At 49.5% G+C, this 141,671-nt stretch overlaps 2 protein-coding genes and 3 long non-coding RNA genes across 10 annotated transcripts; 3 read left to right on the forward strand and 2 right to left on the reverse strand.

Annotated features, from left to right (window-relative positions):
• The first annotated feature begins 3,989 nt into the window (after positions 1 to 3,989).
• LOC102402672 lies at positions 3,990 to 34,356 on the forward strand. Its single transcript, XR_006542839.2, has 5 exons — positions 3,990 to 4,125; positions 5,582 to 6,165; positions 10,987 to 11,112; positions 28,590 to 28,765; positions 30,863 to 34,356. It is a non-coding gene; the product is annotated as an uncharacterized LOC102402672 (long non-coding RNA).
• Positions 34,357 to 37,546: 3,190 nt separating this feature from the next.
• On the reverse strand, positions 37,547 to 55,525 carry PIF1 (PIF1 5'-to-3' DNA helicase). 5 transcript variants are annotated; one of them, XM_044925117.2, is made up of 13 exons: positions 50,471 to 50,585; positions 49,523 to 50,098; positions 48,533 to 48,665; positions 48,322 to 48,447; positions 48,050 to 48,203; positions 47,844 to 47,958; positions 47,661 to 47,767; positions 46,424 to 46,563; positions 45,942 to 46,048; positions 44,946 to 45,033; positions 44,644 to 44,789; positions 43,844 to 44,035; positions 37,547 to 37,674 (listed from the first exon to the last, which is right to left on the reverse strand). In XM_044925117.2, the coding sequence occupies exons 1-13, from the start codon at positions 50,567 to 50,569 to the stop codon at positions 37,645 to 37,647; spliced, it is 2,013 nt and encodes a 670-aa protein (XP_044781052.2). In that variant the 5' UTR covers positions 50,570 to 50,585; the 3' UTR covers positions 37,547 to 37,644. The 5 variants fall into 5 exon arrangements, with proteins under 5 accessions (XP_044781052.2, XP_044781053.2, XP_044781054.2 ...); XM_044925118.2 differs by lacking the exon at positions 37,547 to 37,674 and adding an exon at positions 41,094 to 41,151; XM_044925119.2 differs by lacking the exons at positions 37,547 to 37,674; positions 50,471 to 50,585 and adding exons at positions 43,015 to 43,634; positions 55,185 to 55,525.
• LOC123328082 lies at positions 49,990 to 56,361 on the forward strand. The gene is made up of 2 exons (XR_006542840.2): positions 49,990 to 51,243; positions 55,523 to 56,361. It is a non-coding gene; the product is annotated as an uncharacterized LOC123328082 (long non-coding RNA).
• Positions 56,362 to 64,055: 7,694 nt separating this feature from the next.
• PLEKHO2 (pleckstrin homology domain containing O2) lies at positions 64,056 to 86,270 on the forward strand. 2 transcript variants are annotated; one of them, XM_006054458.4, is made up of 6 exons: positions 64,056 to 64,207; positions 69,960 to 70,109; positions 74,970 to 75,086; positions 79,567 to 79,671; positions 81,178 to 81,276; positions 83,252 to 86,270. In XM_006054458.4, the coding sequence occupies exons 1-6, from the start codon at positions 64,196 to 64,198 to the stop codon at positions 84,266 to 84,268; spliced, it is 1,500 nt and encodes a 499-aa protein (XP_006054520.3). In that variant the 5' UTR covers positions 64,056 to 64,195; the 3' UTR covers positions 84,269 to 86,270. The 2 variants fall into 2 exon arrangements, with proteins under 2 accessions (XP_006054520.3, XP_025151556.3); XM_025295771.3 differs by lacking the exon at positions 69,960 to 70,109 and having other exon boundaries at positions 64,077 to 64,207.
• Positions 64,473 to 70,576, reverse strand: LOC123328083. The gene is made up of 3 exons (XR_006542842.2): positions 70,464 to 70,576; positions 66,046 to 66,153; positions 64,473 to 64,596 (listed from the first exon to the last, which is right to left on the reverse strand). It is a non-coding gene; the product is annotated as an uncharacterized LOC123328083 (long non-coding RNA).
• Positions 86,271 to 141,671: the final 55,401 nt, after the last annotated feature.

Here is a 141,671-nt window from a genome sequence, read left to right on the forward strand (position 1 = left end):
TGGAGATGAGAAATCGGAATGTCCAAACATCGAATGACACTTAGAAGCTAGTTCTTATTGCGGCCGGCCACTTACGGAGACCCAAGAGAAAGGCCTCCCAAATGAAAGGCAGTCACTTTAGAGTTACCTGAAGTACCTTTTTTTTTTTTAAGTTAAGATGCCCAAAGCAACAGGGAATCAAGGGGTTGGGAGGTGAAGGCGGTCAGCCCCAGCACAGGCTACAAGGGGGATGTACTGTCTGTAGAGAATTCACCTGATCTGGTTTTTATCACCACACAATAACAATTCTAAACATCATCTGTGATAAACTGCTCCTCCCGCAGGGGCTGACAGCTCCCACCACCCACTGTCAGGATGCGACCAACTCAAAGAGACCTAGTCTGGAGCCAGCCCTGGGCTTCTATTTGGGACCCTGTCATCACCTAAAGCTCAGCCCTAAAGAGCCTGAGATGGAGATCCTCTCCCCTCTCCAACCTCAAGCCTCATCCAAACCCCCAACATAAAACAGAAGAGCCAGCAGAGTGTGTTAAGATCAAACTCTGGGTTCAAATCCCAACTTAACCATTTACAAGCTACATGAAAGCTATTTAACCTGTGTCTTGGCTTCCTCATTTATAACATGGTAATAAAATAAGTACGTCACAGTGCTGTTATGAGAGTGAAATGAGTTAAAATGGTCAAATGCTCAAAACAACACCTGTTATAAAAACTAGATATGGGTTCAGTACTGCAAATAGTTCAGTCTCTCCATTAGGTTATCTGAACAGAGGAGACACATCCCAGCAATCCCCAGGGCAGAGGGGAGTTTGATCCACCAGAACCTGTCTGGATTGACCTGCTTGAGTCCTGTTTCCAGGTAAAAGCCCAGAAGCATAGATGCTTCCCTCCCCTTATCCCCTAGAAAGTCTTCAGACAGAGCACCAAGATGTCCCAGATCCTGGCAAATATTTTTGATGGCAGAGAAAAGAAAGGGGGCAGTGTCCAAATCACACACTGGACCCTAAAATTCCTTTGCTTATTTGAGAGCTAACCTTGACCCATCCTGCCAGAGGCTAAGGACCAAGCTGGTTCTTCAGAGACCCCTAGAGGACACACGATGGACCCTGGGGTACCAGACCTGCAGGAAGCAATTTTGACCCAACGGGGATGGAGAACACAGAGGGGCCAAGACCCTTAGGTCAAGCTGCAGCTCCCTTAGCCACCATTAACCCTGCCTTTCTATAACTTACTGTTAAGCTGGCTTAAAACTTTAACTTTTAGAAACTTGAACATCACCCTACCCCAAGATTCCAAATACCCCCCCTCCTCATAGGGGGTTCTCAGTAAGTAATTACTGTAACTTAATACTACCTTGTATTATCAAAGTGAAGTCTCCGTTTTCAAAATAGAATATACTTTCAAACCAAATATATCTTTCCCCAGAAACACTGTAACTATCCAGCCATCCCTCAAGAATCACTAAGCCAAGACAATGCTTGGGTCTGGGTCTGGGCAGCATCAGAGGCAAGCCCAACCTGAGCTGTGTTCTTGTGTGGAGTTACATCCTCACCTCCTGGAGCTCAGGCACCAGCCAAGACACACCCGGGAGAGAGTATAGCCTCTAGATTGAAAGGGACACTTGGATTTTCTAACCCATCTCCTTCCCAAGTGACAGAAAAATGTCGATTTCCTCCCAGGCCTGCATGATATCAGGCTGTTCATAATGTGGCCCCCAGCATCACTTCAACGTAACAAATTCCCCATAGTCACCCAAATGAGTCACGTGGTTCCACAGTCTACCCCTACTTTTATATGCACTATTCCCTCTTATTGGACTGCCTCTATCATTCTTCCAGGTCCAACAACCACCTGCTCAGCCACATCTTCCTTGCTTTCCTAGGTTTACCTTAGCTAATACCCAATAGCCAACTGGGAAGAGCCAGCCTAGGTCAGCCGTGAGAGGAACCACCTCTGCTAAGGTGGATTTCTCCAATGGTGGCTCTTGGGGGTTGCAGAACTGCCTACCTAGGGGGCATGTAAGCTGAAGAGAATATGTCCAGTTCTGCTCAAACCACCAATCTAAGATGGAACCCTGGGTGAACAGTTTTTGGCCGGAGAAAAGGGGCCGACTCTCGTGCTTACGTGACCAGAGCAGATGTGGGGCTCCAAGAGACCACTGCAGCCCTTGGTTTTAGATCTCTGTAGTAACAAGAGCCCATGCTCCCTCCCCTCCCCAGCACCACTGCACTGATTCCCTGAAGCACTACAGGGCTGTAGCCCACCTCTGCCGACAAAGAGAGAAATTCCACTTCTTGACAGTTCTGCCCTCTCTCTCAGAAAAGCTACTTAGAAAAAAAGTGACCAATAAGTACCTCAAATGATTTCTCCAAGATTTTAGACTGCCCACATGGTTCACCCTTCCCATTTCAAAGGAGTGAGTCTGAGGGTCTCAGGCAGGGTAAAATCCTTGCTGAAGTCAACCCTCCAGCAGAAGTGGTTCTGGGTCCATGTCCAGCTTCACAGAAGATGGACAATTTCAGTAGAGACCCCACAAGCACAGAGTAACCCTGTCACCCTCTCCCAACTCTTAGGGGAGACTCTAAACAACCAGGTAAGGTCAGGATGGGATCCTCAAAGCCAAGAGCCTGTCATCATCAAAGTCCAAGACAGACAAGGCCTTCAGGAGCCAAAAGAACCCCAGCCCACACCACACTCGGGTACAGATATCAGACCCTCTGGTGTAGTGAGGGGTTATATATTTCGCCTTTCCTTCCCCACAGAAAGCGGGATCTAGACCTAGATTCTCAAGATGTCATGCTATTGGTGGACTGGGGCTGGCACCAGGCCTCTGAATTGCTAAGAGTGTGACCCTCCCTCCACCCCTCCCACAGTAAGGAGCCCAGCCCAGCCAGTGCCGCCATTCTGCACCAAACCTGTAGCACGGAGGCCGGCACCACTGGATGGGAGGCAGGCGGCATCGCCAACCCCCACCAGAGGCTCTGCGGTTTCTCCCCCAGACCAAAGGGAAGGGAGCTCAGCGTGGATAACTGGCCCTTGGTTTCCTGGGCAAGAGCATGCCGGACATGGCAGGAAGGGTCTCCTGGCCCTAGAGTGACACAGCAGAGGCCCCTCCAGAGAGAGAAAGAGCAGGGAAGCCAGCCTCCTTTCCACAACAGTTTTGTCTCCGCCGGCCAAGCTTCTGGTCTCCATTCAATAATAGCCTTAAGGCTATATCCACACACCCACCCCTCCACCCCGAATACACACAGCTTCCCGGTTTTGCCACATCCAATTAACCACCCAGCTGCTGGTGATTCCACGAAGCCTTCAGACACCCTCCTCCTAGCACATGGCCGGTGAACATTCCTTGTAGAATCCCACCGGGGCCAGCTTTGGTGTCCTGGCTTGGTTGCCAGGGCAAAATCCGACAGAGGAGAACCAGAGACTTAGAGTCTTTAGGCATCTCCTTCTCAAATCAGTCAGTTGACATCTTTGCCAAAGCTTAGGCTCTGGGGCCGTGAAGAAAGCCCGTCTATCCCGCCATGAGTACAACTCTAGTGAACCAAGGTGCCGCGCAGCCGGCCCAGGCCTCCAAGGTCACGAGGAGGGGTCAGGGTGGAAAGTGCAAGGGAGTGAGGGTGCTGCCCGCCCGCCGTGCTAATCCCGCTCAGTTTCTCTCAGCAGAGGCGGGAGTCCCGGCCATGCGGGAGGAGCGCCTCGGAAGAGGACAGCGAGCCGGGCGGAGCGCGGAGAACGAGGGACGCGCGGGCAGCTGGCGCGGGGCGGGCGCGGCGCAGCTCGCCCACCGCTGGACGCTCGGACGGCGGCCGGCGCGCTACCCGCCTCTAGCCCGGGAGGGCGGGGAGACAATGCCCGCCCGGCGGGGTAGTCCAGGCCGCACGCCCCCGCCCGCCGGACACGGGCTGCTCCTCCCCGGCCGAAGGGCAGCGGCGGGAAGGCGCCGGGAGCCACTGCCAGACCGCGCGGGGGGCCGCGCGCGCCCCGTCCCCCGCCCCCCTCCGCGTGCACTTCACCGGACCGGTCCCGGGGGCGCAGACCCACCTCCTCCTCCAGGGTACCGCCAGAGCCCGTGCCCGCGCCGGTGCCGGTGCCCGCGCCGGTGCTGTGCTCGCCGTCCGGCTTCAGGTTGCTCATGGTGCGGGGGGTGGGGTGGGGCGGGGGTGGCGAGGGGAAGGGAGCGCTGAGGGCTAGCGCGGCGCCCGGCCCCGGCGAGGAGGTGGGGAGGGGCGCGGTGAGCAGTGCGCTCCGGGGGTGCGGGGCGGGGTGGCGGTGAGAGGGGCAGCCGCCGCGTCGGGTTGGGGGGTCACATCAAGTTTGGCGGGTGCGGGAGGCGGGGAGGGGGTGCGGCGTGGGGAGACACCGGGAACCGAGCGGAGCCGGAGCGGCCGCCGCCTCCGCCTTTTCAATGCGACCGGCGAGTGCGCCCGCGGCGGCGGCGGCGGCGGCGGCTGGGCGGGGGGCGGGCGCCGGGGGAGGGGGCGGGCGCCGGGAGGCGGCGGGGGGCGGGGGCCGGGGGCCGGAACCGGCCTCAGCTGGGGCCCGGCCAGCCCCCTCCCCCGCCCTCGCCGCGGTCTCCGAGGGAACGCGCAGCCAATCCCCGCCGCGCGCTGCGGGCTCGCCCCGGCCCGGGCTGCGGCGCGCCAGTCTCCGGCGGGGCTTTTCCCCCTCTCTCCTTCGTCCTTTCTCTCCCTCTCCCTTTCCCCTTTCCCGTTTCCACCACGAGTTTTTAAACTTGGATGAACTCACCCAGCGAACTTTCTTAAAGGGACCGCGCGCACCGCGCCGTCCCAGCCCGCCGGAGGTGGGACTGGGTGCCAAGCTCCCCGCGCTCCCTCGTCCCCTCGTCATCTTCACTCCGGCGGCCCCACGCGAGGGGGCGCCCGAGGCGGGACTCCAGGGTCGTCCGCTTCAGGAAGGAGTCTCCGCTTTGAACTCTGACCTGGGGTTATGGGTGTCCGGCGCGCTTTCACCTCTCCCCCAGCCCCCCCAGCCAGCCAGCCAGCCCCCGTCCACCCTCTCCTTCCTCCCTCCCAGTGTCGGACTTGTGGAGGGCCAGGTTCTGGGGCTCATGGCCAAGGCGGGGCTGATACCTGGGCTTCGGCCCGGGCTAGGCGCAGTCTGCTGCGTGACCTTGAGGAAATCACTTCCCCTCTCTGGCCTCAGGCTTCCAGCCCAGAGGGTGGGACTTAAATCTCAAACTCCCCTCCCGCCGGCAGTCACAGACTAGGACTCTGGGCTGGGAGACGAGTCTCCGGGATCCAAACGGTTATTAGCCGCTGGAGGCGGCGGGGGATCGGTACCTCGAAGGACCGAAAAGGTTTCATTCGTGCGCCCCGCCCCCAGCTTTAGGGTTCTCGCCTCCCTCGGCTTAAATACCACTCAACACACACAGGAAATGGCAACCCACTCCAGTGTTCTTGCCTGGAGAATCCCAGGGATGGGGGAGCCTGGGCTGCCGTCTGTGGGGTCGCACAGAGTCGGACACGACTGAAGTGACTTAGCAGCAGCTTAGCAGCAACACATACACACCCGTCACACACAAACACACGCACACACATCTTTCCCCCCTCCTCCTCTTCAGAGCCCGAGGCTTGGGCACGGCTGCGGTGACTTCCCCCTCCGCGGGTCTCAAGGGCGCGGCCCTCGGTTGGGTTTTCCTTCAGACTTTTGGAAACCCGCGCCGACCACTGCCGGCCCCTGACGCCAGCTTGTGAAAACCCGAGCCCACATCAGGCCGCGCTTGAAGCGCAGCAGGCTGGAGCCCCTCGGAGCTGCTTCAGGACTGGGCTCCTCCCCACCACCGCCCCTGTCCCCACCTCGAGCTCTGGGGCATCCCGGCCAGAGGCTCGGTCGAGACTGGAAAAGGCTCTGCCAGGAGAGGAGGGAAGTCCTGCGGGACCCCGCCCAGAATCAGGCGTCTCCAGGAGTGATCTGTCACCTTGCGCCTGGTGCCTGTTCAGACTTTCCCTGCCAAACCTCGTAGTGGCACCAGTATTTTAAGGCTGGAAGCGACACACCGCGTCGGTGGAGTGGGAAAAGCTACTTTTGCAGTCATGAACCAGTTAGGATCCCAGACCTGGGACAAGTGACTCAGCCCTTCAGAGCCTCTATGTGCCTACTTCTAAATAGAGCCGGCAGTATCCTGTGGGAGGACGGAGTATGGAAGTATGCAGTGTTTAATCTCCCCAACAAATTATAATCTTTCCTAACCTGCCATTTCACAGATGAGTACTATAAATTGAGGTCTATAGATAAGCAATGTCTTTCCCAATGATATTCATTTAGTAGGTAATTGTTGAGCAACCACTCCCTGCTGTGGCAAGGCGAGGTGGACCCACCCTGGTTTCCCACCACCTCCACTGCCAACACATTGTTCAGGTCCTAGTATGAGGGAGACTGGGGCTTCCCGGGTGACGCTAGTGGCAAAGAATCCACCCGCCAATACAGACTTTCTTCGATCCCTGGGTTGGAAAGATCCCCTGGAGGAGAAAATGACAACCCACTCCAATATTCTTGCCTGGAAAATTTCATGGGCAGAGGAGTCTGGCTGGCTACTGTCCATGGGGCTGCAAAGAGTTGGACACAACCAAAGGGACTTAGCACGTAGGCAGGAGGGAAACTGCTTCCTATAGGAATCGGGCATTGCCAAGAGTGATGGAGCTTCACTTTACCCAGAGTTTTCTAGGTACATCCAGCCTCTGGCACCTCCAGACAGAACCAACCCGTGAACCCCCAGGTATTCGGACCATCCTTCATCCTTCAAACTGGAGACCATCCTGTCTCCAGTTTGGCCCTTTTCCCCAGCCTCTGCCCCTTTCCCTAGTGTAGATCTTCCCAGTAGGTATCTCTCCAACTTTGGCCCAGCAATGTTCTTCCTCCTTTACCGTCCCCTCCCGGCCCTCCCTCTATGTCGATCCAAGTCCTCCCTCCCCTTAAGATGTGGGGTCAGCCCTTCTTGTTCCAAGAGAGGGAGGCTGGCCCATTTTCAAAACTCTGGCATCCTCTAGAAGTTAGTTTGAATTTTTCAAAGAGGAAAGATTTCTCAACTTGTCCTTCAGGTCTACCTTTTATAGACAAAGAAGCTGAAATCCGAAGAGATGACAAATACTGCAGGATCCACAGTTGACCCCCATCACCGTATTTTTCCTAACATGAAGCTGATATTTATTGCTATTCTGATGATATAGCAATCCATGCTTATTGTTGAATAGCTGGAAGATTATAAAATAGTTTAGAGAATAATCTACCATGTAGAGAGCAAGATTATTAATATTTCCTCCTAGTCTTTTTGTCTGTGCATATTTAAAAAAACAAAATTGCCGAACAATTTAAATACTCCTTTTTTTTTTCTTAAATCTATCATGAACAGTTCTTTTTAAGTTCTTGAGTCATAAATTTTAATGATTGCTTAACCCCCATTAGATGTGCTGTAATTCAACTTATCTCTTGTTGTTAGGCATTTGCATTATTTTTTCTTTTTTGCCTTCATAAGAAACATCTTACATAAGGATGCTTAATGCCTCAGAAAGCTTCCTATATGTGACCAGCCCTAAGTACTCTGAAGGCATGCATTGTCTTATTCCTCCCTGTCCTCCCCGCCCCTCTCACCACGCCGCCCACCCACCCCCACCCCACTGCCATGCTGCACCAGGGCTGCTTGTGGAATCTTAGTTCCTCAACGAGGGATGGAACCCACACCCTCAGCAGTGAAAGCGCAGAGTCCTAACCACTGAACTGCCAAGGAATTTCCCTCTCTCTCCCCTTCACTACCCCAGAAATGGGAGAATATCTGACCCCAAAGGGAATTGGATATCATATAAATGCAAACGTCCCACCCAGGACAGCATGACTACCCATCCATGCTGACCTGGCATTGATACAAGTAGGGCTGGAGAGAGGAGAGTTTAGGGTGTAGAAATGGCAGATCACATGGCAGGTAGAAACTTTCATCTGTCTCCCCTGACTGTAACCTAGTAACCCAACCTCTAGCTGCCTCTACAGGTTCTTCCCACCACCCCCAGTGCCAGGCTCCATGTCACCTCTGAGCTTCTCACAATTCTATTCCCTTTGCCTGGAACTACCTCCTTCCCAGACACCTACTCCCCTTCTAGAATGCTCTGAGAGTGCCTTCTCTATGTTCTCTTGAGCCGAGGAATGCCTTGTCTGGCAGTTCACCTGCCAGATGGGAAAATCTGACTCTGAACTGTGTCCACAAACCCTGCTGGTGAATACAGCCTTAGCCCTCTATCTCTGCAGCCCCCTAGCCTCCAGTAAAGAGCTTGGTCAGTGGCGGGCATTTGCAGATGTTCAGTGAGCGATTCCTGGGGCTTCTGGGTTATCTGGTGCCTGTGGCCCTTTCTCTTTGATTTCCTGTACATACATTATCCTTTGATGTTTTGTTCTTAGGGCAAGGAAAAGAGTCAAATGGTTTCACTCCTAAGAAATGCTGCCCTGGGACCCAGCATCCTAAGGGTGTGCCTAACTTACCTCAGGGCAGGTCTGCTTTCTAACCCCAGTTCCCCCACCGTCAAGAAAGTCTGAGCAACAGGAAGGCAGGTAGAGAGAGTGACATTGAGGCCCAAAGGCTAGTGTATATCTGAGGTGTATTTTCTTGGCACAGGAGAGTTAAGCTGCACTTAAGCGCAAGAGGTTTCAGGAAGGGAAGGGGGGCAGGCTGCTGGCATTTATAAAGTACCTACTCCTTCCTGCCCCAAGCAGGTAAATGCCTTCTCCTGAATAATTCTTGCTATCCTGGTAATAAATTAGAAAACAGGCTCAGGAGAATTAGGTAGGGGAACTTGCCTAGCTACTGGTGGACGGCATGGGTGGTGGGGAAAGCATGAAGCAGCCCTGTAGTGAGCTTATCTGCTGCTGCTAAGTCGCTTCTGCTGCTGCTGCTGCTAAGTCGCTTCAGTCGTGTCCGACTCTGTGTGACCCCATAGACGGCAGCCCACCAGGCTCCCCTGTCCCTGGGATTCTCCAGGCAAGAACACTGGAGTGGGTTGCCATTTCCTTCTCCAATGCATGAAAGTGAAAAGTGAAAGTGAAGTCGCTCAGTTGTGTCCGACTCTTCGCGACCCCATGGACTGTAGCCTACCAGGCTCCTCCACCCATGGGATTTTCCAGGCAAGAGTACTAGAGTAAGGTGCCATTGCCTCCCCTGTTCTGAGCTTATCAGTGCATCTCTAAAATGGGGATACTAGTGCACAACTCCAGAGATGTGTTATATGAGAGTTCATGGTAAGCTCCTAGTGATTGTGATTATTGCCTGTGGCCCTACTTCTAGTTCGAAGGTCAAGGTCAGAGTGGTAACAGGTCAAGATTAGAGATTGGGTCATTTTAGCCCAAAGTTCCTGAGCTGTCTCCTCTCCTCTTGCCCTCCTTACTCCAGGCCACATAGTTACAAAATTCCCAGGTTCAAATCCAAAGCGAACAGTATTTCCAAAACAGCTGTGCCAGACTCAAATCTGGGTTTGAGTTCAGGTGATTGTGGCAACCTGTGTGACCACAGGCAGGTAGTTTAATCTCTCTCAGGGTTTGTTTTTTCATAAAACTAGAGATGCCCTTCAGGTCCTCATAAGTTACCCAGGTTTTTGTTAAGTATTTACTGAGATCCTGGCTCTCAGAATTCTTAGATGTCCTCAAAGCTCTAGGGCAGTGACTTCCCTGGTGGTCCAGTGGCTAAGACTCCATGCTCCCAAAGCAGGGGGCCTGGGTTCAATGCCTGCTCAGGGAACTAGATCCCATATGTGGCAACCAAGTGTTTGCATGCCGCAACTAAAGATCCTGCATGCCACAAATAAGACCTGGCACAGCCAAATAAATATAAATACATAAATATTTTTAAAAAGAAGATCTAGGGCCACAGAAGGGTTGATTATAAAATCAGCAAAGGAATAGAACCATGAACTTCACTTCAGTCTTCCCAAAAGGCAGTGTCTCCTCGTCAATGCCCCTTCCCCAAAGATATTATTTCTTCTGTCTCCACATGGCTGAAAATTAGGGGAAGACTCTCTGTCAGAGATGGTGTCTTTTTGCATCTTTGAATCTTCTGTGCCTGGCTCAAGTTCAGTAAATAGTATTGAATGAATGAAAGGCTTGGGTTTCCATGGGAAGAGCTCTGAAAGAAGTATTTTTATATTCACATGTCAGTGACTGCATTTCCCTTCTCCCAATGTGGGAGAACGGAGAAGGCGATGGCACCCCACTCCAGTACTCTTGCCTGGAAAATCCCATGGATGGAGGAGCCTGGTAGGCTGCAGTCCATGGGGTCACTAAGAGTCGGACACGACTGAGCGACTTCACTTTCACTTTTCACTTTCATGCGTTGGAGAAGGAAATGGCAACCCACTCCAGTGTTCTTGCCTGGAGAATCCCAGGGACGGGGGAGCCTGGTGGGCTGCCGTCTATGGGGTCACACAGAGTCAGACACGACTGAAGCGACTTAGCAGCAGCAGCAGCAGCAATGTGGGAGAAGGAATGGGATACTAGGAAGCTGAAATGGAAGCAGAAGATTTAAAACCAATGATCAGAAACCCAAAAAAGGGTGTTTGGCAGGCCAGAGGTTTCTGGCCTGGACTCTGGGGGCTCCCAACTTATACCTCCCTCTCAGCATTCAAAACACCTGCCCCACTGCCACTTCCTACCCCACCACTGGGCCAGTGGCCTTTGCAGATGGGGAAATAGAAGTTCAGCAGCTGAAATCAACTCACTTGAGGTCATAGACAAAGTCCTGAGTTCATTTCACATGTTTTATTGAATTTTACACACAGGTGGCTTGAAAATTTTCTAAGAAAAAATAAAACTAATAAAAGATCTTTTTGAACTGAGTCCTCAAATGATCTTTTATTCCCCAGAAAGTCTATGTGGTTTTTTTTGTTTTTTTATTTTAATGAATTTTAAGTTCATTAAAATAAAATTAAATGATTTTATGGCAACGATTAAATGGCACTTGCTAAACTTTTACTGGTTTTGAGTCCTTCCCAGGGAGCCAAAGGTCATCGAGAATTGCTCTCTGGTCTGTTTCCCTGCCTGAGTTGTTGGCCTCCTAGAGCCTGGGAAATGAGACGGCCCTTCAGACCAGAGAGACTGCACAATTGCCAGGCATGCGCGGTAAGCTGGCCCCACTGGGCAGAGTTTCCAAGAAAGACCCAGGGGCTGAAAGTAGGAACGGTTGCACTTAACCAGGGTCCAGTGGGGCAAATGGCAATGTTTTGGTGATCAGGTCTCTGTATGGAGTGGGGTAGAGCAGGACAACGAGAGAAGATGGACTGGCTGTACCCTCACCGCTGAAGGTGGCAGCCAGGCTCCTGTGGTCTCCATCTTGGCAGTCTCCTTTGCCTTCGAAAAGCTTATTGCTCTAAAGAAGGCAGGGTGTAGGTACGGTCACTCTGTAAGGCCTTAGGGGTTTAAGAAGGCAGCTTGGGGTGAGGGCAAGGCCTAACCCACAAGAGCGCTTCCTCCGAGATGGGCATTAGGGCATGTAGATCACAGACTCGGTGTTAGAAGGGGCCCTAGAGGTCAATCCAAGCCAGTGGACCTCACACTTGGCTGCAGACCAGAATCACCTTTTGAAAAAGACAGATTCCTAGGGCCCATCTGAAAACAACTACATCCACATCTCTGGAGGCGTACCTTGGGAATCTCCTTGGACCCCAACAGCTAGAACCCCAGTACCAGAATCCAACCCCCTGCCTCAGACACAGAAGCCAATCCAGCCTCTGCCTGAATTTGGGGGAGAGGCAACTCCACCCCTACCAGAAGCTGCTCATTCCACTGCTGCAACCCCAGCTCTACTTGTAGCTGTATTTGTATCAGATAATGATTAGTGATAATTAACATTTGTTCAATACTTGGCCAATGACCTCTTAGCACAGACGCTAAGTTTCTATATTCTAGGCTGAGACAGGCCTGGATTTAAACTTGGTTCACCTTGTTTTTGTAAATTTGGGTAAAATGACTAAGGACTCTGAGCCTCAATTTTCTCATCTGTGAAATGGGGATACCTTGTGTGGAATCACACTACAGTGTTTAACACAGTGTTTGGCATATGTCCTGTCAGTTAAACGTTTAAATTGTTGGGGGCTTCTCTGGTGGCTCAGCGCTGAAGAATCAGCCTGCCGGTGCAGGAGACAGAGGTTCAATCCCTGGTCTGGGAAGATCCCACATGCTGCAACTGCTGAAGCCCACTCGTTCTAGAACCTGTGCGCCACAACAAGAGAAGCCACTGCAACAAGAAGCCCGAGCCCCACAGCTAGAATGTAGCCCTTGCTTGCCGCAACTAGAGATAAAGCCCAAGGAGCAACAAAGACCCAGCACAGCCATAAATAAATAGAGTTTAAGTTGTTGGAATTCCCTGGTGGTCAAGTGGTCAGGACTCCATGCTACCAGTTCAAGGGATCCAGGTTTGATCCCTGGTGAGGGAACTAAGATCCCACATGCCACATGGTATGACCAAAAAAAAAATTTAAGTTGTTCCTCCATTTAAACCCAAATCAGTCCACACTGTGTCTCCACCCAGCTCCTCCTAGCATTTGACCCTGGGCTCCAAAGCTCCATAGAGCAAGCCATGCTCCCTGCCCTGTCCTTACAGACAGCAGGCCTCTTTCCCAGCATCTGATTCTGGTTCCTGTACCCTCACACCCTGGCTAGCCCCTTTTCTGGACTGTGTGGCATTAGGGATGGTGAAATATTATGGAACGAGGACTCTCCTCAGCAAGTCCAGGCCTCTAGGAGTACCTTGAGCATGTGGGGAACCAGAGAAATTTATGTGAAAAAGACTCCAGAGAACACACCCTACTAGTATAAAGCTGCCAACCTAGGCTGCCAACCATGTGCCAGGCACAGGGCTGAGCATAATACACTCCTGAGTTCATTCACCTCTCATAGCTGGCTGAGGAGATGACTTTTCCTTATTTTACCTTTGAGATGCAGAGAGATTAACTAACCTGTACAACAATGCACAGCTGTAACTGACAGGACTGGGGTTTGGACCCAGGACTCCCTAATTCAACTCTTAGAACTAGAATGGAACAAAGGAGTTGAACCTGAATTGAGGGCCAAGTCCAAAATGCAGTGTTCTTCCAGGAGTTATCTAGATGGATACTTACTAATTTCTTATCTAACCATAAGCCCTTACATTTATTGTATACTTTTTACTTTTCCATGAATGTCCACCTTCATTTTTTTTTCTTTTTCTTGGGAAGAGATGATATTTACACATGATATTCCTAGTTTAAAATTCACAAGGTGCAAAATAATTTTTTATACTCAAAATAACTCCTTCTTTATTAGAGTATAGTTGATTTATAATGTTGTGTTGTTTCTGATGTACAGCAAAGTGAATCAGCTAATCATACCATATACCACTCTCCTAGTTTTTTCTTTTTTTTTTTGACCATGCTGAGTGGCATGCAGGATCTTAGTTTCCCAAATAGGGATCAAACCCATGCCCCTTGCTGTGGAAGCACCAAGTCCTTACCACTGAACCACCAGGAAGGTCCCCTTGCCACTTTCAGATTCTATTTCCAGATAGGTCATTACAGAGTATTGAATAGAATTCCCTGTGCTATTCAGCATGTTCTTATTAGTTATCTATTCTATATATAGGCTCCCCCGGTGGCTTAGCAGTCAAGAATCTGCCTGCAATGCAGGAGACAGGAGTTCAATCCCTAAATCAGGAAGATCCCCTGGAGCAGGAAATGGCAACCCACTCCAGTGTTCTTGCCTGGGAAATCCCATGGACAGAGGAGCCTGGCAGGCTACAGTCCGTGCGGTAGCAAAAGAATCAGACATGGCTTAGTGACCAAACAACAACTATGTATAGTAGTATGTGTATGTCAATCCCAATCTACCAATTTATCCCTCCCTCCAGTGCAAAAGAACAATGAAAACAATTTGCAGTTCTTAAAAAAGTTAAGCATGGGACTTCCCTGGTGGTCCAGTGGTTAAGAATCCACCTGACAATGCAGGGGACACAGGTTCAGGAAAACTTGTGTGCAGCAACAAAGACCAGTGCCGCCAAAATTAAATAAAAATTAAATAAATAAAATGTAAGGATTAAAAAAAAAATTAAGCATGGAACTACCATATGACCCGGCAATTCCACACCTGGGTATGTACCCAAAAAGAGCTGAAAACAAGAATTCACACAAAAACCTATATATGACTGTTCATAACAGCACTATTCGCATGAGCCAAAAATGGGAACCTGAATGTCCATCCACAGACGAATGGATAAAGAAAAAGTGCTACATCCATACAATGGAATATAAAAATCCACAGACAATAGGGACATGGATAAACCGCAAAAAACACGCGAAGTGAAAAAAGCCAGACATAAACGTTCAGGTATTATTTGATTCCCGTCTTTATGAAATACCCAGAATAGGCAAATCCTTGGAGACAGAAAGCAGGCTTGTGGTTACCAGGAAAGAGATGGAAAGTGACTGCTACTGGGTACAGGGGTTTCTTTCTGGGGTGATGAAAATGTTGTGGAATTAGATCCAGATGATGGTTGAACAACAGTGGGAATATACTGAATTGTATACTTTTAAATGCTTAAAATGACTCATGTTATGTGAATTTTACCTCAATTTTATAAAAAGAATATTGAACATTAACCCCCAACCCCATCCCTTAGCAACTGGTACAAGTTCCAGAGATGTTCCGATCATTTATAAACATTTGTGTGTTCAGGTTTTCATATAAATGGTAGCACCCTGTATGTATTGTCCTGTACCTTGTTTCTTTCACTTGGCAGAGATCTTGGAGATTATTCAACGTCAGCACTTAGCAGACTTTCTGTGTTGTATTTAACGGCCCTGTATTGTTCCGTGTTGTAGACGTACCCTGATATGTCAAGCCTGTCCACTTCTGGTGGACGTTGATTAATATTTAAATTTATTTTGGCTGCGCTGGGTCTTCATTGCTGCATGCAGGCTTTCTCTAGTTGCGGCAAGCGGGGGCTACTTTCTGGTTGTGGTGCGCAGGTTTCTCAAGGTGGTGGCTTCTCTCGTTGCAGAGCACAGGCTCTAGGGCACATGGCCTTCGTTAGTTGCAGCTTGCAGGCTCTAGAGTGCAGGTTCAGTAGTTGTGCCACATGGGCTTAGTTGCAGCACAGCTTTTGGGGTCTTAGTTTTCCAACCAGGGATCAGACCTGTACCCCCTGCCTTGGCAGGTGGATTCTTAACCACTGGACCACCAAGGAAATCCTGATGGACATTTAGATTGTTTCCAGTCTTCCGCTGTTTTAAACAAGGTGGCTGTGAACTGCCTTGTACATGGGTCATTTCACACATGCCTTTATCTGTGGAGAAATTCCTACAGGTGGAATTGCTAGGTCAAAGACTATGTACATTTTAATTTTTCCTTGCATACTTGTTACACAAATTTCTGACAACTCTGAACCTTATTGGTTAAAAAATGAAAGAAGCCCTCTCCTTAACTTCAAACCCATGCCCCTGGTGGAGCTACTCCTTCTTCTTTGTCTGCCTCCCTTTTGCTGGCACTTCCTCCCTGGCCCTGGGGTGCAGCTCTCAGAGCCACCCCTGCTTGCCTGATCCTGGGTCTCCCCTCCTCCTCCTGCCCCACCTCTTCCCTCTCTCATCCCTTAGTAGAGACTTCCCCACCAGTGCCCAGAGCCTAGGCTGGGATTGAGGTTCATAGTCAAATATAACCTATGAAAGTGAAAAGTGTTAGTCTCTCAGTTGTGTGTGACTCTTTGTGACCCCATGGACTGTAGCCTGCCAGGCTCCTCTGTCCATGGGATTCTCCAGGGAAGAATACTAGAGTGGGTTGCCATTTTCTTCTCCAGGGAATCTGCCTGACCCAGGGATCAAACCTAGGTCTCCTGAATGGCAGGCAGATTCTTTACCGTCTGAGCCACCAAGGAAGCCCCAAATATAACCTATTCCCCACCAAACCTACCAATGGCAGGCCCCTGGCAAATGCTTTCAAATCATGGAATGTTCAAACCAAAAGGTTAGGGCCTTCTCATCCAACCCTCACATTCTACCTTACATAGTTTTACTCAGGAGGCAACTGAGAAAAGTATTTCACATGGTGGTAAGAGCCCTGTAAGGATAAACAGTGACTTGGGTCCAAGATTTTTTTTTCAATATTTATTTACTTGGCTGCGTCAGGTCTTGGTTGCTACACACATGATCTTCGTTGTGGCCTGTGGACTCTCTAGTTGTGGTTCTCAGTAGGTGTGGGCCAGGGGCTTAGTTGTTCTTCTGCATGTGGGATCTTCCTAGACCAGGGATCGAACCCTTGTCCCTTGCATTGCAAGGCAGATTCCTAACCACTGGACCACCAGGGAAGCCCTGGGTCCAGGAGTCTCGATTGGGTGGTGATATCTGAGTTGGGACCTGAATGATAGGAAAGAGCCAGGTAAAGCATCACATGCAAAGGTCCTAAGGTAGAAAGAAGATTTGTGTATTTGACAGACAAGAAAAAGGCCAGTGTCTGGAGCAAATGAGGTGGTAAACGTGCCCAGGGCTAATCACTTAGGACCCTGAAGACAGAGAGAAGTCATTTTGCAATGCCATACGGTCAGCTTATATGGTAAAGAGTTGGTAAAGAATCTGCCTGCAATGCAGCAGACCCAGGTTTGATTCCTGGGTCAGGAAGATCCACTGGAGAAGGAAATGGCAACCCACTTCACTATTCTTGCCTGGAGAACCCCACAGACAGAGGAGCCTGGTGGGCTACAGTCCATGGAGTCCCAAAGAGTTGGGCATGATTGAGCAACTGAGCACACGGTTTTAAGAGCCTTAAGTATATTAACACTTTTATAATGAGAGGCTCAACAAATCATTGTTTTGTATCTCATTTTGAGTCTTGGATGCCCTTTAAGTCTCAGCTGGTATCTCTGGATGTCTGCTCCAGAAATTTACACACACTCAGACACAGAGTTGTACACGCAGTTAGTGGGTGATTAAGGACCGGCAATGGCAACCCACTCCAGTACTCTTGCCTGGAAAATCCCATGGACAGAGGAGCCTGGTGGCCTGCAGTCCCTGGGGTCACTAAGAGTCGGACATGACTGAACAACTTCACTTTCACTTTTCACTTTCATGCATTGGAGAAGGAAATGGCAACCCACTCCAGTGTTCTTGCCTGGAGAATCCTAGGGATGGGGGAGCCTGGTGGGCTGCCGGCTATGGGGTTGCACAGAGTCGGACACGACTGAAGCGACTTAGCAAAGGACCTCTGAGACCTTTTTAGGCCTCTGGATGGATAATTCCTAAGGCCTCTTCTGCCTCAGATAGTGACCAGTTAGGGGAGGGCTCTGAGAGGTGGAGTGGGGACCAGGGACTTCTGGGGGTGGACAGCACAGTCTGGGACAGTGGTCAAGGGGCTGGCTGATGAGAGGCCACACAGTCTCTCTGCGGTCATCTGTAGTGTGAGCTCTAGATGGTTGTCTACCTGCCACCGCCACCCCCCCCACCCAAATATGGCCCACTTGGCCCCTGGATGAGTTCCTTCCCAAAGTCAATGGCAAGAAAAGCCTAGCTTGGTGCAGAACCTTGGAGGAGACCCCCTAAGTCCAACTCCTGGTGGCAGTGGTGGGTCGAGCACAACTCTGTGCCTCCAGTGTAAAACAAACACATTGGATTAGCGTCATTCTTTCCAACTGTAGACATTTCTAAGCATCTACTGCATACCAAAGACCGCATTGGAAAGTTGTGAACCACTATGTTGTACACCTGGAAATTATGTAATGTTATACATCAACTAAACTTAAAAAAAAAAAAATAAAATGCATTGTACCCCACCAGTGATGAAACAGCCTCAAGTATAACGAGCGACTCTTGCTCCCCTTTGTGGGAGCAAGAGGCCACTTGCAGCCTTCAGCCGGGTCAGCTGGGAAGGCCCCGGACTCCCTGGATGCCCAGCACTGCAGCTGGACCCTGACGACGGGTAGTTGTGGGCATTCCTGGCAGAGCGCTAGGCTTCTCTGTCCATGGGATTCTCCAGGCAAGAACAGTGAAGTGGGTTGCCATTTTCTTCTCCAGTGGGTCTTCCTGATCCAAGGATCGAATCTGGGTCTCCTGCATTGCAGGCAGATTCTTTACCACTCTTGACCACATAAGCTGACCTTATGGCATTGCAGAATGACTTCACTCTGTCTCCAGGGCCCTAAATGATTAGCCCTGGGCACCTTTGCCACCTCATTTGCTCCAGTCACACTGGCCTTCACTGGCAGATTCTTTACCATCTGAGCCAAAAGGGAATCCCAGAGGGAAGGACATGGGTGTGGAAAACTCAGCATGTGCAGGGCCTGGAGTGTCAGGTGACCAGAGAAGACCTCAGGAGCAAAGAAAGGCGAATTGGGTCCACAAGTGGTTGAGGCCCTGCCTGGTGGAGCTAGACCAAGGGCCATCAGGAGGTGATGATAGCAGGGCTTTAGGGGTGGAGAAAGGACCAAGTACTGGGCCTCCCTGAGCTTTGTGGGAGGGAGATGGTGGGGGCAATGACACAGGGGGCCTAGGCAGAGAACACCTGTGGCAGGACACAGAAGAAAGTCAGATGTGGTAGGATGTTTGTCTCTCAGGCATTTGGAAATGGGAGGCTGGAGCAGGGACGAGATTAGGGAAGACTGCCCACAGTGAATGGCAGGCAGTGGCCACCTTCTCAGAGGGGAGATGTCAGTAGGTGATTTCAAAAGTGAGTGTGGGAGTCTCCATAGCTCCCTCCCACCCCAGACAGTCTCTAGGAGCTTCACAAAGTGCATTAGCATGTGAAAGACTCAGAAAGCAGGCGGTTTAGCTCCATTCTACCCTCTTCCCCTGTCAGTAAAGAATCTGCCTGCATTGTAGGAGACCAGGGTTGATCCCTGGGTTGAGATCATCTGGAGAAGGAAACCCACTCCAGTACTCTTGCCTGGGAAATCCCATGCACGTAGGAGGCTAGTGGGCTACAGTCCATAGGGTCACCAACAGTCAGACACGACCGAAGTGGCTTAGCACAGCACATACACACCCACTGTGTGGGGGTCTGGGGGCTCACTGAGGCTCACACATGGACTTCCTGGAAGAACATTCCAGACAAATACATAAACTTAAGCAGGCATCAAAAAGATTTAACCATCTGTCAAAGTTAAGTAATTATGTATTTATGTGTCTGTTTGTTTATCAGTGTTTTGAAGTAAATTAGCTTCAGTTCAAGGCTAGATGGAGTAAATGTGGTTGGGCCTGAGCCTGTCCATCTCTACCAGAACCATCTCCCTTTACAACATTTTAGCTCATGAGGTTGGAACGACTGTCTATCTTCCAGATGGGGAAGCTGCAGTTCAGAGAGGCTCAGAAACTGTCCTAAGATCATGGAGCAAGAAAGTGGGGAAGCCAGGGCTGGGCTGGAACCCAAGAGTCTCTCACCTCAGATTCCTTGCTCTTCACCTTCAGGCCTTACAAACCTGGCAATTAAACTTAACTCTTGAAAACTTGATAAGGGACTTCCCTGGTGGTCCAGTGGGTAAGAATCCGCCTTGTAAAGCAGGGGAGAAAAAGTGAAAGTGTTAGTTGTTCAGTTGTGTTAGACTTTTTGCAGCCCCATGGATTGGGGCCTGGAGTTAAAAAGAGTTGGACAGGACTGAGCACACATGCTCGTAAAGTGTGCAATTTGGTAAGCTTTGTCACAGGTATACATTTGTGAAACCATTATCACATTCAAGATAATGAACATATATCACCCACAGAGGTTTCCTTCCCCAACCCCTTCTTAAGTCTTTCAGCTCCTCCCAGACCCACACCCTAGGGAACCACTGAACTTCTTTCAGTCACTGTAGATTAGTTTGCATTTTCAGAATCTTATGTAAATGGAGTCATACAATGTATACACTTTTGTCTTTTTTCAGTCGGCATAATTACTTTGAGATTCATCCACATTGTTGTATAATTTAATAGATTCATTTTTGTTGCTGAGTAGTAATCAATTTCATGGCTGTATAACAATCCGTTTACCATTCACCTCTTGCTGAACATTTGGGTTGTTTCCATTTTTTCAGTTCAGTTCAGTTCAGTCGCTCAGTCGTGTCCGACTCTGCAACCCCATGAATCGCAGCACGCCAGGCCTCCCTGTCCATCACCAGCTCCCGGAGTTTACCCAGACTCATGTCCATCGAGTCAGTGATGCCATCCAGACATCTCATCCTCTGTCGTCTTTCTCCTCTTGCCCCCAATCCCTCCCAGCGTCAGAGTCTTTTCCAATGAGTCAACTCTTCCCATGAGGTGGACAAAGTACTGGAGTTTCAGCTTTAGCATCATTCCTTCCAAAGAAATCCCAGGGCTGATCTCCTTCAGAATGGACTGGTTGGATCTCCTTGCAGTCCAAGGGACTCTCAAGAGTCTTCTCCAACACCACACTTCAAAAGCATCAATTCTTCGGTGCTCAGCCTTCTTCACAGTCCAACTCTCACATCCATACATGACCACTGGAAAAACCATAGCCTAGACTAGACGAACCTTTGTTGGCAAAGTAATGTCTCTGCTTTTGAATATGCTATCTAGGTTGGTCATAACTTTCCTTCCAAGGAGTAAGCGTCTTTTAATTTCATGGCTGCAGTCACCATCTGCAGTGATTTTGGAGCCCAAAAAAATAAAGTCTGACACTGTTTCCACTGTGTCCCCATCTGTTTCCCATGAAGTGATGGGACCAGATGCCATGATCTTCGTTTTCTGAATGTTGAGCTTTAAGCCAACTTTTTCACTCTCCGCTTTCACTTTCATCAAGAGGCTTTTCAGTTCATCTTCACTTTCTGCCATAAGGGTGGTATCATCTGCATATCTGAGGTTATTGATATTTCTCCCGGCAATCTTGATTCCAGCTTGTGCTTCTTCCAGTCCAGCGTTTCTCATGATGTACTCTGCATAAAAGTTAAATAAGCAGAGTGACAATATACAGCCTTGACACACTCCTTTTCCTATTTGCAACCAGTCTGTTGTTCCATGTCCAGTTCTAACTGTTGCTTCCTGACCTGCATACAGATTTCTCAAGAGGCAGATCAGGTGGTCTGGTATTCCCATCTCTTGCAGAATTTTCCACAGTTTATTGTGATCCACACAGTCAAAGGTTTCGACATAGTCAATAAAGCAGAAATAGATATTTTTCTGGAACTCTCTTGCTTTTTCCATGATCCAGCGGATGTTGGCAATTTGATCTCTGGTTCCTCTGCCTTTTCTAAAACCAGCTTGAACATCAGGAAGTTCACGGTTCACATATTGCTGAAGCCTGGCTTGGAGAATTTTGAGCATTACTTTACTAGCGTGTGAGATGAGTGCAATTGTGCGGTAGTTTGAGCATTCTTTGGCATTGCCTTTCGTTGGGATTGGAATGAAAACGCACCTTTTCCAGTCCTGTGGCCACTGCTGAGTTTTCCAAATGTGCTGGCATATTGAGTACAGCACTTTCACAGCATCATCTTTCAGGATTTGAAATAGCTCCACTGGAATTCCATCACCTCCACTAGCTCTGTTCGTAGTGATGCTTTCTAAGGCCCACTTGACTTCACATTCCAGGATGTCTGGCTCTAGATGAGTGATCACACCATCTTGATTATCTGGGTCATGAAGATCTTTTTTGTACAGTTCTTCTGTGTATTCTTGCCACCTCTTCTTAATATCTTCTGCTTCTGTTAGGTCCATACCATTTCTGTCCTTTATCGAGCCCATCTTTGCATGAAATGGTCCCTTGGTATCTCTAATTTTCTTGAAGAGAACTCTAGTCTTTCCCATTCTGTTGTTTTCCTCTATTTCTTTACATTGATCGCTGAAGAAGGCTTTCTTATCTCTTTTTGCTATTCTTTGGAACTCTGCATTCAGATGCTTATATCTTTCCTTTTCTCCTTTGCTTTTCACTTCTCTTCTTTTCATAGCTATTTGTAAGGCCTCCCCAGACAGCCATTTTGCTTTTTTGCATTTCTTTTCCATGGGGATGGTCTTGATCCCTGTCTCCTGTACAATGTCACGAACCTCATTCCATAGTTCATCAGGCACTCTATCTATCAGATCTAGGCCCTTAAATCTATTTCTCACTTCCACTGTATAATCATAAGAGATTTGATTTAGGTCATAACTGAATGGTCTAGTGGTTTTCCCTACTTTATTCAATTTAAGCCTGAATTTGGCAATAAGGAGTTCATGATCTGAGCCACAGTCAGCTCCTGGTCTTGTTTTTGCTGACTGTATAGAGCTTCTCCATCTTTGGCTGCAAAGAATAAAATCAATCTGATTTCGGTGTTGACCATCTGGTGATGTCCATGTGTAGAGTCTTCTCTTGTGTTGTTGGAAGAGGGTGTTTGTTATGACCAGTGCATTTTCTTGGCAAAACTCTATTAGTGTTTGCCCTGCTTTATTCCATATTCCAAGGCCAAATTTGTCTGTTACTCCAGGTGTTTCTTGACTTCCTACTTTTGCATTCCAGTCCCCTATAATGAAAAGGACATCTTTTTTGGGTGTTAGTTCTAAAAGGTCTTGTAGGTCTTCATAGAACCAACCGTTCAACATCAGCTTCTTCAGCGTTACTGGTTGGGGCATAGACTTGTATTACTGTGATATTGAATGGTTTGCCTTGAAAACGAATGGAGATCATTCTGTCGTTTTTGAGATTGCATCCAAGTACTGCATTTCGGACTCTTTTGTTGACCATAATGGCTACTCTATTTCTTCTGCATGTTTTGGCTGTTAACAAATAAAGCTGCTATGGGGGCTTCCCTAGTGGCTCAGTGGTAAAGAATCTGCCCAATGCAGGAGACATGGGTTCAGCCCATGATCCAGGAAGATCCTACCTGCCACCCGTGTCCCACAACTATTGAGCCTGTGCTGTAGAGCCTGGGAGCCCCAACTACTGAGCCTATGTGCCCCAGAGCTCATGCTCCAAAACAAAGCAGCCCGCGCGATGAGAAGCCCGAGTACTGCAGCTAGAGAGTAGCTCCTGCTCGCCACAACTAGAGAAAAGCCCGAGTGGCAACGAAGACCCAGCAGAGCCAAAAATAAATAAATAAGAGAGTTACAAAAAATATGTTTTTAAAAGCTACTTTGAACTTTCAGATATGTCTCTATATGACTATGTGCTTTGATGTCTTTTACAGAAATACCTAGGAGTGGAATGGCTTGGTCATAGGATAGGTGGTCATATGGAAGTTATGTTATGCTTAACTTTTTGCAAAACTGCTAAACTGTTTTCTAAAGTGGTTACACTGTTTTACATTCCCATCAGTAGTGTATGGGAGGTTCAGTTACTTCACATCTTCAGCAAACACTTGTTTTCAGTCTTTATAATTTTAGAAATTCTAGTCAGTGTTCATAGTTTTAAGTTTTACCTTTAGATCTGTCATCTATTTTGAGTTGATTTTGGTATATACATGAGATATCAATCAAATTTCATTTTGTGTGTGTATGAAGGAACTAAATAAGCCTCTTGATGAAAGTGAAAGTGGAGAGTGAAAAAGTTGGCTTAAAGCTCAACATTCAGAAAATGAAGATCATGGCACCTGGTCCCATCACTTCATGGGAAATAGATGGGGAAACAGTGTCAGACTTTATTTTTTTGGGCTCCAAAATCACTGCAGATGGTGACTGCAGCCATGAAATTAAAAGACGCTTACTCCTTGGAAGGAAAGTTTTGTCCAACCTAGATAGCATATTCAAAAGCAGAAACATTACTTTGTCAACAAAGGTCCGTCTAGTCAAGGCTATGGTTTTTCCAGTGGTCATGTATGGATGTGAGAGTTGGACTGTGAAGAAGGCTGAGCACCGAAGAATTGATGCTTTTGAAGTGTGGTGTTGGAGAAGACTCTTGAGAGTCCCTTGGACTGCAAGGAGATCCAACCAGTCCATTCTGAAGGAGATCAGCCCTGGGATTTCTTTGGAAGGAATGATGCTAAAGCTGAAACTCCAGTACTTTGTCCACCTCATGGGAAGAGTTGACTCATTGGAAAAGACTCTGATGCTGGGAGGGATTGGGGGCAGGAGGAGAAGGGGACAACAGAGGATGAGATGTCTGGATGGCATCACTGACTCGATGGACGTGAGTCTGAGTGAACTCCGGGAGTTGGTGATGGACAGGGAGGCCTGGCGTGGGGTCGCAAAGAGTCGGACACGACTGAGCGACTCAACTGAACCTCATTTATGCAGATGACACCACCCTTATGGCAGACAGTGAAGAGGAATTAAAGAGCCTCTTGATGAAGGTGAAAGAGGTGAGTGAAAAAGCTGGCTTAAAACTCAGCATTAAAAAAACGAAGATCATGGCATCTGGTCCCATCATTTCATGGTGCACAGATGGGGAAACAATGGCAACAGTGACAGATTTTACTTTCTTGGGCTCCAAAATCACTGTGGACGGTGTCAGCAGCCATAACAATGACAAACCTAGACAGCATATTAAAAAGTAGAGAGATTGCTTTGTCTACAAAGATCTGTATAGTTAAAGATATGGTTTTTCCAGTAGTCATGTACGGATGTGAGAGTTGGACCATAGCTGAGCACTAAAGAACTGATGCTTTTGAACTGTGGTGCTGGAGAAGACTCTTGAGAGTCCCTTGGACTGCAAGGAAATCAAATCCGTCAATCCTAAAGGAAATCAACCCTAAATGTTCACTTGAAGGACTGATGCTGATGCTGAAGCTCCAGTACCTGTTATGAGGAGCTAACTCATTAGAAAGACCCTGATGCTGGGAAAGATTGAAGGCAGGAGGAGAAGGGGATGACAGAGGATGAGATGGTTGGATGGCATCACCAACTCAATGGATATGAGTTTGAGCAAACCCTGGGAGATGGTGAAGGACAGGGAAGCCTGGCATGCTGCCGTCCATAGGGTCGCAGAGAGTCGGACATGACGCAGCCACTGAACAACAACAATGGGTATCCAATTGTTCAAGCATCATTTGTTGAAAAGATTTTCTTCTTTACAGTGAATTCACTTCTTTAACAGATATAGGGCTATTTTAATTATTTCTTTCTTTCTGAGTTAGCTTGCACACTTTGCATCTTCTATTAAAGAGTTTGTCCCTTTCATCTGACTTGTCACATTTATTGGCATAACACTATTATGAATGATGTCAAATCTTTTCAGGTGCTCGTGCACGTGCGTCCTCATTCACTTCAGATGTGTCTGACTCTTTGCAACCCCATGGACTGTAGCCCACCAGGCTCCTCTGTCCATGGGATTTTCCAGGCAAGAATACTGGAGTGGGTTGCCATTCCCTTCTCCAGGGGATCTTCCTGATCCAGGGATTGAACTCATGTCTCCTGGGTCTCCTGTATTGCAGGTGGATTCTTTACCACTGAGCCACTGGGCAAGTCCTTTTCTTGTGCTTATTGGCCATTTATATATCTTATTTGGAGTAATGTCTGTTCAGAATCTTTTCCCAAGTTTTCATTGATTTATTTTTCCTTTTATTGTCTACTTATTTGAACCCTTGTAAAGATTATAGATTCTATATACAAGTCCCTTATCAGATTTATAATTTGCAAATATTTTCTCCATTCTGTGAGTTTTTTCCCTTTCTTGAAAGTGTCCTTTGAAGCACAAGAAATTTTGATGTGATAAAGTTTGTTTTATCTAATTGTTCTTTTGCTGCTTATGCATTTACTGTCATAGCTAAGAATCCATTGGCTGATTCAGGATTCACTACTGTGTTTTCTTCTAAGAATTTTATAATTTTATCTCTTACAATTAGGCTTTTTATCTATTTTGAGTTACTTTTTGTATATGATATGAGCTAAGGGTTTCAACTTTATTTTTTTGTATGTGAATATTCAAGTGTCTCAGCACTATTTGTTGAAAAGACTCTTCTCTAATAATGGAATGGTCTTTCCACCCTTGTTGAACTGACTGTAGACACATGGTGTTTATTTTTGAACTCTCAATTCTGTTTCATTGATCTGTTTGTGAGTCCTTTTGCTGGTACCACACTCTCTTCGTTACTGTTGGTTGGTTTGTAGTAAGTTTTGAAGTGAGGAAATAAGGATCCCCCAACTTTGTTCTTTTTCAAGTTTGTTTTGGCTATTCTTGGTCTCTTGCAATTCTGTATGAATTATAGGATCAGCTTGTCAATTTCGTTAACTAGGATTCTGATACAGATTGTGTTGAATCTGCAGATCAAATGGAGAGTATTGGTACCCTAACAATATTAAGTCTCCTGATGCATGAACATGAGGATGTTTTTCCATTTATTTAGGCCTTGTTTAATTTCTTTCAACAGGGGTTTCTAATGTTTCTCATTTCTTTTGTTAAATTTATTCTTAAGTATTTTATTCTTTTTGATACTGTTGTAAGTGGAATTACTGTAATTTTATTTTCAAGTTGCTGATTTGCATATACAAGTACAATTGATTTTTATATATTGATCTTTTAAATTTTTTATTTATTTATTTTTATTTTTGGCTCTGCTGGGTCTTCGTTTAGGTGATTTGATGCTAGGCTTTCTCTAGATGCGGTGAGCAGGGGCTACCTTTTAGTTGCCAAACGTGGGCTTCTCGTTGTAGTGGCTTCTCTCGTTGCAGAGCACGGGCTCTAAAGCTCCAGGTCAGTAGTTGTGTGCACTGGTTCAGTTGCCCTTCAGCACGTGGAATCCTTCCAGAGCAGAGATCAAACACATGTCTTCTGCATTGGCAGGCAGATTCTCAACCACTGGACCACCAGGGAAGTCCTGTATATTGATTGACTTTTTGTCCTGTAGCCTTTTTGAACTTGCTTGTTAGTTCTAATGATTTTTGTTTTTAGATTCCTTAGAATCTTCTATATACAAGATGATGTCATCCACACATAGAGAAAGTTTTATTTTTTCCTTTCTAATTTTGATGCTTTTTATTTCTATTTCTAATTGCCGCTACTATTATTTTATTGCTCTCAGTTTCAACTTTCAGATCTGCTAATATTTGATTTACATACTTAGATGATTTGATGCTAGGTGCATATATATTTACAGTTGCTATATCTTCCTATTGAATGAGGCTTTTATCATTATTAATGATCTTCTTTGTCTCTAGTGCCATTTTTCAGCTAAAAGTCAACTTTTTGTGGTATAAATGTAACCACTTCTGCTTTGTTTTGGTTATCATTTGCATGAAATATTTTTTTCCATCACTTCACTTTCAGAAGGTCTAATTGTCTCTAGTGGGGCTTCCCCCATGGCTCAAGGGGTAAATAATCCACCTTCCTGGGTTGGAAAGATCCCCTGGAGGAAAAAATGGCAATGCGCTTCAGTATTCCTGGCTGGAGAATCCCATGGCAAGAGGGGCCTGGCAGGCTACAGTCCATGGGGTGGCAAAGAGTAGGACACAACTGGAACATGGACTTGGGCCCACCAGGCTCCTCTGTCCACAGGGTTCTTCAGGCAAGAACACTGGAGTGGGTTGCCATTTCTTCTTCCAGGGGCTCTTCCAGACCCAGGGATCGAAACTGTGGCTCTTGGGTCTCCTCCGTTGCCAGCAGATTCTTTACCATCTGAGCCACCAGGGAAGCCACTGGTCAGGGTTGAGCATGCATGCAATTATCTCTAATGGGTGACTCAAGACTCTGGTAGCGTCCCACCCAGCAACTAGGAGGCCCAGAGGGGAAGGCTTTTATAGGCAGAAGGAGGGTAGGGCAAGGAGGTTATTAGCAAAAGGAGAGAAGGAATTGTTTCAGGCCAGGGCCCTTCTTTTGGGGGGAAGGGAAGGGCCAGGTCTTTTTATGCAGATTGTCTCACTGATTAGTGCTGTTAGGACGTTTAAGGTATCTCTTTAAAGACCACATTCCTGGGAGAGGTTGAAAATGCAGTTAAGTCTTGGTTTGCTGTCCTGGGGGCAAATAACTTCATTTTGGACTTGTTACTTCTTTATAACAATTCTCCCCTTTTTTGATAAACTCTCACCCTAACAGAGAGATGTGATCAAAATTTAAGGCATTAGTGCCACTCTCAGCTATATGCGTGATGTTCTGTTAGTAAGTCAAAAAAAGATCCCCAATGGAAATGTCTTTTTTTTTTTTTAATTCACTTTTGGCTGTGCTAGATCTTCATTGCTGCCCTCGGGATTTCTCTGAGCTGGTGGGGACTACTTTGTTGTAGTGCATTCTGTATTCTCATTGCAGTGGCTTCTGTTGCAGAGTGCGGGCTGTATGTGCACAGACTTCAGTAGCTGGGGCTCACGGGCTTTGTTGCTCCACGACATGTGGAATTTTCCCAGAGCAGGGATTGAACCTGTGTCCCCTGTACTGGGAGGTGGACTCTCAACCACTAGACCACTAGACTCTAGGGAGGCCCCCAAGAGTCATCTTAAGTCAAGTTTGCTCAGTAATCGTATGTAACTGAGTTTCAACTTTCCCAGAAGTGTTAGCTCAGTTACAGCAACTTCACTTGTTTTGTTTCTAACAAAAAACAAAAAAAAATCTGCTGTCCTTATTGGTATGTAATGTGTCTTTTTTCCTCAGGCTGCTTTTAAGTCTAAATCACTTTTTTTTTTTTAAGTATTATTTTATGAAGGAATCCACTTCCATGACTCATGAAGCCCAGGCTGAGTTAAGAGAGATGAGTTCCAGAGGTAATGACACCCAGCTCTGGACTTTCTGGTTGTAACCACTGTCTTCTCTCTCTACCTCAGCTGAAAACCCAGACTCCATCAGGTGTCAATCCCTGCCCTCCAATTCCTATAAGATACCAAAGCCAACTATGAAAGACGCTTTTTCGGAGGAGAAGATGAAGATGAATCTGTCTTCCCAGAAGAAAAACCCTCTACTTTGCTTTATGAGACAGATAGGAATCCCAAACCACAGACAGGTTGGGAATTCTCTTTTTTATTACTTTTTTTTTCTTTATTTTATCTCTCTCTGTTTTTTTTGTTTGTTTGTTTGTTTTTTGGCCTGAGCAGCCACATTTGGAGAATGTGATGGCACCCCACTCCAGTACTCTTGACTGGAAAATCCCATTGATGGAGGAGCCTGGTGGGCTGCAGTCCATGGGGTCGCTAAGAGTTGGACTCGACTGAGCAACTTCACTTTTCACTTTCATGCCTTGGAGGAGGAAATGGCAACCCACTCCAGTGTTCCTGCCTGAAGAATCCCAGGGATGGGGGAGCCTAGTGGGCTTCCGTCTATGGGGTCACACAGAGTCCGACATGACTGAAGCGACTTAGCAGTAGCAGCAGCAGCAGCAGCAGCCACATGCAGGATCTTAGTTCGAAGTTCAGTTCAGTTCAGTTGCTCAGTCATGTCCGACTCTTTGCGACCTCATGGACTGCAGCACGCCAGGCCTCCCTGTCCATCACCAACTCCCGGAGTTCACTCAAACTCCTGTCCATTGAGTCAGTGTTGCCATCCAACCATCTCATCCTCTGTCGTTCCTTTCTCCTCCCACCTTCAATCTTTCCCAGCCTCAGGGTCTTTTCAAATGAGTCTGCTCTTTGCATCAAGTGGCCTAAGTATTGGAGTTTCAGCTTTAACATCAGTCCTTCCAATGAACATTCAGGACTGATCTCCTTTAGGGTGGACTAGTTGGATCTTCTTGTAATCCAAGGGACTCTCAAGAGTCTTCTCCAACACCACAGTTCAAAAGCATCAATTCCTCAGTGCTCAGCTTTCTTTATGGTCTAACTCTCACATCCATACAAGACTACTGGAAAAACCATAGCCTTGATGAGATGGACCTTAATACGCTATCTAAGTTGGTCATAACTTTCCTTCCAAGGAGTAAGCATCTTTTAATTTCATGGCTGCAGTCACCATCTGCAGTGATTTTGGAGCCCCCCAAAATAAAGTCTGCCACTCTTTCCACTGTTTCCCCATCTATTTCCCATGAAGTGATGGGACCAGATGCCATGATATTAGTTTTCTGAATGTTGAGATTTAAGCCAACTTTTTCACTCTCCTCTTTCACTTTCATCAAGAGGGTCTTTAAGTCTTTACTTTCTGCCATAAGAGTGGTGTCATCTGTGTATCTGAGGTTATTGATATTTCTCCCGGCAATCTTGTTCCAGCTTATGCTTCCTCCAGCCCAGTGTTTTTCATGATGTACTCTGCATATAAGTTAAATAAGCAGGGTGACAATATACAGCCTTGACACACTCCTTTTCCTATTTGGAACCAGTCTGTTGTTCCATGTCCAGTTCTAACTGTTGCTTCCTGACCTGCATACAGGTTTCTCAAGAGGCAGGTCAGGTGGTCTGGTATTCCCATCTCTTGCAGAATTTTCCACAGTTTATTGTGATCCACACAATCAAAGGCTTTGGCATAGTCAATAAAGCAGAAATAGATGTTTTTCTAGAACTCTCTGGGATCAGCCCTGAACCCCCTGCAGTTGAAAATGCAGAGTCTTAACCAGTGGACCACCAGAGAAGCCCCTCTTTATCATTTTTTTAGAGCAATTTGTGATATACTCTGGTATAGTTTTTTTTTTTTTCTGAGTAGAATGTACTTTATTGATGACAAAATAGGGTTCCCCAAGTCCCTCCCTCTCTTCAGGGGGTCTGGGGTAGAACGTGTGTCAAGAAGGAGAGATTCTCAGAGTGGTGGAAGATTGAGTTGAGGCAGGGACTCCCCAGCAGCTGAGCACCTCTCTCTTCCTCCTGTGCTCTTAGTAGGGCTGGTGGTCCCGGGACTGTTACTCCTCAGAGCCACGTAGGTCATAAGATCCATCACCCAGTTACAATAGTCAGATTCATTGTCATACCAGAAAATACGCTTGATAAGGTGATTGTTGAGGGCAATGGACTCTGTGATACCTACTTTACCATCTTCTTTTAAATTTTTATTTAATTCTATTTTTGGCGGTGTTGGATTTTCGTTGCTGCCCATGGGCCTTCTCTAGTTGCGGCAAGCAGGGGCTACTCTCCAGTTGTAGTGCACAGGCTTCTCATTGCGGTGGCTTCTCTTGTTGCAGAGCACAGGCCCCAGAGCACTCAGTCTTCAGTAGTCGTGGGGCACCGACATAGTTGCCCTGCAGCATGTGGAATCTTCCTGGACCAGGAATTGAACCTGTGTCCCCTGCATTGGAAGGCAGATTCTTAACTATTGGACCACCAGGGAAGTTCTCTAAGACCTTCTTTCTGCAAATGGAGGTAAGACCCAGAACCAACAGGTTATTGATGTATATACACACACACATATATATATGTGTGTGTGTGTGTTGTATTAACATTCAGATTTTTAACTTTTTTGTTGTTTAGTCACTAAGTTGTGTCTATCTGTTGTGACCCCATAGATTGTAGCCCACCAGGCTCCTCTATCCATGGGATTTCCCAGGCAAAATACTGGAGTGGGTTGCCATTTCCTCTTCTAGGGGATCTTCTGGACCCAGGGATCAAGTGATGTTTAGTGTTTTCTCACTTCTGAGCCAAAATCTCTTCTGGTGCTGGCTCGCCCTCCTCAACGGCCCATTAGTTGTGCAGTGTCTGGTTCGTGGGAAGCAGCACTACTTGCAGCTCCGAGGATGCTCCTGCAAGGTGTGAGCTCCAAGGATGATTCTCCCTCATCCTCCTGAGCGGTGCTTCCTGTGCTTCCTGCTGGTTTCCTCACCTGCAGGCCCTGAGCAGAACCACTGCTGGAGCACCCTTATAGAGCTTAGAGTTCTCTGTGTGCAGCTCTTGCCTTTTCAGTTCTCTGCCGTGGGTTCTGTCCTCCCAGCTTTGCAGGCTTCTCAGTGCCAGTGCGGGGAGGCTGTCAGAATTCACCTGTCTTCCCCTCGTTGTGCTCTAGCCTGGAAACTTTCTTCAGGCAGTGAGGTGGAACTTAGAGGGCTCACCTCATTTGTTTACTTCCAGAAGTCACTATTTTTCCCTCTCTGCTTCCAATGTCTTGAGAACCACCATTTCATATATTCTGTGGGGTATTTTGGTTGTCTAATCTGCTTGCAATGCAGGAGACCTGGGTTTGATCCCTGAGCTGGGATGGTCCCATGGAGAAGGGAATGGCAACCCACTCCAGTATCCTTGCCTGGAGAATTCCATGGACTGTATAGTCCATGCGGTCACAAAAAGCTGGACACGACTGAGCGAGTAACACTTTCACTTTAGTTGTCTTAGGTGAGGATGTAAAGCCCATCCCTGTTACTCCATCTCAGCTGGATGCAGAAATCCTTATAATCAGATTTCCCTGATGGTCCAGGAGCTAAGACTCCAAGGTTGATCCCTGGTTGGGGAACTAGATCCCACATGCTGCAACTAAAGATCCTGCATGCCTGCAGTGAAGATCAACAACCCCTCATTCCACTGCTGAGACCCGGCACAGCCAACAAGAAATAAATAAATAGAATCTTGCGCCTCCCTGGTGGCTCAGTGTTGAAAAACCCACCTGCCAAAGCAGGAGACTCGGGTTCGATCCCTGGTCCGGGAAGATCCCATGTGTCGTGGAGCAACAAAGCCCATGTGCCACAACTGTTGACCCTGGGAGCCACAACTACTGAGCCAACGGGCTGAAGCTACTGCAGCCTACGTGCCCTAGAGCCTGTGTTCTGCAGGGACAGAAGTCACTGCAGGGAGAAGCCCGCACACCACAACAAAGAGTAGCCCCTGCCTGCTACAACCAGAGAAAAGCCCACACGGCAAGGACGACACACCACAGCCAAAAATAAACATAGAAAATTATTTTTTTTAATTCCTTATGGTCATTTGTTGATTTGTTCAGCTGGCATTTACTGAGGGCAAGCTGATGTGTGCCCACCTCCCACTGGTCTTACTGATCTCCAGACACTCCAAATTTTCCTACCTCAGGGCCTTTGCATGGCCCCTGTCCTCTGACCAGAAGGCTCGTTTTAGCTATACTTCTTCCCTCAGCTCAGAGGCCTTCTAGGACTAATCTGTGTAAAGTGAGCTGCTCTCTTTTTTTTTGCATCACACATATGCTTTCCTTTATAGTTTCTCTTACTATAATATAGGCAGGAATTTTTGTCTGATTCCTCACAGCCAGCTCAGGGCCAGGCACACTGTCAGTGTTCGATAAATATTTATTGAATGAGTACAGTCTTTGTGTATTTCACGGTGCCTGTCACATAACAGTTCAGTCAACTGGAGGTGCTTGACTGACGGGAACACAGCTCCATGACTGAGGATGCCCAACAGGGGAGGGATCCCAGGCCCCTGGACCAAAGCCACTCTCAGCTCACTCTCAGCTGCGCTCTCCTTAGTGATAACTGGAGGCCCCGCGTGCTGGCCAGGAGGGCTGACAGGTGGGGCTGATGAGTTGCAGACCCAGGCCTCCACCAGGCACAGAACCAGATGCTGGACAGGAGCCAGAGCCAAACTTCCCTGATGCCGCTGTCTTCCAGGGCCCTGTCTCTCATCCACCCCCTCAGAGAGTCTGCCACCAGCCTCTGGGGAAAGATGGAGCCATCCCTCTGGTTCTAGCCCCAGATCTAGTTGTGTGACCATTGACAACTATTAGAGTGCTCACAGGAGGAGTGTGTGCTCGCTAAGTCACTTCAGTCATGTCCAACTCTTTGTGACCCCATGGACTGTAGCCAACCAGGCTCCTCTGTCTGTGGGATTTTTCCAGGCAAGAATACTGGAGTGGGTAGCCATTTCCTGCTCCAGGGCATCTTCCCGACCCAGGGACCCGCGGCTCTTACATCTCCTGCATTGGCAGGAGTGTTCTTGACCACTAGCACCACCTAGGAAGCACCTTCATAGGAGGAGAGGATGGCTCAATAAAGTGAATGGTACTTTATAAACTGCAGACCTTCTACGAGCACTCACAGCACCTTACGAGGTTTCTGTTCCAAACACCTACTTTTGACAGAGGAAGGGACTGAGGTTTAAATGAGATAAGGTAAGGAGACTGCTTAGCACAAGGCTGGGGACTTCGTGTTTCTATTCTAGATGCTAACCAGCTGCCTACCTCTGGCTAAGCAACCAACAGCCTGCAACCTCTCAGGTGGGGGCCTTGATCCATCTGTCCTCAATAAAGATGAGAGCTACCATTTTTTGAGCGTTTACGAGGTGCCAGGCCATGAGCTCAGCGCTTTGCATGCATCATCTAATTCTCTCATCAGAGGATGAGATGTTATTATTCCAATGAGGAAACTGAAGCTCAAAGACATTAGGTAATCTACCCAAACCCTTGCAACTAGTAAGTGGCTTAAGCTGTGTTCAGACCCCCGGGTGAGAGGTCCCTAAGCTTCTAGGTACTGGCCTCTCTTCCCTTAGCAATCTCTTCTAATAACTGGTATTTCTTGCCAGCTACTCCTTCCTGGGCCTTGGGGAAAGGTTTCTGAGAGTCCTTTTGGCCAGTCACCAGATCAGGGCGAGACAGGGTCTAAAACCTCCAGCTGAGCTTCTGCCCCAAGGCCCAACTATGAGCTTGTGGAGTTGGCAGTCAGGACATCTCTGAGGGTCAAAGAAAATCCCACGTTAAAAACACAGCCCTGGGGAAGGAGGCGGGAGTGGGGGGCGGGGGCGGGGGCGGGGGCGGGGGGGGGGATGGGGGGGCCAGGGGTGGCGGGCGGAGTCCTCAGATCCAGCCGTTCCCTCAGCAAGTATCCTGCCAGCTGGTTCCCTGCAGGATGGCAGGAGCTGCAGATGCAGGCAGGCGAGGGCATCCAGCCCTGTGGGAACGCCACATGGGTGAGGTTACTCTGATGGGGCCTCCAGGGGGCCTGGCCACTCCAGGAAGGGAGGGAGCTTGAGTGAGCCTTGGAGCACCTAGCCAGTGTAGATGAAGGAGTGGGAGTGGGATGGGCAGCCTCTTAGCACAGAGAAACCTGGAGGGCTACTCAGACCGTCCAGCCTTTCCCAGGCTCCCTGCTTGTGCCCCCTCTGTGTGTGTGTCCACAGCACGGGCCCTGAGTGAGGGGTTGTCAGTGCTTGGTAGGTGAAGACACTGAGCTCAGGGTCCAAGGCTGTGGGTGGGATGGGCTGAATGCCAGGTGATAAGTTGGATTACCCTGAAGGAGGCCATGGAGGGGCCATGGGAGGTTTCTAAGCATCAGGAGGTTACTTAGACAATGTCTGGGGTGACTTATTGCAAGGCAAGAGAGTGGAGCCAGAGGCAATGTAGAGGCTGTTGGAGCAATTTTTTTTGGCCACACAGTGTGGCATACGGGATATTAGTTCTCCAAGAAGGGCCCAAACCCATGCCCTCTGCAGTGGAAGCACGAAGTCTTACCCACTGGATCGCCAGGGAATTCCCTGTCGGAACAATCTTGAGGCGCTTTGAGGCTGCCCTGGGCCAGGTCAAGAGCTGAAAACAGGCCTGGAGTTGGGGCTGTGCTGATGGGAGGCGCAGGGGATCTAACCAGGAAGACATCTGGAACTTCCCTGGTCGTCCAGTGACTGACTCCCCACTCCCAATGCAGGGGGCCCGGGTTCAATCCCTGGTCAGGGAACTAGATCCCACATGCCACAACTAAGGGATCCCGCATGCTGCAACCAAGACCTGGCACAGCTAAATAAATATTAAAAATAAATAATAAAAATAAACAGGAAGTGGTCTTAAAGACCATCTACTCAACCCATTTGTTTTACACAAGGAAACTGAGGCCCAAAGAAGAAAGGGGATTGCCCAAGGGCGCAAAAGAGCCAAACTGGAAAGACCTGGAAAAGCTCAAGGGAGGAGCAGAGTTTCCTCCTATTATACACCCTACTTCCCCTAGGATCAAGCCTCACTGGAGGTTACCAGGGGTCCCAATAAAACCAAGGTTGGCTTCTGTCTCACTGTGGGGCCCTAGGGGCCTCCCCTACTGTTTCCTGGGCCACAGTCGCTCATCTGTGAAATGAGGCCACGGGATGAGCTGACTGCTTTGGGCGCTGTCTGCTCTAAGCACCCAGAGGAAGAGGAGGCCAGGGCTTCTTCCTCCCTCTGGTCCTGCATCCCCTAGTCCAGCCTGACACCCATGTGCAGGCAGGGCTGGCCCACTGGGCTTGCATGCCTGAGAAGTGAGCGCCTGGTCCTCAGGAGGCAACATGATCTGTAAAGGATCCCTGAGTGTCTCCTTTTGAACCCTGGAGAGGGCTCCTCCATCATGTGAGGACCACAGGGGGCGATTAGCCATGCTTGATGGAGGCTGGGGAAGCAGCCAGGGCACCTGGGGAAAGAGGGAGAGGAGGAAGCCGGAGAGGGAGGGCCTCTGCGGCCTAAAGGGGGAAGAACTGAGTGGATGGAGGGCCCTGTGGGGGTCCTGCCATTGCGGGGAGACTCGCTCCTTTGGAGGTGGATGGGACATGCCACTTTCTGGCTGTAAGTTTCTTAGTGTGTAAACCACGTGAAAGTGAGCTGTTCTGGAGGCCACGCCAGAGGTAGGGGGATGACTGGGCCAGAAAGCCAGGAGGAGAAGGAAGAGAGGGGTGGTGGGCCTGGGGAGAAGAGGAGGGAGTCGGGTCCCTGCGGGGGAGCTATGCAGGCAGAGGAAGGGTGTATGTAGGGGCCTGTGAATGATGGCTGGTCCCTGATGAGTCACTGTCAGGCGTCACATACAGCCCCGGCCCGAGGAGATTTGGCATGGAGGGGCAGAAAGCATGAAATTTGGAGTGGCTTGGCCTCTCTGAGCCCCTGATTGTAGAACCCAAGTAGCAGTTGTTTCATCCTTTCTGGGCAGCTTGAGATTAGATGTCAGCCTTACCCCAGACCCTCCCACTCCCCTTGCCAGTCAAATGCCACCTCTACACCCAAGCCCACCACCCCCAGGTCCTGGACCTAGTGCTATTCCTCAGCTCACATGCCCCACCTCAGTCCCTGGGCCTGCAGGGAGTTGTCTTGGAGGGCCCTAGCCCCACTAAAGGGCTTGGAGTCAATCCAGGGCCTGTGCAGTGAGGGGACCAAATGGGAGGCTGGGGAAGGAGGTACAAGGACCCTCCCATCCCCCTTCACCCCTGTATCTCCCGTTCTCCCCACTCTCTGATGGGATATTTGCAACTCACTCCCCTTTTTGTAAGCTCAAGCCCTGCTCCTTTGCTCCACAACAAGGAGCAAATGTTACTTAAAAGGAGATCAGGAGATTTGCCTTAAATAGGCATGGAGTGCAGTGCCAGGGCCCAGGGTGGGGGGTGGGGGAGGAGGCCATCCTGGGTGGTGGAGAGAAAGGACTGGAGCTGAAGGAGAGGAGAACAGCCTCCCCGAGGATGTGCACAGCGCTTCACAGTTTACCCAGATTAGTCCCAGCTGCGGTGATCGCTCACACAGGGTTTATTGTACCCTACCCCCATTCTGAGGATGGGGAAACTGAAGTCAGTTCAGGGAACTGACAGGTGTGCTAGCCGCCAAGGGGCATCTGAGGATGACACGGTCTTTCTGCTTCAGCCCCCAGGAGCTGGGGCCTCTTGTATCAGGGATGGGGCTCCTGCAGGGTGCGGGGTTTGGGGTTTCCCCCCATACCTACCCCTACGCCCTACCAGGGCCCAGGCCTTTAGTTCCTGCCCCTGGGTTGCCCTGGTCTGCCCTCCCAGCCCCAGCCTGTAACTGGACGCCCTCCTCACTCGGCACCTTCCCAGGTGAGCTGGGCTCTGCTTACTGAACCCAACACCAGCTGGGGGAGGGTAGGGGGGCACCCTGGGCGGGCTCTGCCGGGAGGCTGCCAGGCTGAAGGAGGGAGCTGAGGGGGTGGGAGTCCATGGAGGGGAAGGTGAGCCGACTCTCGGTCTCCTCCCCACTGGGCTTGTCAGGCATCCGGCTCTCAGGCCTATTCAGGGTCTCCTTCCAAGCCCGTCCTCTTCCACCTCGGCCCCTCCCAGCCATTTACGTCTCAGCAGGTGATGCTCTTGGAATCTGAAAGAAATGGAGTCTTGATGTGGGGTTTCAAGGACAAAGCTAGGGGCCAGGAAGCACCGCCTACTTCCTCCCTGTTGCAAAGGCCCTGAACTCCAGGGTGAGGCGTGAGACACGCAGTGCTATCCCAGCTCTGCCATTCACAGCCCTGTGACCTTGAGCTGCCCACCTGCTGTGAACCTCCTCTGTAAACTAGGCCTAAAGATCCCCCTCCTGGAGTCGTCAGAGACACTGAGGCAAGGTGGACAGAGGCAAGAAGAGGGGCCGCTATGACAGAATCATCCACCAGGGCTAGGACTCAGGATTGTGGCGGGAAGGAGAAGGGACCATCTCATTCTCCCCTTCCCCAGAGGCTAGGCACAGCCCGGGGTCTTCCAGGAGGGAAGAATGGGCTCTGCTAATTAATTCTCTTTGTTATTCCCTGGCCACTCTAGAGGTTGGGGGGTGGGGGAAAGAGAGATGAGGGGGGTTGGAGGGTGGCCTCTTCAGGTAAGTGTAATAAAGGCCAGTGGGAACTAACCAGGAGGGTTTACCACATGCCTGTCAATGCCTCAGCTCTTTACCTGTCCTAACTCCATGGCTAATGATGAAATTTGGGCTCGCGTTTAGGCAGCACATCCAAGGTTACACAGCAAGTGGTGGAGCCAGTATCTGGCTTCAGAGCCCTTTGCTGACCTTGCAAAAACCCCCGGGCCCTGGGGTTTGGGTTCCAGATCCAGCTCACCGTGTGGCCTTGGCCAAGACACCTCATCTTACAAGAGATTAGTTTTCTTTCCCCATGTGCTGGGGATGTTCCACTGTCCTCTCAGGGTTATTGTGAAAAACAAGGGGCTAATGAACTCAAATTATGAGACACTCAACAGATACCTGGTACAAACGTCTCAACAAAGCTTCCCTATGTCTACTGGCTGCCCAGCTGCTGAGGTACCCCCCACCCCCATCCAGGCACAGAGACTGGAAGACAAAAGGACCTGCCGGGGCTCTGGGAAGACACTGAACGACCACTTGGCGCCACCTCGTGGTCCATTGTGTGTGGTGCTTGGGGAGCAGGAAGCCTGCTTGGGGATGGAGGGGTCTGAGCACGACCATTGGCTTTGTAGGGGTGGGCAAACTCTGCCCAGACCTCAAAAAGGAGGAGGTTATGCCAAGCTAGGGCTTCCCTTGTGGCTCAGACTGCAAAGAATCTTCCTTCAATGTAAGAGACACAGGTTTCTTGGGTCATGAAGATTCCCTGGAGAAGGGAATGGCTACCCATTCTTGCTTGGAGATTTCCACGGACAAAGTAGCCTGGCGGGCTACAGTCCATGGGGTCGTAAACAGTCGGACATGATGAGCGACTAACACTTCATTCCTAGCTAAGCCCTCCCTTGGTCTCCCCCAACTGGGGGTAGGGTGAAGGTGGGCAGTCCTGCTATCTGATGAACACCAAGGGGAGGGCACAGGATTCCAGTTCCAGCTCTGCTGCTGCCTAGCTCCCTGGGCCTCAGCTGCATTCTCTGCAAAATGGGAGTGAAAATCCCCACCTCTCAGGGAATGGCACTGTCCCTGAATTCTTTAAATATCAAACATTTTATGAAGTGTCTCCTTTCCAAAGTCATTGTGTGGAGCGCTTTGGCATACGAAGACATCTAAGCCTAGTTTCTTGCTACCAAGAGATCCACCTTATTCCCAGGGGAGACCGACATGTTAAATTACTCATCAGCTGCAGCAGCAGATCTCAACTGACACTGAGGCAGCATTGAGGCAGGGGACATACATGGGGGCCGGCAGGAAGTGGGAAGCATAGGAACCCCCCCAGGTGGGCTCTCATCCCATGCTGAGCCCCCTCAAGGTTAGGCCCGCTTCCCCCTCCCAGCCGCTCTTGCTGGACCACTGAGCTCCATCTTTCACACCTCTGAGCTTTGATCCTACACAGTTCTCCTTTCCGAAATGCCTTTCTCCAACTTGTCCACCTGACAACTCCTCTCCAGCCTTCCTTCTGGGATGGAGGGGGGAGTGGGAAATACCCATGACCAGGCAAGCAGGGAGGCCATGGAGGTCAAGGTGCCATTTTTGGTGTCTTCCCACTGCCCCCTGCTCTCCCAACAAGCAGTGACACAGACACTCATTATCAGAGCATCTGGCTCAGGTGGGTGGAAGGCCTTTCTGGTCCCCTAACTGCAGGCTTTCTGAATCCTTTCAGTCCCATATTTACTCATTCTGCCTGCTCCATTCCAGGGGCTGGGCCCTGGGGCTGCAAGAGTCAGGAGATTCAATCATGTTCTGAGGAACTTTCTGGTGCAGGAGACAGACCCACAGCAAAGAACAGCACGATGCATGATGCATATGCTCAGAGACCCAAAAGACCATTCTGCCTAGGAAGGGGCAGGGCTATATCCTGGGAAACAGAGGGGGTGAAGTCTGAGGCAAGTCATGAAAGGTTAATCTGGGTATTTCAGATTTTCTAGAAACATGTGTCAAGTCAGGGAGGTGTGAGGTGTGAAGGCATCTACCCCAGAGGCCCTTTCTTTGACCATCCTAAAAGTGAGCGCTCCCCAACTGGAAGGTTCTATTATTTGATTATTTGCCACTTCTCGCAGTGTGAGGTTATTTGCCTGCTTGTTTGTAATCAGTCTCCCGCCTGTAACTGTATGCATCCCAAGGCAGGGCCATTTCACTCTGGTGTACTGTGGGGTCTCCAGTGTCCAGCCAGCACCTGAATAAATATTTGTGAAATGAATGAATGAATAAACGAACACACAAGATTGGTGGGAAGTCTCCTTTATCCCAGTGTGACGGGATATTACCAAGATTTTCTTCCTACTGTTTGTCTTTATCCCTCCACCCCTGCTCCCAGATTCTGAATGGGGTCACCAGACTTCTCTGTCTCCAATCTGGAAGCTATTTGAGGGCACACCATTTCTTGGCTTTTGCATCCTGGGTCCAGTTCTTTGAGGGGATTATGTTAGGGGTAAGGAGCAGAAGTGAAAGAGGAGGGTGAAAAAGTCGGCTTACAGCTCAACATTCAGAAAACGAAGATCATGGCATCTTGTCCCATCACTTCATGGCTGACTTTATTTTTCTGGGCTCCAAAATCACTGCAGATGGTGATTGCAACCATGAAATTAAAAGACGCTTACTCCTTGGAAGGAAAGTTATGTCCAACCTGCTGCTGCTAAGTCTAGACAGCATATTAAGAAGCAGAGACATTACTTTGCCAGCAAAGGTCCATCTAATCAAGGCTATGGTTTTTCCACTGGTCATGTCTGGATGTGAGAGTTGGACTATAAAGAAAGCTGAGCACCGAAGAATTGATGCTTTTGAAGTGTGGTGTTGGAGAAGACTCTTGAGAGTCCCTTGGACTGCAAGAAGATCCAACTAGTCCATCCTAAAGGAGATCAGTCCTGGGTGTTCATGGGAAGACTGATGTTGAAGCTGAAACTCCAATACTTTGGCCACCTGATGCAAAGAGCTGACTCATTGGAAAAGACCCTGATGCTGGGAAAGATTGAGGGCAGGAGGAGAAAGGGACCACAGAGGATGAGATGGTTGGATGGCATCATCGACTTAATGGACATGGGTTTGGGTGGACTCCAGGAGTTGGTGATGGACAGGGAGGCCTGGCGTACTGTGGTTCATGGGGTCACAAAGAGTCAAACACGACTGAACGACTGAACTGAACTGAACTGAAGGAGCATCAGGGGGCTTCCCTGGTATCTCAGTCAGTAAAGAAACCACCTGCAATGCAGAAGAACTAGGTTTGATCTTTGGGTTGGGAAGATACCTTGGAGAAGGGAATGGCAACCCACTCCAGTATTCTTGCCTGGAGAATTCCATGGACAGAGGAGCCTGGCAGGCTACAGTCCTTGGGGTTGCAAAGAGCTGGACATGACTGAGCAACCAACACTTTTACTCTTTTTTTTCCACAAGGGGTCAGAGAAGAAGGTCTCCAAGACTGGAGAGGGGCGGGTGATCAGTGTCCCCTGGGAGCACCACAGGGAGCTGCAGGGTTCCAGAGGGCATGGTGTGAGGCCCCCAGAGAGGTTATGACTCTGGGAAAGCCCTACCCCCACTGCCCCTGGGCCTGGGCAGGGTTATGAACTGTGGATGCTGGTGACTGCGGGTGTCAGCAGTTACCATAACATCCTGGAGGTGACAGGCCTGCTCCTAGAAGGCCCACTCTTTGCCTGTATGACCTTCAGGGTGGGGAGCCCCCAATCTTGACTGAGCTAGGGTTCCCATACACTCCCAGGGATACAGGTTTGAAGTTAGATTAAATGAGGGGACTTCCCTGGTGGCCCAGTGGCTAAGACTCTGCACTATCCATGTAGGGGGCCTGGGTTCAATCCCTGGTCAGGGAACTAGATCCCATATGCTGCAACTAAGTGTTCCCACAACTAAGACCCTGCATAGCCAAATAAATAAATAAAAAATTTTTTTAAGTTAGATTAAATGAGATGCCAAGAAAATAAAGAACTGGGAGGTTCCTTGCATACCTCCCTCATGAGGCAGTCTACTCTCATGATCTGGCCTGAGGGACAGAGGTGTCTGGAGATCCCCCTTCTAGAGAACCAGTTTGCCCTCCTCCAGGGGTCTCCTGGAGAGCATCTTCACCATGAAAGAGGATTGCTAAGGGCAGTACTTTCTGGTGTCCGGGTGGTCTTGTGAGGAAGACATCTTTAAGCAGGGTGAGTTCATCGGAGACTAGGGAAAGCTGAAATCAGTCCCTGGTGAAGGGAAAGGGGTTGGGGGTGGTGGTAGGTGCCTCAGCAGTATGAGTTGAGGGTGGGGTCAGAGAGGAGAGTCCCAGGAGAGGGTACAAAAGAAATAACTATCTCTAAGACATCTTCAATAGCCTGACTCTGGAGGATGATGGGAAATTCATCTCTGGGCAGAAGCCCTGGTCCTTCTTGCACCTTGAGGGCATATTCAGCCTCTTGCCAATGGCTGTAGGCCCTGCACGGGAGACCAAGCTCAACCAGCAACATGCCCACCTGTTGTGTAATGGTGATTCACCTCGTCATTTCACTGTGAGTCAACAACTCATCTACCTCAGTTTTGCGAAGTAACCAGTGATACTAACAAAACCTCGCATAAGGGTGCTGTGAACTCAGCCATCAGGACATAATAGACACCTCTGTGTAAACAGGCAGGGCAGGAGAAGCCTCCCTGGAAAGGGTTAGCCAGCGTCCCAGGCAGGGGTTCTTTATGTATTTATTTTTTGGCTATGCCAGTCAGCATGCAGGATCCTAGTTTCCCGATCGGGAATCGAATCTACGCCCCCGTAGTGGAAGCACAGTCTTAACACTAGACCACCAGGGAATTCACTAGGGGTTTTCAAAGGGAACAGAAGACTCAACAAAATCTTCACACAGTTTACTTGTCCTAAATAAATACAGTCTGAGAATATCCATGCTCCCACAAACAATGTCTTTCCCAAAAGAGCAGCTTAAGATATAGATGCACATTTTTGCAGTGCGTGTTCTCAAGTTAAGCTCAGGACGGTGTTTGTCCTGACTTGTGCAGGACTGGATCTGGCTATGAAGACTCCCCCCAGGTTCCCTTCTCTGCTTCGGTGCTGAGTGCCCTGCTAGGACCCCTACAGCCTGTTCCTCCTCTTGGAGGACCTGCTGCCTCTCCTCTCTGTGTGGCCCTGTGGCCGGCCGCTCGCAGAGAGCTCTGTCCTATATCACCAGATACCACCACAGGCCCCGTGCCAACTCCTGACCCTGGAGGCAGCTCGCCAGGGCAAGGGGAGAAACTGAGGCACAGGGCAAATGGATGGAAAGCCGGCTGGAGGCTGAGAGCCCCCGACAAAGGAGGAAAGGGACACTGACCACCCTCCTCCTGGGATCCCCCAGGGCCTGGTTCCCTAGGGAGCAAGAGGAGGGGGAGACCACCCTTTGTCTTCTCTTCGCAGATCAAAGGTTTGGGTCCACGTTCTCCTGGTCTGAGGTTCCCTCCTCATCATCTGGGGACTCCTATATCAGAGCCAGAGAAACCCACTCATGGGCTTGTACCATCCCCTAGAATCACAGCTGGGGAGCCAGCATCTCCGTCCTGTCCTCGCCTCCAATGGAGCCAGAGGGGCTCTGCCACCCCCACCCTAGTGTTTTTGGCCTTCCCTTCCTCCTAGCTCCCAGGCTACCCACGGCCACATTCCGCCCACCATTGGGTGACTCCCTCTTACCAGGCTGAGGGCCCTGTCCCGCCACAGGGTAGCATAGAAGCTCAGCACGCGGGGGTCACAGCGAACCACCATGGGGTCAAAGTCCAACACACGGAGGCCCTGCAGGCTGCGGGCCCGGGAAAGGGCCACGTAGGCCTGGCCGCTGGCAAACACACGGCCCAGAGACATCTCCACACAATCCAGGGACATGCCCTGGGGCAGGGAGAGACAGGGCTGGAGCCACCTCAGCCTGTATTCACTTGTGCCCAAGAAGCTGACCCCACCACCACCAGCCCAGCTATGGCCCCTGATCTCCTCACGCCGTTCAGAGAGTCTGAGCCAGAGAGACAGGATGACTGATGTCTGAGTAAGGGGGTGTCCAGGAAATATGGATCCAAGATAAGAGCAGAGGGATAAGGGTGAAAGGAAAGAACTCAGGTCTGGGTCAGACAGGCATGGAAACGAGCCTTGCTCTGCCTGGCACTACATGTATGACCCTGGACGAGTCACTTAACCTCTCTGACTTTGGTTTCCTCTTCTGTAAAACAGAAGTGATTCTTACAACTATACCTCACAGAGTGATCATAACATGTTAAAATTAACATATCCAATAGTGGCTCAGAAAATGGCAGGAGAGGAAAGAAGGGAAATATATGTGTCCAGGAAAGAGGCAGGATGGGAAATGTACTAAAGAAAGGTTTATTCTACAGCTGGTCTGGAACCTCCCATCACTCCCAAGGCCTTTAAGACCCCCACCCTTCAACGTGCCCAGGCCTGTCCTGCCCCCTCCACCCTGCCCTGCTGCCAGCCCCTGCACTCACCTGGCTCTTGTGAATGGAAATGGCCCAGGCCAGCTGCAAGGGCAGCTGCTGCCGGCTGAGGAGCTGGCCCCCAGTCGTCTGCACCGTCCAGCGGTCAGCACGGATGACCTCGGTGACTCCACACAGGAACCGTACCTGGGGCAGCCCTGAGGGAGGTGCGGAGAAGTCTCACCTTTCATTCCCACGTCAGGACTCCAAGGTGAGACCTGTCTTCACCTTTCCACACTAGCCTTTTCCTCCATACGCTAACCCTGGTGCCCTGCTGCAAACCCGAGCAGTGGGACTGCTTCCCCACCACTTACCTCTCCCCTCGGCCTCAAACCCGACTACCACCCCTCGGGCACCATTCACCAGGCCCCGAGACACTGCCAAGTTCTTCACCAGCATCACCTGCAAGGGAAGGGAAATGGGAAGCATAGAGAGCCGCACATCCCTACGCCTGGTCTCAGCTCCAGGCGTTGCTGCGAGGCTGGGGGCTGTCATGGAGAGGCACTGAGTCCAGGGATCCCTTGAGCAAGCTGCTTTATTTCCTAGGTTTCCCCCTTGTGTCAAAGGAGAATGGCATTTGCTCAGTTTGCCTTAGAAGGAGGGGATAAAGAATAATAAGGTGACAGGGCTTTGACAATGACCATGTCTATTACAGGTTGTTTATGAACCGCAGTCTTGAGCAATAGCCTTCTTCCAACCACTGTGCCTGAAATTTCCCCTGGGGTCCTTTGAAACCTAAGGAAAGGCCCCCATTTGGCTACCCTCACTCTCATGGAAGGAAGGAGAGACTCAATATAGGGTGCACTACAGAAGACAATTGTGTGCGATAGGTATTTTGCTCTGCATTTATTTATTTATATTTTTGGCTGAGCTGGGTCTTTGTGGCAGTGCATGGTGTGGAGCATGAGCTCTAGAGCAGGTGGGCTCAGTAGCTGCGACTGCATGCTCTCTAGTCGCAGCGCTCAGGCTTAGTTGCCCCATTGCATGTGCAATCTTAGTTTCCCGACCAGAAATTGAACCTACATCCCCTGCATTGAAAGGCAAATTCTTAACTATTGGACCACCAAGGAAGTCCCCTTCTCTGAATTTAGAGATGAGGAAACCCAGCTCCAGCAAAGGAGAGTGATCTGTCTAAAGCAACACTGCTTGGAGCGCCAAGTGGGAGAAGAGGGGAGCAGTGGAAAATAGAAGACAGGAAGGTGGGCGGGAACAGGAGGGAAAGAGTTTATTGTGGCCACAGGTGGGTCCTCTGGCCATGGAGCAGCCTGTACAGAAGGGCAGGGGTCTGGGAGGCCCCACTTCCCACTCACCTGGGCCCCCAGCTTTAGCTGAAGGAGCTGGCTAACAGGACACTGGGCATCCAGGGTCCGGGCTTGCTCAGGGTCACTGTCCATGGCCTCAAAGCTGTGTACTTCGCCTGGGGAAAGAGTCGGGCAGACAGACCACAAGTCACTGACTTGTGACTCAATTTCCAAAAAAACACACATTAGCCCAGGGCCTGGGGGAGGCAGTGAGGACACCTCAGGCCTAGCTGGGGTTCTGAAGTCAGAGGCCTGTTCAAGTCTCATTCTTAGTGTTTACTGGCTGAGTTACTTTGACCCAGAAAAGGTCACACCTCTCAAAGTCACAATTACATCTGCAGACGTAGGGGACTTTTTGGCCATTAAGGCTAGGGACCAAGATATTCAAATGACACCAAGGGTCCAGGCTGCCTGGAGTGGGGGGTAGGGGGGAGATGTCTGCCTGATGGCCTTTTCTAGCTGGTCTGGCCTAGCTCCAGCTCTCTGCTTACCTGGTAGTTCCTGCAGCTGCCTCTCATTGGTAAGGGCCACGTCATCCTGGTGGGTGCAGAGCCTTGTGGCCACAATCCCATCTCGCTCCACCTTGTGGGCAGCTGTGGCCCGGAGCTGGCGGGTGACTTCATCTGAGCACCTGTGGAGGCCAGGTTATCAGGGCAGAGCTGAGCTGAACACCGGGGAAAGTGGGGCACGTGTCAGGCCATGGACCAGGCCTGGGGACTGGATGGGGCACCAGGGCAAGATTTGCTGGTTCCCAGGCTGGCCAACTTGTTTCTTCCTCACTTGGACCCCAGACATGGAGCAATGGTGCATGACTGTGATCAGGGGCAGGCAGCCTTCCCTGTGTCTGTCCTCTGATTGGAACTAGCTGCCCTCCTGAGGAAGTTGGATCTGATGAGTGAGCACGGGACAGAGAGTTAGAGATGCAGACGAGGCTCTGAGGTTGAGGCTGATGCCCTGTAATACTGGCACCCTATCATCAGATCACCCTCCAGGCTACAATTTTCTAGTCCCTTGCCTGCTGCCTTACAGGAAAAAAAATATATAGCCTATGTTTCTATTTTCCCCATTTCAAGCCTTCCTCCTGGGGAAGACTGGGTGCTGCAGCAACTCAAGTGGGAGGAGGGCGCAGAAGTTGGGACCATCTCTGACTGCTCTGCCACTCAGCCTTCCTCTTGTCCCCTACACTGCTGGTGTGTGCCGCGCACCTTCCTACCTGCCTCCTGGAAAGCCCCTCACCACCACCCATCCCCAGTTTGACTTGGGTCTCAAGGCCCAGCTCTGGCTCATTTCTTCTGCCCTCTTGGCCTCCTTTCCACTCCCGTGTTAGAGCAGCTGTAGCATCTCAACCTTTTGTCCTTGCTAGGGTAGGATCACATCTGCAACCTCTCCTCCCATACCAGTTGACTCCATGGACTCTAAGAGTAGAAGGAACTTGGGTTTCAGCATCAGACCCGAGTGCAAATTCCAGCTCTGCCACTTATTAGCCATGACTCTGGGCAAGTCACTTCACCTCTTTTGAACCCTAGTTTCTGCATCTATAAAATGGGAGTGTCTCTATCTGCCTGAAATGTACTCTGTGCCAGGCCCCGTGCTGGCTGATGCTCACAGACTGACCGTCTCGTATGGGGTCATGAAGCACTTCTCCCCCTTCTCTGGGTCCCTGTGCTCCTCTCTGATCCATGCTTGGATCCTCATCCAGTGGCCCCTTCTCTCTTCACCAGGCCCCACCTGCCCAGCCGCACAGCTTGCAGCAGAGAGATGAAGGTCTTGTCTGTCTGCCTCCACACCTCAGTCAGTTCCAGGGTCACTGGGACACACCTCCTCCAGCTCTTGGCCTGGTGGGAGCAAGGTGGGGGAGTTAGGGAGCAGAGCAGACCCCCATGGGGGTTAGGGCTGGAGGGCAAGCGGTACCTGGAAGCAGAACTGCGGGAGCTGGGATCCCTTGGTTACAGGTGGCAGCTGCAGGAAGTCCCCACAGATGATGAGCTGGATCCCTCCGAATGGCTTATTCTGCTGCCGGACAGCTCTGGAGAGGAGCACAGGGTGCTCTAGGGGCTGGGGTGGTTGGGTTCCACCCAGAAGACCACCAGAACCCGGTCCTCACTGCACATACTGACCTAGCCACGGCCTCCAGCTTGTCAAACAGGTCCGCTTCCACCATGGAGATCTCATCAATGACTAGCCGCTGGCAGTTCAGCCAACCCTGCCGCACACCGGGCCGCTGGGCCAGGGCCACACACTGGGCCAGGGGAGCCTGGCCCGAGCCAATGCCTGTGAGGGACACTATTCAGCCTGGGCTGAGATCCCAGCACTGTCTCAACCCTGACCTCCCCTCCCTTCCCACCAGCCTGGCTTGCTCCCAGTTTAAACCGCAGGAGCTCTCACTTACCTGCAAAGGCATGGAGGGTAGTACCCCCGATGTGGCAGGCTGCCACCCCAGTGCTGGCAGTGGCCACAGTGCCCGTGGGAGGTAGTGAGCCCAGGATACGCTTCAGCAAGTAAGACTTCCCCGTCCCTGGGCAGAGGGCAAAGTCAGGGCCACTTCTCCTGCATCCCAGCACACGCCTGTTCTCCCCACACCCACTCTGCCCCACCACTACCTGCACTTCCAGTGAAGAAAATGCTCTGGCCTTTCAGGACAGCCCTCAGGACAGCAGCCTGTTCCTTGGAAAGCTCTGGTTTGGTGGGGGGCAATCTCAGCCTCTTCACAGGCAGGGGCCACCTTGTGACTTCCTGAGGGAAGAGGGCTGTCTCAGGACCTCCCCACATCTCCTCGGCATCACCCCCTCCCTTCTTGGTCTGGTAGCCCTTTGTGTCTCTGCTGGCTTCTCTCCTTGGAGCCCTTGGGCAGCCTTGGCTCACCTGGAGATCTTGCCAGTAACCACAGGGGTCCAGGTCTCTCCCTGAGGAAGGGATCAAAGCTGGATCTCCACTGACTCTGGTATCACCCCTAAAGTCCCCTGTCTGCAGGTCTAGATTCTCCTCAGCATCCTCTCCTGGGTTCCCTAACTCTCCTGGTCCTCCAACCCATCCTTCCTTCTCGCAACTTTTCCTGTCACAATCTGTCTCTTTGACCTAAAATCTAAGCCAAACCCTGCTTAGCCAGGGCCCCTTTTTGCCCCATCTCCATCTTCTCTCCAGCTTAGTCTCAAACCCCTGTGGTTTGTGATCCATCTTTTCCAGTTTGCGAACACTGTCATATCCACCAGACTTTGTCCCCCAACACCTCCCCCACATCTGATTGGACCTGTGGGCTGCCCCTAACACAGCTGATAACTTTATTCTCTCCAAAACCTCCTCTCCTCCTCAAGGAGGACCTCATTCCTACATTTCTTCTGAAGCACCTTCTCTGCTTTCTCTTTTAACATGACCTAAGCGCATTTTTCCTATTCTCAATCTCAAGGATTGCACTATGAGAAACACACGCACAATTCCCATATTTCCGTTAGTCTCAGAAGCCTGATGAATATCTCCTCTGAAGTAATTAGCAGCCATCTCAAATACCACCACTATCTTCCCCCTAAACTTGGGCTTCCTCAGTCTCTTCCATCTCCCACTCCCCAAGGCGACCCCCGTTTTCCTGTCCTCACGGTGCGGGGCTTGGCTCCCGCCCGAGGTTCCGTGGGCCGTTTCACCGGCGTGATATCCGTGACCCGGGTGGTCGCCGCGCGCCGCAACTCCTCGGGCTGCACGGGGCTGATGCTGATGAAGTCGCGGGGCCGCGGGCCAAGCAGCTGCGTGCGGGCGGAGGCCGGCCCGGGACCTGGGGCCGCAGCCAGCTTGAGGCGCAGCGTGTGCAGGAAGCGGCGCAGGCGGTCCGGGGGGCAATCGGAGAGCAGCAGCTGGACGGCGCTGGCCCGGGGAGTGCTGTCGGCGGGGAACCGCAGAGTGCTGCGCCCGGCTGCAGCGAAGCGGGTGAAGAGGCGCGCGGCGCGCACAGGGAAGCAGCGTGGTCGCCCAGCGGGCCCGGGCGCCTGCAGCCTCAGCATCAACTCGCGGCGCTCGTTACGACCCAGGCTCAGCTCCGCGGTGCGTAGGGACTGGCGCCTTCGCGGCTGCCCACCGGGGCTCAGCTCCTCCACGGCCACACGGCACCGCAGTTCTCCGTCCTCGCATTCTGCGGCCGCTGCCTGGGTGCCCGAAAGCATCGCCGCCGCCTCTGCAGTCTGCAAAAAGACCGGAGCACAGGCGTCACAGGGACTCAGGGGACATCATAGGTGGTACAGAAGTCTGGACAGGGAGCCCAGTCAAAGCCACAAAGGGTTCCAGGGCTGTCACTGGTAACACAAAGAGGTCATGGAGACTGTAAAAGCACCCTGGGGGCAAACAGGAAATTCTCCTAGACATTTCTCTCCCACACAATAATTTGCAGAGCTGAGGATGGGCAACGTCAAGCGCACCAAGGATTGGGAACCTCTGCTGTCCGACAAGAGCCACAGAAGAAGGGAGCCCCTGAACAGAAAAGAAGCTTGCTTCTAAGAGACCCAGGGCGGGCACGGGAATCTTGAGTCCTCTCCGCAAGGAAGCAGGAGACTCACTTGTGGAGGTAAGCAGGACTGACATGTTATCAGCGCCTTCCCTCTCCCAGCTACGTTCACTGGTTTATATGCAGCCAAGCTAGTGTCACTATTTCCCATGTACAGAAGTGGAAAACAGGCTGAAAGAGACTACAACGGCTGGTAGGAGTCAGGGATCGTGTGATTCGGAAGCTCTGGTGCTTCTCATCTCTAAGGTGGGGTGGAAGTGAAATTATTTGGCTTCGGAAATAGCGGAGGGACCCTGGCTTCTGGGAACCAGTCCACGCGCCGTCTGATTCATTCGTATGCACCCTCCCGGCAGAGACCCCTTGAAGAAGAACATTCTGCCTCCCACGTCTGGGATCAGGTGGACACTCACTTGTGCCAGCACTCGGACGAACCAGTTGAGAGAAGTCGGCCTGCAGGCAAAAGTAGCACACTGGAAACTTTCAAATTCTGGGAGTAGAGAATCATCCTATCACCTGCAGGATCTTTAAATTTTCTAGCCAATCAGAGAAAGCGGACGTGACAAGGGGCGTGTCTTTCTGTGCCTTTCTACCCTCAGAGCTTGGGCTGTACCAATAGCACGCCAGAGGAAGGAGGCTTATTGTGGTGGCGGAGCATACCAAGTCGCGCGGAAGAGTGGATGTGGTGGGAGGGGACGGAGACTGCAGCTGGGCCGCGCGTGGATTAGTGTCACCAATCTCGTCTCTGAAGATTTATTTTCAAGACCTTGCCTCCAGCACAGACTTCCTCCCCTCTAGCCCTCACACAGCGGCTGAACTTGGCCCTGGGTAAGAGCTGCCTCTGATTCCTCCCATCTCTGTTTACACTCACGGGACCTTTGTCCATTTCTGGGCAGACCGCCCCCCAGCCCTCGCCCCCTGACCGAGACCTGCTGATCCCGCTGCCCCCACCCCCAGTTCCTTCCACGCTTATCGGTCTTTGTGTCATTTTATTCATTTGTCTTTCCCATCCGTCTGAGACACATCAGTGAAGAACTGAGACCTGTGACCAAGTGCTCAGACAGTACGAGGGAAGTGAGCGAGCCTCTGTCTTCAGGGCATGCGTATCCCTCTCATTGCACTGAATACATAGGGAATTTGTTTTTAATTTTCTTTTCCCTCATCAAATCTTGGAATGACTAGCTAGAAGGCATCTTACAGGTGAGTCAGCTCGCTCATTTATTGAATTGCCCACATTTTTCAAATAAGGAAACCAAGGCTCCAGGAAGTTTTACCAGATGTCACATAGCTTATAGATAGCAAAACAAACCCTGTAAGCCAAGTCTAAGCCTGTTAGTTTAACTACTACACCACGCTGCTCCCAGAGAGAGAGAGAGAGAAAGAGAGACAGAGGCTGGTCTAACCTGGTGAAGGGAGTCCAGGCCTGAACTGGAATTTCAGCTCCTGAAAGGCAATTTGTTATGCCAGACCTGCAGGTTTGATGTTTCCTTAATGTCTCTAAGCAAGTTTCCTTAATGTCTCAAGCCTTTGTTTCATTATATTTAAAAATGGAAAAAGATGAAAATGTGATGATTGCATAACTATGACTATACTAAAAACCATAAAATTATTTGCTTTAAATTGTATGGTATGTGAATTGTATCTCAATAAAACTGTTAGGAAAAAATAAAAATGAAAAATATTTTTCCTCTTAAATGTTGTTTTGACACATGACTACTAGTGGCACAGAAAAAAAATTAATATCACTGTTGTAAGCAGAATAATGATACCCCCTCAAATATGTCTACATCCTAATCCCCAAATTCCTTTTGTATGTTACTTTACATAGCAAAAGGGACTTTGCAGATGTGATAAATTAAGGATCTTGACATAGGGAGACTACCCTGGGTTGTCTGGGTAGGCTCAATTAGGATTCTTATAAGGGAGGCTAGAGAGTCAGAGGAGATGTGATGAATAAGTGGACATGTGTGTCTTTGTGTGTGTGTGAAAGAGAGAGGCTGATTTGAAGATGTTACTGCTAGCCTAGAAAATGGAAGAAAGGGCCATGAACCAAGCCATATGGGATACAGGTTTCTTGAAGCTAGAAAAGGCTAGAGGGAGTGGGTTCCCCTCTAGATTCACCAGAAGGAACACAGCTCTTGATTTTAGTCCAATGAGACACATTTTAGGCCTCCAGAACTGCAAGATAATAAGTTTGTCTTGTTTTAAGCCACCAAATTTGTGGTAATTTGTTACAGTAGCTATAACAATAAGAAACAAATACAATCACGAGCTAGAAAATGAAAGCTGGGATTATGAATGTAAGTCTGTGTCTATTTCCAAAGCCTATGTTCTCTCTGCCCACTACCCTGTGCTCAAAGTAGGCCCAGCACACTCACACAGCCTGCTCCTTTCTCCCTTCTCTCTGTGTAGTATCCCAGACTGGTTCTAGAGAAAGCATGGAGACTTCCATACGAATTTTCCCCCAGTATTTTTTTCTTCTGGACTCACCATGCAGCTTGCGGGATTTTAGTTCACCAACCAGGGATCTAATACAGCCTCTTGCAGTGAAAGCCCCAAGTCATAACCACTGGACTGCAAGGGAATTCCCTCAAATTTTTTTTTTAATTGTAAAATATACATACTATAAAACGCACCATACTATTTTTCAGTATACAATTCATTACCATTAACTGCATTCAGATATTGTATAACCATCACCACTATTTCCAGAAAAGTTTCATTATTCTGAAACAGAAACTTTGTACGCATTAGACCAGATATCCTGGAATGTGAAGTCAAATGGGCCTTAGAAAGCATCACTACGAACAAAGCTAGTGGAGGTGATGGAATTCCAGTGGAGCTATTTCAAATCCTGAAAGATGATGCTGTGAAAGTGCTGCACTCAATATGCCAGCAAATTTAGAAAACTCAGCAGTGGCCACAGGACTGGAAAAGGTCAGTTTTCATTCCAATCCCAAAGAAAGGCAATGCCAAAGAATGCTCAAACTACTGCACAATTGCACTCATCTCACACGCTAGTAAAGTGATGCTTAAAATTCTCCAAGTCAGGCTTCAGCAATACATGAACCGTGAACTTCCAGATGTTCAAGCTGGATTTAGAAAAGGCAGAGGAACCAGAGATCAAATTGCCAACATCCGCTGGATCATTGAAAAAGCAAGAGAGTTCCAGAAAAACATCTATTTCTGCTTTATTTACTATGTCAAAACCTTTGACTGTGTGGATCACAATAAACTGTGGAAAATTCTGAAAGAGATGGGAATACCAGACCACCTGATCTGCCTCTTGAGAAACCTGTATGCAGGTCAGGAGCAACAGTTAGAGCTGGACATGGAACAACAGACTGGTTCCAAATAGGAAAAGGAGTTCGTCAAGGCTGTATATTGTCACCCTGTTTATTTAACTTACATGCAGAGTACATCATGAGAAATGCTGGGCTGGATGAAGCACAAGCTGGAATCAAGATTGCCGGGAGAAATATCAATAACCTCAGATATGCAGATGACACCACCCTTATGGCAGAAAGTGAAGAAGAACTAAACAGCCTCTTGATGAAAGTGAAAGTGGAGAGTGAAAAAGTTGGCTTAAAGCTCAACATTCAGAAAACGAAGATCATGGCATCTGGTCCCATCAATTCATGGCAAATAGACGGGGAAACAGTGGAAACAGCGGCTGACTTTATTTTTCTGGGCTCCAAAATCACTGCAGATGGTGACTGCAGCCATGAAATTAAAAGACGCTTACTCCTTGGAAGGAAAGTTATGACCAACCTAGATAGCATATTGAAAAGCAGAGACATTACTTTGTCAACAAAGGTCCGTCTAGTCAAGGCTATGGTTTTTCCCGTAGTCATGTATGGATGTGAGAGCTGCACTATAAAGAAAGCTGAGCGCCAAAGAATTGATGGTTTTGAAGTGTGGTGTTGGAGAAGACTCTTGAGAGTCTCTTGGACTGCAAGGAGATCCAACCAGTCCATCCTAAAGGAGATCAGTCCTGGGTGTTCATGGAAGGACTGATGTTGAAGCTGAAACTCCAGTACTTTGGCCACCTGATGCAAAGAGCTGATTCATTTGAAAAGACCCCAATGCTGGAAAAGATTGAGGGCAAGAGGAGAAGGGGATGACAGAAGATAAGATTGTGGATGGCATCACCGACTCAATGGACATGGGTTTGGGTGGACTCCGGGAGTTGGTGATGGACAGGGAGGCCTGGCGTGTTGCAGTTCTTGGGGTCGCCAAGAGTTGGACAGGACTGAGCAACTGAACTGAACTGAGACAATAACTCCCATTCCTCTGTTCTCAGCCCCTGACACCCCAAATATTTTATTCTGAAAATATATTCCAACATGTACAGAAAGATTGAAAGCCTTTTCCAGTGAACACCATATACCTACCATCAAGATTCTACAATTAATATTTTGCTGTATTTGTTTTGTGTGTTAGTCGCTCAGTCGTGCCTGACTCTTTGCAACCCCATGGACTATAGGTTGCCAGGCTCCTCTGTCCATGGAATTCTCCAGGTAAGAATACTGGAGTGGGTTGCCATTCCCTTTTCCAGGGGATCTTTGCAATCCAGGGATAGAACTAAGGTCTCTCGCATTGCAGGCAGATTCCTTACTGGCTGAGCCATCAGGGAAGTATTTAACACATCTATCCATCCCCACATTCATCAATCCATCTTTTGTGATGCAGTTCAAAGTTGCAGACAACAGTATATTTCACATCTAAACACTTCAACATGCATAGAATTAGCTAGAGTTTATGCTTACCTTTTTAATGTAAACTTTACATATAGTGAAATGCACAGATTATACAATATGTATTCTTGTGTGTATTGGCGTCTTTCACTCATCATGATTTTGAGATTTATCCATGTTGCTGACTGTATCAGTAGTTTGATCCTTTTTAATGCTGAGTTGTGTTGCATTTTATGGATATACTACAGTTTATCCATTTTCCTGTTGATGGATATCTGGATTTTGTGCTATTTATGCTTTATTTTCTGTTGGAAAAATACCTAGGTGAAAAATTGCTGAGTCTTGGAGTTTATATTTAGTTTTATATGAAACTGCAAGAGCTTTTCCCAAAGTGGTTGTCTGCCCACCAGGTTAACAGTGAGTCCTTGGACAGAGGAAAGCTGGACACCGCTTGGCGACGGATTAACGGTCCTCAGGCTCCGCCCTCCTCCCCGCCCCAGCGCCACGGGTCTTCAGCTGGATCTTGATTGGCTGATGAAGGAGGGAGGCGGAGGCAGAGGAATTGCTCACATCTGTGACCCGACTTCCTCCCTATGGCTTTGTGCAGCTTTTGCATCCGCAGGTCTTCTGCTCACTGCTGCCGCCGCGGGGTCAGTTCCAAGAGAAGCGCAACATTGCTCCCTGGTCTCCTCGCCTAACCCAAAGCCTGGTTTTAACGCAAGCTGTCTGGAGGGATGGATTTTCTTCATTATGACATTTCCTTCTCCAGAACTCTCTCTGTTCATCTTATCTGCTTTCTCCCACTTGGCGGTCTCAGTCCAGGCTCCGACTCACAAATAATGACGACATCAACACAGAACGGGATAGTTTACTAATTGCACTGTTAGGCGTTTTCTCTTTTGGTATATAGAAGAGCCAGCCCTTCCCCTTTATGATCCTTTCTCGCCGTGCTCTCTCCACCTTTACAGTCCTAGGCTTACGCAGTCTTGCAGAGGAGCTTGAAAGGGTGTTTCGTGGTCTTCCAGCTTACGGAGCACGAATTCAGCTCGCACTGCTGCTGCTTTGGGAAAGCTGACACTCATTTTATTGACCCTCCGGTACAGGTGATTCTGATTCTCCCTTATTAAAATACTCTCAAGTTCTACAACACACATTCCCTCATTTTTCCTACATACTGGCGGCTTCATGTCATTCTCCTTTGCTGATCCCTTTTCCTCAGCCAGCCCTCTCAATGTAGGAGAACTTTTTTTTTTCCCTCCCGTTTTATCCAACCCCACGGATTATTAGCTACATGTTGATTCTCAATATTATGACCCCCGCCTGCCCTTCTCCTCTGATCTCCAGACCATATTCATTTGTCCTCCTGATGCTATCTCCACACAGATGCCTAAATGGCATGTTAAACTCACTCTCTCCAAAACAGATTTTAATCTCCTCCTCCGTGATCCTCAGCGGGTAAAGAATTCCCCTGCAATGCGGGAGACCTGGGTTCTATGCCTGGGTTGGGAAGATCCCCTGGAGAAGGGAAAGGCTACTCACTCCAGTATTCTGGCCTGGAGATTCCATGGACTGTATAGTCCATGGGGTCACAAAGAGTTGGACACGACTGAGCAGCTTTCATTTTCCAATACCATATAAACTTGTTTTTCTCTTGTCTTCATCTCTATAAATGGCACCTCCATTTTTAGCTCGAGTTGAAAACCACACCATATTCTTGATCCCTTCTTCACCTACAACATCCAGCTAACCATTGAAAAATATTGTTTCCACCTCCAAAATGTTTGTTTTGTTTTTTAAAATTGAGGTATAGTTGATATAAACAAAATGGAAATGAAATCTACGTACTGGAGAAAATATTTGCAAATGATGCTACTGACAAAGGCTAACTTTCCAAATATACAAACAGCTCTTACAACTTAATGACAAAAACCCCGAAACAACCCTATCAAAAACTGGGAGGAAGATCTAAATACACGTTTCTCCAAAGATGACATACAGCTGGCCAATTGGTATATGAAAAGATGTTCAACATCACTAATTATCAGATAAATACAAATCAAAACTACAATGAGGTATCGAACCAGTCAGAATGGCCATCATTAAAAAATCCACAAACAACAAATGCTGGACAGGGTGTGGAGAATGTACACAGTTGGGGGGAATGTAAATTGTTACAGCTGAAACTGTTTGGGGTCGTTTGTGTGTGGGGGGGTGGGCTCCAAAGAGCTGCCAGTACCATAGCCCTTTATGTCTCAGTGCAGAAAAGATTTCATTGAGAGGCAGAGTGATAGATAAGAAGTGATTTATTACAATAGGATGCTTGTCAGGCTTACAAGCAGGCGGACGAGGGCATGCTGCTGAGAACTTACTGGCCTACAGTTTTACAATCAAAGGAAAAGTAGGGAGGAGAAGAACTTCTTTGTCACTCTTGAGTAGATGTCATGATTCCATCATTAGCTTCTCCTCTAGGGTGGGCAGGGGAATTTTCTTGTCCCTACATGGTCATGCTTTACATGTCCAGAGAACATGTCCTAGGGATCATTAACTTACTGAGTTCACTGGGCAGCATGTGTCTCATGCCACCATTGTTTTATTATTTGGGGCATGTCTCGTGCTTTTGTTGCATAATTTTGTTGCTAAGCAAGGCTGCTTGGTTTGTGGCTAAGCAAACCTGCTCTCTTTAGTAATCATTAACTTCCAGGGGTCTCCTATATTTTTTCTACCTACAATCCCCTGGTGGAATTAACTAATTAATCACCTACTTTATCCTTTTACTCTGTCCTTATCAAAGTCACTATGGAAAATGGAAGCTGTACGGAGGTTCTCTATACAGTGGTTAGGAATCTGCTGTGCAACATAGGGGACACAAGTCCCATCCCTGGTCTGCAGGATCCCACATGCTGTGGGGCAGCTGGGCCCATGAACCGCAACTACTGAGCCTGTGCTCTACAGCCCATAAGCCACAGTTACTGAAGCCCACATGCTCTAGAGCGCATGCCCTGCAAAAAGAGAGGCCACCTCAATGAGAAGCCCATACACTGCAACAAGAGAGTAGCCCAGCCCTTGATCAGTGCAAGTAGAGAAAGCCCAAGCACAGCAATGAAGACTCAGTGCAGCCAGAAATAAGATAAATAAATAAAAATTTTTTAAAAGTATCACTGAAATGTATTTTAAAAAATAAAAAAACACTAAAAATAGAGTTACAGTGTGATCCAAACAATCCCACTCCTGGGCATATATCAGGAGAAAACTCTGATTCAAAAAGATACATGAAACAACAACAAATCCCCGGAAGATATATACACCCCAATGTTCATAGCAGCACTTTTTACAATAGCTGAGACATAGAAGCAACCTAAATGTCCTTCATTAGTTGAATGAATAAAGAAAAATTTGAAGTATAGTTGATTTAAAATGTTGTTTCAAGCATAGCAAAGTGATATATGTATGATATCCTTTTTCAGATTTTTTTCTATTATAGGTTATCAAAATGTACTTTGAATCTATTCATTTCCCTCCATCCCCACACCACAACCTAGAGTTAGCAGCCTGTCAGATCTCCCCTGGATTACAGGATGCATGCGTGCTAATCGCTTCAGTTGCTTCAGTTGTGTCTGATGCTGCAACCTCATGGACTGCAGCTTACCAGGCTCCTCTGTCCATGGGATTCTCCAGGCAAGGATACTGGAGTGGGTTGCCATGCCCTCCTCCAGGGGATCTTCCCAACCCAGGGGTCAAACCCGAGTCGTTACCACCAGTACCACCTGGGAAGCTCCCTGGATTAGAGCAGTTGACTCATAATCTCTCTGGATTCCTGGATTCTGCTCTGTCCCCCCTACAATCCTTTCTCCAAACAGCAGCAGGTGGGCTCTTTTCAAACACGTAAATCAGATGTTGCTACTGCTCCAGTTAAAGGCTTCCTAGGCTAGTCCTCCTTACCATAGCCTGAGGCCAACTCTCTCCCTTTCTTCTACTGTGACCTCAAATCTTCCACTTTCTTCTTCTATTTAAAGATTTATTGATTTAATTTATTGACTGTACTGGGTCTTCATTGCTGCTCACAGGCTTTTCTCTAGTTGCCACGAGCAGGAGCTACTCTCTAGTTGCAGTGGATGGGCTTCTCATGGCAGGGCTTATCTTGTGCAGCAAGGGCTCTAGGCACACAGGCTTCAGTTGGTTGGGTGAGTGGACTCAGTAGTCGTGGCTCGCAGGCTGTAGAGAACAGGCTCAGTAGCTGTAGTGCATGGGCTTAGTTGTTCCTTGGCATATGCGATCTTTCCAGACCAGGGATCGAACCCCTGTCCCCTGCTTTGGCAGGCAGATTCTCAACCACTGGACTACCAGGGAAGTCCTACCACCTTCTTCTTTACTCACTGTGCTTCTGTCACACTTGTCCCCTTTGTGTTCCTTGACGACCCCATGCCAGAGTCTTTGCGTTTGCTGTTTCTTTTGTATGAAATACCACCCCCCTCTCCCCTTTGCCTGTTTTTGGGACTTTCTCTTTCTCATCTTTCATGTCTCAGCTGAAATTTCCACTCTGTGGAAAGATTTCCCCCACCACCACTCACACCATATCTAAAATTACTATTTTATTACCTGTTTATTTCCCTTAGAAAACGTTCCACATTGTGTTGTTATCATGGTCATTTGTTTATTTGCCTATCATCACTCTCTTCCGGCTTCAAGAGGGCAGAGATCACCCTTGTCACGTTATGGCTTTGTGCCCTGTGTTTAGAACAGTGCCCGAGACATGGTAACCTCTCAACAGATATTATTGAATGGATATTTATCAATGAATAATGAAGCCATTCTCTCCAAGTCCTGACCCTCTATCTCTACTATCTCTTGAATCTGCTTCTACCATCCATATAAACCACTGACCTGGTTCCGGCTCCATCGACTCCAACCTGGATTTCTGTGACAATCTCTGACCCAGTGGGTCTGTCTCCATGTCTCTCTTGCCCTGTCACCATTCTTCACATACTAGTTCTCCTTTTTTTTTTTTTAATTTATTTTTAATTGAAGGATAATTGCTTTCAGTGTTGTGTTGGTCTCTGACATACATCAACATGAATCAGCCATAGGTATATATATGTCCCCTCCCTCTTGAACCTCCCTCCTAACACTGACCCCTTCCCACTGCTTCTAGGTTGTCACAGAGCCCTGTTTGAGCTCCCTGAGTCACACAGCAAATTCCCACTGGCTATCTGTTTCACACATGGCAGTGTGTATGTTTCCATGCTACTCTCTCCATTCATCCCACCCACACACAACAGTTCCAAAAATAAGGTATTAATATGAAAATCCATGTCAGATCCTGTTTCAGTGCTTCAGCAGCCCCCAGCTACTTGCAGGAAAAATTTCTAGTCTCTCAGGTCAGTATTCAAGGCACTCAGTATTCTAGCTCCTGCTGCCTCCTTGGTGGCATCTTTCTGAACTCCCCACCACCATCACACACAAATGACCACAGACATCTGCCTACAGTCCCCTAACAAGTCAGGGTGTTCTACAAGTTCTCTTTGTGAGACATTCCCACTTCCTAAATTCCTGCGACTCCTCCTCTGCCCCCATCCATCTAACCCTGCTAGAATACAGCTTAGTCACTCCAGCCCTCTGGAAACCAGCTCTTAGCACACACGGTGTATCCCTTCTTAGGACTTGTCTACCCTCCTACTGATTCATACGTCTCCAAGGCAGGGCCTAGGCTTTTGAGTAGCCTGGTCACACAGTGCTGCCAAAAGACATAATTTAGTAGAGAGCACAGACTCTGGAGTCAGGTGAGGTTTGAATCCTCTGGCCACGACTCATCAGTCAAGTGATACTAAACAGGTCTAAACTTTGGATTCTTTTTTTTTTTTTTGTCTGAGATGAATCTTTGTTGCTATGAGGGCTTGTCTCTTGTTGTGTGGGTGGGGGCTACTCTCCAGTTGCCCTGTGAGGGCTTCTCATTGTGCTGGCTTCTTTTGTTGCAGAGCATGGGCTCTAGGGCGCAAGGCTTCAGTAGTTGCCACATGTGGGCTCAGTAGTTGTGGTTCCCAGGCTCTAGAGACAGGCTCAGTAGTTGTGGCACACAGGCTTAGTTGCTCTTTGGCACGTAGGATCTTCTTGGATCAGGGATCAAACCCATGTCTCCTGCATTGGCAGGCAAATTCTTTACCACTGAGCCACCAGGGAGAAGACTCTTGAGAGTCCCTTGGACTGCAAAGAGATCAAACAAGTCCATCCTAAAGGAAATCAGTCCTGAATATTCATTGGAAGGACTGATGCTGAAGCTGAAACTCCAATACTTTGACCACCTGATGCGAGGAGCTGACTCATTGGAAAAGACCGTGATGCTGGGAAAGACTGAGGGCAGGAGGAGAAAGGGACGATAGAGGATGAGATGGTTGGATGACATCACCAACTCAATGGACATGAGTTTGAGCAAGCTCTAGGAGTTGATGATGGACAGGGAAGCCTGGAGTGCTGCAGTCCATGGGGTGGCAAAGAGCTGGACATGACTGAGCTGAACTGAACTGAGTCACTGGAGAAGCCCCTAAGCTTTGAATTCTTGATCTGTAAAATGAGGATAAAAATTCTGTCTATTTCATGGATGGGAACCTACTTTTGTGAGGATTAAATGAAATATATGTGAAGAGTTTAGTACAGTGAGCAGATACCGGAGGTGTCCTAAGTTTTTCTGAGTGAACAGACAAATGCCAGGATGATGTATTGGAAAACACATGGCTTCAGAGGCACTCAATAAACTTTGTTGATCAAATGGCACACATGCAAAACACACTCCATCCCTTCCAAGGCCCTAGACTTTCAATGACATCCCATTGCCCTGAGGTTAAAATGACCCTCAAGGTCCTCACTGTATGGAGCTCTGTCTTCTTCTCCAGCCTGGTCTCCCTACACACACACACACACACACACACACACCCCTGTTTCCTGCCTCCATACCATTGCTCACATTGTTCCCTCTGCCTGAAATGCTGTTCTGTCTTAGTTTTGGTGCCCTTCCTCTATGCATTTTCCCTCACATTTAACACATAGTTTTCTCTGTTTACATGCCTTTCTCGCCTGATAAAGGCCAAGGACACTTGGTCCTTCTGTTATCTTCCAGCCATTAGTGCGGGGCCTGACAAATAATCACGGCAAATAAAATCTTCGTGTTGAAAGAATGTGTGTAGTGTGGAGGCAACAACTAGAGGGACAGCATAGGCTGGATGGGGAAAAACTGAGACCAAACTGGTGATCAGTGGCTCACTTTCAGTAGCAACAGAGATGACTGAATTTCAGAACTGACCTCACTCCCACTCCACCCCCACCATGAGTTGCTTCTGGGCAACCACATGAATTCCCCAGGGTCTCTGATCTCAGGCAAATGGAACCTGAGTTTCTAGATACAGGACCTTCTGAGTCCTCAGGCATTGGGTACACCAGCTGCACAGTTCTGCAGGTTGAGGGACTTATACCATGTGGAGGCTTTAAGAGGTGTAGTGGCAACCCACTCCAGTGTTCTTGCCTGGAGAATCCCAGGGACGGGGGAGCCTGGTGGGCTGCCGTCTATGGGGTCGCACAGAGTCAGACACGACTGAAGCGACTTAGCAGCAGCAGCAGCAGCCATGAACACTGGCTGTCTCTGTTTCCCCAAGCTGGATTTTCTTTATCCCTTCAGATGAAGGAACCCAGGCATAGGTGTGAAGAAAAAGTATGACCCCCATCTTCCTTCCCTTTGGTCCTGGAGCTCCAGGATGCCCTTTTCCATGCTGGCTGGAAGTGCCTTGGAAGTCTGAGGGCCAGTAGAAGGCAGTGAAAGGGGAGCTGGGTCAACTAGCACAGCTGCTGCTATGGCGGCCAGAGCCAAAGGAGGTCACCATTGGTTCCACTCACGCTTAATTCTTCCTGCAGAGGCATTAGGCAGGGTTGACCCAGAGAGCTAAGAGGGAAGAGGTGTGTGTGTGTGTGTGTGTGTGTGTGTGTGTGTGTGCACGCGCGCCGGCGCGCGCGCCTGCGTGCATGTGTAAAGGTGCTGGAGGTTGGGATATAGCCAGTCACCTTTTCTCTGTAGATCTCTGTTTCTCTAAGTGTAAAGTTAGGGCACAAGGTCTAACACCATTATCCTTACATTTCACTTCCCAGCAAGGTTGTCAAGGCTGCAAGATTCACTGCTGGATGGGGGTGGGGGGACCCCTCAGATACAGGAATTAGAGAGGTGGATAGCCCTGAGCAATGCCCAGCGAGGGCAGAACACTGATTTGGGGACCTGTGGCCCTCTCAGGACCTCTGGCCCTGAGAGCCAGAGGCAGACCTCCACCCGCAAAGGGACGCGGGAGTCCAGAGTCCCAGCCCCAGGTCTTCCCGTTATACGACTCTCTTGGGATCCGAGCTCCAGGCGCCGCCCTACCAGGAGATTCCGGGGAGGAGGACCAGTCGTTGCCACTACCCCAGGGTCAGGGAGAAAAGAAGGAATCTCTTGATTGCCCCCATTTCTGGGCCGCCCAGGCCGGTTAGCCCAGTCTGGCAACTGCAGCCCACTCGGTCAGGAGATCTCAAAGGCAGGAGCAGTCAGCACCTCGGGGGCTCGCTCGGTCCTGCCCCACCCCGGCCCCGCCCTCGGACCCCGCCCGTTCCCCTCGACTCCGCCTCTGGCCGGAAGCCCCCTCCCCCTCTCCCTCCCCCTGCCGGTCCCCCGCACCCCTTATTCCTTTCCAGTCCCTGTCCTTCCGCGGGTCGGGGAAACCTCTCCGCTCGGTCCCCTCTGTCTTCCTCCAGCTCGGGTTCCTCCATCCAAGTCCCAAGCCCTCTCCGGGCCCCGCCCAGGCTCCTCCCTCGGCCCGGCCCCGGTCCCAGTTTCCCGCCCAGACCGGGGCCTTCAGGCCCCTTTAGTCCCCTCCCTGGACCCCGCCCCCGGCCCCCGGAAGCCTCTCCCCGCCCTCGGCCCCGCCCCCCCCGAAGTTTCTTGGGCCCCCGGCAGCCAGCGGGACAGAACGCGCAGAGCCGCCGCCCGGCCGGCGGTTGATGGAGGTATCGGAGATCGCGCGGCGCCGGGAGTGAGCAGCCGAGCGGTCGAGCAGCCGGACCTCAGCGGACTCGTCATGGAAGAGGAGGTGAGGGCCGGGCCAGTCGGGGGGCCTGGGCTAGGGTCTTTGAGACTCTTGCGGCGGTTGGGGTGCCTGGCTCAGGCCCTTGTTCCAGCCAGCCCCTCTCCTGCGGCGGGTCTCCGGACACCCCCACCCACCCTGTCCACGCCAATCCCCCAGGCAGAGCCTAGGCCCAATGAGATGAGGCGGGAGCGGGAGTAAGGGATCACAGACCCATTCTCCTTCATTATTTCTGTCTTCTCCCACCAACTGTGGTCATGGTGGTGCTGGTTGTTCCCATTGGACAGATGGGGAGACTGAGGCTCCGGTGAGTTTGATGACTTGCTGAAAGTAGCCTGAGTCGCTGGGCTCGAGCCCTTGTTATCACTGACTCCCTGTGCTGTCCACGTCGGATCCTAAAAGGGCACAGTGTGGGTGTGTGTGTGTGTGTGTGTGTGTGTGTGTTGTGTTGTGGGTCTGTGGGTTCTGGAGTCCTTGTCTCAAGGAATCTTGAGGCTGTGACCCTGTCTGGTGGCTGGAGGACTGGAGAAGTTGTGTTTTCTCCCCTAAATCCCTGTAGGTCCTTTATCCCTGGTGGGTCCAGCTTCTTCCCTGATTAGGTGTCAGGCCCTGATCAGGGCTGATCCCTGCCCCTGCCATCCTCACATCCCTGGAGGGCTGATTCCCTGGAGGAGCTGGACAGCTGGACCAGCAGTGGTCCTTGAGCCTCCCTCATTCCCCTCAGGACCTTCATGGTCTGGAGTGTGGTCAAGCACTCTGTGACCCCCGCCCTTTACTTGCAAACTCAGTTCTCTCAGTAGCCCCCTCTTCCAGGCACACTGCCAGCACTTAATGTGTGACTGTGGAATGAATAAACTAGGGAGGGGCCTGCTGAGACTAGAGGATTTTGCTTCTGGTCCCCCAAGGGGGTCTCAGCTTCTGCCCCTCCCATACCGAGGGGAGGGGCTGTGTCTTTGCCTGGATAGGTGGGGAGGAAAAATGAAACCTTCACTCTTGGGGCAACCCTGGCCAGCTGGGGACCAGACTGCCTGTGTCCCCATCCGTGCTCATCTCCCTGCTTGCTGGGAACACTGTCCCGGAGCAGCTGCGGTATCTGTCCAAGTTCCCTCAGGCCAGGCCCTGCACTTCTGTGGGATGGTAGATAAGTCACTTCCCCTCTAAGCCTGCATTTCCTCTTCTATAAAATATTGGGCCTGGTCTCCTCCCTGGGTCTTGATTGTAGCCCCTTCTCTCAGAGTGGGTGGAAATAGGGGGCACAGTCAGGCCACTATGATTTGCTGTGGTTTCTTGCTGACAGGGGTGGGGCTCCCTTACCCTTGCTATGAGGCCTGGGCTTCTTCCTCTCCTCTTCTCCCAGAGGATGTGGGACAGGACTACTCGATCTCCGAGCTGCTCTGGCCACCGCACCCCCCTCAATTAAGGGAAGTTCTCCTGGGGCCTCCTCGTCCAATGGCTTGTCTGGTGGTCAACCCAGCCCTCTACTCCTCTGGTCTTGAGTCTCTAACATTGCCGTTTACTAACTCCCAGATGCCAAAAGCTCCCTGCATACCTAGGATATCGGCTTTGCCCACCACCTCCCCACATGACCAGGGGCTCCCTGTTCTCTACCCCTCCTTTGGCATCCCTCTTTTCCTCCCATTTCTTCTCCCCACCACTTCCTCTTGTTTCTCCAGGCCTCAGTACCCATCCTCCTTTCTCTTAAACACTGCTTAGATTGTAGTCACCTTCTCTGCCCCATGACCCCAGGCTGGCCTCCTCACCTCACTCCCAAATGGCTCCTTTATTTCTCCCCCTAGCTTTGAACTTCCTCCCCAGGCACACTGGTGCCAAGGCCCCTCAGTTACCTCCTCCATATAATAGGATGGTAGTTTCATCAGGTTGAGGTTTGGTGCGGAAATGCGGGTCCACTGGGCGTCTGTCCATCTGTGTTCTCAGGGCCATAGTTTCCCCATCTGTAAAATGAAGGAGGTGGGCAGTCCAGAAATATGATGGTTTATGTACAAAAGCTTTGAAAGCTGCAGTGATCAGTGTGAAGTTATTGTTGCAATTGGGCTCAGGCTTTCCTGTCTCCGCCCTGGGGTTCTGCCCCCTCCTCTCAGCCATGCCTTTCCCTGGCTTGGCCTCCAGTGGCACCAGGCTGCTCCTTTGCCCTTACCCATCTAGAGAGTGGCAGGGCAGTGGCCTGTCCCAGTACGGGTTTTGGGACCTTGAGCTAATCTTCGACTCTTTCTGGCCTGCAATTTCTCATCTTGTAGTGAAGGGGTTGAGAATGTAGGGTCTTTGATGCCCTTCTCTGGGCCAAGATATGTGTCTCCTTCCTCACAATCCTACCAAAACTCTTCCTTCTGCAAGGGCTTCCCAAACTAACCCCAAGCCCTTGCCCTACCAGAGAGCCAAGACTGGGTACCCGTCTGGGTAGGTGCTGGAGCCCTCCCAACGGACTGGGATCCTCTCAAGCAGAGGGTGCCCACCCAGCCCCCAGACTGGGGGTTTCCCTTGTGCGGGGTCTGTGTTGCGCCCATCGGACTGGAAGTTCCCCACGCAGAGCCTGTGCTTCCTCTCTCTGATTGCCCCATCACAGGGCTCTGACATGGTAGGTTCTTAACAGAGTTTGGTCAGAGCATCATGGGGTTTAGTCCAGTCCAAGAGCAAAGGTCGTTATCCCAAGCTTTCTGTGATGTGAGGTGCCAGCAAGTTCTTTTCTGCTGGTCTGTCTCTCCCTGGCATGGCTCCTTTCTGTGCACAGGGCTGGGCTGACCTGGTATCTTTTCCTTTTTTTTTTTTTAAACAAATGACCCAGAGACCCTCCCCTTTCAGGCAAAGCAGAGCCAGGCTGGAGCCCAGGGGTGCCTCAGAAGCTGCCCACGGTGGGCATGGGGAGGGGCTTGAGTGAGGATGGGTGGGAGAAGAGAGGGCGAAACAGGAAGAAGAGTGGTCAGCTGGTCAATGAGAGAGGAGGCCAAGAAACTGGGGTGAGCAGGACAAAACCTCCCCTCTGAGCCCTACCAAGGGGAGGGCCCGCTTATTAAAACTTACTGGGGCATAGATAGCCAGCCTCCTGGTGGGAGAGTGTCTGAGAGGCAGGAGAGGGACTGGGTGAAGGGTAGCGGGACTCTGACCTCTAGCCAGGCCTGTCTGCTGGTATCTGCTGTGACTGATTCCTGGCCAGGAGACCCACCTATGGGCTTGGGTTTGTACCACCTCCAGTCCCTCAGTTGTCACCCGCATCCCCGAGTGCCTTGTCTCAGCCCCATGCTGATATCCACATCCCTGAAGGCTCTGGACTTGCTTCTGGCTCATACAATCATGGCAGTCACTGGACGCTGCTCTGCTCCCTGCAAAGAGGATGCATCAGGACACAAGCTTCCAGCCTTGCCCCCGGAGCTTCCAGCTGGCAGGAAGTTTTCACATCTCAGGCTGTGGGTGAGGCAGGCAGGAGAGGTCACAAGTAGAGGGGCTGTGAGATCCCATGGGGTCGTGGGTGGGCCCCTGGAAACAGGAGGCAAGCTTGGAGCTCAGAGGTGGGAGATCTGGGCTGCTGCTCTGCAGTCTTGTGTAAGAGAAGCCTAAGTCTGCAGGCAGGGTGGGGGTGGGGGGGTGACCAGCTGCTGTAGTTGCTAATGGAGGGGTGTGACATGTCAAATGTGGGGGTGGGATTTCCCTTGTCCCACTTCTTCCCCTCCAGCCCTGGGCCTAGGCCAGCTTGCAGGGGTCCCTGAGTGGAGAAGGTCTCAATGGGTCACACAGCCCATAGGGCTGAACACAAGTGATGAGGGTGGGGCTTTGGGTGCATAGTAGGATGCTAGAGCCCCACTTCTTGTCAAAGGGCCCCAAAGTCCTTTTTCCTGATCAGGGTGGCTCATAACTAGCCTGTCAGCAAACCTCTCACTTCCTCATTCTCCCTCCAGGAACCATTTGGGACCATTCCACTTCTCCATTTCTCTTGCCATCTATAAGTTAGAGAGAGATCTTTAGGGGGCACCTCATATTCCTGGAGCTCCTGGGGGCATTGAGGCCCAGCAGCTGAGCCCAGATAGGTCTTGTCTTGAATTCTGAACCAGGCAGGGACAGGGTCCCTGAGAGGCAGAGGGAAAGGCAGTGACAACAGTAACAATGACAGCTGCCATTGACTAAGTTTAGGGGTCCTAGGCATTGCTTTATATGTTGTATCTTTTTATTTAGCAACAAACATGTATTGAGCACCTACTGTGTACCAGACACTGTCTAGCCACTAGGGATACAACAGTAAACAAAACAAAAATCCCCAGCCTCACAGAGTTACAGTCCTTGCAACTTTTGTAAATATCACCATGTCACCAATGAAGAAACTGAGGCTCAGAGAGATCATGTGACTTGCCTCTGGTCTGTGTGGCTTGGGCTTCAAAGCTCAGACTCCTGACCAGTGGCGTGTGTAACGCAGTGGGGGAGGGGGCCACAGTAAGGACCAGACTGGGGGTTCCCTGCTGTGATGGAGCTCAGGGAGGCCATGCCCTGCCCCACTCCTGACAGCTCACCACTCTTCTCTCTGGACTTGTCCTTCTAAAAGCATCGGTGGCCACAGGATATCTCTGGGGAGAGATGTGCTCCTTTTAACTGGAGCCCGCCTTTTTAAGCTTTATGTAAATTATAAAGTAGTCAAAATTAGTCAGTGCTGATTTCCTTCTAGCATCCTGTAGATTCTGACATGCTCTTAGCCCCTTCTCCTCCACCCTCCCCTTCACACTCAGCACTGTGGGTACCAGTCACTGAAGCAAAGTGGTTAGCAAACTGGGTGTATTTTTATTTTCATTTCACAGGTCTTTCTCAAGCACCCATTAGGTGTAAAGAAACAGTACTGGGTGCTGGGTACTAAATGTGAATTGGGCCCCACCTGGTAGGCATATACCTGGCACCCAGCTACCTAGGTGGGTAACCAAGAGACACGAGATGTCAGTGACTGGCCTGAAGGCTCCAGGGTGGCTGCTATGTCCTCGAGAAGGGTTTGAGTTTACCTCCTGTACCTGCCTTTGGTTGAAGGCAGCCCTCGTCAGGTGGGGCGGCTGCGCTAAAGTCCTGACCTGGGGCATGGATGAGGGCAGTGGAATCTCCTGCTTTGGGGCCGGACGCAGGGGCTGCCGAGAGGGCTCTCTGGAAAGGCAGGGGTGAGGAGGAAGATTAGCACTCTGCCTGCCTGCCTCCTCCCATCCTTCTGATCCTGCTTGAACATCCTTTTCTCTGAGAGGCCTCTGCCACCCTGACCTGAACCAGGTCCCCCACCATCCTGTCTCACTCCCTCCTCTTCACTTCACTCTCACTGATTGCTTCATAGCATTTCACACTTGTTCGTGTGTTTATCTCTGGTGTTGACGTGGTTGAATGAATACACGGGGAGCAGAATAGTGGAGGGGAATGTGAGGTCAGAGGCCCAGTGTGAATTCTGATTTTGTCCTTCCAGTGGTGTGACTCTGGTAAGTCACCTCCCCTGTCGGAGCTTCAGTCTGCAGTGATATGTGGATGAGGATGCTACCATCTAGGAGGGTAGTTGCATGGGTTAAATTAGGCAGTTTGTGTAAAACATAATACAGTGACTCAATATATGGTGCCTGTGATTATTATTGTGGCTGCTGTTGTTATTGCCATCTCTGATACTGGATTGAGAGTAACTGCCTCAGGGATTGGGGGGCGGAAATTCACGTGAGGTGATAGCCAGCAGAGGGGTACATCTCCGTGTGGCCTCCGGGCAGCAGCCCTCATGGTGTGTCCGAATGCTCTGTTATAGGGTGTGAAGGAGGGGGGCCAGAAGCCTCGGAGCGCACAGACGGCGGACAAGGCTGGCTGGATCAAGAAGAGCAGCGGGGGCTTCCTAGGGCTCTGGAAGGACCGCTACCTGCTCCTCTGCCAGGCCCAGTTGCTGGTCTACGAGAATGAGGTAAGGACAGGCCTGCTCCTGAGTCTGAGTGTTCTGCGTTGGGGAGCCAAGTGAGGGCAGCCCAGGCCAGAAAGGGATCCTGGACCATTGTTTCACTTTGGATGTGCTGTGCAACCTTGGGCAAGTGCCTGGTTTTCTCTGGGCCTGTGCAGTACAAGGGCGGTACCTCAAAGTGTAAGTGTAGGGCTTCCAGGTGAGGGCTCTTTGAGGTGTATGTGGATAGGGATGCGTGCGTCTCCTCAGCTGGCCACCTACTCTGCAGCTCGCTGTCCCGGGGCTAGGTTCCACTTACGTGAAGTTTCCAGAAAACTGAAGCGTGCTCGACTCAGTAATGAGAGTAGAAATAATACTTACTTCTCATTCTTGTTTGGCGATCTTGCCTACCCCTCTTGGACTATGGGCTTCCCTGGTAGCTCAGATGGTAGTGTCTGCCTGCAATGCGGAAGACCGGGGTTCAATCCCTGGGTCGGGAAGATCCCCTGGAGAAGGAAATGGCAACCCACTCCAGTACTCTTGCCTGGAAAATTCCATGGACGGAGGAGCATGGTGGGCTACAGTCCATGAGGTTGCAAAGAGTCGGACACGACTGAGCAACTTCACAGCAACTTCTTGGACGATGCTCATGACAGTCCCTGAAGAGCAGCCATCATGTCACATGCTACAGAGGAGGATCCTGAGGCCCAGGGTGGCCAGATCCTGTTCAGCATCTCAGTGAAAGAAGGTCAGATCTAGACCCAAAGTCAGGGAGCTCTCCATCCAGCTATGCCAGCAAGTAAACTCTAAAACTTGTTTTTTATGGAAGTCCTCTAAAACAGGGGTGCCCCAACGTTCAGGTCAAGGACCAGTACCTCTGTCGGGTCAGAGGCAGCATTAGATTAGAAATAAAGTGCACATAAACGAAACGTGCTTGAATCACCCCAAAACCATCCTCCCACCCCTGCTCCACGGAAAAGTGATCTTCCACAAAATAGTTTCCTGGTGACCAAAAGTTTGGGGACCGCTGCTCTAAAACATGTTGGATATTCTTGTCTGCCTGCTTCAGCAGAAGATGCTGGCCTAAACAGTCTTCCTTAGTGACTCAGTCACTGGTGAGCCAGCTGTTCCTACTGCCGGACTGTACTTTTCAGCTTTTCTTTCTCCTTTAACATCAACCTTCCGGTTGCCTCTTTTGCTGTCCTCATGCCTCTCACAGTCCCCGCATCTTTCCACTTCAGACTCGTGCCCCTTTTCCTTTTGGAAGGTGTGGAATTTAGACAACCCAGCAAGTGGAAGTTGTGTGTCGAGTAAGTGTTGATAAAGTTCTGAGTGAAGACCTAAGGCGAAAAGGTGGTCTTTACTTGGGAATGCTCTTTGTGTTTTGGGGTTGAGGCTGTAAGAGGGCTGCTGCTGTGTGCCTCTGACCAATGGGTATGTGGGGAAGAACTGGGCTGGGGGCAGGGGAAGGGGGATCCTGCCTGTTCCCCATCAGCCCCTGTTGGTGTGCCTCAGGCTGACCTGGTCAATTCGTCCTTGTCCCAGGCCGAGAGAGACCTAGGCATTTGGAGGAGCTGCCTTTGAGATGCACTTCACCTTTCCTGGCTGAGTCCCCAGGCTTGTGGAGCTGGGGTGTCAGAGAAACAGCCAGAGAAGGCCAAGGGGGTGAATTGTGCAGACAGTCCCCAGACGTTCTGCATTGCCACCGAATCAGGATATGCTGTGGTGGCTGCAGGGGGCTATTTTTACAAGTAAAGGGGGCTGTCACAGCCTCCTCCAGTTCCAGCTACCGTAAGAATTGATGACAGGCCCCCAGCTGTCAGCTCGTCAGGTGCTGCCAGCCTTGTCCTGGGCCACCTCTCTACAGCTGGGCGCGTCTGGGAAGCAGGAAGGATTTCACATCCCCTAAACACGAAAAGTCTAAATCACGCTTTAAAAAAAAAAACACTATTAAAAACCTCAAGGCGGTTTCAAGAACTTAGTATTCGGGGGTGGGGGAACTTGGCACAGGAGAGGGAATTGAGAAACGTTCAATTCCCCTTTCTGATGTAAGGAACCAGGCGAGTGCGAATGACTCTTGGCTGTTTCTTTGCTGTCAGTGAGGCTGACATTCCAAAAGTGTTGTCCCCGCCCAGTGCCTGCTGGATTATCCGATTTTTCTGAGCTGCAGAAGGGCCAGATGATTCAGCGATTCAGGTTGAGAGGAGACCCAGGTCAGGCAGCAGTGAGGAACTGGGTGGTGGAGATGGACTGACCTTTTGTTTCCAGACAGAGGAGGGTGTGTTTGGCCCAGTTATCTTCCCAGTGTGGGGAGGCCTGTGCACATGGGGTAGGTAGGTGAGGATCTCTCTCTGGGATCGGAGGGAAGAAACCTGGAGTCTTGCTCTGAGTCAGGCATTCAGTTTAGCAAACTTTTCCTCTGGAGCGCCGTTCCTTATAGGGCAGTGGCAGGGGAACAGAAAGGAGACACAGGCAACAGAGGTGGAGAGAGGTGGCTCCAGGGAGTTAGGATGTCCTTCCCCATGACAGCGTGTCCCTAGCGCCTAGTAAGACGCCTGCAGATGGGGAATGTCAGAGGAGAGAGAGTACTGGGGCTCAGGCTTGTGTGGGAAAGCAGGGCGGCTTCCTGGAGCAGGTGGATTTTACCAGCCTTTTGTTAAGTGCGGACACATGCAATGGATTGAAGACTAAGGATTGGAAAGAGGTGCATGGAGGCAGGAATGGGAAAAGATACTTGTTTGAATCTAGATGGGAGAGACAGGGGTCACCCTGGCTACCTATTGCCCTTTCCCTGAGGGGCTGAAGAGAGAGTATGTCAGTGGTTACAAACCTTAGCTGTACAGTCATCTGCTTTGGGAAATACTAATGTCTGGGCTCTGTCCTCCAGGGATCCTAATGTAATTGGTCTGGGATGTTGCCTGGGCATGGGGATTTTTAAAGCTACCAGGTGCCACCAAGGTTGAAAATCTCTGGTGTAGGGCAGAGGTTTGCAAGCTTTTACGAATACCAGAATCACCTGGAGGGCTTGTTAAAACTCAGATTGCTGGCCCATTCCCCCAAGATTGTGATTCAATAGGGTGGGGGCTTGAGGATGAGCATTTCTGACAAGTCCCCAGGTGATGCGACTGCTGCTGGCCCAGGTACCACACCTGGAGGACCACTGGTGCAGAGCAACCTGCTGCTAGGGCCACTGTCCAGCCTCTGGCTCTGGCTGGAAGGAGTGTGGTGTACTAAACGGGCTCTGGCTTGGAAGTCAGAGGATGTGTGTTTCCATTTGACACTGCTCCTATGTTTGGGTCTATGTGTGGTAGGTTGCTCAGTCATGTCTGACTCTTTTGTGATCCTATGGATTGTCACCTGCCAGGCTCCTCAGTCCATGGGATTTTCCTGGCAAGAATACTAGAGTGGGTGCCATGTCCTCTTCCAGAGGATTTTCCTGACCCAAGGTCAAACCCGCATTTCCTGTGTCTCCTGCATTGGAGGTGGATTCTTTACTGCTGAGCCACTGAGGAAGCCCATATTTGGGTCTGTGCCCTAGGGCAGTTCCCTTTGCCTTCAGGTCTCATTCTTTTTTTCTATGCTGCTGCTGCTGCTGCTAAGTTGCTTCAGTCGTGTCAGACTCTGTGCGACCCCATAGACGGCGGCCCACCCGGCTCCGCCATCCCTGGGATTCTCCAGGCAAGAACACTGGAGTGGGTCTTTTTCTCTATAAAATGAGGCAAATCCTGGGATTCTAGGATTTCAGGGTGCTTGAGGGACTCTGGAAAATCAGGGAAGCAAAAGGGCTTGCTAAGTGTCAGGGTTTCTTAGTAGGTGAGAATTATCATGGAGGGAAATTGGGGTATATCCTCTGCAAAGAATCAAGTCAACCCTCCCTCCCAGATATTCCACCCAAAACTGCGGAGCCCTGAAGTGGTCCCTGGTTGGATGCTCTTGCTGGCTCTGCATGGTGTCAACAGCAAGAGCTGACTTCACTTGCCAGCCAGTCTCCCAGGGCATGCAACTGCTTCCCTGGAGTCTCCAGGGGGAGAGTGTGGCACACTGAGGAAGCGGCCTCAGCCTGGTCTTCCCCAGAATAGGAAGCAGCTGACCACCACTGAGGGAGGAGCATGTCCCAGGCCACTTGCTGGAGAGGCCCCTGGCGAGTGGAGCCCAGGAGGAGAATACACTCAAGAGCCAGGGCTGGCGTGAGGGAAGGTGGCCCAGGCAGTGTCCAGAAGTGGCCAAGAAGAGACTGGTCGCTGTTTGGCCACCAGCCCTACTAGTGATGAATCCTCATGGTGGCAGGCTTGGGATGCTCTTGAAGGAACTCTTGCCCTGTCTGTTGTGCTGGCCACGGAGAGTGGCCTCTCACCCCAGGTGAAGGGTCAGAAGAGGAAGATGCCCAGTGGGGAAGTCAACTCCGGATCACTGTGGTGAAGTCAGGTCTTATAGCCCCAAACAGCTTCTCTCTGTGGCTCTACCTGGAAAGCCTTTTTTTCCTTTCAACTTGCTCCTCCTTCCAGGCCACCTCTTGCACTGATCTCTGCCTGGCTTCTGGGCCTGCACGGACTCCCAGGCACACTTGCCTAAGCTCTTCCAGCTTCGCCTGTTTCCTCCTTTGGCCTTAGGCATATCTGAATCAATCCTGCTACCTACCTTTGTGCTGAGAGCCCATTTCTTATATGGATGGAGAGCTTTGAGGACATCCTTCCAACCAGTGTGGACTGAACATCGTCTACTTGCCGGGTCTGAATGCCACCTCTTGGTGGTTGATTGGCAGCCCCAGGGCCCCCTCTGACCAAGCAATGCCCTCATTGAGTGGGATCAGGCTCTGGGGCGGGCCTGGGTGTTTGAGGGTCTAGGAGCATCTGGCGCTTACTGTGTTCCCTCTGTCTCCCTCCCCAGGATGAGCAGAAGTGTGTGGAGACAGTGGAGCTGGGCAGCTATGAGAAGTGCCAGGACCTTCGTGCCCTCCTCAAGCGGAAGCATCGCTTTATCCTGCTGCGGTCCCCGGGGAACAAGGTAGGGCTGAGCCCGCTGCTGGCTGACCTCCCTCCAGGCCAGGGTCTGCTGGGGAAGGTCACCCTGGAAGGTTCTTGAAACAGTCTGGGCCCCAGGATGCAAGCCTGACGGGTCTCTGTTCAGTGTGGCGGAGGCTCAGACCCAGGTTCTGCTGTGGTGGGACTTTTGGCTTGTTTTTGTCTTGGAGCCTCCCCGCCCCTGGTTGATAGGAGGTGCGTTTAGGGCTCGGCTGAGAGCTCCACTCTCGTCTCCGCTTCTAGGCCCTGGGGGCTGTAGTTGGAAAGTAGTCTTTGGGAGGTGGGCCCTTGGCATTCTCCCACCGCCTGGACACAGGAGGCCAGGGGCTGAGGCAGGAAGGGTAGGGATGAGGTCTTCACCCCACCAGACCTCGGCACCCTGCCAGAGTCAGGCAACCACACCCTTCCTTCATCCCAGGCCTTCTTGGGTGGGCCACCCCTCCTACCTTCCATCCTAGCTTCAATGCTCAGACCCACAGCTCCAGCCTTCTTCCTTTTGCGTTGTCCTTTCTTGGCTAAAACTGGAGGAAGTCTCTTGCCTGAGAGGTTCATTCCCTGGGACAGGCTGTGTACATGGACAGAGTTCGCTGTTTGTACCCCTCATCTCTGGCAGGGAGTCTGGGTGGGTGTTGCCATGTGGCAGAATTTCACAGATGTCAGGAGGGAGATCAGCTTGGAGGCTGGTGTACACAGTGCTGCTCGCCAGCTTGCGCCCATCTGCAGCTGGGCCGTGCCTCGCCCCAGCTTCTGCTCGTCATGTGGAGCCTTGCAGAGAGGGGCTGAGTCACAGAAGCTGGGTCCTGGTCTGGGCTTGCCCCAGGCCATTCTGATTCTTTCATAGCTTTAAGGGCCAGGAGCCCAGTCCTCTATGGTCCCCGGGGGGAGACCATGATGGCTTGACTCAATAACCTTCTGTCCCACTCAGTGGTAGGTGGGAGCAAGGAAGCATGGAGCTCTGATCTCAGGGATGGGGTTGTGCCAAGGTCAGGGGCAGGTTTCACTTGACTTCTGCTGCTTAGGGTTCCATGAGGAAGATGGGGAGAGCAGCCATATTTTGGTCTTTCAGGCCCTAGAACCCCTACCCTGTTCTGGAGGCGCATTTTCCCTCTGAGTGGTGCTGTATTTGTGTGTGTGTGTGTGTTTGGGAGACGTGGAGAGTGTGCTGTGTGGGAAGCTTGGCCTGTGTGCCTGAGGCCCATGTGTGCACCTCTGTGTGCAGGAGAGCGCTCGCCTGGCCCAGGGGTTGTCTGCGTCTGCGTGTCCCTCGGTGAGCGCCTGTGGATGTAGGCAGAGGGGTCTCGCATCTCTGTCCTCTGCCAGTGCCGTTCTGTGGACCACCTCGTTTCTCTGAGAACCAGCTGATGGTGGGCTAGGTGGTTCGGGCCCCACTCAGGGTGGGACATCACCTTCCGAGTAAGCGGCCTGTTTGTGCAGCTGTGTTCTCAGCTGCTTCTGCCAACACCCTCCCTTTCATCCCCCAGTGAAGCCAGGAGTTCAGGTTGGCTCTGGGTGACTCTAGGAACAGGACAGTGAGTTGGGGAGTTGGGGCTGTGGCGTGATTGGTGGGGGCTACTGGGTAGTGGGAACATAGCCCACCCTTGTTTCAGCTCAAGGGACCCCGACCCTTGGTACCCCAGGAGCTCACACAGAGAGTGGGGGCTCTCCAGAGATCAGATGGTGGACTGCACAGAGCACCGCTCCCCCGCCCCCAGCTCCCCCACACCCTTTCACCCTCCTCTCCTATCGCCTTGGGTGTTCCCATCCTTAGTGAGGCCACAGGCTGGCCAGGAGGTCACATGACCCCGGCTGTCTGGTCCTGAGGCCGCCTTTTTTTCCCTCTAATCAAATAAACAAAGACTCCAGTGTCTTGCATGCCCCTCTCCCTCCTGCCTCCCCGTCCCCACACCCCTGCCATGAGGTCACAGGCAGACGCTGCCAGGAAGCAGGGTGGCCTCTGCTGGGCCTTGCTGCCCTACTGGTTTCAGCCAGCTTGGCCCTTTCCTCTTTCCTGCCTCCTCTCTCCCCCTCCCACTTCTTTCCTCTCTGCCATTTTGTCCTCCCCCCTCTCCCAGCCAAGTGGGCCTTCTCTGTGTCCAGTCCTGTTAGCTTGTGAACTCCTGGCGGTGAACTCCTGGCGGGGCCTGTGCCCTGGGGCTTCTTGGGAAGGCTTGGGGAGGGACCATCTGTGCAGCCTGTGGCTCTTCAGGATGTGGGGTGGGGGTGGGGCAAGAGGAGCACCTTCTTGATCTTCTGTCCCTATTCTGATCACCCTTCTATCTGTCTCTATTCTGATGCCTAGCTCATTCAGGCAGGATTACTGGGTTCCTTAGGGTGGGGCTGGGTCCTGTATAACTTCGTATTCCTTCTCCTTGGGAACCCCTGGGCCGGCACACTCCCCCGAGCCTGCTTAGGTGGGCTGGCCAATGGGAAAGAGTTACAGTTTGGGTTGGGTGCAGTGGTTGGATTTTTTGTCCCATTGAGGCCCCAATTAGTAAAGAGACCCTTGCAGTTCTCATTGCAGGTTAGTGGGACTAGAACTCTGATGTTGACTCCTCGGTCAGTGCTCATTCTCTGCCCCACTCTTGCTGCATCTTTTTCTGAGTTCAAGTGTATGCTTCTCAAGCTGTCTGGGATGCTAAGTCCTGCACCAGGCAGAGGCCCCACCCCACTGACTCGGGCTGCAAGCAGGGACAGTAGCTGGGCTGATGGGCTGCCTGGGGCCCCCGTACTTGCAAACCCCATCAAAGGGTTGAGCGGGCCCTTTCAGAGCTCAGATGCAGTGCTGTCCCTTCCTGAGCCCCGAGCAGCCCTGATGGCTGGGCTGAGGCAGTTGCCAAGGTGCCCTGGGGTTTCCGACTTAGCTGCCGATCTCCTGCCAGGATCGAATTTACCCTGGTCATGCAAATGAGCATTTGGCTGTGCCTGGCGTGGGGAGGTGGGTGGGACCAGGGCCCTGTATGAGGAGAACTCAGAGGCAGCCAGGAGGAAGTTATATAAGAGGATGCTGAGGGGGCCAGGCGGGCCGTTGTTACATAACCAGGAGAACGGCAGGAGGGAAGGCACGATCCAATACCCGGGCCGGGATGGGCAGCTGGTGACCTGCCCGACAAAGAATTAGGGCATCTCGAGGTCAGAGAGTGGGGAGAGGCCCCAAAACTGGAACCAAGGGCCAGCTCATTCATTGATGAGCTGTTCATTCAGCAACTACTTACTGAATACCCACTATGTGCCAGGTCCTGGCTTTGTTATTATTTAGTTGCTAAGTCTTGCCCATCTCTTGTGTGACCCCATGGACTGTAGTGAACCGGGCTTCTCTGTCCATGGGATTTCCCAGTGAGTTGCCATTTCCTCCTCCAGGGGATCCTCCTGACCCAGGGATCGAACCTGCATTACCTGCATTGGCAGGCGGATTCTTTACCGAGTCACCAGGGTGTTCAGTTCCCTCAGCATTGGCTTGTAGCAGGCAGTGGCATCCCTTTTTCCAGAGAAAGAAACTAGGACTGTTTTGTGCAGGAGAGAAATGGTGACAGTTCCTATGACTGAGCACCCTGTCTGTACCCACTTCCACGTTTAACGCTTTGCTACATCATTGATCTTCACAGGTCCCTGAAGTGCAGAGTCAGCCAGCTGTGAGTGCTGGTCTGTCCGGCTCAGGGGCCCTATTGCTGTGTCCGCCACGGAAGGCAGCTCCTCAGTCTGAGTGGCTTCACTCCTTCCACTGTTTCCTGTCTGACCTTGGGGGCTGGCCAGGAGGGGCCTCTCTGAGCTGCCTCTGATTCTAATGTAGGAGCTTGGAGCTCCTGCCTAAGGTGGGAAGGGACCTGTGGCATGGGGTGGGGTGAGGGGGGATGTGAGGCTGAGCCATGGGGTTACTTCAGGCCACCTTGGCCAAGTCCCGTCTCTCTGATGAGCCTCATCTATATGATGAGGGGGCTGAAATGGGCCCCCTAAGGCTCTTTCTCTCTTTCAGTTCATGACTCAAGGCCAGAACGGAGACCCTGGGACTTTTCACTTGGCCAGAACTGGGTGTGGGGCCCCTGGGCAGCTGTAGGTGTCCTTGTTCTGGTAGGCCTTCTCTGATGGCCACCCCTCACGCCTGTTGCCTGTGCCGTTGTACTCAGTCTGGCAGATGTAGACTGAGCCTATATTCCTACTTCATAGTGAAATCTCAGAGGTCAGGCTGCAGTCTGGGGGAGTCACAGAGGGTGAGAACAGGTCTGGGCAAGGCCGATTTGAATCCAAATCCCTGGCGGCTGTATACATGGAGAGGCCTCTTCTCTGATGGGTCTGTTTCCTCCCTTGCTCTGGAGCCCTCGTGTGAGACCTGATATGGGGGTCATTTTGCTTTGCTCCTGACCAGCTGTGGGAAGGTAGACTTCAGGCTGTGGTGGGAAGTTTCCCTAAGACGCCAAGTGTGAACCCTTATAAATGTCTGCCATCCTTCACACCCATGCCTGTTGCAGGTCAGTGACATCAAATTCCAGGCACCCAGTGGGGAGGAGAAGGAGTCCTGGATCAAAGCCCTCAACGAAGGAATCAACCGAGGCAAGAACAAGGCTTTCGATGAGGTGCGATGCAGTCTTCTGGACTGCTCTGGGTCTCTTTTCCCTCCACGTGTGATCTCAGAGTGGACCCTGCCCCCCACCCCAGACAACCCCTTGATTATGTCACTGCTACAAACACTGGAGCACCTGCTGTTATTCCCTCATTTAATCCTCACAACACACTGCAAAGTAAATGTCTGTGTTCCCATATTACAGATGGGGAAACTGAGGTGTAAGGAAATTTAAGTATGTATTTTAAAATTAAAACATGGGTAGAATTTAACTGGTTGCAACCATGCTTCCTTTCCAACCCAGATCCAGCCATAACAGCAGGTGGGCCCAGGGCAGAGAGGTCTGGGGTGAGCTGAGAGCCTGACAGCTCACTCTTCAGTTGGGCTGTGAAGTCCGAGCTTGGCTGGCTCTAGGCCAGGCCCTCCTTACCTGTCTGCAGTGGCCATCCAGCCTCCTGTCTGAAGTGGTGATGCCAGTAGGGCCGTGATCAGGCTCTGAGCAGGAAAGGTGTCCCACGGGGCCAGATCTCCTAGGGAGGGTTTATCTTTGACATTATGGATTCATAGATATTTGGGCTAAAATGGACCTGGGGGCCACCTAGAGTGACCCCTTGGATTGCGGAAGACTGAGGTTGATGGGGAACGAATTCTCCCAGGCAAGTTCCGTCTTAACACCCAGGTTCCCTTACTGGCAGCCATGGCTCCCAGGTCACGTCTTATGTGACTGTGTCATATTCAGCCCTTCACTCGTTTGGTAAAGTGTCCCTGTTTCATGGGAGAGGATGTTGGAGGCCACAGGAGCATGGCCTTGGCTGACAGCCTTGATGGAGCAGGACCAGCTGCTCCACTGCAAAGACCCCCAGGTGGGCCTGAGTCTCACGTCAGGGGAGAAGAGTCTTAGAACACCCCCTGTCACAGGGACCAGCTGCACTGGGATTCAGTCTGGATTTCCCACATGACTCTCCCTGTGGCTTCCTGGCTACTCCTTGCCCACATTCCTCACCCTCAGAGAGGGTGCCCTCCAGGCTTCCCGACGCAGGGGGAGTAGTCTCGCTGGTCTTTCTTGAGCTTTCTTTCAGGATGCTCAGGGGTCCTGGGAGAGTGACTGGGGCCAAGGAAGGCTTTTTCTGGAAGCCAGGTACTAGGGGATCATGGGCTGTCTCCTCCCCACTCCCCTCAGCTAGGCACAAAAACAGCCACAGGGCTGCTTATGTATTTGAAGTGGACTGAGAAGTGAGGGCTGATAGCCTGCGTTTGGGCAGGAAGACTGGGGCACAGAGGGCAGCTGCAGAAGAGGGAGAGCCTTAGGTTGCAGAGAAACGACAAAGGCCGTGTAGAGACAGGGTTAGAAAAGCAGAGACCTGGATGCAGGGAGAGGCCTCAGAGAGACAGTGTGGGGCACTTGACCCTGTCAAGCAAGGAGGAGGTGCAGACCCCACCTCTGGGTCAGATCATCTCCTGGGCATTTCTTCCCCTCCCCAAGGCTGGGTGGGGACTGACACAGTTTCCTTGTTCCCAGGTCAAGGTGGATAAGAGCTGTGTCCTGGAGCATGTGACACGGGACCGTGTACGTAGGGACCAGCGGCGCCGGCCCCCTACGAGAGTCCACCTGAAGGAGGTAAGGCCTTGCCCCCAGCTTGCAAGGGTTGGGGGTCAGTTGAGCCTGGACCCAGCTGCTTAGGGGGCAGCGGGCTCGGGGGCTACCTTGTTCCTAAGCACTCTTGGCATCAGGCTGAGCTGACCCTTGAAGCACAGGAAGGGTTTCAGTGGGGAGACTTGGAGTGAGGGAGGTCCTGCGTGTAAGGAATGGTGTGAGTTTGAGGCCCCAGCAGAGGAGTTTTAGGTGTGCTCCGTCCCTTTGACTGGAGATGATGTGGGAAGGCGGGGTGGGGGAGGAAATTGTGGAGGTCTTGGGGGCAGGATGGATGGAAGGGTGTGTTCCAGATGTCAGTTGGAGGCCCTGGGTAGTATGGGTTGGGTTGATGCAGGGAAAGGCAGGGGCCAGGAAATAAAGGCAGAGGTAGGACCTCCAGGCTCCAGGAGGGGTGTAAAGGGAGGGGCCAGTGGAGAGACACTGGGCAGCAAGAGCCACCTGGGCTTGTGACTGAATTCAGGGCTCAGGGAGGCAGAGTGGACACGGACGGTTGTCAGAGTGCCCACATGCCAGGAGACCCGGGCATGGGAGGGGGAAGGACACAAGGAGGCCCTAGACACAAGGAATTGGGGAGAAGTTATGGTCAGGGGAGGGGGAAGGGAGGAGTCTTTCCTCAGACCTTGGAGGACAGGAAAGAACCTCAGCAAATGTTACCTTTGCGGAATGAGGGGCACAGGGAGCCAAGGAAGAGGAAGCCTGAGAGGGGTGCATCCAGAGACAAGGGCCCTGGACCATGGGTCATCAGCCAGGTTGGCAGCCACAAATCATGGGGCAGGACTGGCGAAAAGGCAGATGGTGATGATTCCAGCACATTTTCTCAGAGAAGGAGTCAGCTTTGGGCTGTCATGGCGCCCAGAGCTGGGGGTGCTGGTGCGATGGAGACCGTGGCGGGGAAGGAGGGAGACAGAAGGGGGTCTAGGTCATTGGATGGTTTGCTTTTGAGATGAGACAGCCTGTTCATGTCTATCCACTGAGGGAAAACATCCTGCAGAGGGAGTGACTGAAGCAGCCAGAGAGGAAAGGCATGTCTGAGGGAGGAAGCCTGGGAGCTATGGGGAGGGCCAGCCTTGGAAAGGGGGACCCTCTGAGAAGAATTTAGGGAGGGACTCACGTCCCGTGACTGAGGACACGTATAGGCCTGGTCACCCTTTGCGTGTGAAAGGGAGTGAAGACCGTGAGGGGCCTCCTGCCCAGTCCCGCTCCAGGCCCTCTGAGGAGTTGTCCCCATGACCTTGGGGCTGCTGGGTGTCCCTGTGGGCCCCTGGGGCCAGGTGGGGACAGCTGCCTGTTGGGTGCAGCTGTTCTCCTCTGGCGGTCAGCTGTGGTCTCGGGCTGCCCATGTCTGGGGCCACGTGTGATGACATGAGGAGAATGGGCACTGGCTGCTGAGCAGCTGGGCAGGGGAAGGCTGGAGAGCTCTGGCCCAGAGGGCTGGCAGGCCGGACAGAAGTCTCCACAGCGAGTGAACGCAGGGTGATGCAGGAGACTCGTGTGTGAGATCTGATCCTGTCGCCTGCTGGGTGGGTGGTTGCAGAGAAGGGACCCTCCCAAGGCCTACAGCCAACTAGGGGGGCTGAAATAGGGCTGGAAACCATGTTCCCTGCCACCCAGGCCAGCACAGTTGCCTTTCAAAAGAGCAGCCTGTTACACAAGCTGGAAGAAGCCAGGCTGAGGCCCAAGAGGACACCTTGGTTCTGGCTTCCTGGCCTGTGATTCCAAAATCAGGAATTTTATGGAGGTGAGAGAGATGAGAGGATTCATCAGAGAATCACTTTAGCTACTAATCAGGTGGCTTTGGAAGCCAGAGCAAAGGGCATGGACGGCGTGGGAGGCCAGGGGCATGGGAAGCCTGGATGAGAGGACTTGAGTACTCTTGTAGGTGGGCACAGCTGACCCAGTGGCCGGTCATCCAAATTGATGCCATGTCCTGCCCTTGCAGGTAGCCAATGCCGCATCTGATGGGCTTTCACGTCTGGACCTCGATGTTCCGGACAGCGGGCCACCAGTGTTAGCCCCTAGTAACGATGTTGATGCAGCCCAGCCGCGGGAGACACCTCGGCCGCCCATGCCTCCTGCCAAGCCTTCCCCAGCACCTGAGACCAGCAGTTCTGGTGACAGAATGGAGACCCCTGTGGGGCAGAGCGCCCCTGCCCCTGTCCCAGCAAGCTCGGAGGCCCACCCTGAAAGCCGAGAAGACTCGGAGACTCCAGTGGTGGAGGACAGTGACTCTGAGCAGCCCCCCAACAGGATCCTGCCTGACAAGCTGAAGGTGAGCTGGGAGAACCCCAGCCCTGAGGAGGCCCCTGACTCTCAGAGTGCAGAACTGCCCCAGGTGCAGGGTGCTGAGACTTCTGAGGCTGGGCCCAGGGAGGGTGGGAAGCCCCCTACCCCCCCGCCCAAGATCTTATCGGAGAAACTGAAAGCGTCCATGAGTGGCGTGGAGGCTTCTGGGCCAGCTAAGAGTCCTGGGGCCTCTGAGGCGTCTGCTCCAAGCCCAGCAGAGGTCTCAGTGAATGGTGTGGATGACAGTCCTGAGCCCCTCCAGTCAACCCAGGCTGCAGGCCCCCCAGGAACTCCCCCAAAGGTTGCAACAACATCCACCGCCCTGCCCCCCTGGGACCCGCAACCTCAGCTCCATCCCCGCTGCTCCTCCTTGGGGGACCTGCTGGGGGAAGGCCCCCGACGTCGGAGGCAGCCTGGGGAGCAGCTGCATCGGGCTCAGCTGGAGGTGAAGGTGGCCTCGGAAAAGACAGAGAAACTGTTGAACAAGGTGCTGGGCGGTGAGTCCGCCTCCGTGAACGCCGAGACGTTGCTCAGCCAGGCTGTGGAGCAGCTGAGACAGGCCACCCAGGTCCTTCAGGAGATCAGGGATCTGGAAGAGATGAACCAGGAAGCACCTGGGCTCCGGGAGAAGAGGAGGGAGCTGGTGACCCTCTACAGGAGAAGCGCACCCTAGGGCCTGCCGGGCCAGGGACGTTCCCTGCTGGCCGGCTTAGTCCCTCAGAGCCCAGCCCTGCCGAGAAATGTGCTTCTTCAGGCTGTAGAAGGGCCATCAGGCATGTCGGGGTTTGGCCAGGACCTGTAGAGACTCCTGGGATCCTTCCCTCCCTGCCCTGGCCAGAGGTGCCAGGTAGCGCCCAGGGCTGCTGTCTGGCTGGGCCTCCGGTTCTGGGCTTGGGCTGGGAGCACACACTCGGGACGTCTGTGCTTGTGTGGTGGTTCCGAACAGCCCCAGGGCCTTGGCACAGTGCTCGGGGTTTCTGGGGGCGGCATCATGTCTACTTCCCGCCCTCAATAGTTTACATTCCTGACTTCTGAATAGAGCACAGCTGAGCCCCCCTGCAGCCTCCATGGCCAGATGTTCCCAGGCAGAGCCTCATGGCGGAGGCAGCTTCAAGCCATAACTGACCCACCCCACCCACCTCTTCCCAGAAGTGGCTGGGGCCTCGGGTCTAGACCAGAGGTTTGACCTTCAGTTGACTGTGACCTGGATCCCAGCTGGGGCCTCTGAAGGCAGGTGGGAGGCATCTGTGTGAGAAAGCCATTAGCTATGTGGCCCTTCCCTGGGCCCGTTTCCAATTCTGCAGGCCTTCCCCTCTGGTGAGCCGGGCTTGGTGGATTCCAGGGTGGAGGAGGAACTCGAAGGGTCTCATAGTCTTGTCCCTGCCCCTGGACCAGCTTGGGTCCAGCCTTGCACATTCCTGTTCAGGTGAACCTGATGTCAGCATCAGAAAATCATGTATGTAATTCATTATAAATCAACATTCAGGAGTGAAGCTGCCCCAACTTCTGTGCTTCCCAGATGGGATTTATATCTGGGTCTCCTTGGTTCCTTCTCAACCCAGATGGGTCCAGTATCTCAGTTATTTCTTCAAATGCTGACCGGAGCTGTTGGGCCTGAAATCACTTTCCTCTCCCCTTTCCCCTCCTCCCGTGGCTCCGGCTCCACATGGACTGCTTCTTCTGAACTTCCTTGTGGAAGGAGCTTTATCTCCTGTCCCTTTCCTGGTCCGTTCTGTCCCTACCCTTTCCCTGCAATATCATCTCTGGCTCCAGAGCACATCCGGTCTCTGTCCTGCTGCAGCGGCTGGACTGAGGGCAGGGTTTGTAAGGTGCGGAGGCTCTGAGGGCCACAGCCGCTCCCTGGGGCCTGTGGGAGTAGGAGCAGCTTCTGACAGGCCTGCTCAGGGGTTTCTGCAAGTGCACTTTTGTTTTCTGAAAGAGAGGGAAGCTCACAGCTGCGTGCTTTGGCTTTCCTGCCTATCGCCCCACCCCCAGCCACTAGTCATGCCCACTGAGGCTGCAGGTGCAGGTCCCTGCCTTCTTTACGCTGCTTCTGTTTGGTTCTTGAGGGTAGTGGCAGGTATCAGGAGGGGCACGTATCCACTCTGTGGCCTGACTGGGCAGGCGTGTGGGCGAGCAGCAATGTCATGACTCGTGAGCCCCCATTGGCCTCCTTGAACCACACTCCTTGAACAGATTGGGCTCCCAGACCTAGCCTGTATGAGGTTTCCTCATACATTAGATTAGATCAAGGTCCACCCGTCTCTCCATATGTCTCCAGTATGAGAGCAAGAATGTCACCAGGGGCCCACCTTCATGTAGCCCCTGCAGTCTTTGGGGAACAGCCTTCCCTCACCAGCCACCTGGGCTGGGTGAGGCATTCACCAAATCACCTCCTTCCTGGGACTAGAGCCGCAGTTTCCTGCTCTGATAAGTGACCAGGCTGAGCAAGCAGCTCTGGGGTCACCTCAGTGGCTTGATGCCATTGGTTCCTATGGAGTGCCTGTGCCTTGGCAGCCTGGACCCACGGGGGACGCCAGCTTCCAGGGGAGAGGAGGAGGGTCCGGAATATGCAGGGGCTGCCTGGCTGGCCTCCCGGAGGAGGATGGCATTCCATGTCTTCTGCTTATGAAGCGCCTTTCTTGAAGTTTGGCAATAAATCCCTTTTTATGGAACTTCTCTGCCACAAGCCTGTTTGTTGATGTGGAGACCAGCTCCAGGGCCTCATGGAAGCAGAGGATAGTTGGTGGTTGATGAGGGCATCCCCAGTCCTCCAAACTCTGTTCCAGGGCCCCCTTCTCATAGGCCAAGCTGGGGGGGCTCGCCTTCTCACAGTGCTCCATCTTCGCTAAACTTGGTCTGGCCTTACAGTCTCACCCCTTCCACTAACACATTTCTACAGCCTGAGGGCTAAGTATCATAGGGAACAGTACTCTTCAGTTTTTAAAAACTTTATTGGAAACAATTTCAAACATAGAGAAACATTGCAAGAATAAGTACAGTTACAAAGAACACCTATATACTCAGGTTGACCTGTTGGCTTATCTCTTGAGTGCCTTTTTTCTGTTATAGACATACAGTTCTCTTTTGGAGACTTTGGAGAATTAGTTACCATGGCCCCTTTCCTCTAAATACTTCAGTGTGTATTTCCTAAAAATAAACATATTCTATTATTAATCGTAGTACAGTTAGGAACTTCAGAAAATTTAACATGGATAGAATACTGTTCATTTTCTGGTTTTATCATTAGACCCATTAATAACCTTTAATCATATGTTACCTCCAGGGTAGGGTTGAATATTGCATACATGTCCCTTTAAGTCTCCTTTAATCTGAAATGTTTTCACAGCTTCTGTTTTTCATGATGTGGGTATTTTTGAAGAATACAGTCCTCCCCAGCTTTTTAATAGAATAGTCCTCATTTGGGGTTTGTTGCGGTTTCCTCATACATCAAGTTAGATCAAAGTCATAGAGTCTCAGCCAGAGAACTGCACAGGTGATGTTAGGTCCTTCTCAGGATATCATATCTGGAGACAATCTCCATCTGCCCTTCACTGATAATGTTAATTTTGATCACCCAAAGTGTCTAATTTTTCTACTGTATAGTTATATATTTTTCTTTTGTAACTAATAAGCAATCTGGGAGACATTTAGAGACCATGCACAGGACTTCCCTGGTGGTCCAGTGATGAAGACTCTGTGCTTCCATTGCTGGGGCCACTGGTTCGATCCTGGTCAGGGAAGTAAGATCTCACATTCCACATAGTGTGGCCTTAGAAAAAAAAAAGGACCATTCATAAATGTGTTGCATCTCATCAAAATTTCCCTCTAGATCTAGTCTCCACTGATGATTCTTGCCTGAACAGGTATTTCCTATGATGGTTCAAAATTATTCCAGCTGCCATTTTAACCTCAGAGCCTGGTCCTGGTTGGGGTGAGCCTGGGCCTCACCTGATGCCTGTAGTACCCCTGACATATCTCAGCAGGACCCAGGGCTTTGCTGAGTGCTCTATAGAAACCCCTGGGCCAGCAGACAGCTCCAAGTCAAGCGACCAAGGCAAATCAAGCTGCTGGCAAGGTGTCGAGTCCCACCAGGGACCTCAGTGAAGCTCAGCCTCTGGAGGCCTCAGTTTCCTCACTCATAAAGGGGATCACAGTGCCACCCATTCCTAATGTGGGAAAGCACTGCAATTTGCTCCCCAAAGGTCGGCTGCCTTCCTTATCTGTGAGGGCTGCTGAACAGGCCTGGTGGTCAGCACAACAGGAAGCACCTGACCCGGGACTTACTGACTGTTCTCTGACCTTCGTATTATCCCTCAGGAATTCCCCTGTCACTGGCCTGACGTGTGTCCACCATACCAAGTGGGTGGTCTGCAGAAGCAGGGGGACCCTAGGCAAATCGGTTCACTTCATCTGTGAGGGAGGTGAGGGAGAGAAGTCCCTTTACGGGGACGGGGGTGTGCCCCTACTCTGGCCCAGGAACAAGGTCTCCTCCTGAGGGCCACCTTGGAGGGAGCAGCTGCCGGGAAGGTGTCAGTGGCCAGCCAGCCGCAAGACTGAGGAAGGATGTGGTGAGAACTTTCTTTCCTCCTGGCCCTGGGGGCAGGAGGCCTGTGCAGAGAAGCGGAGCCTTTTTCGTCTAAATACGAGTCCTGGTATATCTGGTCTGAAGCCCTGTGGGGTTTTACAAACCACAGATGGCTGCCTTCAAGCAGGACTCAGGACATTGTGGGAGGATCAGGTGGGGCAGGGGACAACCAGAGTGGCCCTGCCTCCGGTCCCATCCGAGCCCGAGCCTGGGAACCTCCCTGTGTCTTTCTGGAGCCACCGTATCTTGTGTCCCCCCAGTCTTGTGTTCCTGCCTCCCCACCTTCCCTACCCCTCTCTCCTATCCCAGACAGGAGACATGTCAGAGACATGAGGCAGGGCTGTCAGAAAAAAAGACCTCATGAACTCATTTAAGTGGAGGTTTCTGAGACATTACCAGGAGGCTCTGTGGGGGGACATGGAGGGTGGAGAGGTCATGGTAGAATTCCACCCTGTTGTCATAATTTTATTAAAGGAACAAAGTTCCTGGAGGAAGTAGCAGGGTGTAAGTAGAAAAATATAACTTTAGATTTGGAGGCAGACACATCTAGATTCAAATTCTAGCCACGAATGCGTTTACCTTAGGTAAAGCCATTTACCTTAGGTAAAATGTGCCTCTGTTTTTCCTGTTTGTCAAATGGGCTAATCTCCCTCTTCACAGGATTACTGTGGAACACTTAGCCCATGGTCTGCCTCACAGAAAGCGAGGTTAATAAACTCCAGCAGCCCAGCCTCGCAGAACCCTGCTGTTTGGCAGGCCTGTTTTGGTCTCTCACTGTCACCAGTGGCCTCATGAGGAAGATTTCTGTTCAGTCCATTTACAGGTTAGGAAACTGAGACTTAACTTGCCTAGGAGACCACAAGTTAAGCGTCGGGACCTGGGATTCCACACCCTAGGTTCCGGGCATGGGGTGACAATCAACTGCTTCCTGTTTCTTCTCTGGAGAGTCTGTGACTTCAGATGGATGCTCAGCCCAGGGAAATTCTGGCCGACCTGGGACATCTCCACCTTTCCTGGCCCCTAAAAGACACCCCGAGGTTGGTCTGGCTCTCTACCAGCCAGCCAGGGCCCAAGGAAGAGGCTCAAGAGGCCCTTCCCTTATAAGGATAGCAACTCAGCAGTGATGAAACTTCTGGGCCTCCCAGCTGGGTGGGCGGGGGAAGGGAAATGACAGGCTCCAACGGCTACAGCTGAGAGCCTGAGCCTCTGCAGGAACTCGCCCACGAGCCTCCCCTCTTCCCTTCCTGTGTCAGCAGTCAGTGGGGCTTTCCAGAGGGTCCCACTGGCCAGAGTGGGGAGGAGGAGCCAGGGCCTGGGAGCCCAGGGTGGGCGGTGGCCCATGGAGGGAAGATGCGGGAACAAGCCAAGAGAAGGGACAGGACGCTTGTAGGTCCTGCAGGAAGCATGCAGTTTGGACTCCAGGTTGGCCAGGCAGGGCCAGGCGAGAGGGAGGAGGCTGAGGAGAGGTTCTTGGGCAAGTCTCTTTCTCCCTTTAGACCTCTAAGGTCTAGTCATAAAGGGGTGGGGACCTGGATAGGGGATGGTCAGCTTGCAGCAAGACCTTCCCCTCCCCTTTCCTTAGCTGTGTCCCTAGTGGCCTGCCCTTCCCAACAAAACTTATCAGTCCAGATCCATCTGGGCAACTAGTTGAAGAATCATAGGTTATCAGGACTGATATGGATCATTGTGATCATCTAGTCCCTCCTGCTGGTTTTAGAGTGTGGGAAGTAAGAGCTTGGAGGGAGGACCTGAACAACTTGCCCATCTATTTTGTTTAAAATATATATGTATATATATATAATATACATACATAGATATATTAATGTGTATGTATATATGTGTATGGGGCTTCCTTGGTAGCTGAGACAGTAAAGAATCTGCAATGCAGGAGATCTGGGTTTGATCCCTGGATTGGGAAGATCCCCTGGAGAAGGGAATGGTTTACCCATTCCAGTATTCTTGCCTGGAAAATTCCATGAATAGAGGAGCCTGGCAGTCTACACCCCATAGGGTCACAAAGCTCAGAAACAACTGAGCAGTTGCTTCTTCATATACGTATATGTTTGTGAGTGCTTTCTCTTGGTTTACTATTTAACATTACTTTTCAAGAAATCTCAACTTGTTAGTTGAAGAAAAGGACAAAGTGCTTTTTCTGCACCCAGGTCGGGTTAGCTCTGGGTATTGGTACTTCGCTGGAGACCTCTGAGCTTAGCAGTGGGGGTGAGGCAAGATCCTGAGGAAGAACCAAGTGTGGCAGATGGAGAATCAGTCTCTGACACTACTGTGCACAAGTTCTGTGACCTGAAGCAGCTGCAGCCTCTCTGAAACTCAGTCTCATCTCTTCCGGAAGGGTGATCTTGGGGATAAAATGAGATTGTTTCAACAAAGTATCTAGCTCAGGGCCTGGCACAGAGTAAGGGCTTAGGAAATGGGTGACATTACTGTGTTGGACACGTATGCCTTGCCAACATTACATTAGGTGCTGTGGGTTCCCAGCACATTAAAATGAGACAGACACCCTGACTCAGTGAATGCAGTGGGATCAGCCCTGGGATAGAGGGGCAAGTTTCTGCAGTAGCATAGAGGAGAGATTAACAGGCTACTTTTGCTGGCGAAATCAGGCAAGGCCTCATGGAGGAGGTGACCTTTGCTTGGGCCTTGAAGGAGAAGTAAGAGTTTACAAACAGGAGTTGGGAAGACCATTGGAGAGAGGGAACAGAGTGTGCAAACACAGAATCACAGCATATTACTGGAACTGGGACAACTTCTGTGTAGAATCCTGTAGAAGGAGGTGCTGAGGGAAGAAGGGTAAGGGGATGTGAAATGAGGTGGCAGAAGGCAGGGGGTCATGATGTTTCTCAGAAGGCTTGAACTTTGTCCTAGTGACTAAAGGGAGTCATGGGATAGTTCTCAAGAGGGCCAGGACAGGCTGGGTGGGAACTGGAGGCAGGGAGACCAGTTAGGAGATGGTTGCAATGAACCAGGTATGGAGAGGTCAGGGGCTGAGCTGGGACACTTGCTCCTGAGGTAGAACGAAGGAATAGATCCTTTTTATTATAGGAAGCAGAATGGGGCATTTGGGATCTTGTGGGTACAAGAGAGGTGGAGTAGGGGGAGGGGAATCAGAGATGACTGGGGGGGTCGGGGCTGGGAGTGTGGAGGTGCCCTTTCCTAAGACAGGGAGCACTGGGGGAGGGGCAGGTTGGAGAGAGGATGGCTACTGTGTGGAATTGTCCAGTGAACTACCAGAACTGGGCTGGGGCAAATCTGAAGTTCACAGACATGAGGACAGTGGGTGATTGAAGCCACAAGTATGTTACTTAGGATTAGATTTGACTGGGACTGACAAGAGGCCATGGTATCAGGAGAGTTCATCAGAGGCTATAATCAGCTCTGGAGAGACAGCCAAGATAGCAGTGACTCAAGTTTATTTCTCTCGGTGAGTTAAGTCCAGCGGGAGAGTCCCTCTCCACCACAGCATCTCCACGGACATCCAGGACCTGGCATTCCTTCCTGACCATGTGTTTTGCCATATTAGCTCTTGATACCCTCCATAACCCATGAGTGGCACTGCTCTGGTCACCACACTTGCATTCTAACCAGTGGGAATGGAGAAGACGTCATAAGGACACACACCTTCCCTTTAAAGACAGTTCCTGGAAGTTGCACTTCTGGCTACCTCTCCTTGGCCAGACCTTAGCCACGTGGCTACACATAACCGCAGTGGTGGTCTTGCTCCTTGATCTTTGATCCTGGTGACTACATGTCAGCTGAAAATCAAAAGTCGTATTAGCAGGACTTCCCTGGTGGTCCAGTGGTTAAGACTCGACACTTCCACCGCAAGGGGCATGGGTTTAATCCCTGGTCAGGGAAGATCCCACATTCCTCCTGCCTGTGTACATGCTAAGTCGCTTCAGTTGTGTCCAACTCTTTGCAACCCCACGGACTGTGTAGTCCACCAGGCTCCTCGGTCCATGAGATTCTCCAGGCAAGAATACTGGAGTGGGTTGCCATTTCCTCCTCCGGGGGATCTTCCTAACCCAGGGATTGAACCCGTGTCTCTTATGTTTCCTGCATCGGCAGGCGGGTTCTTGACCACTGAGCCACCAGGGCAGCCAAAAAGAATCTTATTACCAAAGATAGGAAGAATGTATCTAGAGCAGTGCTCCTCAACTGGGGACCCTGTTGCCCTCCAGGGGACATTCGGCAGAGCTCGGAGATATTTTTGTTTGTCACAACTGGGAGGGGTGCTATCGGCATCCAGTGAATAGAGACCAGGGACACTGTCAAACACACTACAAAGCCCAGTACAGCCCCCACCCCGCCCCGCCCAACAATATCTGGCCCAAAATGTAGGTGGTGCTGAGGTTCAGAAACCCTGACCGTGGCAGACAATTTATAGTTCCACTGCCACGACCAGAAAAGTAGGTGCGGAGTGAGCGCTCACTGGTGGGCTGGCAAGATACCTGTCCCAGTAGGCCACATATCAGGGGGCGGTCCAAGTGCTCAGACCTAGGCTCAGGGGATTTTTCAGATTTGCCCCAGCCTGGAGGGCCTTCTGCCCTCTTACAAAAGCAAAGAGACTTTGTTTCATTGGTGTCTCTTTGTTTCCCTCATTTCTTGCTATTGGGCTCAGAAGTACAGTTTCCCAGGCTGGGCTCTTGGGGAAGGGGCTTGTTTAAGCTATAGGCGTTTCTTTGCCCACGAGCCACCAGCCCTGCCCCTTGCTGCTGGTGAGGGGAAAAAACACATACTCTGGGCAGCTGAGGCTGGGCGTGGGCTCAGTCCCTCATTCACAGTGCGACCTTGTCAAGATCCTTCCTCCAGCCTCCTGGCCACAAGCCAGGGCTGAGTGGCCCAGGTAAGGCCCTGCTGGCCCTGGATCTTCAGAGATGCCAGGGCAGCTTTGCTGGCTTTGACCACAGCCTCTGGCTGGGCCTCTGTGCTTCCTCCCTCCCAGGCAGACTTCTAGCCAAGTCAGCGTTTCTGGGCCCCTCCCACCTTCATTTCCTTCCTGGGCTGTGGCCTTGGGCCTGAAGGGAAATAGGCCTGCCCAACTGCGGCCAGTGCCAGGCTGTGCTGGGCTTAGCTTGTGGGTCCCCAGAGTCTGCAGGACGTGGTGTGGCCAAGAATGTGCCTGACTGTGAGTGGAGAGTGTGTGAATGGCTCTGCCCCTGGGGAGGGCTAGAGAGAGAACTAGGCCCCAGGCCCTTCTGAACTGTCTGGGGTCCCGTGAGCAAAGGTCTCCTCAGGTCAAACAGTCCCCCACTCTCCTCTGGCTGAGAAAAGACTTTCTGAAAGAAACTGGTCTCAGAGAACCGTCCATTGAGCCTGAGCCAGGGTGAGTTCCTGCAGTAGGCCTAGGTGGTACGGTCTCTGCAAGCTCAGAAAGGGTTAACTCCTGCCTCCCAACCTGTTTCTGGAAGTCCCGAGGGACCCTGAAGTTTTTCTACCCTTTATCAGAAGGTCTTCTCAGAGAAGTCACTCTGAACTTACCACAGAAAGTCCATGGTAGGAGGGACCTCAATAAACTGCATTTTACAGATGCAGACACTGGGAAGGGACTTGCCCAAGGTCACCCAAGGGAGCCTGTGGCAGGCTATCACCAGTCTGGGCAACATTCTTCTCCCGCCCTGTCCTGGGGCTCTCCACCCCCACTCAGGAAACAGGCCCAATGCTTTCATTTGCACCATTGTTGGGAAGAGCCCCAGATACCAACAGGCTGTTTTCCTTCTGTCCAGCTCAGTGTTGATGTCTGGAGTCAGGAAGCAGGGTGATGGGAAGTGTCCTGTCTAACGTCCTCCTGCTGGGGTGGGGGTCGGGGCGGGAACCTCACAGGGCTGGGCTTCCTGAAATACAGTTGTGGCAGCAACTGCAGGAGTTGGCATAACATGTAGCATTCATTAAAAAAAAAAATCAAACACTGAGAATGATCGAGAAGGGAGGAGCGATGGGGGAGATGGAAGAAAACTAACTTTTGCCGCAGGGAATAAATAGAGTGATTCTAGAGTTGATAAATTAGGAGGTAGAGCCTGGTGGGCTACAGTGCAGGGGGTTGCAAAAGAGTCAGACACGACTTAGCAACTAAACAACAATAATAAGAAGTATCAAGCATATTATTTGCAGGCAGGGAGAGAATTCACAAGAGCTAAAAATCATTACTAAGCCACTACTGAAGTGATTACCTCTGGGCAGTGGTAAAATTTAACTTCATTTGATACTTTGGAACACTATTTGAAGTATTATCATCATTATTTGCCACATGTGTGTGTTACATCTTTAATAAAACAGTTAATGCTGAGCTCCAATGCAGGCAGGGGCTGCTTGGGCAAAGCTATAGTGCGGCTTCATTCGTCTCTAGGCTCCTCGGATGTGACACCCCCTCTGAAGTGCTTGTCAGGCAGAGGGAATTCTGTGTTATTCAGGCTTTATCTGGGCCCTCCCTTCCTGCCCCCTCAAGATCTGTTAAGACTGGCTCTGGGGGGACTTCCTTGGTGGCCCAGTGGTTAAGAATCTGCCTGCTAATGCAGGGGACACGGATTTGATTTGGGAAGATTCCACATTATGTGGAACAACTAAGCCCGTGGTGGGCCACAACTACTGAGCCCAAGCACCTAGAGCCTGTGCTCCCCAATAAGAGAAGCCACTGAAATGAGAAATCTGTGCACCACAACAGAGTAGCCCCCAATCTCTGCAACTAGAGAAAGCCTGAGCAGAGTAACAATGACCCAGTGTAGTCAAAAATAAATAAATACAATTACTTGAACAAAAGAACTTCTACTTATCAAAGACACCTTGAATAAAATGAAAGACAAGGCTACAAACTGGGAGAAGATAATCATTTTCTATAACCGACAAAGGATGAGTATTAAGAATATATAGACGGCTTCACTGGTGGTTCAGGCGTACAGAATCCACCTGCCAGTGCAGGACACATGGGCTGGATCCCTGATCCAGGAAGATCCCACATGCCTCAGAGCGACCAAGTCAGTGTGCCACAGCTAGTGAGACTGTGCTCTAGAGTCTGTGAACCACAGCTACTGGGACCACATGCTGCCGCCACTGCAGCCCGTGCTCCCTGGAGCCCGTGCTCCGCAGCAGACGAAGCCACCACAATGAGAAGCCGGCGCACTGCAATGAAGAGTGGCCCCGCTCACCGCATCGAGAGAAAGCCCGTGCCGCAGTGAAGACCCTGCACAGCCAAAAGTAAATACATTAATAGATAAAATAAAAAAGGGACACAGGTTTCTAAAAGGAAAAAAAAAAGAATATATAGAAAAAACCAGAATTCCTATGAATCAATTAACAAAAAGGTATATAATACGATAGACAAGTGAACAAAAGATATGAATAGGCTTTTCCCTGAAGGGAAAATATATCTGACTAGTAAACATGAAGAAGTACTCAACCTCATGAGCATTCAAGAAAATGCAAACACACATCATAATGAATACCATTTTACATCCATTTGGCTGCCCGAAGTTTTAATACAAAGGCAGAAGAGGATGTGGGCAATCAGATCTCTCAAAACACAGCTATTGGGAATATACATTGGCACAGCCACTCTAGAAAACAATTTGAAGGACTTTCCTGGAAGTCCAGTGGCTAAGAGCTTTCACTGCAGAGCAGGCATGAGTTCGATCCCTAGTCAGGGAACTAAGATCCTGTTTGCGGCAAGAGGCACAACCACATTCTCCCCCGCCCCCCAAAGAAAACAATATGATATTTTCTTGTCAGGCTGAATATACATCTACCCAGCAGTAGGTTGAATTATTATTCCCAAATGAGGAAATCAAGGTACAGTGTGGTTAAGTGACTTACCCAAGGTTATACCTAGTGTCAGAGCTGGGGTCTGAGCCAGACTCTGTAGTCCCAAAGAAGGAAGACAGGGCATTGATGAAATTCTCCCAGACACTGGGGTAACTGCAAGCTGGGGCTGAGGTTTTCTCTGACCCCAGAGGGAAGAGGTAAATGATACATGTGAGAACAATACAGATGTGGACATGTGATCATAGCCTCACAGGGAGGAAGGGGCCTTCCTGGGCTTTGGGCCCTGCTATAACGTGAGTTCTGGAATAGTAACTACAGGTGCCTCCAGTTGTGAGTACAGAAGAGATGCACCGCTTTCTCTTGCAGGTCAGCCCACTGAGGAGATGAACATGTAAGAGGCTTAGATAGATGCTGTGCTGGAAGTTGGGGTGGGTGGGCACTTCACCCTGCAACTCATCTCACCCTGCAGGCATTTCTGTATCTCCTGAACACATGAATCCTAGGAAGACCCTCCTGAGTCGGGGTTATCACAGGCCCTTTACACACAGGGTGTGCAGACCCAGAGATGGCCAGTGACCTGCCATGGATACACAGTTTGGGCACAGCAGAGCAGGCTCTGGAATCCAGGCCTTCTGCTGTGAAACCCGGCGTGATTCCCAGCAGGTGACTCTCCAGGCCCCCACGCTGACAAACGGTTTGAACACGCCCTCCTGTGAGCCTCAGGCTTGGCTCCTGGGGTGCAGCACCTTTCCAGCTTTCCTCCTCAGAAATGGGTCCCATCCTTCCAAGTCTCCCTCTTCTCATTGTCCCTCTTTGACAATGGTTGAGACGAACAGGATGAATCACTTCTAAAGCAGAAGCAAATCTGCACCACCCACAGCACCTACTCAGTAAATTTCCTGTGTTGGGTTTATAGGGGTTATTTTTCCAGTTTTCAAACTCCCACTCAGATCCAAGACCAGACTCTGCCTCCAAGGTCATGTCTTATTTGGGGTATGATTTAGGGGACGGGGTGGAACTGTGTGGCAGGGCCTCTTCCTGAAACACCACCACTTTCATTTCTCCAGTAGGATCCTGATAATCGAAATACATCTTGTAACTTGTCAGCCAGGATGAGTCCCATATTATAGCTCTGAAAATGCTTTAGAATTTATGAAGTCATTTCACATCTAAAAATGTTCTTGCTCCTCAAAACAGCTGTGAAAGGTAGGGCAGCAATTTAGACACATCATGTGGGATTTCCCTGGTGGTCCAGTGGTTAAGAATCTGCCTGCCAATGCAGGGGACACCAGCTCAATCCCTGGTCCAGGAAGATTCCACATGCTATGGGGCAACTGGGCCCGAATGCCACAACTACTGAAGCCCACATGCCTAGAGCCCATGCACCGCAACAAGAGAAGCCAACGCAATGAGAAGCCACTGCACCGCAGCTAGAGAGTAGCCCCTGTTTGCTGCAACTAGAGAAAGACTGTGCCGCAACGAAGACCCAGCACAACCATAAATAAATAAAAAAAAACCACATCATGTAATAGATGAGGACACTGAACAAGGCTCAAAGAGGAAGGGGACTTCATAACTAGTCAGAGCCAATATTTGAATACAGGTCTTTTCACTCCAAATTCCACTTACCTCAGATAACTGGGAGTTGCCTTAAAGCAGAGGCTGACAGGACGCAGAGAAGGAGGGTTTTGATAGGAATGTGGAAAGGATGAGGGAAAAAGGTTCTGGAGAAGGAGCACCTGGATGGCAGACCTTGGCTCGAGGGAAGGGAATGAGCCCCACGGCATTGACAATTCAGGCAAGGGAGAGAGCGGCCTGGCCATGCATGCGTGTGTGCTAAGCAACTTCAGTCGTGTCCGACTCTTTGTGACTCCATGGACTGCAGCCCTTCAGGCTCCTCTGTCCATGGGATTCTCCAGGCAAGAATTCTGGAGTGGGTTGCCATGCCCTCCTCCAGGGGATCTTCCCAACCCAGGAATCGAACCTGCGTCTCTTATGTCTCCTGCATTGGCAGGTGGGTTCTTTACCACTAGCGCCACCTGGAAATCCCGGCCTGGCCATGGGGGAGGCTGCAGGGAGGAGTAGGGCCTGAAATCTGGGTAGTCAGAGTCTGAGGGGCTGGGGTCAGCCTCTGTTCTAGGCTTCCGTCTGTCCTCTGGGGCCTGAGGGCCTTGCAGCTCTGCACTGTCTGCTGCCTGATTCCTGGCCAAGTGTCTTGTGAGCCTGTCAGCACTGACCTACTCACACTGGCTCGTGACTCTGTTCCTCATGTGACCACAAATGAGTCAAGAACGGAAGCAGGCGCCTAAAGGCTTCTGGGGAATTCCCGGGATGCAGGCCATTCGAGCTTTGGGTGTGAGAGGACTCAGGGGGCCCGAGAGGCTGGTGCTCGGAGGGCTGGCTGTGAAGTCACCCTCCTCCAGGTCAGGGGCCAGTCAAAATATTCCCAGATCCAATGTAATTCTTCTCCTGCCAAGTGGCATCAGTGTGAGGACAGGCACAGAGGCCCCACTGGTGGAGGAAGGCCTGGCTCCGTGCCAAGCAGTCTGTGGGCATTTGGGGCACAGTGCCTTGATGTAACCCTGGGAGCTCCACTTTGGGGGTGAGCAAACAGAGGCTCTGTTTTTTCTAGGAGAACAAATGGAGTAACCTTAGCAGGAGCTCTAGGCCTTAGGCACAGAGATTCTCATTTCTCATTTATTCTCATTTAAGATTCTCATTCTTAATTAGTCTCATTTATTTGTAAACTTACTCAGATTTTAAAAACCACATCTACACATTATACACATGTGCTATAAAAGATAGAACTAAGCCAGTTCTTAATCTGGGGTCTGTGGGATCCCTAGAGATCAAAGGATAGAATTCAAGAGTCTGAAAGTTGGAAGGAGAAAATAAAAATTTTTCTTTTCACCAACCTCTACCTGAATTTCCCTTTCCTCATCAATAATGTGGTAACATCATTGCCAGTAGCAGTATTGGCACTGGCAGTATTAGGGGGAATGATGCTAGTGTCACGGGGAGAATTACAGTTATTTTCAAATCACTTTTTTTCAGATATATCGAAATACGGTTTACATTCATTGCTGTTTTGAAACTACATTAGTGATTATACTTGTTGCTAGATCTTGGTATTTTATGCATTGATTGGGAATCACTATCTACATTAAAATATTTTTTAATATTTGATAACTACATTTTAATATAGTTGGTTTCCTTCATAGGCCTATGTTATTTATGCTATGCATTTAAGAACATTATTCTGAGAAAGGGTCTATAGGCTTCTCCATATGACAAAGGAGGTTATGGCATAGACTCACACAAGGTTACAAGCCCCTGACCTAGGCCTGTGTATGTGTGCATGTGCCAGTGCTAAGTCACTTCTATCGTGTCCAGCTCTCTGCAACTCTATGGACTGTAGCCCGCCAGGCTCCTCTGTCCATGGGCTTCTCCAGGCAAGAATACTGGAGTGGGTTGCCATGCCCTCCTCCAGGGGATCTTTCTGACCCAGGGATTGAACTCACATCTCTTATGTCTCTTGCATATTGGCAGGTAGGTTCTTTACCACTTGCACCACCTGGGAAGCCCCATTCTAGGTCTGCCCTACTGTCTTTTGGGAGGATCCTGATTTTTTTAAAAGACTATTTTCCAGTTATATCAGAAAGTTGAATGCTGATCTGGTTATTTTACATAATCAAGTGAAATTTAGGGATTTGCCTGGTGGTCCAGTGGTTAAGACTCTGCACTTCCACTGCAAGGGGCACAGGTTTGATTCCTGGTCAGGAAACTAAGATCTCACATGCTGGGCAACCAAAAAAAAAAAAGTGAAATTCAACTTCTGCCATCACTGGACGGTGAGCAACCCACAGCTCTCCAGGTGAACATGTGTAACAGCCTATTAGCAGAGAAGTCTTTCCCCTGAGGGATGGCCTAGGATGGCCAGCCATCGTCTGGATAGTCTCTGTTTTCTCATTGCTACCCACGTCTCTCCTTCATCACCCTGTCTCTCTGGGGTCCTGGTTCCTCTTAACAAAATGTGCTCTGGGGGACTTCCCTGGTGGTCCAGTGGCTAAGAATTCATGGTCCTAAAACAGGGGGCCCTGGGTTTGATCCCTGGCCGGGGAACTAGATCACACACACCGCAACTAAGAGTTTGCATACTGCAACTAAAGATCTCGCGTGCCAGAGTAAAGATCAAAGATCCTAAATGCTGCAGCCAAGAGCCAGTGCAGCCTAATTAATTAATTAATTTTAAAAAAGTGCACTGGGAGAAAGGTCCTGAATGAGAGGGGCTGGGGTAGAGGGAGTGGTCCACCTAACAGAGGAGCTGGTTGCAGTGCCAGCCAGGGCATTGTAGGACCAGTCACCACACTTCCCTGAGTCTTGTGTTTCTCAGCTGTAAAATGGGCGTAATGATATCTGCTCCTTTTGGCATGAACTCAATAAGATGCTAAATGAGAAGACATTAGTGCTACAAGGTCACAATGATCATCCATTCACACTAAGGTATAGGCACCTGCTAACGCTTTAAGGATGACCCCTCTTGGGACTTGCCTGGTGCTCCAGTGGTTAAGACTCTGCACTTCCAATGCAGGGGGCATGGGTTCCATCCCTGGTCAGGGAACTAAGATCGCACATGCATCACAGCCAAAAAAAAAAGAAAAAGATGACTATTATCAATGTGCTTGGTATTGAAATTGGGGATGGAGTTAGGTTGAAGAATCCATCTTCTTCTCTAATAGTGAGTCCTCCCTTCACACAGATGGGGAAACAGCACAGATTCAGAATCATATTGAATCCTGGCTCTTCCCTGACAGATGTCTGACCTTGGACGAGATGGTTTCACTTCTCTGAGACCCAGTTTACCACCTGCTTAGTGTTGACAATAACAGAATTGACCCTGAGTGTTATGAAGATTCAATAAAAAACTGTGTCAAGAGCATTTAATGCAGAGCTTTGGGGAAAATACTGGAAAAATGTTTATTGATGAATATGATCTTGATCTTTCAGGATTCAAATCCTGAATGGGTGACTAGGCCATGAGTCATTAAGGCAGGCTGGACTCACCAGAGGGCTGGTGTGGGGAGGAGGCTGAAGAAAAATGGAGCTCCTCCCCCACCTTCCCCACAGGGCTTCCTACTGACACAGGGAAGATGCTGCCCAGAGGGCCTAGGGGTGCGTGCACTCGCCATTCCCCATGGCCAGTCCCTGTGGAGCTGACCCCAGGCTTCAGGGTCAACCGGATAGGCCCTCGCAGGCTTTGTGTCCTCCCTCAGTCCCCTGGGTCCAGGCAACCGGATTGCCGCCAGACCTGATGCTCAGCTACGCGTGGACATGGCTTCTAGGCCAGGCCTGGAGACCCAGGAGGAAAGGCCCAGGAGTAGAGCTGCCTCCTGGGTGAGGCCCAGAGTCTCCCTCCTGCCTGGACGGCACCTCAGAAAATGAGCAAGGCTGAAACTGGTAGGGACATAGGAAAGTGGGAACCAGGAGCCAAAATGAGGAGCTAAAACCTAGAGAGGAAGGTGCACCCACACAGCGCATACCACATGCCCACTGGCGCTCTCCCAGAGCTGACTGCAGCTCCCAGGGACCGCATCTCACTCTCCCATCTCACTCTCCGAGCCTTGCAGGCCGCCCTTCCTCGAGCCCACCTCCCTCCCCAGAAGCCGGCAGCTCATCTCTCCTCCATCTCACCTCCCCGCAGGGCAGGCAGCTTGACCTCAGATGAACCGGCCCCTCCACACACACCAGAGCCTGAGCTGCTTGGCTAGGACCAGACAGGCGGACAGGGTGGGGATGGGGCACACACTCAGGAGTCTCCCAGGTGTTGCCAACAGAGGCCCATATTTAATGCCTCCGGTGGAGCGGTTACAAGGATTGCTTCTAAAGCTTCAGCCATTCATGCATTACTTACTGGAGTTTTGTTACCTAAATGATTAACCATTTGATAATTCTCAACTCCTTTCAAAACTTAGTCTAGTCCCAAGCAATAATATCTGTGAATTCATGAATTTGATGGCAGATTTATTTTTTCTTGATTTATATTTGGATCAATATATTGGTTTTTGTTTTTTAAATTTGGCCACACAATGTGGTCTGTGGGATCTTAGTTCCCCAACCAGCGACTGAACCCACACCCTTGGCGGTGAAAACATGAAGTCCTAACCACTGAATTACCAGGGAATTCTCAGATCAATATAGCAGTAAAACAATGAACAATTCATTCACATATCATCTAAACTCACCTTATGGATCAGGTTTTTAAATTCATCTTGTGGTCTATGTGGAGGAACTATTTAGTGGAAAGACAAAGATTTTGGGGTCATACCACGTAGGTGAGCTTGGGAAAGTCACTTAACCTCTCTGGGCTTCAGTTTCCTCATCTGTAAAATAGGCACAGGTGTGAATACTGAGCATAGAGTCCAGCCATGGTAGCTTTTCTCCTTCTCTGGGAATCCTGCCCACTTCCGTGAAGGATAACAGGCGGAAATCCTAGCCTCTTCAGCCCTCTTCTTAACCATGAGGAGCTACTGCATTCTAGGGTATTCTCTATCCTAAAGGCATGCCTGTGAGGAGGTGAGTGTTCCTTTGGCACCTTACTGGAGAACCCCAGGGGAACTGCTTCCTGGCTTCTGTCCTAAGTCCCTGTGCTGCAATGTCAGCTCCTATCTTATATTCCACCCTCAGTGGAAATGAGAGTTAGGGACCCTCCTTCATGGGCTTCCCAGGTGGTACAGTGGTAAAGAATCCACCTGCCAATACAGGAGATGCAAGAGATGCAAGTTTGATCCCTGGGTTGGGAAGATCCCCTGGAGAGGAAATGGCAACCTACTCCAGTATTCTTGCCTGGGAAATCCCATGGACAGAGGAGTCTGCCAGGCTATAGTTCATAGGGTCACAAAAGAGTTGGACACAACTGAGCGCGCGCGCGCACACACACCCACACCCACACCCTCCTTTAGGGAAGGGCAGCCTGATGGTGTGGAAAGGCTTGTGGGAAGCTGGGTGCAATCCTGACACCACCACTGTCTCACTCTGTGTTTTCTCATCTGTGAAATGCGAGGGAACTTGGGTGTGAACCTGGCCTCTCCTCCAAGCAACTTCCCCCGCTGCAGATGGGGTGGGTGGAAGTACAGGGACTCCCGCCCTTTCCTGAAGGTAAGAGTGTTTGTCCCCCAGGCTCCTGTCTATGGGATTTCCCAGGCAAGAATGCTGGAGTGGGTTGCTATTCCCTTCTCCAGGGGAACTAATTGGTTTCCTACAGAGGAACTAATTTGTTTCTTTTCTGTTTGGGGATGTGGGAACCAGGAGGGAGCAGGGCGAGGTCGGGTAGGAGTAGAGAGGAAGTTGCTGATGAGGGTGGGAGACTGCTCCTTTCCCCCTGCAAACATCTTCCCTGTCCCCTCCCCCATACAGCCACACGGAAGAGTCTAGCCTAGGTTTCCAAGGGTAGTCTGGGAAGGGTTAGATCAACGTGAGGTGGGCAGTGTGCCTAAAGAGAAATCGAACTGTGCATGGTGTCTCCCTTTGAAGAGTGTACTCTGTGTACTGATCTGTCTCCATGAATGAGAGGGTTCAGAGATCACCTAATCTCCATCCTGCTATTACAGAAAGGGAAGCTGAAGCCCGGAGAAGTGTTGTTTGGGGGGTCACACAATGGCTTGGCAGCAGAGTCCTGCCCCCTGTTCCCATCCTTCCTGCCCTGTCTTCCCACCTTTCATCCCCCAAGCTCTGATGACACTCCCGGGGAGATTTGGGTTTCTATTTTTAAAAAAATGTTCTAATTGATTCTTAACAGGAAATGTGGGCTTTTTTTTGCTCTGAGTTGACAACCACAGCAGCTACACACATACTCAGATAAGCAACATATGCTCCCACATACGCACCTCCCCCAAGTCTGCACACAGCTGCATGCACACACACTGAGCCACCTGCTTGTACTTGTTGGCATTTAGGTGCACAGATAAGACATACCTGTGCATTTCTCTCTCTTGTGCCAGGAGAGGCCCAATCAGAGGCTCTCTGTGACCTGCCTTATGTTTCTGTAGTAGAGGGTGGGTTTGAAGGGGTGGAACTGAACCAAGGGGATCAGGCATGGCTTCAATGGGTAGCAAAGGCCTCCATGACCCAGGTTTGGCTCCAGAACTGATGCCCACAGTGCTGGGCCTGGAGGGGGTGTCATTCACAGGGCAGAATGAACAGGAAACCACCAATGTGGCATGGGTTGGGGGAGGTCAGAGAGGCTGAAGGATGGGGCTGTGGGGAGGTGAACTGCATGTAAATGGCAAAGCCTAGATTTGAAACTTGGTCTGTTTGACCAAAAGCCAGGGCTCCTGCTTCCACAGGCACACCTTTTTTCTGCTCCAAAGCAGCTGATCCACAGAACTTCCTTGGACAAAATAAAGGGAACAGTATTAGTGGGTGTCTAGGTGGGGTTGAGGGAAGCTTCATGGATGAGTTGGCATTTGAAGCTGATTTAAGAATGAATGAGACTTTATTATTAGGTGAGTGGGAGGGGACAGGGAAGGGTATCCCTAACAGTGGGAACGGCATAAGCCAAGGCAGTGCAAGAAGGTGCAAGGGACAGGGCAGGGCAGAGTAGCAATGGAATGGGAGCAACTGGCGAGAGAGGTGTGTGGTCAGAGCACTGGGTTGAACTGGAGGATTGATGTGCATGTCGGGGGGGTTGGAAGAAACTTGGGTGCCAGGCATAGGCATTTGGGTGCCAGGATATTCTGGCAGGTGTGTAAGGAAGGGTGTGCTTCCATCAGTCCTATGTTCCAGAGGCTCACTCTGCCTCCAGGATGAGGGCTGCTAGTGAGTGGAGCAAGGAGGAGAGGCTGAGAAGGGGAGTGTTCAGGCAGAGGTTGTGGGGCTAGAATCAGGCCTGGGACAGGGAGTGGAGAGGAGGGGGTGGTGGGAGAAGAGAGACAGCCTGAGGATGGACAGCGGAAGGGGGAACTATGCAGCCACCAGGCAGAGCTTCTAAGACCACTGAGTGCCCACATCCTCCCCAACCCAGGCCACTGGGTTTAGGCTGGAAGGCCTCAGAGAAAGTCTTACCTCTGTCCAGACTCCCCTCCCTTTCCAGGTTCTGCCCATCTCCTCTACTTCCCTGGGGGAAGCAGCAGGGACCCCACCTGTAGGCAGGGCAGGATTTTCTCCTTTCTCTACTAGCTAAGGATGAATACTCAAAATTTCTCTGCAGAAGACAAACAAAACAAACGTTTATCTGCAGAGCTGGAGGGACAACGCTAGCTCCCAACCACTGACAACAGACACTGGCTCCACCAGCAGTGAACCAGGGACCCTGCCCCTACAAATGGCTGCTGATGCCTCTGGGAAGTCAGGTGGGGTCCTGATTGCCATGTTGGATATGTGCAGTTATTGCTTCAATAGCAGGTATGGGATGGTCATGCTGATTGGCGGGGTCTGGTCGCATGCCCAGCCTTAACTGCAAGGAAGGCTGGGAAAAGGAGTATCTGGCATACTTAGTCTCAGGAGTGGAAGTTGGGCTCCTCCTCATGCATGAAGACTACCCCACACATAGGTAGGGGTTTCAGATGCTGAGTGGCCAACACGAATGACAAATGTCCAATATGCTGCCTTATAGAGATGTTTGTGAGAATTAAATGATTTATTCCGTGTACACATGTTTTGCAAAGCATCTGGTATTGGCTTGATCAATGTCAGCTTTCACTCTATTAAACTGTAAGCTTCATGAGGGCAGGAATTGGACCTCTTTTCTGCTTTCTACTGTATTCCTAGTGCCTAGTGTGGTGCCTGGCATGTAGCAGAGCTTGACAATTTTTAACATTTTTCATTTTTTTTTTAAGTGAACCATTTTTAAAGTCTTTATTGAATTAGTTACAATATTGTTTCTGTTTTATGTTTTGTGTTTTTGGCTGTGAGGCATGTGGGATCTTAGCTCCCTGACTAGGGATAGAAACCTACCCCCTGCATTGAAAGGCAAAGTCTTAACCACTGGACCACCAGGGAAGTCCCACAAATATTTGTTGTATGAATGTCTTGCTCCTCAAAGCTGGGCTCTGCCCAGCCTTTCTCTCCTCCCCCTTTCTTCTTTGCCTTGGCTGTGACCACAGCATTTTCGGAGGAGAAGGCGCATGCCAGAACAGAGAGATCATGGTAACAGGAGTCAGGTGCCCACAACTCAGCTCCACCATCAGCTCACGGTGTGAGGAGGGCAAGTCACCTCCCCTCCCTTGGTCTGGGTCTCCACACCTGCATAATGGGTACAATAACCTCAGCTGCTATGTCCCATATCTCTGGTATGAGGGACAAATGAGAAAATGTGAGAAGTTGATTGCAAAGCTGCAAAAAAGCCTTCTGCCCCAAAGCTGGGGAGGAAATTGCTGCTCAAGCCATTCAAGGAGAAGTGTGAAGACCCCACCCCTAAGGATCCGCTTTTGAATGGGGGTCAGGGGAATGTAGGTGGGGAAATGGCCTTCCTCTTCCCTCAGTGGAAAGGCCTAGTGTTCATGCACTGTGAACTGAAGCTATTTTTATATAGCACAACTGTGATTATGACAGGGCCTCTTCCTGAAGGGGAAGGGTGGGGAGTAGACCTGAGTCATCAGTGGGGCTGCACAGCTGACACAAGTCTGCCGTGAAAATTAGTCCTATCCCCCCAAACCACTCTCACCCTCTGTCTTCCTCAGTAGAAGTGCCAAAGAGAGCCGAGGGGTGGACCACATGCTCCAGGAAGGACTAGGTCAGTCATTGGGTTCAGGGCCTGTCAATCATGGTTGATCTTCCAATGAGCTATGGGCTGGCAGTGTCCCTGGGCGGGAACCTGAGGACCACTGGAAAGAGCTGGAAGAGAGGACTGAAACGTACCTGACACATCCTTCCGGCACCCTGCCGGGTTGGCCGGCTGAATTTGAAGTTCCAAGCAGCGTTTATTGGGAACCGATTGTGCGTCGGCACTGTGGATATGGGCTTTACACCTTTACTTGAATTTTCCCAACACCCTCCCGCTTAGGTAGAGGTGACTTGCCTCGGTCTTATAGATAAGCGCCTAGGCTCCATGTAGATATGACTGACTCAGCTCCACTGCACTCCAGACTATGAATCCTGAGCTGAGGGAGCCAACAGGAAGGGTGATTATTTTCTTTACTGGAAGGATAGGGAAAGGCTTCCCAGAGAGGTTGACATTTGAGCCAGGCCCTAAACAATGAGCAGGATTTAGCTCTCTTAGGGGCCAGGGAGAGGAAAAAAGGAAAGGCCTGTGACACAGAGGGATATGGCGTGGACAGAGGCACGGAGGTGTAACAGTTCATGGCTTGTTGGGGAGGGGGTGGGGAGAGGGAAGTGTTAGGTAACTAGGTGACTGGGGAGTGTCAGGGGCCTGAGGATGCTAGGGAGGGGCCTTGCCTGCCAGACTGAAGGGTTAGGGCTCTTTGGGGCTCCCGCAGAGCTGGGCAGGCCCTCGGCATTGTCCCGGAAGGGAAGTGCGGTCATGCAAAGAGAGGGGAGGGGAGCCCACAGAGGGAGGTAGTTTGGGGGGGGCCGTTAGGCCCAGAGGAAACCAGGTGGGTTTCCTGTCCTGGAGCCTGAGCTCAGGCAGTGGTGAGCCAGGGGCCCTGCAGGCTGCTATGCCTCCAACAGAGCCTTGGTGCTGGCTGGCTCCCCTGTGCTCCCCAGGGCTCCTCTCCTCTGCCCTTCTCTGAGCGCCTCCTCTGTGCCAGTGCCTTGGCACACAGTGTTCCCTTCAATCCTCACAAACACCTGGAAGGTGAGTGTCACCTCCGTTTTGTGAGGGAAGAAACAAGAAGTTAGGGGACTTGCTCCCAGTCACATAGCTCCTCTGGGTGACCTCATGAGGACTCCACCGTCATCCTTCAACAAAAGGGTCCTCTGAGCTCTGCTTTCAGTCAGGGCAATGACAGCCTTCTTCCTTCAGTGAGAAGGGGACCCTGAGGCCAAACTTAGCTGTTACTCACCTGCCTCCCAGGCACCCGCAGTACAGACTCAGATGTTCACTCCAGAGAGCCCCTTAGAGATCATTTTGTCCCCTCTACATATTTCAGATGGGGTAACTGAGGCTCCGAAAGGAAGAGACTTGCTTGGGTTCCCACTAGTGGTGACTAACCAGCCTCTTTTGAACAAGAGTCTCTCACTGTGGCTCTAGCTCAGCTGAGAAGCTGAGCAGTGAGGGACAAGTGGATTAGCGCACCGGCCTGGGGGTAGTGGCAGTGTGTGGGACAGAGAACGGCCTGGGACTTCTAGGCGCTCAGAGCCAAAATGCACTCAGCCCCTTTATCCCACTTGGCTCACTTCAAACAGATGCCCTCCCCACCCTACCCCACCCCAGGATGCTTTACTGCCATCTGCCTGAAAAGTGTGCTAATAACTATGCAAAACCTGGTGGCATTGAGGTGACTGTGCCCCTAGAGTTGTGCAGTGCATTATTTGCACAAATGTGAGTGGCTGTCCAGCCCTGAAAATGTTAACTCTCCCCACTTCTCTATCCCCTCTCTTCTTTCCCTTACCTCTTCCCACAGAGCCAGGGAGCAGGGGGCCAGGTCTCACCAGCGTGGGAGAGGGAAGGAGGGACAGAGACAAGGGAGGAGGAAGGAGAATGTGGAGGGAAATAGAGGGAAAGGGTAGGACTCAATCCTGCTATCAGAAACCAAAACCGAAACTTCTGGCAGGAGGCATTGTGAAAGGCAGGTCTGCAGCTAGACGCTAAGATTGAAAGGCGACATTGAAAGAGCACAGCCTCCATAACCAGCTGGTCAGAGACTGTGTCGCCTAGACCAGATCTTGCCATTCACGCTGACAAGGAGTGTGCAAGGCCAGAGGCTTTTCCTCTGTCCGTGGAATTCTCCAGGCAAGAATACCGGAGTGGGTTGCCATTCCCTTCTCTAGGGAATCTTTCTGACCCAGGGATCAAACCCTTGTCTCTTGTATTGGAGGTAGATTTTTTTTACTGTCTGAGCCACCAGGGAAGCCCGAGGATTCAAAAGGCCCCTTTAGACATTACGGTGCCCAACTCTAGGGTTAGAATCTTTGCTGGAATATGCGGGAGGGCGCTTCTCAAGCCACAGAGTCACCTAATGTCCCAAGACTAGGTGACCCTTAGCCTTAGTTGGTGTGAGTGTCCGTGTGGACACGCACACACCAGTGAAGTGGGGGCAGCTGGCATCAGTGTGCCTGGGAGGATGGGGACTGTATTTCCTCCAAGTGGAGCTCAGGACATGTGAGTAACATGGATTTTTGTGACCCATCTGGCTGGGAGGGGTTATTTAGATGCCACAATGTTTAGGAGCCTCAATCTGAGGCTCTTGCTGCTTTATTCCAACAATGAGATGGAATGTTTGAAACTTGGGTTACCTTTAGAAATTCAGAATTTTTATGGTTACCATTTGTTATGACCTTTGTGATTCGATGAGCCAGTCCTGTATCAGGGACCCAGGTGTCACCCCTCCACAGAGGTTCCTGGATGCTTTATGTGGGAAGGGATGCTGTTCCCAGAGCGCATCTTGGCTCTTGGCTCCAGAATGGGCAGCCTCTTGTGTTTAATTAATCTTTGTATCTCCCATTATGACAGGAGCCTCCCCTCCCCCTGGGGTTTTCAGAGTGTAAGCTCCTGGCTTCTCTGTTTGTCGGCTGACACCTACTCTGGGCTGGCCTCACAGAGATAGGGAAGAAGGGGAAAAATGCAGGGGCAGGGCCTAAGGCAATCTGGCTCCATCATTTCTCAGCCCTGTGGTTTTTGATAAGTTCTGTTCCTCTCTGAGCCTCAGTTTCTTCGACTGGAGATGGGGATGACTTAAATAACTGACTTTTCTTGAGCACATACTGTGGGTCGGGCACTGTGTTAAGTGTATTACATGCAGTAGCTTGTTCAGAAATACTGACAAGGGCTTCCAATGTGCAAGGGCCACTACAAGGTCAGCTGATGAAGTGGAGGTTTGGAGAAGTTAGGTGACTTCCCAAGGTTATGTGCAGATGAGTGGAAGAACTTGTACCCCAGAACCCACACTTCTAACCAACTCACTGTACTAGATGGACCCCAGGGGGCCAGGAAGGCAGGCCTGTGGAGAGCTCAGCATGGAACCGGCTTAGGGAAAGTTCAGGATGGTGGTGCTGTTATCCGTGGAGGCCAGGCCCGGCTGGGATAGAAGGTGCTCAGTCTGACTGCAGGGGCTGGAGCAGGGAGAGTCCAGCTAGGTGGCCCCACAGGATGCTGTGGGAAAAGGTCCTGCAAGCCAGGATTCATAAAAAACACGGCCAGCAGGAGGGGTGAAGGCTCAGAGCCCTAAGGAAGGGAGCTGGGCCACCCCTGAGTGAGATCATTACTCTCCCCTCCCCTCAGATGCCCCCACCGAGGGCAGGAGCCTTAGAGGAAGCCAGCTGAGCAAATAATGGAAGAAGCAGCAGATCACGTTCAATTCAGAATCCAGGCTGAAGAGCGTGGGCCTGGGAGTGCCCCAGATAGCAGGTCACTGATGCGGCAAACCGTCAGTCCACTGCCTTTGGGGATCTGGCTTAGCCTCCCTTCCCAGTGCCACAGTGGCTGAATCCACACCGACCCTGAACCAAGGACCCACACAGAGATGGGCCTGAGCAGAGGGAGCTGTGGCTTGCTTAAGGACTGCCCTGCCTGTACCCAGCTAAGGCTGGCAAATTTCTCAGCCCGCCAAAGAGGAGATGCGTCTGCAGTGTACAGCCCCAGGGGCTGAACACACTCATACACGCAGGCATCCATGCCCACAGCACTCAGAAACCCAGGCTGGGTGGATGCAGAGAAGTCACAAGAAATCTAGTAGCTAAATCCAACAGGCCAGAGTCTTCGGCTCACCCTTGCTTCCTTTCTCTCATACTCCACAACCAATCTGTTAGCAAACCCTATGGGCTCACTCTGTCCCCACTGCCACCTGAGCCACCTCTGTCTCTCTCTGGGACACTGCAGTAGCCCCGCACTGACCTCCCTATTTCCATCCTTAACCCCCATAGTCTGTTCTCAACACCGCAGCCAGAGTGACTGTTAAAAGATCATATCACTCCTCAGATTGAAGCCCTCCAGTGGCCCTCTTCCTCAACACACTCCACTAAGATACCATTTCCTACGGCTCCCTTCACTCTGTTCCAGCCACTCCAGCCTTTCTTCGAAACAGTCAGGTATGAGACTTCCTTGGTGGTTCAGTGGTTAAGGATCTGCTTTGCATTGCAGGGGTTGTTGTTGTTTAGTGGCTAAGTCGTGTCTGGCTCTTTGTGACCCCAAGGACTGCAGCACACCAGGCTTCCCTGTCCCTCACTATCTCCTGAAGTTTGCCCAAGTTCATGTCCATTGAATTGGTGATGCTATCCAATCATCTCATCCTCTGCTGCCTGCCCTCTTCTCCTTTTATCTTCAATCTGCAATTCAGGGGACGTGGATTCAACCTGTGGTCTAGGAGCTAAGATCCTACATGCTGCGGAGCCCTTGCACTGCAGCCGCTGAGCCCATGTGCTACAACTCGCTGACACAGCCAAATGAAAAAAAATAAAAAAAGGTCAAATGTACTGTCATATCTCCAGCACGGTCCCCTCTGCCCAGGACTCTCTTCCCTTGGATATCAGCATGGCCTGATCCTCAGCCTGCTCAAATGTCACTGTACTTCTCAGTCTTTCAGCAGAATACAACATTCAGGATTATTCAAGGACTATTGGCAGAAATGTGGATGGGATGTAAGGAAACCCCAAGGGAGAAAGCAGTGCGGAGGCCCAGGAGTGTGGGGTGCCTTTAGCTACTCCCAGGCCTGAGCAGGAAGGAAAGAAGTGGCTGCCAGAACGAAGGTGAGGGAGAGGGCCAACAGGCCAGAGCTGTGACCCCACAGGGAGAGAGCTGGGAGAATAAACCCCTCCCTCTCCTTCTTGCCTCCTCTGTGAGGGCTGCCCATCGCTTAACCAGGCTGATGGCAAACGGATGTCCCTCATCTGCTTGCCTCCAATTCCCAAGATCTCATACTTTGCCCTGTTTTCTTTCAGTGTTATTTCCTATCATATTTACATATTCACTCTGGTTATTTGTATTGTCTGTAAGCTCCAGGAAGGCAAATCTCACCTCTTTTATTCTTTGGGACTGATGCTGAAGCTGAAGCTCCAATACTTTGGCCACCTGAATTGAAGAACCAAGAGCCACTGGAAAAGCCTCTGATGCTGGGAAAGATTGAGGGCAGGAGGAGAAGGGGCAACAGAGGATGAGATGGCATCACTGACTCAATGTCATGAGTTTGAGCAAACCCTGGGAGATTGTGAAGGACAGGGAGGCCTGGCATGCTGCAGTCCATGGGGTCACAAAGAGTCGTACACAACTGAGCAACTGAATAATTGATGTCTACTATGTGCCAGTCAGTGTTCTTGGGATATTTGTTGTTGTTCAGGCATCAATAAATAATCCTTGAATACATGAATGCTGGGACTTCCCTGTTTAAGAATCCACTTTCCGATGCAGGGATCCCTGGTCAGGGACCTGGGATCCCATGTGGAGCAGAGCAGGTAGGCCCATGTCTACACCTGTGGGCCTGTGTAGCATGTGGGTCCTGTGCGCCACAACTGGAGAGCCCGTTTGCTGCTACAAGACCCCTCGTGATGCAATGAAGATCCTGTGTGCCGAAACTATGACCCAAAACAGCCAAATAAATAAATTAAAAAAAATAAATGAATGCCTACTCAGTCTCCCTGGGCACCCGGGAGAAGGCCTTTGGGTCCTGCCTGGGGAATGTTTGGGTGAAGGACACTATTGTCTGGGGCTACAGATCAGAGGAAAGATAGCGGAGCCCGGCTGGGTAGGAGGTAAGCCTGACGGCCTGTGCTCAGAGCAGCCTGCTGTATCTGAGGTTCCCAGAGCAGATCCCTGCCTCCCCGCAAGTCTGTGACATTGAGTCCATAGGACTGTCCTTGGCAAAGGTGTTACCATGTTTGGTCTCCTGAACAGGATGCCTCTCTGTAAAATCTCCTACGTTGTGAATTCGCTCTTTGAGAGTACATCTGGCCCCTCTCCCGGACTTGCAAGGAATGTTTCTTTCAAGGAGGCCTAAGTTCACCCTGCAGTGGAGGTCTAGGAGTCACAGGCCTCCCCTGGCCAGGCCTCAAGTTCAGACGGACAGGGCTGTGGGCAGCCTGCCTGACCCCACGCTGCCCTTTGGGCTCTTGGGCTCTCTTTCTTGTTAGGCACCCAGAGTGCTGGGGTCTCCTCAAGACAGCACTGTCACCCCCCTCAATAAGCCTCAGTGTCCTATGGAAGACAAGGCGATCTGCAGCCCTGCCCCCACAATTGTAAAGTTGTGCTTTTTTTTTTTATGGGGCTTCCCAGGTGGCTCAGATGGTAAAAGAATCTGCCTGCAATTTGGGAGACCCAGGTTCCATCCCTTGGTCAGGAAGATCCCCTGGAGAAGGGAATGGCAACCTACTCCAGTATTCTTACCTGGAGAATCCCATGGACAGAGGAGCCTGATGGGCTACAGTCTGCAAAGAGACTGGGATTGCAAAGAGACTGAGCGACTAACACTTTCACGTTTTTTTTTCTTTATGGGATCTGTCAATCCAAACACCAATAGATTTGGAGAGGAAGCCTCGGAAAATGATATTAATCTTCTAGAAAAATAAACATTTGAAACCAGCAGGAAAATTCTGGAAAAGGAAAGGATGAGCCACATAAAACTCAAGAAGTCTTAAAATAAAAGATTGATAATTTGAACATGTGAAAACGTTGAAAAACCTGAATGGAGAAAATTATATATATATATGGGTCAAAAGAGTGTAGTCCACACTGGGAAAACTATTTGTAACACAATGTCAGATAAAGAGCTAATCTTCTTAATATACACATTTTAGAGATCAGTATTTAAAAAGACAACCAAATTTTAAAATGGGCCAAGTATATGAACAGACAATTCACAAGGAAAGAAAAAATTTTTAATGAACAGTTACTACATGAAAGATACTTACCTTCCCTTATAATTAAAGAAATGCATAACAAAATAACAAATACCATTTCAACTGCCAGATTGGTACCAATCAAACTGTTTCACAATGAATAGTATCAGTGGGGAAAGTCAGACTTGAACACTGTTGGTAGAAATGTAAACTGTCCTCCAGCATTTTGGAGGACAATTTGGAAATGCCTACTGTGGTAGAGTGAACGTGTCCGAGGATTCTTTGACACTTCTCCCATAGGAAGATGGGGGTCTGTGTCCCCTTCTCTTGACCTTGGCTTGTCTATGAGTTCTTTAATAAAATGCAGCAAAAGTGATACTGTCCTAATTCCAAGTACATCCCCTTAGCTTGTCCAGTGGGCTTCACTTCTTACATCTTACCTGAACTGTGATTACCTGACATCACCTGCTCTGATGAAGCCAAACCATGTGTGGAATCCCTGGAGGATATGACACCACATGGAGAGAGAGAGAGAGGTTGAGGAGCACTGAGGCTCGGATGCATAAGTGATAAAACCAGCTCGGAAGAGAGCCAAAGATGAGTCAAACAACTCAGCCCTCCCCGAATTCCTGACCTAAAAATCATGACTCAAATAAAATGGTGGCTTTATACACTGAGTTTTGGGGTAGTTTGTTATACAGCCATAGGCATCTGGAACATTCAGATTTAAATTCATTCTTGAACTTCCCTGGTGGCTCAAGAATCTGCCTGCCAATGCAGAAGACATGGGTTCCATCCCTGATCCAGGAAGATCCCAGACGCCTCAGAGCAGCTAAGCCGACGTGTCACAACTTTTGTCTGTGCCCTAGAGTCTGGGAACCACAGCTACTGAGCCGGTGTGCCCAAGAGCCTGTGCTCCACAACAAGAAAAGCCACAGCGATGAGAAGCCCGCACACCACAATGAACACACAGCCAAAAACAAATAAATGGGCAAAATTTAAAAAGAGAGAAACTTAAATAAATAAATTTATCCTTTGACCTAGCAGTTGCCCTTCTGTGAATCTAAACTACTGAGATGTTTCCACAAGTACAGAAAAACACAACAAAAACACCTGACTGAAGAAATTCATCGCAGCATTGTTTGTGATAGCATGAGACTGGAAAAATCTATCTGCCCATTATTAGGGAAATGGTTAAATTAATTCCAGTATATCTAATTAATGTTATGTAATGTGCCTGCTGATACCCTGAGACAAGAAAAATCTCATTTATGGTCCTGTGAGCCTCGGGTGACATAACAGAAGAGTTAAGAGCATAGATTTTGGAGCCATAGACCCTGGCTCTGCCATTTATGATCTGTGTGACTTTAGAAAATTGTTTAATCTCTCTATACCATAATGACCTCACGTGTAAAAAGAAAATGATAATCAGAGTCCCTACTTCAGACAGCTGTGGTGAGAAATAAATGAGTTAAAATGACAAGCCTGGTATGTACCTGTGATAGATGTACTTTGAAGATGCAAAGAGCTTGGAATTTCAGTTGGGTTGGGCCAGATGGTTAATATCTTAAAGGGACTGCATAGCAAAGGATCTGCTGGATTGCCAGCCTAGGACAGGAAAAGAAGAGTCAACAAACAAAGGATTGAAGGCAGTGGGTAGGAGAATGTTTGTAAGAAAGAAAAATGGACTCATCCTCTACTTCCTATTCTGCATCTTGCTATCTTTCAGAGATTCTTCCTACCTCAGCACTCACAGACACACTCGGTTCTTTTTAACAGTTGCTCAGCATTGCATTGAATGATTGCACCTCAATTTATCTCACCATCCTCTACTGATAAACTCTTGGATTGGTTCCAGTTCTTTACTATCATTACAGACAACACTACAGCAGACATTCTTGCACATTTATCTCTGCCCGCTCACTGATATTACTTCTATGGTGTAGATTCTTAGAGGAGTTGTCAAGCATAAAGTATATGTATCTTTTAAAAAATTCTGAAAACTCTTGTCAAATTGCTTCAATATCTGGTCCCATTTTCCCCTCCACTGCTTTTGTTTGCTGTCCCATTTCGCCACCCAGGAGTGCCAGGTGATCATATCCCTTCTCCACATCCCTTGTCCCACTCTTTGCGACCCCATGGACTGTAGTCCACCAGGCTCCTCTGTCCATGGAATTTTCCAGGCAAGAGTCCTGGAGTGGGTTGCCATTTCCCACAGTAATTTCCAAATGTTCTGTATGAATAAAGTCATTCTACTTTTTCCTTCAAGATTAGAAAGGCCCGAGATTCTCTGAGAGGTCCCTGGTGAAGTGGGAAATAAGGGGAGTGAGAATTAAACTGGAAGTTAACGCCACATTACTAACATCCCTGCCACAACTCGCCCTCACCCAAGTTCTTAGCCTGGCATTCAAGGACTTTCACCGGCAATTTTGAGGGTAAGGCTCAGAAAAGAGAGCAGCAGGAAATTCAGAGTGGAAGACACAGCAGGGAGAGCCTCCTCCTTCACCGGAGGACATAGTCAACCACAGCTCCGACTACAGCCTGTGTCCACCAGCCTCTCCGGTGATGGCAACAGATTACTTAGGCTCTCACGGGAGGAAATTACGGTATTTCCCGATGAGCTTTTTGCCGGCTCTGGCTCCCCCGCTTGTCGACAATGGGAACTGCAGTCGAGCAAAATCGGCTCCTCCCACTCCTGGAGGAGTTCCGGGAGGAGCAGCTTGGGGAAGCAGGGCGCCCACGCGTCCCATAGCTCTCTTGTCAGTTTCCTCCGCACCCGGCTGCTTGCTTGCGCTGTTTCCTGAGGTTTCCCCCCAGATCGCTTTCCTCCTGACGACAGATCTGCCCCCTAGAGTTGGAGTACCCCCGCGGACCCGCCTGAAGGACGTCCTCTGTCCTTATCGGCAGTCGTGGTCGCTGCCCCGCCCGGGACCAGCGCTGAGTGAGGCGCCTTGGGGCATCTGAGTTCGCCTTTGGAGAAGCACAACTGGATTCCACTCTGAACTCAAAATTGCTTGCAATGTGTCTCTGGGCGAATCATTAACCTTTCTGAACTTCACTGTCTCCTCTGTAAAATGGAGCTTAGATTTACTATTTACTAGCACCTGGTGGGCTGCCGTATATGGGGTCGCACAGAGTCGGACATGACTGAAGCGACTTAGCAGCAGCAGCAGCATTTACATCCTAGGGATGACTCGACGGGATGGTCCAGATGGCAGGTGGAGAGCAAGATAATAATCACCACCATAATGGGACACTCCCTGGGTGCGGGGGACTGCTCTAGGCATTTTGAAATGGCCCTATAAAAAGGTATCATTCACAGATGAGGTATCATCCACGAGTTAAGAAATTGAGATTTAGTAATTTTCCCAGAGTCAGACAGCTAGAGAGGCAAAGCTGGGACTAGACAAAGGTGGACATGGGTACACAAGTACTGGGAAGTGTGGGTGAGGATCCAAGGTTTATGAGTTTAGGGGGGTGTTCAGAGGCCTGAAAAATATCCAGCTGCTCCTCCCTTTGGGTCATTATTCAATGTTTTCTGATAATGGATTATTCATGCCTTTTAAATGCTTTTGTGGGCAGAGACCTCAAAGACCATCCACGCCGCTTTCCTTATGGAGAGCCAGGGAGAGACTCCAGGATCACATTGGCTGGGCAGCTCCGAACTGGACTGGAGCTCAGCTCCTTCCCTGTGCGCCTGCTCCTCCACCCACCCTTCTGCTTCTCGGGAGCAGTTATAGTGGGGGATGCTCCTTCCCACCCACAAACTGCCCACTCAGTACAGGTCCCTTTGTGGGGCCTCCCACTGGCCACTCCTGACCCCACTTGGCCAGGGCCTTCTGCCACTCTCCTCCTCTCCCTCCTACAGATACTGTTGGTCCCTCCCCCGTCACAGGGGTAATGCCCTAACCAGTGCCTCCCCCGACTCCCAAGTGCTGGCATAAAATCAGCCAATGTTTTACCACTCTGTGCTTGTTCGTGTGCATCTTTGTTTTGTTTTGTTAGAAAGGGGCTGAACAACAACAGTAGAAGGTTGTTGTGTCAGTCAGGATCCATTTGGGGAACTGAATCACTTTGAGGTTGCATGATAGAGGCTTTATGATAGTAATTTGCCTTGCACAGTTGTGGAAGGAGCTGGGGAAGACAGTGACCAGAAGGGGAGTTACAGCATCAGTGGAGTCAGTAATCATCCTGAGAAGCCAAGTTGGTCCAGCTGTGAAAGGGAACCACAGGGGAAGCTCCAGGAGGTCTGTGGGAAGCTGTTTCCTCTGTGTAGAAGATGCCTCTGGGTCTGCACTGAGCATCTGTGGTGGCGGGAGGCCACTACTGGTCAATTGGATCATCAGTTGGGAATAAAAGTTGGATATGGAGTGGAGGAGAGAACAGGTGGATGCTGCAGGTCTTAGATAACTGACTATAACAACCTTCAGAGACTTGACTTTGAAACCTGTAAACATGTTATATAGTTCTAAAACAAAAGTATGTTGCTGCTGCTGCTGCTGCTAAGTCGCTTCAGTCGTGTCCGACTCTGTGCAACCCCATGGACTGCAGCCCACCAGGCTCCTCCAGCCATGGGATTTTCCAGGCAAGAGTACTGGAGTAGGGTGCCATTGCCTTCTCCAAAAAGTATGTTAAACGTATCTAAATAGTTCACTGCTGTTCGTGATATATGAAAGAGTAAATCCTAAGAGTTCTCATCACATGGGAAAAATTTTTTTCCCTTTTCTTTAATGCTGTATCTTCATGAGATGATGGATGTTCACTAAGCTTAGTGTGGTAATCACTTAATAGTATATGTAAATCACATCATTATCCACACAGTGCTGTATGTCAATTACAGCTCAATAAAATTGGAATGGAAAGAAATCTAAAAAGCAAAATGAGGACTTACCTGGTGATCCATTAGTTGAGAATCTGTCTGCCAATGCAGGGAACACGGGTTCAATCCTTGCTCTGGGAAGATTCCACATGCTGCAAGCTGCAACTACTGAGCCTATGTACCACAACTGCTGAAGCCGGATTGCTCTAGAGCCCACACTCTGAAATAAGAAAAGCCACTGGAATGAGAAGTCGGCACACCACAAACTGAGATTAGCCCCCACTCGCAGTAACTAGAGAAAGCCCACACGCAGCAGTGAAGACCCAACACAGCCAAAAATAAATAAATAAATAATTGTTTAAAAAGCAAAATGAAACAATAAGCCTATGCCTGTTGAGTTGGTAGCATAATCGCATTAGATCAGATCAGTCGCTCAGTCGTGTCCGACTCTTTTCGACCCCATGAATCGCAGCACGCCAGGCCTCCCTGTCCATCACCAACTCCCAGAGTTCACTCAGACTCATGTCCATCCAGCCAGTGATGCCATCAGGCCATCTCATCCTCTGTCGTCCCCTTCTCCTCCTGCCCCCAATCTCTCCCAGCATCAGAGTCTTCCAATGAGTCAGCTCTTCACATGAGGTGGCTAAAGTACTGGAGTTTCAGCTTTAGTATCATTCCTTCCAAAGAAATCCCAGGGCTGATCTCCTTCAGAATGGACTGGTTGGATCTCCTTGCAGTCCAAGGGACTCTCAAGAGTCTTCTCCAACACCACGGTTCAAAAGCATCAATTCTTCGGCGCTCAGCCTTCTTCACAGTCCAACTCTCACATCCATACATGACCACAGGAAAAACCATAGCCTTGACTAGACGAACCTTTGTTGGCAAAGTAATGTCTCTGCTTTTGAATATGCTATCTAGGTTGGTCATAACTTTCCTTCCAAGGAGTAAGCGTCTTGTAATTTCATGGCTGCAGTCACCATCTGCAGTGATTTTGGAGCCCAGAAAAATAAAGTCTGACACTGTTTCCACTGTTTCCCCATCTATTTCCTATGAAGTGATGGGACCGGATGCCATGATCTTCGTTTTCTGAATGTTGAGCTTTAAGCCAACTTTTTCACTCTCCACTTTCACTTTCATCAAGAGGCTTTTTAGTTCCTCTTCACTTTCTGCCATAAGGGTAGTGTCATCTGCATATCTGAGATTATTGATATTTCTCCCGGCAATCTTGATTCCAGCTTGTGTTTCTTCCAGTCCAGGGTTTCTCATGATGTACTCTGCATAGAAGTTAAATAAACAGGGTGACAATACACAGCCTTGACATACTCCTTTTCCTATTTGGAACCAGTCTGTTGTTCCATGTCCAGTTCTAACTGTTGCTTCCTGACCTGCATACAAATTTCTCAAGAGGCAGATCAGGTGGTCTGGTATTCCCATCTCTTTCAGAATTTTCCACAGTTTATTGTGATCCACACAGTCAAAGGCTTTGGCATAGTCAATAAAGCAGAAATAGATGCTTCTCTGGAACTCTCTTGCTTTTTCCATGATCCAGCGGATGTTGGCAATTTGATCTCTGGTTCCTCTGCCTTTTCTAAAACCAGCTTGACTATCTAGAAGTTCACGGTTCACATATTGCTGAAGCCTGGCTTGGAGAATTTTGAGCATTACTTTACTAGCGTGTGAGATGAGTGCCGTTGTGCGGTAGTTTGAGCATTCTTTGGCATTGCCTTTCTTTGGGATTGGAATGAAAACGGACCTTTTCCGGTCCTGTGGCCACTGCTGAGTTTTCCAAATTTGCTGGCATATTGAGTACAGCACTTTCACAGCATCATCTTTCAGGATTTGAAATAGCTCCACTGGAATTCCATCACCTCCACTAGCTTTGTTCGTAGTGATGCTTTCTAAGGCCCATTTGACTTCACATTCCAGGATGTCTGGCTCTAGGTGAGTGATCACATCATCGTGATTATCTGGGTAGTGAAGATCTTTTTTGCACAGTTCTTCTGTGTATTCTTGCCATCTCCTCTTAATATCTTCTGCTTCTGTTAGGTCCATACCATTTCTGTCCTTTATTGAGCCCATCTTTGCATGAAATATTCCTTTGGTATCTCTGATTTTCTTGAAGAGATCCCTAGTCTTTCCCATTCTGTTGTTTTCCTCTATTTCTTTGCATTGATTGCTGAAGAAGGCTTTCTTATCTCTTCTTGCTATTCTTTGGAACTCTGCATTCAGATGTTTATATCTTGCCTTTGCTCCTTTGCTTTTTGCTTCTCTTCTTTTCACAGCTATTTGTAAGGCCTCCCCAGACAGCCATTTTGCATAATCGCATAGAGAGGAACTATTCCAAGTGGCTTTAAAACAGTAGTGTGACTATACAGTTACCCCTTGGTATCTTCGAGGGATTGGTTCCAGCACCCCTGATGCCCAAACCTGCAGATGTTCAGGTTCCTTATAGAGAGGGATAGTGTTTGTGTCTAGCTTACCCACATCATCCCACGTTAAATTATCTCTAGATTACACGTAATTCCAAATACAATGTAATGCTATGTCAGTATGTGACAAATTCAAGTTTTCTCTTTCGAAACTTTCTGGATTTTTTTCCCCAAATATTTTCAATATGGGGCTGATTGAATCCTTGGATTCAGGCCCTGCAGATATGGAGGGCCAGCTATAGGTCCCTGGTGGGATGTATACAAAATGGCAAGACAAACTTTAAAAACAAAGTTTTCAGGAATCAAGTTAGTGGTTATTGTGTTGAAATTGTTATTCTGAGACTGTTGTGAGTAGATTATAGGGTAAAGTGAATGAGGAGTTCCAACATGGGAGAAAGAAAACACCAATGTAATTTTGATGATGTTAGGTAAAACCCTGTTGTCTTGAATTTGAGTTGATAGTCATGAGTAGGAACTTGCGATATGTTTTATCTGAAGACAAATGAACAAACATTTCCTAGCTTTATCTACTGAAAGGTCTTAGAAATAAGATCAACCCAATAACAGTTATCATCCCTATGTTTACTTTTTATTATAAAAGGCTATAACCCAGGAACAGCCTTACAGAAGAGATGCACAGTGAAAGTATGGAGTGAAACCACCCCACCTCCCCCTGCCGCAGTCTGCTCCAGGTCGTTGCTCTCCCGGAATCTCCATGTGTTCACCAATCTAGAAGCTCTCTGATTCCCCTCTGTTTTGACTTTTATGGAGGTTTCATTACATAGGGATGATTGATGAAATAATTGACCAATGGTGACTGATTCAGCCCTTCTCTCTTCCTCAGAGTTTGGGGAGGAAAAAGGACTGGAAGTTCCCACCATCTAATCTCAACTGGTTCCCCAGGCAACCAAGCTCCAAGTCTTAGGACATCTAGAAAAATGCAAGTGTTAGTTGTTCAGTCGTGTCTGACTCTGCGACTGCATGGACTGTAGCCCGCCACTCTTCTCCATCCATGGGATTTTCCAGCCAAGAATACTGGAGTGGGTGGCCATTTCCTCTCCAAGGGATCTTTCAGACCCAGGGATTGAACCTGTGTCTCCAGCATTGCAGGCAGACTCTTTACCATCAGAGCCACACCTGGAGGTTTCCCAAATCACCTCACTAGCATAACAAAAGACAGCTTTCTGGCATGCCACAAATGCAAGGTTCCAAGGATTTTAGGAGCTCTGCTCCAGGAATGGGGACAAAGACAAAATATGTATTTGTTATTACAAATATCACAATATCACAGTGGTTTAAAAAATGAATTTGGGAAATCATCAATGGCTTCTAACTTCATACAAAGAGGGAAAAGATGTTTTGTACTTTTAATGAAAATGCACACCGCTTATGAAAGGAGCCTTTCTAAAACTCTGTTTACAAAATTTTTGATCAATCTACCAATTTATAGGAAACACAGGAGGCAGAAGAGTGTGTTAAATGTTATTCTAGGGAAGTCACAAGCAAAATATAGACTGTGGGAATCTCTGCAGGATACACAACCCAGTGCAGTGAATCAATAAATAAATTGTGATGGGTAGGGGGTGGGAGAGAGAGAGTGCATGCACAGAGTAGAACTTGTAGATTAAGAGACTTAAGAGCCAAATCAGCAATTTCACTGTATGGAGCTTATTGAAATTCTGATTAGAGTAAACCGTAGTACAAATATATACGTATCACAGTTGGGCAAAGTGGAACACTGAATTGATGATATTAAGGAATTACTGTTAACTTTCAAGTGTGAAATGGTATTTTAGTTATGTTTTAAAATGAAGCTTTACTTATAGAGATACTGACATTTATGGATAAACTGATATTTATGAATCTGCTTCAAAATAATTCAGGAAGAGGAGAAAGTTAGCCATGGATTGCTAATTGTTGAAACTGGTTGATAGATAGGCATGTGGGTTTCATTATATTATTCTTTGTGTATATTTGAAATTTTCCATACTATTTACAAAACTCCTACTTCTTAGATAAGATAAATAGGGCAAAATATTAATATGTAGTTCTATTCTTTCCACTTTTGTGTAGGTTTGAATTTTTCTTTCTTTTTTGGCTGCACTGGGTTTTTGTTGCGGCAAACCAGTTGTGATGCTCAGGCTTCTCTTGTTGTGGAGCATGGGTTTAGTTGCCCCTCAGCATGTACAATCTTAGTTCCTCCCATATACCCTGCATTGGAAGGTGAACTCTTAATCACTGAACCATCAAGCAAGTCCCAGTTTGAATTTTTCTAAACAAAGCATTAGGAGAAAAGAAATTGTGGCTTTGTCTTGCTTCTTTTGCCCCAGCAGGAGTCCTCACCATCCAGACCTTGGGCCCTTAGGGGCCCTTCTGAGCAGTGTGTTGGGCCTGGAAGAAGTCTTATGGTCACAGGCTATCACCTGGAGCAGGCCCCAGATTCTGAAAACTCAGAGTTAGGAATAAAATCCAGGCATTTCTGGACTCCTTTCTGAAGCTGCCTGGGGCACCCGGAACTTTGAACCTTCATGCTCAGGCTACTATCAACTTGGGGAGTCCTGTGCCACTGAGACTCGCCCTCCACTGTCCCGCTGATTATCCCTCCCTCCCTGTGATTTAATGGTGAACAAAAATGCTTAAAGGGAAGTGGGGGCTGGGTAGATAACAAGTGTCAACTACAAACTGGCTCCCAAATCACTGCAGATGGTGACTGCAGCCATGAAATTAAAAGCTTGCTCCTTGGAAGGAAAGCTATGACAAACCTAGACAGTGTAGTTAAAAAGCAGAGACATCAGTTTGCTGACAAAGGTCCATATAGTCAGTTATGGTTTTTCCAGTAGTCATGTACAGATGTGAGAGTTGGACCGAAAAGGAGGTTGAGCGCCAAAGAATTGATGCCTTTGAATTGTGGTGCTGGAGAAGACTCTTGAGAGTCGATTGGAGAAGACTCTTGAGAATCTGCTGGACAGCAAGGAGGTCAAGCCAGTCAATCCTAAAGGATATCAACCTCGAATATTCCCTGGAGGGACTGATGCTGAAGCTGAAGCTTCAATACTTTGGTCACCTGATGAGAAGAGCCGACTCACTGTAAGAGACCATGATGCTGGAAAAGATTGAGGGCAGGAGGAGAAGGGGGCAACAGAGTAAGAGATGGTTAGATATGATCACTGACTCAATGGATATGAATTTAAGCAAACTCCAGGAGATAGTGAAGAAGAGGGAAGCCTGGGGTGCTGCATTTCATGGGGTCACAAAAAGTCAGATATAACTTAGCAACTGAACAATAACAACAACAAATTGGCACTTGACATGGGTACTTGCCATCTACCTCTGCAAGGATTAAATCATGTGCTGCTGCAGCTGCTGACCTTCAACACCCCATGAAGGAGTTCAGGGTAGAGAGCAGAAATGAGGCACTCTGTGCTCAGGGGAAAAAACTGGCAGGACAGGTCTTCAGATAGTTAGATAGGCTCAGGAGCTGATTTTATAAGCCCAATTCTTATATCTCCTCATATCCAGAGAAGCACTAGAATCCTTCATGGTGACGACTATTTCTCATGACTAGCAGAAGCTTCAGGAGACCAGCAGAAACTTTCAATAAAAAATTATGTGCTTGATTGCATGTACCCCCCTTTACCAAAATCACATATATACTGTCCATCCCCCATATCTCTTTGGAGCAGTTTCTCAGAGCTATCTGAGCTGCTGTCTCTTGGGCTGTAGTCCTCAGTTTGCCCCAAATAAAACTTAACTCGCAACTCTCATGTTGTGCATTATTTTTTAAGTCGACATAAGCAAGTAAGCAAATATTCACATGGCATAGTGTAAATCAACTGTACTTCAATTGAAAAAAAAGTATTAAGCTAGGAGTCTTTTTTTTAATTTATTTTTTAGTTAGAGTATAATTGCTTTACAATGTTGTGTTAGTTTCTGCTGTACAACAACATGAATCAGCTATAAGTATACATATATTCCCTCCCTCTTGAGCCTCCTTTCCCCCTCCACCTCCATCCTACTCCTCTAGGTCATCAAAGAGCACTGAGCTGAGCTTCCTGTGCCAAACAACAGTTTCCCATTATAAGCTAGGAGTCTTTACAGCCTCTGAAGGAAGAAACTGGCTGCTTGTGGGCACTAGGGCTATTGGGGCATGGAGGAAATGCCAATGGCAGGAGGGGTGGGCAGACAAAATTGTTTATATAAAAAATGAATCTGGGCAGAGAACATTTGGGTGTCACAAAAGAGTCTGGTTAGGAGCAGGGAGGCAGAGCTGATTTGGGACGAGAAGCGGGGGCCCTATTGGGATGAGCGGAACTTTGGGGAAAGAGACACTGAAATACGATTTTTAGGACATTTTGTTCTGTCTGAACTTCCCTGAATTCCTTGCCACTTGTGTATTGGTTTGATATGATTTCAAAGCCAGCTGTTTGTGATCAATGTGCAGTTGTTTTAATCCACTTGTTTGTGTCAAAGACAAACAACAAAAAAAGAGCTGTTTTTAGAAGTGAAGTTGTTTTGATATGAAAGTGAAGTAAGCTGTGTTGGGATGTCTTCATCTCATCTGTTGCTGTTGATAAGCACTGAGTGGCTCAGCTGCTGAGGGACCCGGATGGGGGTTTATCGATAAGAATGTGTAGAGAAACAGCTGTTGCAAAGGGGACATTTAGACTATAAATACTGAGAGTTTGGGGGGAATATCTGAGAGTTTCAGTTTGGGCAAACCTACCTCTTGCTGATCTAGCTCTCCAAAGACCTTGGGGCATTAGCTGCTGCCCTGGTAAAGCCTACTCCTTCATCAGTGGTGGTTACAAACCATGCAGCCTAGAAGGACATCTGCCTGCCAGTTAACACAGGCACCATTTTGCCTAGCAACATGCTCTAGCAACAAGGGACTTCTTTTTTTGTGTTGGTAGCTCTATGTGGGCTTCCCTTGTGGCTCGGCTGGTAAAGAATCAGCTTGCAATGTGGGAGACCTGGGTTCAATCCCTGGACTGGGAAGATGCCCTGGAGAAGGGAAACGCTACCCACTCCAGTATTCTGGCCTGGAGAATTCCATGGACTGTATAGTCCATGGGATTGCAAAGAGTCAGACAGGACTGAATGACTTTCACTTTCACTTTCACTTAGGGGCTTCCCTCATAGCTCAGTTGGTAAAGAATCTGCCTGCAATGCAGGAGACTCCAGTTCGATTCCTGGATCAGGAAGATTCGCTGGAGAAGGGATAAGATACCCACTCCAGTATTCTTGGGCTTCCTCTGTGGCTCAACTGGCCAAGAATCTGAACTCGATGTAGCTCTCTGTTGGCAAAGATACCTCCTGAGAAATCAAAACTGGTAGAAACGGTACATCTCAATTGAGTTTCTTTTCATCTGTCCCTGCCTAGAACAATAGTGTAATTAATCTATCATTTGTTCTGAGTATGTTATTTAACTTTATTGGCTTTTTAAGAGATATTATCTTGTATGCTAATAGCTTGTGAAATTGTTATAATTCCTGCAGTGAGCCTGTGTTAAATAAACTGTTGATGAAGAAAGTCCCACTTGCATTATTTTTCAAAGCTTTGGAACCACACTGGTGTTTCTTTTGAGTATGAAATGATACAACAAGGGGTTTTTAGTGGGAAGAGATGGACCCAGTGTTACTTGTGTTTCCCAGAATTACAAACTGTGACCTCTCTTTGGAGGAAAAGGCATCACGGAGAGGTTAGTAAGAGGACATGAGATAATGCTGATAAAGGACTGACATAGTAGCTGGTACACAGCTGGTGCTCAAGAAATGATGACAGTTCAAAGAGATTAACTGGGGAAAGAGACCTGCTTGGGGGAAATAGGCATAAAAGCCTGAAAATGATGGATTGGAATGAAGTGGTGTTGACAGCTTAGAGCAGTGCTTCTCATATTTCGATGTACATAGGAATCACCAGAGATCTTGTTGAAATGCAGGTTCTGATTCAGTCAGTCTAGGGTGTGGCCCGAGATCCTGTCTTTTTAACAGAATGTCACCCAAGGAGCATGCAATCAACTAGGTAGATTGTGAAATACAGGTCACAGTTCTTTTTTTGTAAAACAAAAACTCCCTGTCTAATTTCTGAAGTGATGAAGTAAGAGCAAGGAAAAACCAGGAGGGTCATCTTGTGGAGGAACTGGCCCAGTGCTAGGGGCCCTCAACCCCTCTTGGGTGATCTCAGGAAAGATCACTGTGCCTTGTCTAGCCAAGAACCATCAGAGCTGGACAGCTCACAGGTCCTACCTCCAACCCAGTGGTTTTTACAGATGAGGAGACTGAGGCCCTCAGAGGCGAAGGGACTGACCTAGATCACCAGCTAGTTATAGCAAGCATCTACAAGGGAGCCTTCCTGGGAGGCTGGAGGCTAGGGGTGGGTGCTGTGGAGTTGAACTTGAAGTATGGGAAGGGGTTAGATAATGGGACAGTTTAGTCCAGACTGACATATAAGCGTGGTGCAGAGAGTTTGAATCCAGCCTCTCACATGATTTATTGCTGTGACCTCAACAGGTTATTGGACCTTTTTGAGCCTCGGTTTCCTATTTAATGGAGTGACATTGTCACTCCTATTTTTCAGAATTGTTGTGAGGATTAAGTGAGATAATGAATTAAAAGCCCATTAACTTGGGACTTTCTGGTGGTCCAGCAGTTAAGAGTCTGCATGCCAATGCAGGGGACAAGGGTTTGATCCCTCATCCGGGAGGATTCTACATGCTTCAGGGCAACTAAGCCCCTGAGATACAACTACTGACACAGCCGAAAGTAAATAGATAAAATAAAATAAAAATCCCTGGCCAGAATGTGGGAGCACTGAAGGCTGGGGAGGCCTTCTAGTGGAAGCCCATAGAACCTTCTGAATTTACCTGGAAGCACCAGATAGGTGTGGCCTGCCCTGGGCTAGGGTGATAAGCCTGGAGGGAAGGGCCAGGCTTCTGTCGGTCACCCAAGGGTTACTCTAATGCTGACTCCTGGTCTCTTGGGTCTCACCTCCAGGTTCCCTGGGGGAATTGTGGAGACACAGACCGTCTCCTGGCAGCAGTGGCTACAGGAAGAAGGTGATAAAGCAGCAGCCACTTCACTCTGCTGGCTCAAGGCCATGGACTTCAAGGATGGCAGCTGGGCAGCTGTGCCAGCTGACTGATCCTTGGCATCTCTGCATCCATCTGGGAGGCCAGGATTTGGACAGTGACCAACCACCAGCTGTCTGCAGCTTTGACTCCATCAAGGGTCCTGTTTACCACCAGATCCTCCTCATGCTGTGGTTCTTAAATTAGACCAGCTGGGTTAGAACCCTGGCTCCACCACTTACCTTGTGAGATAGGGAGAGTTATTTACCCTCTCTGTTCTTCACCTCCTCCCCCATAATCCTGTGGTAATAATGTCCATTTTATAGGGTGGGTTGGGGGACAATAGGAGATAATCCACACAGTCTTTACTGTGGGGTGCATTAATTGTTAGCTCTTCTCATTATATTATTTTTCAAAGTCCATTTCAAGTACTTCCTTCCCCAGGAAGCCTTTCTGAACTACACGAATGACTGAAAGATATTTGTCCTCCTCTGATCCCAGAAGAAATAGTAATGACTTCTTGCCTTGGGGCGGAGATGCCTGGGACCCCACTATCCCCAAATCTAAAGAAGCTGTAAATGCCTATAAGGCAACAAAGAGGAGACATGGGCACCCCCAGGGTCTCAAGTACAACCCATTCTGTTGAGTTTAACGAGGATCTTTTTGTTTGTACTGTATGTGTCTTTGCAAATCTGTGTTGTTTTGTGCACAGTACTGGTACTGTGTTTTGGGTCTCATTTAGTCAGTCTACTTTTTCTGCTCAGCATTTGGTGTTTCAATCCACGTTGGTGTAAACACACCTGGTCCCTGTCATCTGTAGTTGCACAGTGTTTTGCATTCTCAGTGGTGTCTGACTCTTTGAAACCTGATGGACTGTATGCAGTCCGCCAGTCTCCTCTGCCCATGGGGTTTTTCAGGCAAGAATACTGGAGTGGATTGCCTTTTCTTTCTCCAGGGGATCTCCCCAACCCAGGGATCAAACCCAAGTCTCCTACATTGGCAGGGGGATTCTTTCCCACTGAGCCACCTGGGAAGCCATCTTGCATGGTAGCATCACATTTTACTCATCCGTCCACTTTCCCAATGTGGACACCTGGGTTGCCTCCAGCTCTCAGCAACCACAAAACAACAATCCAGTAATAAACGTGATCTAACATGTCCCCTTATGAGCCTGTAAGAGAAGGAGCCTGGTTTCAGGGTCAGATTCACTGTTTAGTTTCCCTCATTATTGCCAAGATTCTTGGCCAGAATGGCTGCCTCAAGCTACCCCCACCGGCACTGCACCTTGTCAGAACACCCCTCAGTCCCCACTACCATTTGACATTATCCAGTTTTTCTAATTTTTGCCAGCCCAATTGAGTGGTATCTCATTGTCATTTTAATTTGTATTTTTCTGGTCATAAACAAATCTGACCATCTCTTGAAATGCCTTCAGGCTCGCGGAGGTTTCTGTTCTGTCAATGTCCATTCAAGCGCTTGGGGGTGTGAATTTCAACGCCTGGGGGCGCCAGACCAGGCTCCCAAGGCCCTGGGGGAGGTCGTACATCCAGGCCAGGAAGGCTGGAACAACTCGCAGTCAGGGAGAAAAGCACTGGGGGATCTGCGGAGTCCCGAGTGGCTCCCACTCACCTGGCTATGGACTGGTCGAGGGAGCCCGAAGAGGGACCCACAGTCTGGCCTGAGAATAGAGGGCGAGCGGGAGGCCACCGCAGCTGCCTCCATATCCTATCCAAGGTTGGCGGAGAGGCGAGGGGTCTGGAGGACTGTTGCCTGCCCCCGGACGCTCCCACTCCTGGGAGACTCGTCCTCACCCCGAACTCAGCTCGCCCTCCCTCCGCTCATCCGGTCCAAGCCCGCGGACGGGGACAAGCGGCTCGCTCCCAGGCACAATGCAGAGGAGCTCCGAAGCGGAGACACGGAGGAGGAGCTGGCGTGGGAGGCCCACGGCTGAGAGTCCGCGGGGAGGGGGACGGGGCAGGGCGGGCAGAGGCCGAGAGATACCCCTCACCCCCGCAGGGGCGACCACGGCTGCGATTGTCCTGATTGGCCACCTGCGTCATGGGCTTCTTTGTGGCGCGAGGGGAACGGGCACCACCTGGCGGAGGATATGGGCTGCTCGTCTGGGACTCTGAGGAGCTCCCCACCCTGGAACGGATAGTGTGGATGGAGGAGACATTAGCTAGAGAGCAGATGGCAACACGATCTTTTATTGAGTACACTGTGTGCCAGACTGAACCCGGGCAGGCAGCCCTCCAGGTAGGACCCACTGTTACCTCCATTTTGCAGAAGAGAATGCTGAGGCGCAGAGTGATTAAACACGGTGCCCAAGATCACACAGCCTTCGAGTGGTAGACACGTTGAAGGCCTCGGCTCCCTCAGTGTGTCCGTCTGGATGGGGAGTGAAGACGGTGTGGTGTGTTGCAGGGGTTTGAGGGCACCTCAGTGCCTCCCTCCAGGAGTGTGCTTGCTGCTCGGACCTCTAGACCGGGCAGTGGCATCCCTGTGGACTTCTGCCGGCTCGGGGACCTTTGGCTGCACTGCCTGGGTGGCGGGAGAGAAGGCCTGTGCCACTGTCCTCACTGGGGTGGGATGCAAGTGGGGGCTCTGTCGGTGCCAAGTCTTTCCAAGGGTACAGAGTTGTGCCTGAGGCAGACGTCACTTGTTCAGTTGCTCAGTAGTGTCCGGCTCTTCCTGACCCCATGAACTGCACACCAGGCTTCCCTGTCCTTCACCATCGCCCTGAGTTTGCTCAGGGGCAGGCCCAAGGAAGCCTGATGTGCTGCAGTCCACAGGATCATGAAGAGTCGGACACAACTGGACACACACACAAAAGAGAAAGAGCTCATTTGGAAGCAGAAAAGAAAATCTAGTTTTAATTAACTATAATTTTTTAATTTAAAAGTAACAATTCCTGATAATCATACCACTTTAATATGATTCCTATTTCTAATTTGAAATATTTCCTTCCAGTTTAGTCTGCTGTTCAATACTACATGAGACTTCCCAGGTGGGGCTGGGGTAAAGAACCTGCCAGCCCATGACATAAGAGACGTGGGTTCGATCCCTGGGTCAGAAAGATCCCCTGGAGGAGGGCATGGCAATCCACTCCAGTGTTCTTGCCAGGAGAATTCCCATGGACAAAGGAGGCTGGTGGGCTACAGTCCACAGGGTCACAAAGAGTCAGTATGACTGAAGCAACTGAGCATGCACGCACAACACTACCCAGAAAATGTTGTATTCTGCCCTCTTTTTATTGTATTTTCCATGTAGTATTATCATATCTGCAGTTCAGTTGAGTTCAGTTCAGTTCAGTCGCTCAGTCGTGTCTGACTATTTACAGCCACATGGACTGCAGCACGCCAGGCCTCTCTGTCCATCACCAAATCCCATGGTTTACTCAAACCCATGTCCATAGAGTCAGTGATGCCATCCAACCATCTCCTCCTCTGTCGTTCCCTTCTCCTCCTGCCTCCAATCTTTCCCAGCATCAGGATCTTTTCAAATGAGTCAGCTCTTCGCATCAGGTGGCCAAAGTAGTGGAGTTTCAGCTTTAACATCAGTCCTTCCAATGAACACCCAGGACTGATTTCCTTTGGGATGAACTGGTTGGATCTCCTCACAGTCCAAGGGATTCTTAAGAGTCTTCTCCAATACCACAGTTCAAAAGCATCAATTCTTCAGCACTCAGCTTTCTTTTATAGTCCAACTCTCACATCCAAACATGACTACTGGAAAACCCATAGCCTTGACTAGACGGACCTTTGTTGGCAAACTAATGTCTCTGCTTTTTAATATGATGTGTAGGTTGGTCATAACTTAAAAGAGTAAGCATCTTTTAATTTCATGGCTGCAGTCACCATCTGCAGTGATTTTGGAGCCCCCAAAAATAAAGTCTGCCATTGTTTCCCCATCTATTTGCCATGAAGTGATGGGACAAGATGCCATGATCTTAGTTTTTTGAACTTTGAGTTTTAAGCCAACTTTTTCACTCTCCTCTTTCACTTTCATCAAGAGGCTCTTTAGTTCTTCTTTGCTTTCTGCCATAAGGGTGGTGTCATCTGCATATCTGAGATTATTGATATTTCTCTTGGCAATCTTGATTCCAGCTTGTGCTTCATCCAGCCCAACGTTTCTCATGATGTACTCTGCATATAAGTTAAATAAGCAGGGTGACAATATACAGCCTTGACGTACTCCTTTCCCAATTTGGAACCAGACTGTTGTTCCATGTCCAGTTCTAACTGTTGCTTCCTGACCTGCATACAGGTTTCTCAAGAGGCAGGTCAGGTGGTCTGGCATTCCCATCTCTTTCAGAATTTTCCACAGTTCATTGTGATCCACACAGTCAAAGGCTTTGGCATAGTCAGTAAAGCAGAAGTAGATGTTTTTCTGGAACAGTCTTGCTTTTTCGATAATCCAACAGGTGTTGGCAAGTTGATCTCTGGTTCCTCTGCTTTTTCTAAATCCAGCTTGAACATCTGGAAGTTTATGGTTCATGTACTGTTGAAGACTGGCTTGGAGAATTTTGAGCATTACTTTACTAGCGTGCGAGATGAGTGCAATTGTGTGGTAGTTTGAGCATTCTTTGGCTTTGCCTTTCTTTGGGATTGGAATGAAAACGGACCTTTTTCAGTCCTGTGGCCACTGCTGAGTTTTCCAAATTTGCTGGCATATTGAGTGCAGCACTTTCACAGAGTCATCTTTCAGGATTTGAAATAGCTCCACTGGAATTCCATCACCTCCACTAGCTTTGTTCGTAGTGATGCTTTCTAAGGCCCACTTGACTTCATATTCCAAGATATCTGGCTCTAGATCAGTGATCACATCATCGTGATTATCTGGGTCATGAAGATCTTTTTTTGTACAGTTCTTCTGTGTATTCTTGCCACCTCTTCTTAATATCTTCTGCTTCTGTTAGGGCCATACTATTTCCATCCTTTATCGAGCCCATCTTTGCATGAAATGTTCCCTTGGTATCTCTAATTTTCTTGAAGAGATCTCTAGTCTTTCCCATTCTATTGTTTTCCTGTATTTTTTTGGACTGATCACGGAGAAAGGCTTTCTTATCTCTTCTTGCTATTCTTTGGAACTCTGCATTCAAATAGGAATATCTTTCCTTTTCTCCTTTGCTTTTCACTTCTCTTCTTTTCACAGCTATTTGTAAGGTCTCCTCCACAGCCATTTTGCTTTTTTGCATTTCTTTGTCTTGGAGATGGTGTTGATCCCTGTCTCCTGTACAATGTCACGAACCTCTGTCCATAGTTCATCAGGCACTCTGTCTATCAGATCTAATCCCTTGAATCTATTTCTCACTTCCACTGTATAATAGTATGGGATTTGATTTAGGTCATACCTGAATGGTCTAGTGGTTTTCCCTACTTTCTTCAATTTAAGTCTGAATTCGGCAATAAGGAGTTCATGATCTTAGCCACAGTCAGCTCCCAGTCTTGTTTTTGCTGACTGTATATAGAGCTTCTCCATCTTTGGCTGCAAAGAATATAATCAATCTAATTTCGGTGTTGACCATCTGGTGATGTCCATGTGTAGAGTCTTCTCTTGTGTTGTTGGAAGAGGTTGTTTGCTATGACCAGTGCCTTCTTTTGGCAAAACTCTATTAGCCTTTGCCCTGCTTCATCCTGTATTCCAAGGCCAAATTTGCCTGTTACTCCAGGTGTTTCTTGACTTCCTACTTTTGCATTCCAGTCCCCTATAATGAAAAGAGCATCTTTTTGGTGCTAGAAGGTCTTGTAGGTCTTCATAGAACCGTTCAACTTCAGCTTCTTCAGCATTACTGGTCGGGGCATAGACTTGGATTACTGCGATATTGAATGGTTTGCATTGGAAATGAACAGAAATCATTCTGGTGTTTTTGAGATTGAATCCAAGTACTGCATTTCAGATTCTTTTGTTGACTGTGATGGCTACTCCATTTCTTCTGAGGGATTCTTGCCCACAATAGTAGATATAATGGTCATCTGAGTTAAATTCACCCATTCCAGTCCATTTTAGTTCACTGATTCCTAAAATGTCGACGTTCACTCTTGCCATATCCTGTTTGATCACTTCCAATTTGCCTTGATTCATGGACCTAACATTGCAGGTTCCTGTAGAATATTGCTCTTTACAGCATTGAACTTTGCTTCTATCACTAGTCACATTCACAGCTGGGTGTTGTTTTTGCTTTGGCTCCATTCCTTCATTCTTTCTGGAGTTATTTCTCCACTGATCTCCTGTAGCATATTGGGCACCTACCGACCTGGGGAGTTCAGCTTTCACTATCAAAAAGATAGTGTCCTATCTTTTTGCCTTTTCATACTGTTCATATCTTTTCATACCATTCATATGAGTAAATCCTAATTATTCTTCTAACTGCTGGACAGCTAGATTGTTTCCAATTATTCAATAACAACTACATTTTACATTTTTATTCATATAGTATTTCCATGTTTGGGGATCTGTTCTTAGGACTGAATCTCAGCTGTGAAATCACTGTATCAAAGAATATGATCTGTTTTGAAATGACAGAATATGTTTCCACATCTCTTCCTTAGAGGGTTGTACCAATTTACATATTATTGGTAATGTATGAAAATACCACTTTCAGCACACCGTCTCAGCACTGGATAGCTACTGTGTTTTGTTTTTTTTTTAATTTAATTTTATTTTTAAACTTTACATAATTGTATTAGTTTTGCCAAATATCAAAATGAATCCGCCACAGGTATACATGTGTTCCCCATCCTGAACCCTCCTCCCTCCTCCCTCCCCATACCATCCCTCTGGGTCGTCCCAGTGCACCAGCCCCAAACATCCGGTATCGTGCATCGAACCTGGACTGGCAACTTGTTTCATACATGATATTTTACATGTTTCAATGCCATTCTCCCAAATCTTCCCACCGTCTCCCTCTCCCACAGAGTCCATAAGACTGATCTATACATCAGTGTCTCTTTTGCTGTCTTGTACACAGGGTTATTGTTACCATCTTTCTAAATTCCATATATATATGCGTTAGTATACTGTATTGGTGTTTTTCTTTCTGGCTTACTTCACTCTGTATAATAGGCTCCAGTTTCATCCACCTCATTAGAACTGATTCAAATGTATTCTTTTTAATGGCTGAGTAATACTCCATTGTGTATATGTACCATAGCTTTCTTATCCATTCATCTGCTGATGGACATCTAGGTTGCTTCCATGTCCTGGCTATTATAAACAGTGCTGCGATGAACATTGGGGTACTCGTGTCTCTTTCCCTTCTGGTTTCCTCAGTGTGTATGCCCAGCAGTGGGATTGCTGGATCATAAGGCAGTTCTATTTCCAGTTTTTTAAGGAATCTCCACACTGTTCTCCATAGTGGCTGTACTAGTTTGCATTCCCACCAACAGTGTAAGAGGGTTCCCTTTTCTCCACACCCTCTCCAGCATTTATTACTTGTAGACTTTTGGATCGCAGCCATTCTGACTGGTGTGAAATGGTACCTCATAGTGGTTTTGATTTGCATTTCTCTGATAATGAGTGATGTTGAGCATCTTGTCATGTGTTTGTTAGCCATCTGTATGATAGCTACTGTTTTAAAACATATTCTGATAATTTAGTAGATCAAAAAAATACCATCTCATTGTTTTGATTTGCATTTCTTTGGCTTTTGGTGAGATTGAAACTTTTTCCAAGTTTATGAGTTCTATTTCTTCTTTTTGAGCATTCTCTGTTCATGTTCTTTTAAAAATTATTTTTGGCCATGCCACATGACTTGTGGGATCTTAATTCCCTGACTAGGGATTGGACCCAGGCCACTGAAGTATAAGTGCCAAGTCTTGGCCACTGGACCTCCAACTCCCTCTGTTCATGTTCTTTATATATTTATTCTGAGGGCCTTAGAGCTTTCTTACTAAGTGAGCTCTTACCACAACCACTACCACCACCGCTGTGTAGTGATACTGACACTTAGTACTGGCCCTCATTTGTTGAGCAACCATAATATGTCAAATACTGCACTAAGATCTTTACATATATTTTAAATCCTCACCACAATCCTGCATGGAGAAGGGAGACTGAGTCCCAGAGAGGCTAAGCAATTTACCCAAGTTCACATGGTCTTGGATGGTTACTTTCTGTTACAGCCTCAGCCTCAGATAAAGATATGTTGTTGCTGTTGTTCAGTTGCCAAGTCACATCTGACTCTTCGTGACCCCATGGGCTGTGGCACACCAGGCCTTCCTGTCTCTCACCGTTTCTCGGAGTTTGCCCAAGTTCATGTCCATTGCATTGGTGATGCCATCCAAACAGCTCATCCTCTGTCGCCCTCTTCTCCTTCTGCCTTCAATCTTTGCCAGCATCAGAGTCTGTTCCAAAGAGTCAGCTGTTTGCATCAGGTGGCCAAAGTATTGGAGCTTCAGTGTCAGCATCAGTCATTGCAATAAGTATTCAGTGTTGATTTCCTTCAAGATTGATTTGTTTGATCTCCTTGCTGTCCAAGGGACTCTCAAGAGTCCTCCAGCGCTGCAGTTTAAAAGCATTAGTTCTTTGGCGCTCTGCCTTCTTTATGGTCCAGCTCTCACAACTGTACGTTACTACTGGAAAGACCATAGCCTTGACTATATGGACCTTTGTTGGCAAAATGATGTCTGCTTTTAACACACTGTCTAGGTTTTTCATAGCTTTCTTACTAAGAAGTAATCATCTTCTAATTTCATGGCTGCAGTCACCATCTGCACTTATTTTAGAACCCAAGAAGAGAAAATCTGTCACTGCTTCCACCTTTTCTCCATCTATTTTCCATGAAGTGATGGTACCAGATGCCATGATCTTAGGTTTTTTTAATATTTAGTTTTAAACTGATTTTCTCACTCTCTTCCTTCACCCTCATCAAGAGGTTCTTTAGTTCCTCTTCACTTTCTTCCATTAGAGTGGTATCATCCACATATCTGAGGTTGTTGATATTTCTCCCAGCAATCTTGATCCAGCTTGTAACTCATTTAGCCTGCCATTTCTCATGATGTGCTCTGCGTGTAAGTTAAATAAACAGGGTCACAATAAACAGCCTTGTCATATTCCTTTCTCAATCCCGAGCCAGTCAGTTGTTCTGTACAAAGTTCTAACTGATATGTCTTGACTGACATACAGATTTCTCAGGAGACAGGTAAGATGGTCTGATATTCCCATCTCTTCAAGAGTTTTCCACAGTTTGTTATGATCCACACAGTCAGATTGACTTTAGCATAGTCAATGAAACAGAGGTAGATGTTTTTCTGGAATTCCCTTGCTTCTCTATGATCCAGAGATTGTTGGCAATTTGATCTATGTTTCCTCTGCCTTTTCTAAACCCAGCTTGGACATCTGGAAGTTCTCAGTTCACATAGTGCTGAAGCCTAGTATGCAGGATTTTGAGCATAACCTCACTAGCATGGGAAACGAGTGCAATTGTCTGGTGGTTTGAATGTTCTTTAGTACTGCCTTTATTGGGAATTGGGATGAGGATTGACATTTTCCAGTCCTATGCCCACTGCTGGGTTTTCCAAATTTGCTGACATATTGAGTGCATGGGCTTGATAAAGGACAGAAATGGTATGGACCTAACAGAAGCAGAAGATATTAAGAAGAGGTGGCAAGAATACACAGAAGAACTGTACAAAAAAGATCTTCACAACCCAGATAATCACTATGGTGTGATCACTCACCTAGAGCCAGACATCCTGGAATGTGAAGTCAAGTGGGCCTTAGAAAGCATCACTACGAACAAAGCTAGTGGAGGTGATGAAATTCCAGTTGAGCTATTTCAAATCCTGAAAGATGATGCTGTGAAAGTGCTGCACTCAATATGCCAGCAAATTTGGAAAACTCAGCAGTGGCCACAGGACTGGAAAAGGTCAGTTTTCATTCCAATCCCAAAGAAAGGCAATGCCAAAGAATGCTCAAGCTACTGCACAATTGCACTCATCTCACATGCTAGTAAAGTAATGCTCAAAATTGTTCAAGCCAGGCTTCAGCAATATGTGAACCGTGAACTTCCAGATGTTCAAGCTGGTTTTAGAAAAGGTAGAGGAACCAGAGGTCAAATTGCCAACATCTGCTGGATCATTGAAAAAGCAAGAGACTTCCAGAAAAACATCTATTTCTGCTTTATTGACTATGCCAAAGCCTTTGACTGTGTGGATCACCATAAACTGTGGAAAATTCTGAAAGAGATGGGAATGCCAGACCACCTGACCTGCCTCTTGAGAAATCTGTATGCAGATCAGGAAGCAACAGTTAGAACTGGACATGGAACAACAGTCTGGTTCCAGATAGGAAAAGGAGTACGTCAAGGCTGTATATTGTCACCCTGCTTATTTAACTTGTATGCAGAGTACATCATGAGAAATACTGGGCTGGAAGAAGCATAAGCTGGAATCATGATTGCCGGGAAGAAGGAATATCAATAACCTCAGATATGCAGATGACACCACCCTTATGGCAGAAAGTGAGGAGGAACTAAAAAGCCTCTTGATGAAAGTGAAAGTGGAGAGTGAAAAAGTTGGCTTAAAACTCAACATTCAGAAAACCAAGATTATGGCATCTGGTCCCATCACTTCATGGGAAATAGATGGGGAAACAGTGGAAACAGTGTCAGACTTTATTTTTTGAGCTCCAAAATCACTGCAGATGGTGACTGCAGCCATGAAATTAAAAGACGCTTACTCCTTGGAAGGAAAGTTATGACCAACCTAGACAGCATATTAAAAAGCAGAGACATTACTTTGCCAACAAAGGTCCGTCTAGTCAAGGCTATGGTTTTTCCAGTGGTCATGTATGGATGTGAGATTTGGACTGTGAAGAAAGCTGAGCGCTGAAGAATTGATGCTTTTGAACTGTGGTGTTGGAGAAGACTCTTGAGAGTCCCTTGGACTGCAAGGAAATCCAACCAGTCCATTCTGAAGGAGATCAGCCCTGAGATTTCTTTGGAAGGAATGATGCTAAAGCTGAAACTCCAGTACTTTGGCCACCTCATGCGAAGAGTTGACTCATTGGAAAAGACTCTGATCCTGGGAGGGATTGGGGGCAGGAGGAGAAGGGGATGACAGAGGATGAGATGGCTGGATGGCATCACTGACTCGATGGATGTGAGTCTGAGTGAACTCCGGGAGTTGGTGATGGACAGGGAGGCCTGGCGTGCTGCAATTCATGGGGTCGCAAAGAGTCGGACACGACTGAGTGACTGAACTGAACTGAGTGCAGCACTTTGATAGCATCATCTTTTAGGATTTTAAACAGCTCTGCTGGAATTCCATCCCCGCCACTAGCTTCATTGACAGCAGTGCTTCCTAAGGCCCACTTGACTTCACGCTCCAGAATGTCTGGTTCTGAGTGAGTGACCACAGCATCGTGGTTATCTGGTCATGAAGATCTTTTTTGTACAGTTCTTCTGTGTACTCTTTCCATCTCTTTTTGATCCTCTTCTACTAGGTCTTTACGTTTTCTGTCCCTTATTGTGCCCATCTTTGGATGAAATGTTCCCTTGATATTTCTAGTTTTCTTGAAGAGATCTCTAGTCTTTCCCCTTCTGTTGTTTTCCTCTTTCTTTGCATTGTTCATTGAAGAAGGCCTTCTTATCTCTCCTTGCTATTCTTTGGAACTCTGAATTTAGTTGGGTGTACCTTTCCCTTTTTTCCTTGCATTTCAGTTCTCTTCTTCAGCTATTTGTAAAGCCTCCTCAGACAACCATTTGCCTTCTTGCTTTTCTTTTTCTTTGAGATGGTTTTGTTTGCTGCCTGCTGTACAGTATCATGGACCTCTGTCCATAGTTCTTCAGGCACTCTGTTTACTAGATCTAATCCCTTGAATCTATTCATCGCCCCTGTATAATCAGAGGGGATTTGATTTAGGTCAAACCTGGCTGGCCTAGTGGTTTTCCCCACTTTCTTTAGTTTAAACCTGAATTTTGCTATGAGAAGCTGATGATCTGAGCCACAGTCAGCTCCAGATCTTGTTTTTGCTGACTGTATACAGCTTCTCCATCTTTGGCTACAAAGAATATAATCAATCTGATTTCAGTATTGACCATTTGATGATGTCCATGTGTAAAGTCGTCTCGTGTTGTTGAAAAAGGGTGTTTGCTATGACTGGTACGTTCTCTTGGCAGAATTCTGTTAGCATTTGCCCTGCTCCATTTTGTGTTCCAAGGCCAAACTTGCCTGTTACTCCAGGTATCTCTTGTCTTCCTACTTTTGCATCCCAATCCCCTATGATGAATAGGAGACTGTTTTTGGTGTTAGTTCTAGGAGGTCTTCTAGGTTGTCATAGAACTGATCAACTTCAGCTTCTTTGGTATCAGTGGTTGGGGCATAGACTTAAATTACTGTGACATTGAAAGACTTGCCTTGGAAATGAACTGAGATCATTCTGTCATTTTTGAGGTTGCACCTAAGTACTGCATTTTGGACTCTTTTGTTGTTTATGAGTGCTTCTCCATTTCTTCTAAGGGATTCCTGCCCACAGTAATAGATATAATGGTCACCTGAATCAAATTCACCCATTCCTGTCCACTTTAGTTCACTGATTCCTAAGATGTTGATGTTTCCTCTTGCCATCTCCTGTTTGACCATGTCCAGTTTACCTTGATTCATGGATCTAACAGTCCAGGTTCTTATGCAATACTGTTCTTTGCAGCACTGAATTTTACTTTCATCACCAGTGACATCCATGAGTGTCATTTCTGCTGTGGCCTAGCTGCTTCATTCTTTCTGGAGCTATTAGTAGGTGTTCTCTGCTCTTCCCTAGTAGCATACTGGACACCTCCTGACCTGGGGGGCTCATCTTTCAGCATCATGTCTTTTTGCCTTTTTAATGCAGTTCATGGGGTTCTCACGGAAAATATACTGGGGTGGTTTGCTATTCACTCCTCCAGTGGATCACGTTTTATCAGAACTCTCCATTATGACCTGTCTGTCTCGGATGGCTCTGCACAGCATGGCTCATAGTTTTATTGAGTTATGCAAGCCTCTTTGCCTTGACAAAGTATTGATCCATGAAGGTGGTGTAGAGATATACTGTAGCTTTATTGATATAAAAAAGATACTAACCCTTTGAGATTTTTTTCCCAGGCCTGTCTGCCCTTTTACTTTAGCTATATTTTTTTCTTTTTTTGACATAGAGAAGCAGCATATAAACTGTAACTGTAAATACTTTTCAAAGCAAAACATGTCTTGGCTTTAATTAGATGTCACATAATGGCCATTGAAGATAATAAAAAGACAAGACATGCTTGATTTTCTCTACAAATTAGGCCCTAGATTAATGTGTTTCAAATCATGAAACAATTACTCCTATATCCTATATTTACTAATCTTTTCCTCATTGATGTGAGTTGCATTCTTTGTCATGTATATAGTAAGATCTATATTTCGACTTGTCTTTATAAATCTAGCCTTTTCTTTGTACATGCATCACATTGTTTTAATTACCATATCTTTATATGATTAAAACAGAATAGGGCTGACCTTCTCACAACTAATTTTTGTTCAGTACTTTCTTCTCTTTTT

The sequence above is a fragment of the Bubalus bubalis genome, chromosome 11, assembly GCF_019923935.1.
Source record: "Bubalus bubalis isolate 160015118507 breed Murrah chromosome 11, NDDB_SH_1, whole genome shotgun sequence".
Lineage (NCBI taxonomy): Eukaryota > Metazoa > Chordata > Mammalia > Artiodactyla > Bovidae > Bubalus > Bubalus bubalis.

Excerpts from the sequence above, each read along its gene's own strand:
- PIF1 (XM_044925116.2), bottom strand. The coding sequence starts at position 50,569 with ATGGGAAATAGTGACACTAGCTTGGCTGCATATAAACCAGTGAACGTA. Across the intron at positions 45,034-45,941 it reads AGCTAAAGCTGGGGGCCCAG|GTGATGCTGGTGAAGAACTT; the intron begins GTGAGTGGGAAG and ends CTTCCCTTGCAG. Across the intron at positions 43,635-43,843 it reads GGGACAGGGCCCTCAGCCTG|GAGTCCCCAGATGATGAGGA; the intron begins GTAAGAGGGAGT and ends GCTCTGATATAG.
- PLEKHO2 (XM_006054458.4), top strand. Across the intron at positions 70,110-74,969 it reads TGCTGGTCTACGAGAATGAG|GATGAGCAGAAGTGTGTGGA; the intron begins GTAAGGACAGGC and ends CTCCCTCCCCAG. Across the intron at positions 75,087-79,566 it reads TGCGGTCCCCGGGGAACAAG|GTCAGTGACATCAAATTCCA; the intron begins GTAGGGCTGAGC and ends TGCCTGTTGCAG.